The sequence below is a fragment of the Salvelinus fontinalis genome, chromosome 2, assembly GCF_029448725.1.
Source record: "Salvelinus fontinalis isolate EN_2023a chromosome 2, ASM2944872v1, whole genome shotgun sequence".
Lineage (NCBI taxonomy): Eukaryota > Metazoa > Chordata > Actinopteri > Salmoniformes > Salmonidae > Salvelinus > Salvelinus fontinalis.
Genome location: NC_074666.1, coordinates 31,307,909 through 31,431,029, shown reverse-complemented (window position 1 = coordinate 31,431,029; position 123,121 = coordinate 31,307,909). Strand labels below are relative to the sequence as shown.

Here is a 123,121-nt window from a genome sequence, read left to right as displayed (position 1 = left end):
CGTTTTCAGTAGGTTAATAACTTTTTTTTTGCCATGTAGTGGTGTAGCTAACTACTAGAACTACAGACTACTCTTTTTGCAAAAATAAAATAAAGGTGAAGTAGGCAATAATGTCCTTTCTTTTTTGGCATCAGACCTGCCTAATTCTAACTTGAAACATTGATTTTGTGTTTAATAAGCTAAATTACTAATTCTGTTAACATATTACACCAAAGTGATATTTTCTTGCAATTTGTCATCTATGACATTTCAGATTTAAATATGATAATTTTTGAAGAAGTAGTTTGGATGTAGTGAACTCCTTTTTCAAAGTACATTTAGTTAATTAAACAATATTTTCCTTAAGGGTAGCTTAACTTCTTTCAGAGTGAAGTAATTGGTAGCTTGGAAAACTACATTTTCATAGTAGCTCCACCAACACTGGAAATTAGAATATAGTCATTTAATAGATATATATAGTCATTCTATGTTCCCACCCATTGAAATATAATTAACTATATGGTTCCCACTACACATCTATGTGCCCACCACCAGGTCAAGAGCCCAGTCATCCATGCTTCAGGACAGGCCATGCATTTACATTTTAGCAGACGCTCTTATCAGTAGAGCGACTTACAGTAGTGAGTGCATATATTTTCATACTGGTCCCTCATGGGAATCAAACCCACAACCCAGGCTTCGCAAGCACCATGCTCTACCAACTGAACTACACAGGAGCTACACCAAGCACAGTGACAATGAAATGTTTGTGTACAGTGGTGTCACAGCAACGTATGATGTAAGAGTGTTCAATGTGAATGCTACAGCTGCTCTCTCTGTCCTTTGTTGTGGTATGTGAACAAACTGTAAAACCAAATCTAGGCGCTTGTCTCAGAGTATATGTGTTTTTTTGGGGGGGAGGGGGTGACTTCCCCTCACTGGCTCTGTCAATGGAGGTGTTGAATATTCCTCCTGTTTATACAAGCATACAGTCTAATATTTAATCAGTTTTTGTGCTGAGGTCTTCATCATTCAATAGTGCCTCAAATATACAACGGAAGACATGTACAAAGTTGAGAAACACAAATGTAAACTTTTGAATTTATTTGGCATGACTGATATTTTCAACAGAATTGTTATTCAAGTGGGTTGCAGTTACAATGACTTTTTAACGCACAAATCAAAAACCACATACCACCATACACTCCTTCAAGGCCAAGTCATCCCTTTCAGCTAAAGGAGATTAAAAAAGGCCGAACTTGAGTTTTCAGCAATTTTAGGCTGTGTGCAGCAGGGCAAGTCTGGGGAATACCAAATATATGGTTTGGGTTCACTGTACCACACAGGACCCAGCCTTTCAGTGATTTGTAAGTATAGCAGAGAAACTCCCCAAAAAACGGTTACTTAGGTGATGTTTCCTTGATGCCTGCTCTGACGACACAATAGATTGAAGAAATTAGTTGCCCATTCTTTTACATTGCCGTAATTATATAAGCATAAAAATCAAATTTTAAGAAATTGTTATCAAAGTAATTTGTAACGGTAATGCATGTGTTACGACATAATCATTTATCTAAAATATTATGTATTGTAAAGTACACACAGACTTCTCATTGTAAAAAAGGGTTAAATCAAAATATATAATCAAGTCGAGTGTTTACACATAATAGGTAAAGACCACTTACATCTGGAATTAAATGGATTATAAAATATCCAATGCCAAATGTCTTTTGGATCATAAATACCAAACCAAGCATCTTTAGTCTGCAGTACAGAATGGCATTGAGCTGCAAAGATACAAGTGAATATGTATGGCGTATTAAAAAAAAGTTAACAAAATTGCACTTCTTAATTTAACCTTTATCACCTGTTATACATGTCATGGCAGGTTAAATGTTAAGAAACCTATGACATTCCACCAGAATTTATTATCGGGTAGTGGTGGGGGGCAATCCATCTGTTTGAGAAGACAAAGACTTCCACACAGAGGAAGTGCAACTTTAGTTCTCAAGTGCTAGACTCTGTAGGTTTCCACCACATGTATCATCCAGTCAGCAGATTTACTATGACTTATAAAACAGGTGTCCATCAAATGCAATACTTTATATTCAATTCAACCAGCTGACCCTGTGGCCCTTAAGGACATAAGGTGCACAGACCCCATATGACATCACCAAAGGCACGAGGCAAACGACAGAACTAGTCATACCAATAATAACCATCAGGCACTGAAAGAATCCTGCTAGAGTGGTTTGGATAAAATATGTAGTCACTCTCCTCAGGTAGGCATCTGCCCTGCAGCAGAGGCATATACCTTTCCACAACATTAGTAACTGTTAGGGTTGCAGCTCCTGTTGCAGTATTAGTCATACATAGTTGCCATTACAGCTAGATAAGTTAACACAGTTAGCCACAAATGAGTAGCATCGCTGCTGACATCTGGTACCTTCAAAACACATACGTACCTACATGAGGGAGGTAACGCTAAACAGTACAGGATTTTTATGTCATCCTAATGTGTAGCATTAATCAGCACATAGATTTCTGTGACAATATAACATGGAATGTATTTGCCTTGTGGTTTCTGTTTGACTTCAGACAAAAAAAGAAAGTTTATTACACATAAGCAGGTAAGCAGACAAAAGTTTGACTTTGGGGGGAGGGGTCTCAATAATCACTCATAAAATTATTGCTTCCCAACTTCTTCCAACAACAGCGATACAAATGGAAGATTCATCTTTGGGATCTGTTTACCTAGCAGACATAGACATCCAAATCTGTGTTCAATCTGAGACAATCAGGACTTTGTTTTAACAAGAAAGCATTGTGTGCAATGGCAAGCTCATGGCTTTACAGAGTAAGAGAGAGAGGAGTGTGAGTAACTGAAAGAGCAATAGGAGAAAGACTGATCTAATCAGTGTGCCTGTGTTTGGGGTAACAGTGACATACATACACCCACCCTTGCTTGTCTCATTCCAGTAAGGCTAGTTCAGCAGATGTCCTGCAACCACGGGTTATGAGCCACGTTAGATGCAAACTGTATATCTTATTGACAGCTCTAATGCAATAAGACAATAACTATAATGGCACAGGGGATGAACAAAATGTTTAACATGGTAGATATTGATTGACACAAAATTCCTGTAATTCACATCAGATGAAAACAAGGGCAAAGTTAACAGAAAACATCCAACACATAAGACTGGCCTGATGAAGGAGAAAAGTAAAGCAGATGTAATCTTCTTAAACATGTAGCTGTAACATGACACTTAAGGCAGCTGAGAAGACCATTGAAATCCCTTGGCATCTTCATTTTGGTTTTTGATTTCAGAGGTACAAAAAAAATCCATAGGAGGTTGATGGCATCAATTAAAACCATATCTTAGTTGAGAGGACCTCTTGACAATCAATTAATATAGAAGCCAGGCAAAGCGAACATTGGTGAGGGTTAGAACGTGGAAGGCCTATTGGGAGCCAAAATGGCCTAGCCAATCATTTGAGTCTCTTCCCCCAGTCCCCCTGCAGTCTAGGCACAAAGTTATAACAGAACACACTTCTTGTCATTCTTCTTGGTAACGGGGTAGAGCACAGCTCGCACAGCCTCTGCGAACACCTCCCTCACGCCTTCCTGCATCAGAGCTGAGCACTCCAGGTATTTGACAGCACCAATCTGCTTGGCTAAGGCATTGCCCTGCTGTTGGGTGGTGGGGGTCAGGCCATGCTCCTTCAACTTCTTTACCGCCTCCGTATCTCCACGCAGATCCTGCTTGGTGCCCACCAGTAGCACTGGAACTCCGGGGCAGTGGTGGGATACCTCTGGGTGCCACTTGTGCCGTACGTTGGCATGAGAGGAGGGGCTGCCGATGGAGAAGCAGATGATGAAGACGTTGGTCTGGGGGTAGGAGAGGGTGCGCAGTCGGTCGTATTCCTCCTGGCCTGCCGTGTCCCACAGGTTGAGGCTGATGGCGCGGCCGTCCACACTTATCTGGGCGCTGTAGTTGTCGAACACGGTGGGGATGTACTCCTCTGGGAAGGCGTTGGTCGTGTAGGAGATGAGCAGGCAAGTCTTACCCACAGCACCATCACCCACCACCACACACTTTATGGTCTGCATGCTTCCCTCAGCCACACTGGCGACTAGGGTGCCTGAAACAAGGGGCAATGAGAGTGAGTCAAGAAAGGGAAGAAATATGACCATAAGTTCTGACAGTGAACTCAGAGGATAAAACAAAGTGTTTTTCAACACTTATTTTCAATGTGGTCCTCAATGTCAAGAGGCAGATATGGTTTACCAACACACAGTAAGATAAAAAATACATAACTAGAACATTAGCAAGAATATAGCTAAATGCATGCAACAAATATGATAGCCAAATTTTAACGTTACCTTGCTAAAGTTACTTGCTCAGCTAGCTACTTCGTTAGCAAACAAGATAGCTAGTTCACTTTATTTCTCGTTAGTTAGAAGAAAGTTATACTATTTACTTTGCGAGTTAAGTAGACAAACACAATAGTATAATTGGATGAAATTAAAATGGTTATGTACAGGAAGGACAGCCGACTGTTTTAGCTAGCTATCCGGCAGGAAAACCAGATAGCAAGCAAGTTGGCTCAAAGTTATCTAACTAGCCACCTAGCACGCGCTTGTTTCCGTAGCTAGATAACGTTAGCTAGCTATGAACTTTAGCTAGCGTTAGCCACACGCTAAACTAAACGCTAGGTTATAAAGTTGGCCGAGAATAAGAATAACTTGTTGGAAAGAATCTGTAACCAGGCTAAATTAAGAACACAACTCACGATGAATTTAGTAGGGAAGTTGAAATGTTCCATTAACTGAGCTGAAAGTCAGGTTATTTTGATAAATTACCCCACCACTTCTTGTCTCGCGCCCTCCTCCTTTCGTTGTTGTAACAAGTATTTCATCCGGGGATTCTTGCCCAAATTGTATTGTGTTCTGGTTGTTGTAGTACCTAGCTGCTACAGTACAGTCTGTGTACAGTGGAGGAGTCAGTTATTTAACAAAAGCCACACAGATAACATACCAAATTACATTCTCGTAGTTGTATTGTTTTGTGTAGAGTTGGAACTAGCATGAACACAAGGTACGAAATATAGAAACTTTCAATGCATTTTCAATTAATCAAGTCACCTACAAGCACACAAACCCCATCAAAGTGGGTCTTATTCCTGACCAGATCCATCTCTGTTCATCCCCTCATCCATTCACTCCATATTCAAGCATCTTGTTGAATATACCACCTCATCCATAATATTTCCTTTATTTTGGAACATTTTATTATTACAGGTAAATTCACCAGACCTATTGGGTGTTCTTTTATTACATACCTTTTTTTCTTTTCTTTTTTTTTTCACCTTTATTTAACCAGGTAGGCTAGTTGAGAACAAGTTCTCATTTGCAACTGCGACCTGGCCAAGATAAAGCATAGCAGTGTGAACAGACAACAACACAGAGTTACACATGGAGTAAACAATAAACAAGTCAATAACATTGTAGAAAAAAAGAGAATCTATATACAATGTGTGCAAAAGGCATGAGGAGGTAGGCAATAAATCGAATAATTACAATTTAGCAGATTAACACTGGAGTGATAAATCATCAGATGATTATGTGCAAGTAGACCTCATAATATTAATCACACTTTCAGTAGTAAATCATTATAAAAATAGATGCATCTATTAAATTAGCTGAATAAAAAAACAGCATACAGATAGTGATGAGCAAACATTTCCAATTATTTCATTACCTTGAATAATAGTTCTGGCATAGTAATAGAATATTCTACTTTCAAACTTTCACCACAGTTCTCACCTCAGTTCAACATAATTTAGGGTAGCCTACTCAGCTAAAGCCAAGGAAGTGTGATATTACAAATACTTGTAATTTTCTTGAATCCCAATTAGAATCTGTTCATATTAGATCTGAGGGTTTTTATGTACGTCTGGGTCACAGACTGAGTGGGTGTGGGCGGCCTCACTTCCACATGGATAGTGGAGTTGGGAGCTTCGACCTGGGGCCAGGCAGCTTTTTAACTGGGGTTTTTGGTACTGTGGACCGGCTGCTCCTGTCCTTATTCACAGCCGCAGCAGCAATGACAGCACAGTGTATGACCTTGGCACTGGTGGTCACAGAGCTCTGAAGGGCACGGCAGGGTATAGAGGTATGACAGTCAGGGTGCAGGGGCAGCCGCTTGGACACACACAGAGCTGACTCCATCACTGGCTACACTTTGACTTCCATCTCCCACCACTTTAGCTTCGTTTTTATCTGCTTCTTCTCCTCTGCCTTTTCCCTCTCATTATAATTTGCCATCTTCCTCTCCATGTCCTTCTCTTTCTCATTGACCTTCTACCTCTTTCCCTCTTTTCTTCTCATCCTTATGCTTTACCTTCTCTTTCCCTCTCCCCTCTCACTCCCTCTCATGATCTCTCCCTCTCCTTCTCTAACTATCTCTCTTTCCTGCTCTTTTATCTTCTCCTTCGGTTTGTCTTTTTCTAGTAGTCGACGAAGTGGATTCTTTTTTTTGTCTGCTCATTCAGAGAAATAATTTTCTCCCTAACAATCGCTTCCTGTCTGACCTCAGTATAATCTCTGGAGGTGGATGGAGTTGGGGAACGCATTGAGTCCCTGAGAGGGAGAAGTGAGGACCATGTGGAGGTTGCCTCTGACCTGCCCTGCATTTTGGGGATGGCAGAGGCTGTGGAAGTGGGGATGGCAGAGGCAGCAGAGGAAAGGGTGGAAGTGGGGCTAGCAGAGGGTGTGGACGCCCTGCTCCTGGGCAGAGTTTTTCTCTGCAGCCCAGAAGCTGGTGTACACAACTTATTGCTTGCATGTTATCCTCCTGGATCTGGGGTGCTGCCGCTCTGTGGACCTGGGGTGCTGCCGCTCTGTGGACCTGGGGTGCTGCCGCTCTGTGGACCTGGGGTGCTGCCGCTCTGTGGACCTGGGGTGCTGCCGCTCTGTGGACCTGGGATGCTGCCGCTCTGTGGACCTGGGATGCTGCCGCTCTGTCCTGCTCCTGCTTGTCCCTCAACTGTGAGCAGCAGTGGGCACTCTCCCGAGGCGACTGTGGGCTGTCCACCGGAGGTGTGGTCTTCTGGGCAGGCTGGGCTGGCATACTGTTGATGGGGTCAGAGGGGGGAGCAGCCACAGTCTGCTGAGGCTTTGTCTGGGGTGGTGGACCCATCTCCAGTGATGAACAGGTGGCTATGGAGCGACGTCTCCCTGTCCTGTCCCGGTCCCTCTCCATGCTCCCCCCTCTGCTCGCTTCTGTTCCTGAAGCTCCCTCTTTGCATTCCACTGAAACACAATCAGAAGTGTAATCAAAATAGAATAATAATTTAGGGCAAATAAAAGTACATCGATGGAGGTCTTGCTAACCAGCACACATGCATTATTGTAGCAAAATAATATTAATTCATATCACTGGGAGAAGTGAAAATATGGTTGAACTCAAACAGATGCTGCTTAGTTGCTGACTTCTAAAGATGTCTGAAAGCGAACGTTGCAGTAGAGCTTCCACCTCTGCCTCATCCAGTCTCCCCTCAGTGCTCTAACAACAGACCCAACAGAAGTCTTGCAAACTACCTTTCATAACTTACGATTGTTAGTCCAAATTCCAATCAAATTACTTACAATATAAAGTAATTTCTGAAACATTGAAATGGCAGTCTTGCGGCCTTATTTTGAGATATTATAAATTATTTCACAGGAAGCACTTACCTACAGAAAGGATTTGATTTGCTGTTGGAGAGCAGATTCAGTCTGAATTCTCATCTCTAGTGCAGTTAGTCTGCTGTGCAGCTGAGACAGATGCCCATGCACCACATCCACATCCACAGACAGTCTGATGGGTGAGAGAGAACCGCAAGAGGTGAGATTAGTCTGTAAAGGTACCTAACATTGTCATTAACAATGGACTGAATGAAAGAATGAGTGAATTAATCGATGGCTCAATAAAACAACCAACCAACCAATCAACATAATTGATTACTTTACATCTGTTTTTGAGCTGGGTAAACCCCTCAAACATGCAAAAACTGTTACAGTTGTAGCCAAAAATATTGGCACCCTTGCACGTTTTTAAAATAATGCACAATTTCTTCCAGAAAACTGTTGAAATAAAAAAAACATTTTGGTATCCATGTATGTCTTTGGTTTTCAGTTGAACAAAACAAAAAAAATCGCAATAATATACCAAATGTTGGCATATTACACAAAGAAATTCTAAAACGGCACGGAAAATGTTATTGGCACCTTCTAGAAGTAGTTTGAAATAATTAGATTTCAAGCAGGTGATGCTGCTCTATTTTGGAATTGAACTCACATATGGTGAGTTGCAGGTGCCTACAATATATAAATAACTAATTCAACCAGCTTTAACAGAGGAAAGGACTCATTCTCCTGTTTTGTGTCACTATGTGTGCCGCAATGAGCATGGAGAAAATAATTATATGAGGTCAGACAAGATTGTAGCCAAGCATGGACAATCTCAAGGCTACAAGTCCATCTATAGAGACCGTGATGTTCCTGTTTCCACCGTACGTAATGTTATCAAGAAGTTTAAGGCCCATGGCACTGTAGCCAACCTCCTTGGATGTGGCAGCAAGAGAAAACTTGATGGAAGATTGTAGTAAAGGATTGTTTGAATGGTGGAGAAAGCACCTCGATCAACTGCCACATAGATTCAAACTGACCTTCAGACACAAGTTACGGCAGTTAACTGGCACCATCCATCACCAACTCAATGAATGGGGGTTATATGGTAAGACACCCAGGAGGACCCCACTGCTGAGAGAGAGAGACTTAAGAAAGCCCGACTGCAATTTGCTAAAACACATCTGAACATGTCAAAATCCTTCTGGGAGAATGTCATGTGGACAGGTGAGACCAAATTAGAGATTTTTGGTAAAGCACACCATCTCTATGTTTACAGAAAACAAAATGAATCCTTCAACGAAAAGAACACCTTCCCTACAGTCAAACATGGAGGTTTGGTGATGTTTTTTAGGGTTGCTTTGCTGCCTCTGGCACTGGGTGCCTTGAACGTGTGCATGGCAACATGAAACCAGGAGAATACCAAGGCATTTTGGAGCGCAATGTCGGACCCAGTGTCAAAACGCTGGGTCTCCATCAAAGGTCATGAGTCTTCCAGCAGGATAATGACTCCAAACACACTTCAAAAAGGACTCAGGAATGTTTCAAGACAAAATCCTTGACTGTTCTGAAGTGGCCAGCACCAAATCCCATTGAAAACTTGTGGAGAGATCTGAAAACAGCAATTGGGAGAAGGCACCCTTAAAATCTGGGAGAACTGGAGCAGTTTGGACAAGAGGAGTGAGCCAAACCTCCAGTACAGTGAAGGAAACTCATCGATGAATGTAGGAAGGGCTTGATTGCAGTTATTTTGACTAAAGGCTGTGCTCCCATTAAGTCTAGGGTGTCAATCATTTTGTCAATGCAATTTCTGTTTATTTTCTGAATTAAATGGATATATTAAGTTCTGAATCAAAAACAAAAGTTCTGTAATATTAACAGTGAAATAAAGAATTGTGGAGACCAAATACTTTGGTCAATTTCAACTTATTATTAGGGAAAATTGTGAGTTACTTGAAAAGTGCAAGGGTGCCAATATTTTTGACCACAACTGTATAATGCTGCTTCTTTTCTGTTTTAAGCATGTGAGAACCATGTCAGCAACTGGTCATGAAGCACTCATAACATCCTAAGGGTGTCACTGACCTGGAGGCTGGACCCACATGGCTCAGCCTGAGGGCAAAGGACAGCAGGGTTAGGTCTTTCCTAATGGCTTCCTTAGAGGGGGCAGACATTATTATTTCCTTTCTGAGAGACCCAAGCAGGACTGTTGTAAGAGTCGAGGCCGGCTCTAACCTTTCGGGGGACCTAAGCAAGATTTTGTTGGGGGGCCCCCCATCTCGCGGCAAATCATTTAAGTGGCCCCTCTCTTGACAGCGGAGATAAACATTTACGTTTTTAAAGTAAATTTCCTGCAATTTTACATATTTTGCCATGGGGCAGAGAGAAAAAATCAGCAATTTTACAACAATTTGAATGCAATTCTACTCATTTTGCAATGGAGCAGAGAGAAAACATTTGCAATTTTACAGCTTATTTCCTGCAATTATACACATTTTGCCATGGGGTGGAGACATTTCTTTGCAGTTTTAAATGCCTACAAAAGAGAATTCACTTTTTTTCTTCAGCTGAAAGACAATATCCATAGTTTGCCCATGATGTTGCAAAATTATTTAAGTGAATAAGTATGATATATTTGGGATTGAAGTGGGAAATCGAAGTGGTAACTTTGGATATTATCCGTGCCAATGTCGTGTGTTTCACCTATGATATGACATGCTAATACTTTTCAGTCTACGTTTCTTTTCAGGGCAGTTTTATTTGAATGTTACCACCCACCAGCATGGCATTGTTTATTAATCAGAAACACCTGCAAAGTCCTTCCTCTTCGCAAGTCTCGACTGAGCTATATAATAATCTTCAACTGAGTCAAACAGCTTTTCGTGGAAACCTACACTTGGTCACCTGAGTCATGGAACAAATTAAAATAGGGGGTGCAAACGTATGTTTTTTGTTGTTGTTCCCCCCCAGCAAATTATCATAATTCATTGGATAATTTGTCAAGTTTCACTTATTTTGAGCTAGTCTGTATTAAATAAATATATATGACCATTTTATAAATGGTCAAATTGTGAGTGATATGATTGCATTTTGGAACCCACCTCCCCAAGATGGTTTTGACCACACTCCACTGCTTTGACTGGTGCAGCTAGAAATCACAAGTGTCTATCCTATAATGACGGCACCTGCAAAAGAAAATGTGTTTATCTATTTTGTGTGGTTGTTACATTTGTGCTGGTGTTTCGTGTCCAATGCGCTGAGGGTGTTGTTACATATAGTATAATTTGCGGCGTGCATCAAGAGCAAAGTCATTGTAGCCATCACTTCCGCTAGCTGTGAGAACCATGGCATGAGCACAGGCTGACGTGGCATTGCTGTAGCGCAGCCTGCCAGAAGCCTACCAAAGGTTGCACTGTGTCCATTACAATATAGAATCTAGTCCAAACCGTTCAATAGTTAAGCTATCCATATTACCGGAGCTTCATTTTATTATTTTGATGCGTGGCCGCAGTATATAGAACATGCCAAAACTTTGGAGATAACAATAGATGGCAAAGTCAAATATTTTCCATATCCATCTGTGGCGAAGATTTCCCTAAATACTTATGACAAATCCATCTCCAGAACCAGCTACAGCCTAGCCAGCTGGCTAATCTTTTGAATACAGTGTAGCAACAACATAACATTAGCTAGCTAGATAAGGTTAGCATGCTAGCTAGTTACACTGACAGCTGTCAGTGCCCTACTTCTTGTTATTTCTCCACTCCATGTGGAAATCTCCACAACATTCCAAACCCCAAATCATGAATATGCATTAGCAGCCTGCATCATTCTTTGGACGTGGAACCTAAACGAGAAATTACGCTATAGGACAGGAATTACGCTGAACTAGGGCCTGCATTGCCCTCTGGTGTGGGTCTCTGAAGCTAAATTCCAACAACTCATGACTTATGCCATGTTAAAATGACATCGGAGTGAGAATGATTAAGAAAATCAATGGGGGCCCGCTGGAGGTCAGGGCTCCTGGGCGCGTCCCCTGCGTGCCCAGTCAGCATTCGGCCATGATTACTACAAGTTAAGATAGCTGGCTAGACTAACTACCAATCAAAGATTTGACATGGCTAATTTTCAGCTAATTGAGTGACTGACATAATGAGAGAAATTGCTGATGCACAACCAAATTTCGAAATTGCACCTGGTGTTTTTTACTTTTCTTACTCTCAATAATAAGTTGAGACCCAAACTGAGTTTTGGGAGGGTTAGTGGGCCTAACCGACTGCTTATATCGCATATGCCTGAAAAGAGTGTTAACATCCATTTGTGAAGTATTTAGCAGATATTTACCATGACCACATAATGCAACAGGTTCATGTCTGGTTGGTTGGCTTTAGTGTCAGCGAGTTTGAGCAGAGAGGCGATGCGGAACCCAGCAGCATTACCTGTGTAACCTCCCTGTTGATGAAGGTCAGAAGGTGTGACACGATCAGATCATTCCCTCCCACTTTCACTCATTCATACTCATGCACTCAACACATTTGGAAAGAAGAGAGAATAATGATTTTCAATATCTGGCTCCATTGGCTGTCTAGGTGCCAGATAACTGCTACTCCTGGCCTTCATGTAGTTTCCTGTCCTCGGGACCAGCCGTAGGATAGAGTGCAACTCTGGGCAGCTCAAAAGAATAATAAGAAAGCGTGAAAGAGAGTAATGTCACTGAGATCAAATCAACAGGCAAGTCAAATAAATCTTCTAAGAAAGTTCAGGGATCTGAGAAAAACAATCGCAATCACTCTGGCTCACCTGTGGCTGCAGACACTATGCAGCATGCTGAAACACACAGTGAAGGAGGTCATTTTGCAGGGCTCTGGCAGTGCACCTCCTTGCACAAAGGCGGAGGTAGCGGTCCTGCTGCTGGGTTGTTGCCCTCCTACGGCCTCTTCCACGTCTCCGGATATACTGGCCTGTCTCTAGCGCCTCCATGCTCTGGACACTACGCTGACAGACACAGCAAACCTTTTTGCCACAGCTCGCATTGATGTGCCATCCTGGATGAACTGCACTACCTAAACCACTTGTGTGGGTTGTAGACTCCGTCTCATGCTACCACTAGAGTGAGAGCACCGCCAGCATTCAAAAGTGACCAAAACATCAGCCAGGAAGCACGCACAGCAGTCCGTCCCAATCAGTGGGGGTAGCCTCATTTACCTCAGTGCATCGGGTTCGGGCGCTTGGACAGTCCAAAAGTTGTAAAACTTTTGTAAGTGGAATAATATTGCTGGAGGCAACACTGAACTGCAGCCAAAAAGTTAAAGTAACTTTTTAATATTGGATATTCGGTGGCTATTCGGGTTTCTCTCCACAATAGTTATTGAACCAAGCATCTCATGACTATGAAAATGGTATATTCTGAATCTGGGTTTGGGGTTTGAGAAGTCAATGAGAAATCTAAAGTCACAACCTAGATTCGAGCAAATGTCTTAAGTAGTTGAACATGTTAATACTCCAACTTTGTGAAAGTGACAAACTGACACGTTTACATTTTCGTAAAAAATAACATAATATCATAGGAGTGCTTTGATTTGACAACCAGCATATGTGCAGTTTGATTCGAGACGGCCGTCATTAGACCCGATGACGTTTCTACGCATTATTTTTTATTTTATTTTAATTACAGATCAACAATTTACATTCTTACATCATACAAAACAGAACGCAGGTATTAACGAGAAAACACTGAAACAAACAAAAAATATAAAAAAATAAACAATTCTAGTGCAATTGTAATCACTCTGAAAAAATGTTATTGAAATGGTTTAGGAAAATGTTATTCTTGTTATTGTTCACTAGGGTTAATATTATAATAAAATAGTTAAATTCAATCAAAAAAACTTGTAATTTCGGTATAGAATTTAGGAATTCTTGTTTGTGTATGAAGTATTTGGCAACAAGAATAAAACAATTCACAATCATTTCAGTGTTCTTGTTATCGTTGCAATAGTAACATATTATATATTTCATGTCAAAAACATAGGTAGTGTGAACACTGGTAAATAAGTATTTTGCAAGGTTTTCCCAAAATCTGACACAAATTTACATTCAAAGAACAAGTGAGACAGAAAACGCAGATATCATCAATTGCCACAAATTTGGATATCATAGAATTACATGGATATATCTTTTGTAAAATGTTGAAGTGCACTTCCTTAACTTTGTTTGGTATACAATATTTGTAAGGCCTTAACCATGCATTTTTCCAGACAATGTCAGGAATAAGCATTTTCCAGAAAAACTTTCCTCTCGGTGTAAGTTGGTTTTGTGAATGAAGAATTTGTCTTATATATTTATTACAACAAGATCTCTCAAGTAAGCCCACGCCTTCCAATCTGAGTTCTGGATAAACTTTGTGATCATTACCAAAGCTAAGATGAGTTTTCATTAGTGTAGTTAGACCACTGGGAACGGCTTTGATCACAGAAATAAACTGGAAACTCGTTCAATGTTATAAATTGTTCACATGTGAGAATATTACCCTTGTTGCCGAAAACATCAAGAACAAAGTCAATATTCCTCTCATGCCAGCTGGGGTAGAACAATGACTTATTCCTTACAGTTATGTCTGAATTATTCCACAAAAGAGCTTTAAGTGTGGAAAAAATGTGCAGGAAACATATTTTCCAGGCCATTAAAGCTTGTTGGTGAAACCTAGCCAATTTAGCAGGTAATCTTTCAGGAATATAATTACATTTCAGTCAAAATTGAAGACCTCCCAACTTATTAAACACATTATTTGGAATGAAATACCATATTGATTCAGTATTGATCAAACATCTTTTCAACCAGTTGATCTTGAAAGTGTTATTTATGTCAACAAAATCCAACACTTCTAGCCCGCCTTTAGCTCTTTTGTTAGAAAGGAGTGACTTTTTTAGTTTGTGAGACTTATTTTTCCAGATGAAGTCAAGAAAGGTCTTATTGATCTCTTTACAAGTAGCTGGATTTACACATAACGATAATGAGGGGTACACAAAACGAGACAGTCCCTCTGCCTTGGACAGAAGTACTCTCCCAAGTATAGAAAGATCTCTTTGTAGCCAATTATTTGACAGATGTATTCCTAAATATTTAACACAGTCCTTTACCGGAATATTTTCTATTTCTTTATCATCGGAGTTAAATAAAGATAAGATTTCACATTTAGAAACATTCAGCATTAATCCTGATGCAATAGAAAATGCAGTTATAGCATTAAGGGCATGGGCGACCTGGTCTTTGTCTCTTAAGAAAAGAGTAGTCAGCCAGTAAGGAAATGTTGATTTCTTTATTAAAAATGGTTAAGCCATACAAATTTGCATTATTCAGAATATCTAGAGATAGAAGTTCCACAACCAAAATGAATAAAAAATTGTGAAATTGGGCATCCCTGTCGTACACTTCTGTTGATAATGACTCTTTTGGAAGTATTAAGGTTTAGTAACAAACAACTATTTATATATTTGTAAAACATGCGAATTACTTTGGTACATTTTCACAAAATCCCAAAAGTTTAAGAGCCCTAAAGAGAAATTCATGTTCAATTGTGTCAAAGGCTTTACAGAAATAAGACAACCGCATCTGAGCCAATTGCATCTGAATAATCTATAAGGTCCAAGACTAAACGAATGTTAGAGTTTATGTGACGGCCCTTCATAAATCCTGTTTGACTCTCATTTATAATGGTATCTATTCCTTTCTTTAATCTTTTGGCATAAACCAGAGCAATCAATTTGTAATCAATATTTAATAAATGAATTGGTCTCCAATTGTCAATGAGAGAAGGGTCTTTATCGGGCTTCGAAATCAATGAAATAAGGCCCTGTTTCATAGTGAAGACCATTTCCCCACTTTTAATGCAATCTTGAAACACATTAAAAATCGGGTCTTCTAGTAACTCCCAATACTGTCTATAGAATTCAACTGACAGGCCATCAGGGCCAGGTGATTTCCCTTTTGTCATTGAATTCAGAGTCTCTATAATTTCTTCAATTGACACAGGTGAATCGCAAACTGAGTGGAAATCATCCTCAATTACAGGGACATAATTCTGAATGTGGCAAATGTAGCTTTCACAACCATCTTCCTGAAATTGAGAGCTGTAAAGGTTTTCATAAAAGGAATTGACAAATGATGATATTGTAATGGGATCTTTGCATAAAACATCGTTAATTTTGAGTGCAGTTATAGATTTTTTTTTGTAGTTTCTCTTTTCAAGTGCAAAAAAGTAACTTGTGTTTCTTTCCCCCTCTTCAATCCATTTTGCTCTTGACCTTACAAAGGCACCCTTTGCCAGATCCGTGTAAAGCTGTTCTAATTCTAGTTGTAAAGACTTGAATACAGACTCCTCTTCTTCAGATAGATTATCTTTCTTTAGATAACTGTCAAGCTTGCTCATCATCTCATTGGTTTGGAAGTCTGCAGGCGGGGCTACCTCATCACGTAACCATGGCCGCTACGTTAACCCCCCTTTGATCTCATCCCCCATGAGAGACCGCCCACGTTGGGCACAATTGTAACATACGGGATATGAACCTGGGTCCCCCATGGGAGCGACCAATATCTTAGACCATCAGATCAATATCACATGTTGTTTCCTAAACATATTATAAAGACGAAATGCAAATTTGTATCACACCAGTAGTGGTGTAGTCTACGGCGATACGGATATAATTTATTATTGATATCTACATAGTGCATTGATGTGAATCACACTGCTCCTCTCTCATTTAGTTATTTGTGCCTTACGGATTGTGGATGGCTGTTCACAAATCTAAATGTGTATTGGAACCCAATAATGGTTGAATTGTGTGTAATAGTAATTGTGTGATTGTGGGGATGCATGGTTCTACAAGTGTGCTTGCTCTAGTTCTTCAACGGCACAGCTAGGAGAGCTCCAAAAGTAGCTTATAGTTGAAGACTCTTCTTTGAGTCATAAAAGTGCATTTAAATTACTTAGGAACTCTGCACACTTTGGAGAGGTGGTGGCCACTTCGAGACACTAGTTAGTTCTCTCACTTAAACCCTAATAATTTCTTTGTCTCATGTTGCACGTACCCCCACATTTTCCAGGAATAGTCTTATCATGATACTGAATGTATCCAGAGTATTTTCAGATTTCATTATTAACAAAAGCTGCAAAAAAAAGTACAGTAAATGTATAATGCACATAAAAAAACTGTGTAATGTTTGGATTCAGTCTTGTCAGGTGTTGTGTACTCATCTTTGGTCTAATCATTTTTCAATTTTCTCCAAATTGTTCCCCTTAAATTGCTATCATGGTTTAGGAATATGCTTTTCATATTTATTCTGTAAGAAACATTTACATGTAGCACTATCCAAATTAGCCAATTCCCACGAGTGTAAAGGGTAAAACAAAGCCTGCCATAAATGTGAAAATTATATATTCTGAATCAATGGAGAAGGGAGAAAAATTCACACTTTTTGTGTTGTTGAGATTTGATTATAGAATAATCTAAATTTCAACAAAAGATTTTCATAGTCACGGCATACTGTTTAAGACTTCTTGAAGATTGAAATCAGAAGTTGTATTTATTTATTTTCACACAAAAACGTCTGGAATGTTTTCCTTCCACCCCTGATTCAGAATATACAATTTTCATAGTCATGGCATTCTTGGTTCAATAACTATTGAAGAGAGAAAACCAAATATCCAATATTAAACTAAATTTACCTTGGTGCCCAACCATAAGTTGAATTGCTCTATTATTAATTAGGCTATAGATTGAACAATGTTAGTTAATTAAATGGGGATTGTGATATCAGGTGCTTAGCGATATATTGACAATATATTTGCTATGGTGAGTGTTATGAGAATGCACTACATTACCAAAAGTATGTGGACACCTGCTTGTCGAACATCTCATTCCAAAATCATGGGCATTAAAAGGGACTTGCCCCCCCCCCCCCCCCCCCCCCCCCCCCCCCCCCCCCTTCCTGCCATAACAGCCTCCACTCTCATGGGAAGGCTTTCCACTAGATGTTGCAACATTGCTGCGGGGACTTGTTTACATTCAGCCACAAGAGAGGTTGGGAGCTGGTGTTGAGCTTTAAGGCCCGCAGTTGGCGTTCCAATTAATATCAAAGGTGTTCAATGGGGTTGAGGTCAGGGCTCTGTGTAGGCCAGCCAAGTTCTTCTACACCGATCTCGACAAACCACTTCTGTAGGGACCTCGCTTTGTGCATTGGGGCATTGTCATGCTGAAACAGGAAAGGGCCTTCCCCAAACTGTTGCCACAAAGTTAGAAGCACAGAATCGTCTAGAATGTCATTGTATGCTGTAGCTTTAAGATTTCCCTTCACTGGAACTAAGGGGCCTAGCCTAAGCCATGAAAAACATCCCCAGACCATTATTCCTCCTCCTCCAAACTTTACAGTTGGCACAGGCATTGGGGCAGGTAGCATTCTCATGGCATCCACCAAACCCAGATTCGTCCTGCGGACTGCCAGATGGTGAAGGGTGATTCATCACTCAAGAGATCGCATTTCTTCTGCTCCAGAGTCCAATGGCGGCGAGCTTTACACCACTCCAGCCGACGAATGGCTTGTGTGTGGCTGTGTGCAGCTGCTCGGCCATGAAAACCCATTTCATGAAGCTACTGACGAACAGTTCTTGTTCTGACGTTGCTTCCAGAGGCAGTTTGGAACTCGGTAGTGAGTTTTGCAACCGAGGACAGACGATTTTTATGCGCTACATGCTTCAGCACTCGGTGGTCCCATTCTGTGAGCTTGTGTGGCCTACCACATCATGTGGGCTACTACGTCGTGCTAAGTCGTTGCACCTAGATGTTTCCACTTGACTATAACAGCACTTACAATTGACCGGGGCAGCGAACTGACTTTGACAAACTGACTTGTTGGAAAGGTGGCATCCTATGATGGTGCCACGTTGAAAGTCACTGATCTCTTCAATAAGGCCATTCTACTTCCAATGTTTGTCTCTAGAGATTGCATGGCTATGTGCTCTATATTATACACCTTTCAGCAATGGGGGAGGCTGAAATAGCCAAATCCACTAATTTGAAGGGGTGTCCACGTACTTTTGTATATGTAGTGTATATTGGCATGGCATTTAGGGTAAAGTCAGCATTATTGGAACATCAGATGTAGTAGAACATTTTGTGTTTGAGGGTAGGCTACTGTACTATGGTAATTTGGCAACCTAATCACAACAGATGTTATTGGGTTGTTGCTGAATGTGTTCTTTGAATGACAAAAATTGTTTTGGTTAGTGTAACATCATTTTAGTGTGTGTGGTCAGGTTTCTTAGATAAGGTGACCCATTGAAAACCATGAAAAACTGCCACACTGTCACGTTCCTGACCTGTTTTCCTTTGTTATGTATTTGTTTTAGTTGGTCAGGGCGTGAGTTGGGTGGGTTGGTCTAGGTTTGTTTTTCCATGTTGGGATTTTTGTGTTTGGCCTGGTATGATTCTCAATCAGAGACAGGTGTGTATTGTTTGTCCCTGATTGAGAGTCATACTAAGGCAGCCAGGGTTTCACTGGTGTTTTGTGGGTGTTTGTTTCCTGTGTCAGTGTTTGGGCCACACAGGACTGTTTTCAGGTTAGTCACGTTTGTAGAGTTTCGTAATTTGTAGTGTTTGTTGTTTGTTCATTAAAGTATGAATACCTACTACTCCGCATCTTGGTCCAATCCATGCTCCTCCTCGTCTGAGGAGGAGAACGACTACGACAACCTTAACACATACTATTAAACCTTGCTCTAGAATGATAAGGCTGTCATTCTGCCAATTATAATTCAACAATCTAGCTTTTGGTGCTAAAATTAATATTTGTAATTGCTTTGAAATACACTGCTCAAAAAAATAAAGGGAACACTTAAACAACACAATGTAACTCCAAGTCAATCACACTTCTGTGAAATCAAACTGTCCACTTAGGAAGCAACACTGATTGACAATACATTTCACATGCTGTTGTGCAAATGGAATAGACAAAAGGTGGAAATTATAGGCAATTAGCAAGACACCCCCAAAAAAGGAGTGATTCTGCAGGTGGTGACCACAGACCACTTCTCAGTTGCGCACAACCCATGTGGAATTCCGGGTCTCTGGCAGCATTTGGAACTGCCAAACTGCTGTCAAGAAAACCAAGATCGTCTCAGCCTACAGTGCATTCGTAAAGTAATCAGACCCCTTGACTTTTTCCATATTTTCTTATGTTACAGCCTTATTCTAAAATGTATTAAAAAAAAAAATCCTCATCTACACACAATACCCCATAACGACAAAGTGAAAACAGGTTTTTAGAAATGCTTGCACATTTATTAAAAATAAAATATTTACTTAAGTATTCAGAACCTTTGCTATGAATCTTGAAATTGAGCTCTGGTGCATCCTATTTCCATTGATCATCCTTGAGATGTTTCTACAACTTGATTGGAGTCCACCTGTGGTAAATTCAATTGATTGGACATGATTTGAAAAGGCCCGCTTGGAGTTTGCCAAAACACATCTAAAGGACTCTCAGACCATGAAAAACAAGATTGAATGCCAAGTGTCACGTCTGGAGGAAACCTGGCACAATCCCTACGGTGAAACATGGTGGTGGCAGGATCATGGTGGTGTTTTTCAGTGGCATGGACTTGGAGAGTAGTCAGGATTGAGGGAAAGAGGAACGGAGCAAAGTACAGAGTTCCGTGAGGAAAACCAACTCCAGAGCGTTCAGGACCTCAGACGGGTTCACCTTCCAACAGCACAACGATCCTAAGCACACAGCCAAGATAACGCAGGAGTGGGTTCGGGGACAAGTCTCTGAATGTCCTTGAATGGCCCAGCCAGAGCCCGGACTTGAACCTGATTGAACATCTCTGGAGAGACCTGAAAATAGCTGTGCAGCGACACTCCCCATCCAACCTGACAGAGCTTGACAGGCTCTACGGAGAAGAATGGGAGAAAGTCCCCAAATACATGGTGTGTTAAGCTTGTAGCGTCATATCCAAGAATACTCAAGGCTGTAATCACTGCCAAAGGTTCCTCATCAAAGTACTGAGTAAAGGGTCTGAATACTTATGTATTATTAGATTCTAAGTGAAACTTGGAACATTGTTATACGCAGAAGCATAGTATATAAAGGAGTGAAAGAGATTGGTTTTTACATCAGAAGTGAATGGTTATCTGTAGGAGACAGATTGCTTTGGAATGTGTTGGGTGGACAGGAGGAAGTCACAGGATTGCTATAGGGCAAGCGAATGGACATCTGTGGATTAGGCAAAGGAGTGGTTGAGGTCAGATCCCCTGAAGGGAGAAATGGTTTTATTACCCTCTTCCTGTCAAACCATAAGATGTAAGGATTGGAGCGAAGGTGTGCCTAAAGTGGAGTGTGTGTGTGTATGTGTGTGTGTATGTGTATATATACACTGCTCAAAAAAATAAAGGGAACACTTAAACAACACAATGTAACTCCAAGTCAATCACACTTCTGTGAAATCAAACTGTCCACTTAGGAAGCAACACTGATTGACAATAAATTTCACATGCTGTTGTGCAAATGGAATAGACAACAGGTGGAAATTATAGGCAATAAGCAAGACACCCCCAATAAAGGAGTGGTTCTGCAGGTGGTGACCACAGACCACTTCTCAGTTCCTATGCTTCCTGGCTGATGTTTTGGTCACTTTTGAATGCTGGCGGTGCTTTCACTCTAGTGGTAGCATGAGACGGAGTCTACAACCCACACAAGTGGCTCAGGTAGTGCAGCTCATCCAGGATGGCACATCAATGCGAGCTGTGGCAAGAAGGTTTGCTGTGTCTGTCAGCGTAGTGTCCAGAGCAGGATACAGGCCAGTACATCAGGAGACGTGGAGGAGACCGTAGGAGGGCAACAACCCAGCAGCAGGACCGCTACCTCCGCCTTTGTGCAATGAGGAGCACTGCCAGAGCCCTGCAAAATGACCTCCAGCAGGCCACAAATGTGCATGTGTCTGCTCAAACGGTCAGAAACAGACTCCATGAGGGTGGTATGAGGGCCCGACGTCCACAGGTGGGGGTTGTGCTTACAGCCCAACACCGTGCAGGACGTTTGGCATTTGCCAGAGAACACCAAGATTGGCAAATTCGCCACTGGCGCCCTGTGCTCTTCACAGATGAAAGCAGGTTCACACTGAGCACATGTGACAGACGTGACAGAGTCTGGAGACGCCATGGAGAACGTTCTGCTGCCTGCAACATCCTCCAGCATGACCGGTTTGGCGGTGGGTCAGTCATGGTGTGGGGTGGCATTTCTTTGGGGGGCCGCACAGCCCTCCATGTGCTCGCCAGAGGTAGCCTGACTGCCATTAGGTACCGAGATGAGATCCTCAGACCTCTTGTGAGACCATATGCTGGTGCGGTTGGCCTTGGGTTCCTCCTAATGCAAGACAATGCTAGACCTCATGTGGCTGGAGTGTGTCAGCAGTTCCTGCAAGAGGAAGGCATTGATGCTCTGGACTGGCCCGCCCGTTCCCCAGACCTGAATCCAATTGAGCACATCTGAGACATCATGTTTCGCTCCGTTCACCAACGCCACGTTGCACCACAGACTGTCCAGGAGTTGGCGGATGCTTTAGTCCAGGTCTGGGAGGAGATCATCCTCAGGAGACCATCCGCCACCTCATCAGGAGCATGCCCAGGCGTTGTAGGGAGGTCATACAGGCACGTGGAGGCCACACACACTACTGAGCCTCATTTTGACTTGTTTTAAGGACATTACATCAAAGTTGGATCAGCCTGTAGTGTGGTTTTCCACTTTAATTTTGAGTTTGACTCCAAATACAGACCTCCATGGGTTGATAAATTTGATTTCCATTGATCATTTTCGTGTGATTTTGTTGTCAGCACATTCAACTATGTAAAGAAAAAAGTATTTAATACGAATATTTCATTCATTCAGATCTTGGATGTGTTATTTTAGTGTTCCCTTTATTTTTTTGAGCAGTGTATATATATTACTTGTGGTGGTGGAAACATGTTTTTGTCTGAATACAGCTGTGTTGACCCTTTGGGAAGAATTAAAATTGGTTAAGCTTCTCTAGTGTCTGAGTTATTTACTGAAAATTAGAACGTAACAGTATGTGATATTTCTTTTTTTTTTTTGCCAAAGATTTTTAAAAACCTGTTTTTTGTTTTGTCATAATGGGGTATTGTGTGTAGATTGAGGGGAAAAAATGATTTAATACATTTTAGATTACGGCTGTAATGTAACAAAATGTCAAGGGGTCTGAATACTTTCTGAATGCACTGTATAGGTGATACTAGGATGCATTCTTCAAATGTATTAAACTATAATTATGATAATTAACCTATTCAGAGAAACCCTATCACAACTCAAAACAGTGGTATGAAGTATTGAAACTGGTAACCTAATGTTGGAGAGTAGGACATTGTTCCAAGGTGGATGACACAAGGACAGCCAGAGATGAATTGCTGAATCCCCCCAGTACTGTGGATGTGTTTCGATTTCAACTCTCGTCAGCTTTTGTTTCACACACGTGCGCACACACCAGACCACGGGAAACATACAAAGGCAGGTTTCTCTTGCTAACACTGCAACATTGTATAGTCATATCCCTCAAAGCTATTGGGTTTACTTCTCTACAGTTGTTTTAATCATTCATCTAAATAGGATAAGTAGAGCTGCATTATACTGTTCTGTGGTCACTTTAACACTATCAGATTTAATTGTTTACTTAAGGTAGCTATTGTTGTCTAGATGGACTCTGAGGAACACGGAACATAAATCCTGATCTTACTGTATAAATACATTCCTTTGTTGCTGGGCTGTTCTTCCTGCCAAAAATGTGACTGGGCCAGGAGACCTACGTCAACCTTTGTTGTACTGAGGAAACATTGGCTTTTCCCTGTCAGATACCATGACCTTATCATGCACTGTTACCTCTTGAGTTCAAGGTACAGTGAATATACAGAAAATAAGTTTGGTTTTAAATAGGGCTTTGACTGGAGTACACATCTAACATCCACTCAGAGCTGTGAGCTACAGTTCTACTGATGGGCTCAAGTGGGAGCCAGACAACCTAGTCTCTCTCATGGAGGCTACAACACCACCACCATCTAGTGGTGTAGAGAGCACAAGCTGCAAAATATATCACCTGGTGTTGATGGACATTCCCACTGACAGCTAGGAGGAAGCCTCCACGTGTATCATGTTATCCCTTACGTTTTAATCATAAGCATTATAGACACCAGCACACATATCCACTGTTATGTATCATATCTAAGTGGCAGGAGGAGTAACACTTTTTATCTGTTGAGATGCCACAGGAGAGAGCTTCCTCTGCCTGGTATCGGAGCTGCATTCCTTAGGCACCTCAAACTTACCAAGGCCGATCAAAGAAGGAACATGCATTTGTAAATACAGTGTATCAATTACACATTGCTCTTGTCTACCTGCCCCTAGAAGCATGGATGCCAACATTGTTTGTGTGACGAGTGTCTCTTTCAGGTCAAGCTGTGCCATATTTATGGCCACTGGCTGGAATTGGAAATAAAAAACTATAATTGTATTCATCAATATGTTTTAGATTGTTTATTTGTCCCTTTATGAGTTACACTCTTTGGAATTATTTGTGTAAATATTAGTTTTGAGTAATAAAACTGCCATGCATGCTCTTACATTTTTAAAAATGTGTTATTTCACCTTGATTTAATCAGGTAGGCCAGCTGAGAACCAGTTTCCATTTACAACTGCAACCTGGCCAAGATAAAGCAAAGCAGTACGACAAAAACACAGAGTTACACATGGGATAAACAATCGTACAATCAATAACACAATAGCAAAATCTGTATACAGTGTGTGCAAATTAAGTAAGGTGGTAAGGCAATAAATAGGCCAATAGTGGCGAAGTAATCACAATTTAGCAATTTACACTGGAGTGATATATGTGCAGATGAGGATGTGTAAGTATAAATACTGGTGTGCAAAAGAGCAGAAAAACAAATATGGGGATGAGGTAGGTAGTTGGTTGGTTGGATGGGCTATTTACAGATGGGCTGTGTACAGCTGCAGCGATCGGTAAGCTGCTTTGACAGCTGACGCTTGAAGTTAGTGAGGGAGATATGTCTCCAACTTCGGTGATTTTTGCAATTCGTTCCAGTCATTGGCAGCAGAGAACTGGAAGGAAAGGCGGACAAAGGAGGTGTTGGCTTTGGGGATGATCAGTGAAATATACCTGCTGGAACGTGTGCTACGGGTGGGTGTTGCTATGGTGACCAGTGAGCTGAGATAAGGCGGAGCTTTACCTAGCAAAGACTTATAGATGACCTGGAGCCAGTGGGTTTGGCGACGAATATGAAGTGAGGACCAGCCAACGAGAGCTTACAGGTCACAGTGGTGGGTAGTATATGGGGCTTTGGTGACAAAACGGATGGCACTGTGATAGACTGCATCCAATTTGCTGAGTAGAGTGTTGGAGGCTATTTTGTAAATGACATCGCCGAAGTCAAGGATCGGTAGGATAGTCAGTTTTACGAGGGTATGTTTGGCAGTATGAGTGAAGGAGGCTTGGTGCGAAATAGGAAGCCGATTCCAGATTTAACTTTGGATTGGAGATGCTTAATGTGAGTCTGGAGGGAGAGTTTACAGTCTAGCCAGACACCTAGGTATTTATAATTGTTCAGATATTCTAAGTCCGCACCGTCCAGAGTAGTGATGCTAGTCGGGCTGGCAGCAATTGGTTGAAGAGCATGCATTTCGTTTTACTAGCGTTTAAGAGCAGTTGGAGGCCATAGAAGGAGTGTTGTAATGGCGTTGAAGCTTGTTTGGAGGTTTGTTAACACAGTGTCCAAAGAAGGGCCAGATATATACAGAATGGTGTCGTATGCGTAGAGGTGGATCAAAGAATCACCCACAGCTAGAGCGACATCATTGATATATACAGAGAAAAGAGTCAGCCCGAGAATTGAACTCTGTGGCACCCCTATAGAGACTGCCGGAGGTCCGGACAACAGGCCCTCTGATTTGACACACTGAACTCTATCTGAGAAGTAGTTAGTGAACCAGGCGAGGCAGTCATTAGAGAAACCAAGGCTGTTGAGTCTGCCGATAAGAATACGGTGATTGACAGAGTCGAACGCCTTGGCCGGGTCAATGAAGACGGCTACACAGTACTGTCTTTTATCGATGGCGGTTGTGATATCGTTTAGGACCTTGAGCGTGGCTGAGGTGTACCCGTGACCAGCTCGGAAACCAGATTGCATAGCAGAGAAGGTACGGTGGGATTCGAAATGGTCGGTGATCTGTTTGTTCACTTGGCTTTCGAAGACTTTAGAAAGGCAGGGCAGAATGGATATAGGTCTGTAACAGTTTGGGTCTACAGTGTCTCCCCCTTTTGAAGAAGGGGATGACTGTGGCCGCGTTCCAATCTTTAGGAATCTCAGACGATATGAAAGAGAGGTTGAACAGGCTAGTAATAGGGGTTGCAACAATTGCGGTGGATATTTTTTAGGAAGAGAGGGTCCAGATTGTCTAGCCCAGCTGATTTGTGGGGATCCAGATTTTGCAGCTCTTTCAGAACATCAGCTGTCTGGATTTGGGTGAAGGAGAAGCGGGGGGCTTGGGCCAGTTGCTGCGGGGGGTGCAGAGCTGTTGGCCGGGGTTGGGTTAGCCAGGTGGAACGCATGGCCATTATGCTTCAGTGTTGGGGAGTAGTGAATTACATGTAGTTCAAATAGTAATTTAACTACATTTTGCAGTAACTTGGTGGTAGTTGAAATAAATTCAAATTAAAGTAGCTAAAATTGATTGTGTAGCTCAATGAAGTGACTTATAAATGATTTGGACATGAAGTGCGGAAATGCTAATATACTGTAGGTACCATTGACTTGAATTGGATTTGTGCCACAAATGCTAAAATGTTCTAGCTTTAAAAACAGTGGCCAGGTAAACAAAACCAAAGCATGGATTACTGTCATACCTTGTCCATAGACTGCTTACAGGGTAAGAAACCTGGACTCAAATTTGTATGATAGGTTACATTTGGTATGGTCTGTATTCATTTGTGGATGTCCATCATCAATTGTTTTATGATATGTTACGGATAACAATTCATAAGATATGTTGCAAATTGCAATTCACATGATATATTACGAATTCCAATATGTTGTGGCTAAGGTTAGCTAAGTGGCTAGGTGACTAACACTAATGTTAGCTAGATGGCTCACGCTAATGTTAGCTAGGTGGCTAACGCTAATGTTAGCTAGGTTACGCTAACGTTAGCTAGGCTAAGGGTTAGGAGTTAGGTTAAAGGGTTAAGGTTCAGGTTCAGGTTAGGGGAAGTGTTAGCTAAAATGCTAAGTAGTTGCAAAGTAGCCAAAAAGTAGTAAGTAGTTGCAAATTAGCTAAAATTGTAAGGTTGTCTGTGATGAGATTCAAACACGCAATCTTTGATTTGCTGGATGTTTACTTTATACGGCCACCAATCCACCCTGACCAACCACCCTCCTTTCATTTTTGCCTTAATAAGTAACCTTCTGTCTTATTTAACCATACCAAATGTAACATATCTTAATGATTTAAGTGTCCCGGATTTTCGTTTAATATGTTATGTCTAGTCTATGAGAACAGGCTGGGTTAAGGAAACCAATGTGTAATTTGGGTGAACTATCCTTTTAATAATGGTGGCTTTAGTATCTGTATCACACAAGTAACTTGACAATATTTAGTGTGTAGAGACTCTCAAAGCCGGGGGGAAACAACTGGTTCTCACATTATGGTATGAACGATTATCTTTCTGCTTTTATTATTATGTCACGTTCCTGACCTTATTTCCTTTATTTTTGTCTTTGTTTAGTATGGTCAGGACGTGAGCTGGGTGGGCATTCTATGTTATGTGTTTCTATGTTGGGTTCTTTTCAATTAGCCTGATATGGTTCTCAATCAGGGGCAGGTGTTTTACGTTTCCTCTGATTGAGAACCATATTAAGGTAGGCTGTTCACACTGTTTGTTTGTGAGTGATTGTTCCTGTGTTAGTGTTTATGTCACACGGGACTGTTTTGTTTGTTCTTGTTCGTGTGTTCTTCATTGTCTGTAAGTTCTCATGTTCAGGTCTGTTTACGTCGTTTATTGTTTTGTAGTTTGTTAAGAGTTTTTTCGTGTTCGTCTATCTTTAAATAAATCATTATGTCTTCATACCTCGCTGCATATTGGTCCGATCCTTGCTCCTCCTCAGACGAGGAGGAGAACGAACGTTACATATTATCTCTAAAGGGCTTTCACTGTCTGGTGCTACTAGTGTTAACCTCATTATTCTACATGCAATGCATGGTCGTTCTGAGAAAGTTGCACCTATACCCTCCTGTATCATGCAAACTATGTACCCTCCCTCCTTAACCTGTTCTTTTGCATGCCTATGTATGTTCCAATTAGATTAACACCAAGGTTGGCTCTAAGCTAAAGAACATGGTCACCACACACAGGGCTATCCCAGACAACCCTGAGGCTACGGCTGAGGACAGGAACAAAAACAAGAAGTCCTGTTATGACCTCCGCAGAGTCATCAAACGAGCAAAAGGCCAATATAGTAATAAGGTGGAATCATACTACACAGGCGCCGCTGACCGCCACATGTGGCAGGGGCTACAGTCCATTACAGATTATAAAGGAAGACCCAGTTGTGATCTGCCCAACAATGCCTCTCTACCAGACGAAATCGTTGCATTTTATGCATTCTTCGACAATAACAACACCCTTCCGGGTGTGAGGACCCTCACCAACCCAGACGACTGGATGCTCTCGCAGATGTGAGTTAGGTCTTTAATAATCAGGTCAACACACAGCTGACAGTGCATGTCAGAGCAAAACCCAAGCCATGTGGTTGAAGGAATTGTCCATAGAGCTCCGAGACAGGATTATGTCAAGGCACAGATCTGGGGAAGGGTACCAAAACATTTCTGCAGCATTGAAGGTCCCCAAGAACACAGTGGCCTCCATCATTCTAAAATGGAAGAATTTTGAAACCACCAAGACTCTTCCTAAAGTTGGAGGACCGGCCAAACTGAGCAATCGGGGGAGAACGTCCTTGGTCAGGGAGGTTACCAAGAACTGTTCCTCTGTGGAGATGGGATAACCTTCCAGAAGGACAACCATCTGAACTCTTTGGCCTGAATGCCAAGCGTAACGTCTGGAGGAAACCTGGCACCATTCCTACGGTGAAGCATGGTGGTGGCAGCATCAGGCTGTGGGGATGTTTATCAGCAGCAGTGACTGGGAGACTAGTCAGGATTGAGGGAAAGATGAAGGGAGCAAAGTACAGAGAGATCCTTTATGAAAACCTGCTCCAGAGTGTTCAGGACTTAAGCATTTCACGGTAAGGTCTACCTACACCTGTTGTATTTGGCGCATGTGACAAATACAATTTTATTTTATTTGATTTTGACCTCAGACTGGGGCGAAGGTTCACCTTACAACAGGACAATGACCCTAAGCACACAGCCAAGACAATGCAGGAGTGGCTTCAGGACAAGTCTCTGAATGTCCTTGAGTGGCCCAGCCAGAGCCTGGACTTGAACTCGATCGAACATCTCTGGAGAGACCAGAAAATATCTGTGCAGTGACGCTCCCTATCCAACCTGACAGAGCTTGAGAAGATCTGCAGAGAAGAATGGGAAAAAAATCCCCAAATACAGGTGTGGCAAGCTTGTAGCGTCATACCCAAGAAGACTTGAGGCTGTAATCTCTGCCAAAGGTGCTTCAAAGTAGGGGAGAGCGAGGTATGTTGTCACGCTTTTCACGCTGTCTAACATTTACTGGGCACAATACATCACAAAGGTATAAATGTCATAGAAAATGAAAGAAGGAAGTCTTGGGCACATATTTTGTATTCATTACAGCTTCCTATCTTATTTCAATACGGAGTTGTAGACCGTTAAATGGTGTGCACTTGTGACAATTTGCCCCATCAGCGGGTAAAATTGTCACACTACATCGGTGTCACGCTCGTCGTCCTCCTCATCTGAGGAGGAGAAGTTTGAAGGATCGGAGGACCAATATGCAGTGTGGTAAGTGTTCATCTTGATATTTATTAACACAGAGAACACTTAACGAAACTATACAAAAATAACAAACAATGAACGTGAAGCTATAGAAAAATAGTGCTGACACAAAACACTACACATAGACAATCACCCACAACGACAAAACAGGCTACCTAAATATGGCTCCCAATCAGAGACAACGACAAACACCTGCCTCTGAGTGAGAACCATATCAGGCCCAACACATAGAAATAGACAAACTAGACATACAACATAGAATGCCCACTCAGATTACACCCTGACCAAACAAAACATAGAAACATACAAAGCAAACTATGGTCAGGGCGTGACAATCGGGTAAGTTGTCACATTGGATTATCAACAAATAAGAACACAACTAATTAGTTGTGAATATTGATTTTAATTTCAAATTCAAAACCAAATTTAACTTCATTAAAGAAATCAAAATCAAAACAATCATGCCTAGAGAATCTGGCAAATCATGCCTTTCAATCAAAACAATAATGTTGGCAGAGCACACATTAATTAAGTGGCACGACCACTTTTACTTTGAACTGGCGTGCACATGGATGCACGGTAATTGTTGAAATCGGAATGGAATGTAATGCTGCAGATAACTTCCTTAAATGTCGAAAGTCTTAACAAAACAGACGTGGTGTTTAAACACACTAATGCACTAATTGTAACGGCAGTCTTCCTCCTCTTCGTATGAAGAGGAGGTGTAGCAGGGATCGGACCAAGACGCAGCATAGTTTGTGCTCAACATATTTAATAAAGACGATAAACGTGAACACTTAACAATTACAAAATAACAAAATGTGGCAAACTGATACAGTCCTAGCTGGTGCAGAGAAAACACAAAGACAGGAAACAACCACCCACAATCCCCAACACAAAACAAGCCACCTAAATATGATTCCCAATCAGAGACAACACAAAACACCTGCCTCTGATTGGGAACCATATTAGGCCAAACATAGAAACAGACAAACTAGACATACAACATAGAATGCCCACCCAGCTCACGTCCTGACCAACACTAAAACAATCAAAACACACAAGAACTATGGTCAGAACGTGACAGTACCCCCCTCCTGAGGTGCCGACTCCGAACGCACCCCCTAAAACTCTAGGGGAGGGTCTGGGTGGGCATCTGTCCGCGGTGGCGGCTCCGGCGCTGGACGAGGACACCACTCCACCATTGTCTTTGTCCCCCTCCTTAGCGTCCTTTGAGTGGCGACCCTCGCCGCCGACCTTGGCCTAGGAACCCTCACAAAGGGCCCCATCAGACTGAGGAGACAGCTCCGAACCGAGAGGTAGCTTAGGACAGAGAGGTAGCTTAGGACAGAGAGGTAGCTTAGGACAGAGAGGTAGCTTAGGACAGAGAGGTAGCTTAGGACAGAGAGGTAGCTCAGGACAGAGAGGTATCTCCGGACTGAATGGCAGCTCCGGACTGAATGGCAGCTCCGGACTGAATGGCAGCTCCGGACTGGAGGGCAGCTCCGGACTGGAGGGCAGCTCCGGACTGGAGGGCAGCTCATGACTGGAGGGCAGCTCATGACTGGAGGGCAGCTCATGACTGGAGGGCAGCTCATGACTAGAAGGCAGCTCATGACTGGTGGGCGGCTCTGGCGGCTCCTGACTGGCGGGCGGCTCTGGCGGCTCCTGACTGGCGGGGGGCTCTGGCGGCTCCTGACTGGCGGGCGGCTCTGGCTGCTCCTGACTGGCGGGCGGCTCCTGACTGGCGGAAGGCTCTGGCGGCTCCTGACTGGCGGGCGGCTCTGGCGGCTCCTGACTGGCGGGCGGCTCTGCCGGCTCCTGACTGGCGGGCGGCTCTGGCGGCTCCTGACTGGCGGGCGGCTCTGGCTGCTCCTGACTGGCGGGCGGCTCCTGACTGGCGGAAGGCTCTGGCGGCTCCTGACTGGCGGGCGGCTCTGGCGGCTCCTGACTGGCGGGCGGCTCTGGCGGCTCCTGACTGGCGGGCGGCTCTGGCGGCTCCTGACTGGCGGGCGGCTCTGGCGGCTCCTGACTGGCGGGCGGCTCTGGCGGCTCCTGACTGGCGGGGGGCTCTGGCGGCTCCTGACTGGCGGGCGGCTCTGGCGGCTCCTGACTGGCGGGCGGCTCTGGCGGCTCCTGACTGGCGGGCGGCTCTGGCGGCTCCTGACTGGCGGGCGGCTCTGGCGGCTCGGGACAGACGGGCGGGTCTGACGGCGCTGGGCAGGCGGGAGGCTCAGACGGCGCTGGGCAGGCGGGCGGCTCAGACGGCGCTGGGCAGGCGGGCGGCTCAGACGGCGCTGGGCAGGCGGGCGACTCAGACGGCGCTGGGCAGGCGGGCGGCTCAGATGGCGCTGAGCAGTTGGACAGCACAGGCGGCGCTGGGCAGACGGGCAGTGCAGGCGGCGCTGGGCAGACGGCTGACTCTGACCTGCTGAGGCGCACAGTAGGCCTGGTGCGTGGTGCCGGAACTGGTGGTACCGGTTTGTAGACACGCACCTCAAGGCTAGTGCGGGGAGAAGGAACAGTGCGTACAGGGCTCTGGATACGCACAGTAAGCTTGGTGCGTGGTGTAGGCACTGGTGGTACTGGGCTGAGGGCACGCACCTCAAGGCGAGTGCGGGGTGCTGGAACTGGAGGCCTGGTCCGTGGCGCCGGCACCGGAGAGCTGGTACGTGGGGCTGCCACAGGAGAGCTGGTGCATGGGGCTGCCACAGGATAGCTGGTGCGCTGAGCTGGCACAGGACGTGCAGGGCTAGGGAGGCGCACAGGAGGCCTGGTGCGTGAGGCTGGCACAGTCTTCACCAGACGGCTAGCCCGCACCTCAGGACGAGTATGGAGAGCTGACTCAGGTGACATCAAATCCCCGACACGCTCCGTCGGGCGGATGTCGTGCCTCATGCACCAAACCAGCAAATCCCTCATTTCTCTCTCCTCCAATTTCCTCATTAGATCCTTCACAGTCTCTACTACGCTCAGCTCCAATACCGCCCTCACCGGCTCTGGTTCCATCCTTGGCTCCTTACGGTAAGCAGGGGGAGTTGGCTCAAGTCTCCTACTTGACCCAGCCTCACTCCCCTTTAGCCCCCCCCCCCCCCAATAAATTTTTGGGGGAGCCTCTCGGGCTTCCAGCCGCTCTGCCTTGCTAGCGCCTCATAATGCCGCCTCTCTACTTTTGCTGCCTCCAGCTCTGCTTTGGGGCGGCGACATTCCTCTGGCTCTGCCCAGGGTCTTTTACCGTCCAGCTCATCCTCCCATGTCCATTCCTGAACTCGCTGCTGCTGCTGCTGTCGCTGCTGCCCGTTACTACGCTGCTTGGTCCGAGTTTGGTGGGTGGTTCTGAAACGGCAGTCTTCCTCCTCTTCGTCTGAAGAGGAGGTGTAGTAGGGATCGGACCAAGACGCAGCATAGTTTGTGCTCAACATATTTAATAAAGACGATAAACGTGAACACTTAACAATTACAAAATAACAAAATGTGGCAAACCGATACAGTCCTAGCTGGTGCAGAGAAAACACAAAGACAGGAAACAACCACCCACAATCCCCAACACAAAATAAGCCACCTAAATATGATTCCCAATCAGAGACAACACAAAACACCTGCCTCTGATTGGGAACCATATTAGGCCAAACATAGAAACAGACAAACTATACATACAACATAGAATGCCCACCCAGCTCACGTCCTGAAAAATTTACATTTTTTAAGCTGCTGCCTTGTTCTTTGTAGATCCAGATTTTGACCACCCCCACCCCCCCTTGCTTCCCTTTCTTTCGGAAACAGCCTTTTGCTAGATTGTGACTTATTATTTTCTATTTATAGTACCTGCTTCACCAGTGTGTCAGATAGAATTGCTGTTTTGCGCTGTTTTCTTCCTTTGCAAGCTGGTTTTAGGGGGCCAGCTTTTGGATATGGCCGGATGTCCTATGGAGTTGGTAGTCCGCTGTCAGCAATGGCATTGCTGGGCAAGGGTGAGCTGGTGCTAGCATAAGAACTGGGCAGGTCTGTGTCTGATCTCGTGCTAAGCAGAGCTGGAATGGTGTTGGGGCCTGGCAAGTTAGTGCTGGGGCCTGGCAGGGATGAAATGGTGCTGGGGCCTGGCAGGTTGGTGCTGGGGCCTGGCAGGGCTGGAATAGTGCTGGGGCCTGGCAGGGCTGGGATATTGCTGGGGCCTGGCAGGGCTGGAATAGTGCTGGGGCCTGGCAGGGCTGGGATATTGCTGGGGCCTGCCAGGGCAGAGCTGGTGCTGGGGACTGGTTGGGTTCTGAATGGGGAGATCTGTAACGTAGGATGGCGCAAACTCGGTTTCCAGAAATACATCCCTGTTGTAAGATTGTACTCCAGCCACCCTAAAGCCAGCCTGAATGTTCAAGGAGGTTGCAGCCAGAGGATAGTCGATTGCCACTATCCCAGGAATATCATAAATTGACAATGTCTTCCGGAATTGTTCCTCATCCAGGCATCACACGCGGTGTTGATGTGCCTCTTTAGCGGCCCATAGACAGACCTGTCTAAGGGTTGAAGCCGATGAGCGCAATGGGGTGGGAATAACAGCAAAATTATGCAATTTTCTTTGGCATAATTGAATCAATCAATGGATAGATGAGACTCGTGATTTTGTCAAAAAGGAGTAAACAGGGCTTCTCCTTTGAGCACTTCGTATGCTCGACAAAATGTTTCAGGAAGTCAACAAAGTGCACATCTTTCATCCACCCAGAGGGATTTGCCCCTCCTTTGCTGCCAGGTGGCCCGTTGATCAGGAAATGATTGCGGAAGTTGCAACGGGGGAAAATAAAATATGGAGGTATACTATTCCCTGTGTCTGAGACAGCACAGGCCAGTGTGACAAGGGTTCCCCTTTCAGTGGAGGTCAGTGACCCTACTTGCATGAATCCACATCTGACCACCACTTTGTCAGGTTTATGTACAGTGGTCACCCCAGTTTCATCGACATTCCATATGTCTCCTGGTCCAAATTGATATCTCTGTAGCACTTCTGCTACATTGTCGAAGAAAGCATTAACATTTTCTCTGTTGAAGCTACTTGCCCTGGCAAGGCTAGTAGCCTCTGGCTTTCTCAGCAACAGCGTTGGGTGCCGCTTTAAGAAGCCTGTAAACCACTCCGAGCTGGCCTTTTTCTTTTTCTGCCCACATTGGCGCGAACTTCAGCTGGTGTGCCACAGCAAACTGGTAGGCAGGTCTTCTGACCTCACTTGGCGACAAACCAGAATAAATGTCAGCTGACCTTGTAATATACTGAACAAGCTGCATCTCCAAATCAGGTGAATAAACCTGCCGTAGCTTTGTATAGCCAACTACTGTTGTTGGCATGACTGTCTGACTTTCAACTTCTTCTTTGGTAACCTTTTGACAATACCGAGTCAGAGTACGGTAATTTGTCAAAATCCTTCCCGTACTCCTGATTTGTTCTGCAACTTCACCTGCCTCACTGCCTTTAACATTATGCTAGGTGGTGTGCTGACATTCTGTCTTTCTTTTATAATTTTTTCCCTCTTTCTTTCCTGCCATTTCTCCTTCATAAACACACATTTCCTCATTGCAATTACATATTCATTACAGGCTTATTACACCCACCTCCCTGTCTACTATCCTTGTTGCCACAATGCAATTCATTACACCACACTAAATTCATGACACTGTATGAAGTAGTGTGTGTGTGGATATACTGTCTCATACAGTAGGCATGTAGTGTGTTAGTTCACACACACACACACACACACACACACACACACACACACACACACACACACACACACACACACACACACACACACACACACACACACACACACACACACACACACACACACACACACACACCAGAGCCTGTCTTGTGTAGTCCAGGGATATGTCTGCTGCTCTAAACTATACGTGCATATATAATAATCCATTTACAGTAACATTTAATCTTATCAGAGCTGATTACACAATCACAATGATTTGTTTGCATTTTCTATGAGTCTATGTATACTGGGGCAAGTTGTCAAATGTGAAGACTTGCCCCAAGGTCATTGAGACAACTTGCCCCAAACTGACATGTGTGCTAATGTTGGCTAAATCTCAAGGTTAGCTCAACATAAGACTGCAGCTAATGTATCAAAAGACACGTTATTGTCTCCTCTACTCAGTGCAAAATTATAATTTTGAACATTCATACCTAACAAAGTTTTATTGCATAAAATGTAAAAAATGCCAATTTTTTACCTTTTTGAAGGGGAAAAATAAGAAACTTGTGCTCACCTCAGATTAGAGTGACCTTGATCACATGTGAACAGGAAATTCACAGTTTGTGTAGTCACGCAAAGTAGCTATTTGATTTGAGATAGCATCTCTTGTGTTGGAGGTATGAACAGTTTGACAACTTACCCGTGTGACAACTTACCTCGCTCTCCCCTACTGAGTAAAGGGAAATTTGCTAAATTTCTAAAAACCTGTTTTTATTTTGTCATTGTGGGGTGTGTAGATTGATGAAGAAAAAAATAAACATTTAATACATTTAAGAATACGGCTGTAACGTAACAAAATGTGGAAAAGTCAAGGGGTCTGAATACTCTCTGAATACACTGTAAATCACTGGGGCCTAGCTCTCTGCCATCCAGACTCCAAACTCAAGCCACCCAAGACTGTTTTCGCTGCTTCCACAAGGCAAGCGATACCGGTGAATCAAGTCTGACACCAACAGGCTTTTATCCCTATGCCATAAGACTGCTAAATAGCTAAGTAAATAGCTAACTAAATAGCTACATGAACTATCTGAGTAGACCCTGGCATTTTATTTTTGTCTCTATGCACACTCACAGGACTCTACAAACTCATGCACACTGACAGTTAAACACACACACACACACACAACATGCACACACATTTATACTGACTCTACACACACGCACACACACACTTACATATGATCATCATATAGGCTGCTGCTATTCTGTTTATCATATATCCTGATGACTACTCACCTTACCCCACCTCTATCACTCCAGTATCCCTGCACATTGAAAATATGATATTGGAACTGACTGATCCCTGTATATAGCTTACTTACTTTCTCGTATTCTTCTTATTTCTTATTTTTATTGTTTTTTTGTTCTACCTTATGGTATTTTAGTGCTACATTGATATCGATTATTGCATTGTTGGGCCTAGGAAGGTATTTCACTGTACTTGTGCACGTGACATTCAAACTTGAAAATAACAGAACAGATCAGAATGTCCCAGCCATCTCATGTGTCATAAACAATCTTCATTGTGCTCTGTCTGAGAATGATTGGCCACTGACATTAATCATCAGTCCACAGATGCCGAACATTGTCTTCAAATAGTTATGTTTTTTCCTTCTGTCTTTTTTGGATACAGTGAGGTGGATTCAAATGCCACAAATTCCCATCGAAGCCCCAGGGCAGAGGGAAGCAGAGGGAGGTAGACTGAGAGGGGAGGTTCTACTGGTTCCATATTGTGCTTAGCTGGTGGGTAGGAATGAGGTGGGGGGGGGGGGGTGGATGAGGGTTTCAAGCTAGCAGGCACACGGACATTTAATGAAATAACCCACAAAGTGTATTCACTAGAGTGTTAACTGACTCATGTTGATTGGCCTAATATTAAAGCTTAGCTATGAGGGCATGGCCAGAAACCTCCCAGTAAATCCACTTATTCATGGTGTATGGGTCTGGTCTATTTTTGAGTGAGTGTGACTGTGTGGTGCATACAAAGAGGAAAAGCCTACACCCCTTGGCCAAGTTCCTTATGTATAAGGGGGAGAGAGTGGTTAGTCAAAACAGGAATGACTGTGATCAGTTATAGGTACTTAATCTCAACACACAACATCACAAAAAACAAGACTAATGCTCAATTTAGTCTGGGGCAGTTGAATGGCTATACATGAGTAGTTTAATTCAACAAGGACAAGTCAGACTAACATTTTGATAGCTCCTCAAGACACTAATACTTACTGGTGTCAAAGCCAATCCGATTTGCTTAATTTATTCACCTGAGCCTTTAGCAATTTACTTTCTAATGATAAAAAGTTTTGTGTTGACACAGAGAGCACACCAGATGGGTTAGTGTCTTAGTGACTGTTTTTTATGACTGCTGGTTGAGCAATGCATCTGGGTTTCACTCTAAACGTTTTTGAAAGCCAACCTGGTCTCAGAGCATTTTGTATTATTCTGTATGCAAATCCGAGACACTCAATTTAGTATGATATGTTACGTTTCGTATGGTACGCATTAATTTGTGGATGTCCATCACTCATTTCGTATTATATGTTACGAATTTGCAAAACCTACTACATGTTACGAATTTGTAAAACGCATGATATGTTGCGAATTCTAGCTAGGTGGCTAATGTTAGCTAGGTGAGTAATGTTAGCTAGGCTAGGGGTTAGGGTTAAGGTTAGGGTTAAGTTTAGGAGTTAGGTTAAATGGTTAAGGTTAGGAGAAGGGTTAGCTAACATGCAAAGTAGCTACAAAGTAGTAAGTCGTTTAAAAGTTGCTAATTAGCTAAAATGCCAAAGTTGTTAGTAATGAGATTCGAACTCGCAACCTTTGGGTTGCTAGACGTTTGTGTTGCGTTTTTTGCCTTAAGGAAACATCTGTCTTATGTAACCATACCAAATGTAACATATACTAATTTGAGTGTCCCGGATTTCTGTTTAATATGTTACGTCTAATCTATGAGACCAGGCTGTGAAAGCAGGAATTAGTAAGAAAAAGTGTTGCCTCATGTTATGATCCGGTTTTATCTGGTATGTCTTTGCCTCTTTAGGAATGTCTTTCAAACATACAAAGAAAAAGGAAGTAAGACATAAATAAAAAATGACAGTCACAATGCTCCCCTCTGCCCCACTCTGAGATCCCTGCATGGCATACTAGCAGGTCCCAGACCAGGTACTGCGGCACTGCTATCATCCACAGTACTGATTCCAACAGGCGAGTTCTGCCTGCCTTTGATCTTTTAGACAACAATCTGAAGACTTTATAAAATACTGGGAGGGAGAGATTATGTTGTTAATTCAGACTGCTCTCACCGCAGAACATTTAAATGATTTAGATATGCATACACATTATCTTTAAACCGATATTTATGTTGTTGCTTTTGCATCCCTTGAGAAACACTTTCAACAGGTTTCACTACAGGTCCTTAGACTTACATTTGTTTTGGTGCTGCTAGTCTTGACCATCTGTAGAGTATGAATAATCCATTACTCAGTGGAGAGTGTGTATAATGTGAGTGTGTGGATGCATACACAGTTGCCCAGAATGATTGGAGCAGCAAATGGAGAATATATTTTACAACTGGTTATAGATTAATGTACAATTTGGCAAATTTCCATTCTTTGGAGTAGATCACATGACTCTTCCAGCATCCTTGCTTTGTTGCAGTCATTGCAGATTGTAATAACAATGTCTGGACACTATAGAGCATACCTGTTAATACTGTGTCGGGGGTAAATGTATAATTATTTCATTCATTACTGGAACTGATTTTGCCAAGTGCATCTGCGCTCTCTGTTTAGCAGCAGTGTCTCTGATCAGTTTAGCAGCTGTGCGAGTGGGAGGGGCGGTTCACCGGATCTTTTTCTGCAGTTAATTGAAGATCACTCCGCGACACACACGCTGCAGCGTCGACAGCCACTGTTTTGTCGTTGTCACTCACCTCTGTCATCAAATGGACTCAAGCTAGCCACATGTTCTGACTGAGCTCATATAGCGAGCTCATATAGCGGCTCATATAGCGAGCTCATATAGCGATACATTTATCTCTCTTGGTTTCATACACGTCCTGACCAAACGTCCACAGCATGAAGGTAAACCCAGGGAGTTATTTAGAAGAGGGCACAATGCTTCAGGAAACCGTGGTTCGACAGTGGAAAAATAATTCAGCTAGCAAGGCATTGTCATTTTCTAACGGGTGATGATGATAAGCAGAAATTAGGGAGTAACGTTACTATCGCGCATAGTTCTAAAGTAGATGTGAGTTTCTCTTTCGAACAATCCCCATGTACACAGCTAATAGCTAGCTAACGTTAGCCAAACCAAGTTAGTTAAAGTAGCTACTGTACTTAGTGCAACCCTACCTAAGTAACAGTAGATGAAGATAAATAATTATCTGAACTACTGTGCATCTTACTGTATAAATTAATGTTAAACAATTCCAGGTTGGAACTGTTGCTGTTAAAGTACAAGTAATAATTTTTATTCTGGAATAAACTGATTGAAGCAAGATCCTTTTTGAGGCAAACACACTCGCACAGCTTTGAGTTGCTCATCTACAGCAGGAAGCGGCCCCCTGTCTGACTGAGAAAGCAGTAGGTATTCTTTTCCAGTTTGGCACCACATACCAAAGTCAGGGCTCTCAACTCTGGTGTACCTAAAAAAAACAAGTACAGAAACAGACCCATTTCTGAGCATGACCTCAGGGTTCCACTATCAACAACTGAGCGCAGAATCAGCATACTTGTTGAGAACTTCAACCAGCCACACACCTCTCGTTATGACTGTGTGTGTTTGTTTTCTGGTCTACATCTGTGTGATGTGATCAAAAGGTTTATTCCAGACAAAATAAGAAAATATTTATTGTATTTTAACAGCAACAGTTCTAACCTAGACCTTTTTTTCAACAATATGTTCTACAGTAAGATGTACACTAGGCCTGATAATCTTTCAATGTACTGTTACTTAGGGTTACACTATCAAAAACTGAGCCTGTGTGTGTGTTCTCTTATACATCTGTGTGATGTGATCAATCAGTTTATTCCAGTTAAGAATTAAATTATTTATTGTATTTTAACAGCAATAGTTCCAACCTAACCAGTCTTTTTAATGGGGAAAAATAAAACATGAATTGTTCTTTATATGGGTATTTCATTGTTATTTGTTTTTGTCTATATTGCATTTGTTTTAGGCATAAGGGCAATTAAATGTACTGATATTTACGTATAGTTCTCATAAGCTTGGGTCCCAGGAAAGCACAGCATTTCTAATTTGGGTCCCAGGCTGAAAAACATTAAGAACCCCTGCTCTAGAGGCCAATAATAATTGGTATGTTCATGTACATCTGTACATATTTGTTGTTACATCATTTTGTGAGTTTTGCATATGTTGGTTAAATGTGATGCCGATCATTCCTTTAGAGTCCCAGAATGCGGTAACACTGGTTGCTAGTAAAATGTTGGCCCATAAATTGTGTGTGAAGTCATGGTAAAAAGATGGATGACTGACAGAATCAAAGCTCTAGATCTTTCCCTCAGGGCTTTCAGCTCCACTGAGTAATCTTATATCTAAAAAACATTCCTTACCCCTGGATACTTCAACTGGTGATTATACAGGAGAAAAAAAGTAAAAGGAGAACTCTGTTTCTCAAGAAACATTCTGACCCTCTTCTGAGGCCTACAGTCTGTGGTAATAATAGCCTCACGGGAACCCCTATCCCAATTTGTTTATTTTTTCCTCATAGCTTTCTTTGGCGACACCACTGACGTGCTAAAGATCCTTGAGAATGTCAAAGATGAATCTAATGACATACTTACAAACATCCCCCATGCAGGAGGCCTAGAAGCCATCTCCCACCATATACACACCCTGAAGGTCTGCTGCCCACTCCTGGTTTTATTTTGACTTTAACCAAAATGGCGCTAACTATTAACTTTTTTCAATATGCGATGGAAGCGACAATTGTGCCAAATTATGTTCATTTGTTTATAGCTTTCTGGGAAAAAGAAATTAATTAACAATGCTGTATCTAACACATTATTTTATAATATTGTCCTGTGGCACAGATATATGTATGATATTCTGGTAGCCTGTAGGGGCACAGAGGTTCACCCACCTGAGTAGATTTGTGTTGTATGCCAACTCCCCATTTTTTGTTTACAGAAGAGCATTGCACTTTCTATTTAACACTTATTTTTACCAGGTAAGTCAACTGAGAACACATTCTCATTTACAACAATGACCCGAGGAATAATACAGGGTAGAGGAGGGGGAAGAATGAGCCAATTGGATGCTGGGGATGATTAGGTGGCCATGATGGTCAGATTGGGAATTTAGCCAGAACACCGGGGTTAACACCCCTACTCTTACGATAAGTGCCATGGGATCTTTTTTTAATTATGATTTTTTAGGGGGTAAATCAGCTTTAATATTGCAGATTTACATTTACATTTACATTTAAGTCATTTAGCAGACGCTCTTATCCAGAGCGACTTACAGATTGGTGCATTCACCTAATGACATCCAGTGGAACAGCCACTTTACAATAGTGCATCTAAATCATTTAAGGGGGGGGGGGGGGGGGGGGGGGGGGGCAGAAGGATTGCTTTATCCTATCCTAGGTATTCCTTGAAGAGGTGGGGTTTCAGGTGTCTCCGGAAGGTGGTGATTGACTCCGCTGTCCTGGCGTCGTGAGGGAGTTTGTTCCACCATTGGGGTGCCAGAGCAGCGAACAGTTTTGACTGGGCTGAGCGGGAACTGTACTTCCTCAGTGGTAGGGAGGCGAGCAGGCCAGAGGTGGATGAACGCAGTGCCCTTGTTTGGGTGTAGGGCCTGATCAGAGCCTGAAGGTACTGAGGTGCCGTTCCCCTCACAGCTCCGTAGGCAAGCACCATGGTCTTGTAGCGGATGCGAGCTTCAACTGGAAGCCAGTGGAGAGAGCGGAGGAGCGGGGTGACGTGAGAGAACTTGGGAAGGTTGAACACCAGACGGGCTGCGGCGTTCTGGATGAGTTGTAGGGGTTTGATGGCACAGGCAGGGAGCCCAGCCAACAGCGAGTTGCAGTAATCCAGACGGGAGATGACAAGTGCCTGGATTAGGACCTGCGCCGCTTCCTGTGTGAGGCAGGGTCGTACTCTGCGGATGTTGTAGAGCATGAACCTACAGGAACGGGCCACCGCCTTGATGTTAGTTGAGAACGACAGGGTGTTGTCCAGGATCACGCCAAGGTTCTTAGCGCTCTGGGAGGAGGACACAATGGAGTTGTCAACCGTGATGGCGAGATCATGGAACGGGCAGTCCTTCCCCGGGAGGAAGAGCAGCTCCGTCTTGCCGAGGTTCAGCTTGAGGTGGTGATCCGTCATCCACACTGATATGTCTGCCAGACATGCAGAGATGCGATTCGCCACCTGGTCATCAGAAGGGGGAAAGGAGAAGATTAGTTGTGTGTCGTCTGCATAGCAATGATAGGAGAGACCATGTGAGGTTATGACAGAGCCAAGTGACTTGGTGTATAGCGAGAATAGGAGAGGGCCTAGAACAGAGCCCTGGGGGACACCAGTGGTGAGAGCGCGTGGTGAGGAGACAGATTCTCGCCACGCCACCTGGTAGGAGCGACCTGTCAGGTAGGACGCAATCCAAGCGTGGGCCGCGCCGGAGATGCCCAACTCGGAGAGGGTGGAGAGGAGGATCTGATGGTTCACAGTATCGAAGGCAGCCGATAGGTCTAGAAGGATGAGAGCAGAGGAAAGAGAGTTAGCTTTAGCAGTGCGGAGCGCCTCCGTGATACAGAGAAGAGCAGTCTCAGTTGAGTGACTAGTCTTGAAACCTGACTGATTTGGATCAAGAAGGTCATTCTGAGAGAGATAGCAGGAGAGCTGGCCAAGGACGGCACGTTCAAGAGTTTTGGAGAGAAAAGAAAGAAGGGATACTGGTCTGTAGTTGTTGACATCGGAGGGATCGAGTGTAGGTTTTTTCAGAAGGGGTGCAACTCTCGCTCTCTTGAAGACGGAAGGGACGTAGCCAGCGGTCAGGGATGAGTTGATGAGCGAGGTGAGGTAAGGGAGAAGGTCTCCGGAAATGGTCTGGAGAAGAGAGGAGGGGATAGGGTCAAGCGGGCAGGTTGTTGGGCGGCCGGCCGTCACAAGACGCGAGATTTCATCTGGAGAGAGAGGAGAGAAAGAGGTCAAAGCACAGGGTAGGGCAGTGTGAGCAGAACCAGCGGTGTCGTTTGACTTAGCAAACGAGGATCGGATGTCGTCGACCTTCTTTTCAAAATGGTTGACGAAGTCGTCTGCAGAGAGGGAGGAGGGGGGGGGGGAGGGGGAGGAGGATTCAGGAGGGAGGAGAAGGTGGCAAAGAGCTTCCTAGGGTTAGAGGCAGATGCTTGGAATTTAGAGTGGTAGAAAGTGGCTTTAGCAGCAGAGACAGAAGAGGAAAATGTAGAGAGGAGGGAGTGAAAGGATGCCAGGTCCGCAGGGAGGCGAGTTTTCCTCCATTTCCGCTCGGCTGCCCGGAGCCCTGTTCTGTGAGCTCGCAATGAGTCGTCGAGCCACGGAGCGGGAGGGGAGGACCGAGCCGGCCTGGAGGATAGGGGACATAGAGAGTCAAAGGATGCAGAAAGGGAGGAGAGGAGGGTTGAGGAGGCAGAATCAGGAGATAGGTTGGAGAAGGTTTGGGCAGAGGGAAGAGATGATAGGATGGAAGAGGAGAGAGTAGCGGGGGAGAGAGAGCGAAGGTTGGGACGGCGCGATACCATCCGAGTAGGGGCAGTGTGGGAAGTGTTGGATGAGAGCGAGAGGGAAAAGGATACAAGGTAGTGGTCGGAGACTTGGAGGGGAGTTGCAATGAGGTTAGTGGAAGAACAGCATCTAGTAAAGATGAGGTCAAGCGTATTGCCTGCCTTGTGAGTAGGGGGGGAAGGTGAGAGGGTGAGGTCAAAAGAGGAGAGGAGTGGAAAGAAGGAGGCGGAGAGGAATGAGTCAAAGGTAGACATGGGGAGGTTAAAGTCACCCAGAACTGTGAGAGGTGAGCCGTCCTCAGGAAAGGAGCTTATCAAGGCATCAAGCTCATTGATGAACTCTCCAAGGGAACCTGGAGGGCGATAAATGATAAGGATGTTAAGCTTGAAAGGGCTGGTAACTGTGACAGCATGGAATTCAAAGGAGGCGATAGACAGATGGGTAAGGGGAGAAAGAGAGAATGACCACTTGGGAGAGATGAGGATCCCGGTGCCACCACCCCGCTGACCAGAAGCTCTCGGGGTGTGCGAGAACACGTGGGCAGACGAAGAGAGAGCAGTAGGAGTAGCAGTGTTATCTGTGGTGAGCCATGTTTCCGTCAGTGCCAAGAAGTCGAGGGACTGGAGGGACGCATAGGCTGAGATGAGCTCTGCCTTGTTGGCCGCGGATCGGCAGTTCCAGAGGCTACCGGAGACCTGGAACTCCACGTGGGTCGTGCGGGCTGGGACCACCAGGTTAGGGTGGGCGCGGCCACGCGGTGTGAGGCGTTTGTATGGTCTGTGCAGAGAGGAGAGAACAGGGATAGACAGACACATATTTGACAGGCTACAGAAGAGGCTACGCTAAAGCAAAGGAGATTAGAATGACAAGTGGGCTACACGTCTCGAATGTTCAGAAAGTTAAGCTTACGTAGCAAAAAATCAATAAAATTAAAAATCTTATTGACTAAAATGATATAGTACTGCTGGCTGGTGAAGTAGCCTGGCTAGCAGTAGCTGCGTTGTTGAAAGTGAAGCTGGCTAGGTGACCTCGACAGTTTCTCTAAGTTTCTCTAAACTACACAATTATCATGGATACAAGGACAGCAAAGACAACTAGCTAACACTACGCTAATCAAGTCGTTCCGTTGTAATGTAAGTTTCTACAGTGCTGCTATTCGGTAGAAGTTGGCTAGCTAGCAGTGTTAGCTAGCAGTGTTGGCTAGGTAGGAGGACGGCAGCGCGGCAGGCGAAACTAGCTGGCTAGCCAACCGATAATTACTCAAAGTTACACAATTATCTTAGATACAAAGCTAGCAAAGAAAACTATGTAGCTAGCTAACACTACACAAAACAAGTCGTTCCGTTGTATTGTAATCGTTTCTACAATGCTCTTCGGTGGCAAGCTGGCTAGCTAGCAGTGTTGGCTACGTTGCGTTAATTTCGAACGAAAATAGCTCGCTAGCGAACCTCAATAACGACGCAATTATGTTTGATAAAAGACGGCTATGTAGCTAGCTAAGATCAAACAAATCAAACCGTTGTACTGTAATGAAAATGAAAATCAGACCGTTGTACTATAATGAAATGGAATGAAAAGTTATACTACTATTCGGTAGACGGTGGACGTTTGCTAGCTGCTGGGCAGATAGCAGTGGACAACGAGACGACGAAATACGATAATTACGCAGTTATCTTTGATACACAGACGGCTATGTAGCTAGTTAAGAAGAAATTGCTAAGGTTGGACAAATTAAATCGTTGTACTATAATGAAATGTAATGAAAAGTTATAAAAGTTATACTACCTGCAGAGCGAATGCAAATGCGACCGCTCGCCCCAAACCGGATGTCACACAGATAGATTGTAGCTTCCATCAATGTAATTGTCTGCATAACTTCCAATCCACCATATATATATTTGTAAATATACAGAACCAGTCAAAAGTTTGGACTCACCTACTCATTCAAGGGATTTTCTTTATTTTTACTATTTTCTACATTGTAGAATAATAGTGAAGACATCATCAAAACTATGAAAATTCCATATGTGTTATATGTCGTAACCCCCAAAATATTAAGCGAATCAAAATATATTTGAGATTCTTCAAATTCCTTTGCCTTGATGACAGCTTTGCACTTTCTTGGCATTCTCTTAACCAGCTTCACGAGGTAGTCACCTGGAATGCATTTCAATTAACAGGTGTGCCTCAAGTTAATTTGTGGAATTTCTTTCCGTAAAGCGTTTGAGCCAATCAGTTGAGTTGTGACAAGGTTGGGTTGGTATACAGAAGATGGCCCTATTTGGTAAAAGACCAACTCTATATTATGGCAAGAACAGCTCAAATAAGCAAAAAGAAACGACAGTCCATCATTACTTGAAGACATGCAGAGGATAAGTTCGTTAGAGTTACTAGCTTTAGAAATTGAAGCCTAAATAAATTCAAAAAGACGCATTCTTGCATTCTAACTACCCGCTATTCAAAGCGCTCTGAACAAATTAAGGGAATTGTTCACAAACATTGGCACATTCTAAAATCTGATGATGGTCTCGGTAATGTGTTTTCGGACCTTCCCTTGGTCGTATTCTCGTGGGGCAGAAATCTCAGAGACCAATTGGTACACTCTGATTTACCACCCCAAGATATTCCTGAACAACGTCTATTTGCGGCCCTACTGGATGGAAATTACAAGTGTAATGGCTGTGCTCAATGCAATGGCACTTATAATTGTAGATCCTTCAAACACCCACAAACAGGGAAATCGACCCCAATCAAAGGTGTTATTACGTGCTCCACTAAGGCAGTTATTTATCTTATAACTTGCCCTTGTGGTAAAATTATGTGGGTTAAACAAAGCGCAAATTAAAAGTTTGTATCTCAGAGCATCGTAGCACCATTAGGTGCTAAAACTTGACTTACCCAGTTGCGGCCCACTTCTTGGAGGCAGGCCACTCGATTTCGTCTCTGCGTTATATTGGCATCGAACATGTCTCCCTCCCTAGGAGAGGGGGTGACCTTGATAATTTATTGTTAAAACGAGAGGCTGCCTGGATCTTCAACTTAAAGACCCTTGCGCCCTTCGGTCTCAACGTAGACTTTGATCTGAAGCCATTCTTGTGATTATTGTGACTTTGCTATTGTAATTGTTTGTAAGCTTGGGTCGTCTAAAATGAATCTATGATTGTATGCCATCCATTTGTTTTTTGTATGCTGTTCTTTGATTATACCCTGTTGAAGACAGCTTGGCTTTTTTGTATGCTGTTCTTTGATTATACCCTGTTGAAGACAGCTTCACAGAGCTCAAGTAACAGACACATCTCAGCATCAACTGTTCAGAGGAGACTGTGTGAATTAGGCCTTCATGGTCGAATTGCTGCAAAGAAACCACTACTAAAGGACACAAATACGAAGAAGTTACTTGCTTTGGCCAAGAAACATGAGCAATGGACATTAGACTAGTGGAAATCTGTCCTTTCGGTCTGATGAGTCCAAATTTGAGATTTTTGGTTCCAACCGCCGTCTCTTTGTGAGACACAGAGTAGGTGAACAGATGATCTCTGCATGTGTGGTTTCCACCGTGAAGTATGCAGGAGGAGGTGTGATGCTGTGGGGGTGCTTTGCTGGTGTCACTGTCAGTGATGTATTTAGAATTCAAGGCACACTTAACCAGCATGGCTACCACAGCATTCTGCAGCAATACGCCATCAAATCTGGTTTGTGCTTAGTCCCACGATCATTTTGTTTTTCAACGGGACAATGACCCAACACACCTCTAGGCTGTGTAAGGGCTATTTGACCAAGAAGGAGAGTGATGGAGGGATGCATCAGATGACCTGGCCTCCACAATCACCCAACCTCAACCCAATTGAGATGGTTTGGTATGAGTTGTACTGCAGAGTGAAGGAAAAGCAGCCAACAAGTGCTCAGCATATGTGGGAACTCCTTCAAGTCTGTTGGAAAAGCATTCCAGGTGAAGTTGGTTCAGAGAATGCCAAGAGTGCAAAGCTGTCATCAAGGCAAAGGGTGGCTACTTTGAAGAATCTCAAATATAAAATATATTTTGATTTGTTTAACACTTATTTGGTGACTACATGATTCCATATGTGTTATTTCATAAACTCATTAAAAAATGAAACGTCCTCTCACTGTCAACTGTGTTTATTTTCAGTAAACTTAACATGTGTAAATATTTGTATTAACGTAAGATTCAACAACTGAGACATAAACTGAACAAGTTCCACAGACATGTGGAATTGAATAATTTGTCCCTGAACAAAGGGGGGCTCAAAATCAAAAGTAACAGCCAGTATCTGGTGTGGCCACCAGCTGCATTTGATTTATTTAACCTTTATTTAACCAGGTAGGCCAGTTAAGAACAAGTTCTCATTTACAACTGCGACCTGGCCAAGATAAAGCAAAGAAGTGCAACAAAAACAACAACACAGAGTTACACATGGGATAAACAAACGTAGAGTCAATAACACAATAGACAAATCGATGCACAGTGTGTGCAAACGTAGTAAGATTAGGGAGGTAAGGCAATAAATAGGCCATAGAGGCGAAATAATTAACATTTTGCATTAACACTGATAGATGTGCATTAAGTACTGCAGTCCATCTCCTCCTCATGGACTGCACCAGATTTGACAGTTCTTGCTGTGAGATGTTACCCCACTCTTCCACCAAGGCACTTGCAAGTTCCCGGACATTTCTGAGGGGAATGGCCCTAGCCCTCACCCTCCGATCCAACAGGTCCCAGACGTGCTCAATGGGATTGAGATGACAACAAGCTCAGTCCGATGATGCTGTGACACACCGCCCCAGACCATGACAGACCCTCCACCTCCAAATCGATCCCGCTCCGGAGTACAGGCCTCAGTGTAACGCTCATTCCTTCGACGATAAACGCAAATCTGACCATCACCCCTGGTGAGACAAAACCGCGACTCGTCAGTGAAGAGCACTTTTTGCCAGTCCTGCCTGGTCCAGCGACGGTGGGTTTGTGCCCATAGGCGGCATTGTTGGCGGTGTTGTCTGGTGAGGACCTGCCTTACTACAACAGTCCTACAAGCCCTCAGTCCAGCCTCTCTCAGCCTATTGCGGACAGTCTGAGCACTGATGGAGGGATTGTGCATTCCTGGTGTAACTCGGGCAGTTGTTGTTGCCATCCTGTACCTGTCCCGCAGGTGTGATGTTCGGATGTACCGATCCTGTGCAGGTGTTACACGTGGTCTGCCACTGCGAGGTCAGCTGTCCGTCCTGTCTCCCTGTAGCGCTGTCTTAGGGGTCTCACAGTACGGACATTGCAATCTATTTCCCTGGCCACATCTGCAATCCTCATGCCTTCTTGGAGCATGCCTAAGGCACGTTCACGCAGATGAGCAGGGACCCTGGGCATCTTTCTTTTGGTGTTTTTCAGAGTCAGTAGAAAGGCCTCTTTTAATGTCCTAAGTTTTCATAACTGTGACCTTAATTGCCTACCGTCTGTAAGCTGTTAGTGTCTTAACTACTGTTACACTGGTGCATGTTCATTAATTGTTTAAGCATGGGAAACAGTGTTTAAACCCTTTACAATGAAGATCTGTGAAGTTATTTGGATTTTTACGAATTATCTTTGAAAGACAGGGTTCTGAAAAAGGGACGTTTCTTTTTTTTCTGAGTTATATAATTTCAGTGACCTGATGCTGACTGTGAGGCAGGCGTTTGCTGAGTGCGTGAGTGGTGGGGAGAGCAGGAGGGGTGTGTGAGAGAGGACCACTGAGGAAGTACAGTTCCCGCTCAGCCCAGTCAAAACTGTTCGCTGCTCTGGCACCCCAATGGTGGAACAAACTCCCTCACGACGCCAGGACAGCGGAGTCAATCACCACCTTCCGGAGACACCTGAAACCCCACCTCTTTAAGGAATACCTAGGATAGGATAAAGCAATCCTTCAGACCCCCCCCCCCCCTAAAAGATTTAGATGCACTATTGTAAAGTGGCTGTTCCACTGGATGTCACAAGGTGAATGCACCAATTTGTAAGTCGCTCTGGATAAGAGCGTCTGCTAAATGACTTAAATGTAAATGTATGTAAATGACTACATTACTCAGATAACATGTGAGAGAGAGGTTATAAGCAGATGAGCTCCCACACTTTTCAGCATGTTTTTAAAAATTGATAGATTTTGAGTTAGACAAACTTAGATTTTTTGGGACGGACATATTCTGGATGCTACCCTAAATAACATAACCTTCACTCCAAAGGAAAACTCCAAACCTACAACTTGATTTTGGATGGAATTACTTGGAAGGCTTCCTACATTCAAGGATTATTATTCCCAAACTATACATCAAATGCTCTGGCAAACAAGCAGACCTGAAAACCCCATCCAACCTGGAGCTGAGTGAGGAATGCTTAGTCTGAAGCAATTTTTTTACTTTCAAAAGCCAAGAAGAAAAATTCATTAAAATTTTTGATTTTTCTTAATAAGGACTGAATGCTCAGGCTACCAAACTTTGCTAGGACAAAGAGATACAACTTCAGTTAGCACTGACGTGTGAAGCGAGAGGTGTCGAAGCCTTTGAGCCCAACAAATGGTAGGCTACCCCACCCAAATCCAGAGGCCTTGAAGCCCCCTCCTGCTGTTCAGAGACCATCCGCTGGCATTTTCACAAGAAATCTGCCTCCAGAAATAAAAGCTTCTCCCAAGGGGTTGTGACACCTACTCCCGTTGCCTGCTGCACTGCTGCTTGGATTCCACCTGGCGATCTGTTCACCGTCTGCCCTGGCCTATCTCCCCCTGTCTGGTACTGGTATCCCCCCCCCCCCCCCCCACCCTCCCGAGCTTTCGCTCACCTTCAGCACACGTGCACTGTTGGGGCGAGTGACTCTAAACTTACAATGGTTAGCCCCAAGTTGTTATATTTAATTTTTTTCTTATGCATTTTGCTATTTGCCTCATGACTCCTGCATGGTTTGTTGACTACGAACTTTCTTTACCAAACCGTGGGACAGTCTATGTTTGTTCCCACACTTGGGACTCTGACTCTCTATTGGTTACACAGATTTTTGGCCTCCCATCTGTAACGGTCCTGACCTGTTTTATGTTGTTTTTGTATGTGTTTAGGTCAGGGCATGTGTTTTGGGTGGGCAGTCTATGTTATCTGTTTCTATGTTGGTTTTGGTTGCCTGGTATGGCTCTTAATTAGAGGCAGGTGTTTTGCGTTCTCCTCTAATTAAGAGTCATATTTAGGTAGGGTGTTCTCACTGTTTGTTTGTGGGTGATTGTCTCCTGTGTCTGTGTCGATGTTACACCATACGGGATTGTTTCGGTTTGTTTGTGCGTTTTTGTAGTAAGTACTTGTTCGTTCGTTCTGCGTGTGTTATGTCAGTTCGTCGTACGAGTCTGTCTATTTTCGTTTTGTTATTGTGTTAGTTTATTCAAGTATAGTTTGTTTCGTTTTGTCTTATAAATAAAACTCATCATGTTTTCACAACCCGCTGCGCCTTGGCTCGATCACTACTCCTCCTCTTCTTATGAAGAGAGAGAGGAACGCCGTTACAGAATCACCCACCATTCCAGAGCCAAGCAGCGGAGTAATTGGAGTAAGGGACAGGAAAAGAAGGAGCAATGGACATGGGACGATATATTGGACGGAAAGGGTTGCTACACATGGGAGGAGATCCTGGCTGGTAGGGATCGCCTCCCATGGGAACAGCTGGAGGCACTGAGGAGAGCAGAGGCTACCGGAGAGAGGAACCGGAGCTATGAGGGAACGCGTCTGGCACGGAAGCCCAAAAAGCCCGTAAGTAACTCCCAAAAATTTCTTGGGGGGGGGCTAAGAGGTAGTGGGCCAAGGGCAGGTAGGAGACCTGCGCCCACTTCCCAGGCTTACCGTGGAGAGCGGGAGTACGGGCAGGCGCCGTGTTACGCAGTAGAGCGCATGGTGTCTCCTGTACGAGTGCATAGCCCAGTGCGGGTTATTCCACCTCCCCGCACTGGTAGGGCTAGATTGGGTATTGAGCCAGGTGTCATGAGGCCGGCTCAACGCGTCTGGTCTCCAGTGCGTCTCCTCGGGCCGGCATACATGGCACCGGCCTTACGCATGGTTTCCCCGGTTCGCCTACATAGGCCGGTGCGGGTTATTCCACCTCCCCGCACTGGTCGGGCGACCGGGAGCATTCAACCAGGTAAGGTTGGGCAGGCTCAATGCTCAAGAGTGCCAGTACGCCTCCACGGTCCGGTATTTCCGGCGCCACCTCCCCGCCCCAGCCTAGTACCTACAGTACCTACACTACGCACTAGGCTACCAGTGCGTCTCCTGAGCCCAGTTCCTCCTCCACGCACTCTCTCTGTAGTGCGTGTATCCAGTTCGGTGCCTCCAGTTCCGGCACCACGCACAAAGCCTTCTGTGCGTCTCCAGAGCCCTGAACATACTGTATCTTCTCCCCCTACTAATCCTGATGTGCTTGTCCTCAGCCCGGTGTCACCAGTGCCGGTACCTCGCATCAGGTATAGAGTGGGCTTTGAGAATACAGTGTGCCCTGTCCCTGCTCCCCGCACTAGTAGGAAGGTGCTTATCCTTAGCCCGGTGCCTCCAGTTCCGGCACCACGCACCAGGTCTACAGTGCGCCGTATCCGGCCAGAGTCATCCGTCTCCCCAGCGCCATCTGAGCCATCCGTCTCCCCAGCGCCGTCTGAGCCATCCGTCTGCCATGAGCCTGCAAAGCCGCCCGTCTGCCATGAGCCTGCAAAGCCGCCCGTCTGCCATGAGCCTACAGAGCCGTCCGCCAGACAGGAGCCGCTAGAGCCGTCCGCCAGACAGGAGCCGCTAGAGCCGCCCGCCAGACAGGAGCCGCTAGAGCCGCCCGCCAGACAGGATCTGCCAGAGCCGCCAACCAGACAGGATCTGCCAGAGCCGCCAACCAGACAGGATCTGCCAGAGCCGCCAACCAGACAGGATCTGCCAGAGCCGCCAACCAGACAGGATCTGCCAGAGCCGCCAGCGAGCCATGAGCAGCCAGAGCCGTCAGAGAGCCATGAGCGTCGAGAGCCGTCAGCCCGCCATGAGCGTCGAGAGCCGTCAGCCCGCCATGAGCGTCGAGAGCCGTCAGCCCGCCATGAGCGTCGAGAGCCGTCAGCCCGCCATGAGCGTCGAGAGCCGTCAGCCCGCCATGAGCGTCGAGAGCCGTCAGCCTGCCATGAGCGTCGAGAGCCGTCAGCCTGCCATGAGCGTCGAGAGCCGTCAGCCTGCCATGAGCGTCGAGAGCCGTCAGCCTGCCATGAGCGTCGAGAGCCGTCAGCCTGCCATGAGCGTCGAGAGCCGTCAGCCTGCCATGAGCGTCGAGAGCCGTCAGCCTGCCATGAGCGTCGAGAGCCGTCAGCCTGCCATGAGCGTCGAGAGCCGTCAGCCTGCATAGACCTGCCAGAGTCCCTCAGCCAGGATCTGCCAGAGTATATCAGCCGGGACCTGCCCCTTGTCCCGGTGTTGCCCCTTGTCCCGGTGCTGCCCCTTGTCCCGGTGCTGCCCCTTGTCCCGGTGCTGCCCCTTGTCCCGGTGCTGCCCCTTGTCCCGGTGCTGCCCCTTGTCCCGGTGCTGCCCCTTATCCCGGTGCTGCCCCTTGTCCCGGTGCTGCCCCTTGTCCCGGTGCTGCCCCTTGTCCCGGTGCTGCCCCTTGTCCCGGTGCTGCCCCTTATCCCGGTGCTGCCCCTTGTCCCGGTGCTGCCCCTTGTCCCGGTGCTGCCCCTTGTCCCGGTGCTGCCCCTTCTCCTGGTGCTGGTCGTTTATTTAGGGGATGTGAGTTTTAGGGTGGTCATTGGGAGGGGAAGACAGAAACGGGGAGTGACAATGGTGGTCTGGGGACAGCGTCCAGAGCCGGAGCCACCACCGTGGTCAACTGCCCACCCAGACCCTCCCCTGGACTTTGTGCTGGTGCGCCCGGCGTTCGCACCTTGGGGGGGGGGTTCTGTAACGGTCCTGACCTGTTTTATGTTGTTTTTGTATGTGTTTAGGTCAGGGCATGTGTTTTGGGTGGGCAGTCTATGTTATCTGTTTCTATGTTGGTTTTGGTTGCCTGGTATGGCTCTTAATTAGAGGCAGGTGTTTTGCGTTCTCCTCTAATTAAGAGTCATATTTAGGTAGGGTGTTCTCACTGTTTGTTTGTGGGTGATTGTCTCCTGTGTCTGTGTCGATGTTACACCATAAGGGATTGTTTCGGTTTGTTCGTGCGTTTTTGTAGTAAGTACTTGTTCGTTCGTTCTGCGTGTGTTATGTCAGTTCGTCGTACGAGTCTGTCTATTTTCGTTTTGTTATTTTGTTAGTTTATTCAAGTATAGTTTGTTTCGTTTTGTCTTATAAATAAAACTCATCATGTTTTCACAACCCGCTGCGCCTTGGCTCGATCACTACTCCTCCTCTTCTTATGAAGAGAGAGAGGAACGCCGTTACACCATCCCATTCTAAACACCTCTCGCCGGCTTTGTATTCATGTTACCTGATGAAGTTGCTGTACAATATGATCTTGTTGCCATCTGATGCACATTCAGATGTCATAAATCAGCACCGCAGAGCTCTCCCTGTACTATGCTGTGCCTTGATTGTATTACTGTTGATGATATCTGGAAATGTGCGTGTACACCCTGGCTTATCTACTGTTGCTAGCCCCAATTCCCACTTGTGCTCTGATATCTGCTTCACTGATTTCTGCTCTCGTAAAAGCCTGGGTTTTCTGCACGTTAACAATAGAAGCTTATTACCTAAAATGGATCAATTGAAAGTCTGGGTTCAGATCTCCAATCCACATGTGTTGGTAATTACTGAGACGTGGTTAAGGATGAGTGTTTTGAATACTGATGTTAACCTTTCTGGTTACAACCTTTTTCGTCAAGACAGATCTTCCAAAGGTGGGGGAATGGCAATCTCTACCATGGATCACCTTCAGTGCTCGGTTGTCTCCATCAAGTCTGTCCCCAAACAATTTGATTTGCTGGTTTTAAGTATCAAGCTTTCAAATAGCTCTTTGTTGACTGTTGCTGGGTGCTATCGTCCTCCATCAGCACCGGCCTGTACCCTACCTGCCCTAAGCTCTCTCCTGGCCCCTTGCACCAAGTTTGAATTTGTCCTGCTAGGTGACCTAAACTGGGACATGCTTAAACCACCTGACCAAGTTCTTAAGCAATGGGAGTCCCTAAATCTTTCTCAGATTATTACCAATCCCACAAGGTATGACTCCAAACACCCAGAAAAGGCTACTCTTCTTGATGTTATCCTCACAAATAACCCTGATAGGTATCAGTCTGGTGCTTTCTGTAATGACCCTAGTGATCACTGTTTTACAGCCTGTGTTCGTAATGCCTGCTCATTGAAACGACCTGTCCTGATTTGTCATAGACGCTTGCTAAAAAACTTTAATGAGCAAGCCTTCCTTCATGAACTGGCCTCTGTAAAATGGTATAAATTCAGCTTGATCCCCTCTGTCAAAGAAACTTGAACATTATCTTTTGATATTTTCAGTGGTATTGTTAACAAACACGCCCCCATAAAGAAAACGAGAATTAAAAACAGGTTCAGCTCCTGGTTCGACCGTGATCTTGCAGAGTTACTCCACCTCAAGAATTGCATTTGGCGAAAGGCTCGGCACACGCATACTCAGGCTGACTGGCTCTCGTTCAGGCAAATGAGAAATAAGTGCACTCAGGCAATCCGGAAGGTCAAAGTTAGTTGCTTTAAGGAGTAGTTCTCTCTCTGTGGGTCTAATCCCAATACATTCTGGAAAATGGTTAAAGACCTGGAGAATAAACCCATCTCCTTATAGCTGCCCATGTCCCTTAAAGTTGATGTGGTTGTTACTGACAAGAAGCACATGGCTGAGCTCTTTAATCACCACTTCATTAAGTCAGGATTCCTATTTGACTCAGCCATGCCTCCTTGCCCGTCCAATATTTCCTCATCTCCCACCCCTTCTAATGTGACTATCCCTGATGCTTCTCCCTCTTTTCCACCTGCCCCACTACAAAGTTTCTCCCTGCAGGCAGTCACTGAGTCCGTTGTGCTAGAGGAGCTCCTTAAACTTGACCTCAAAAACCATCTGGGTCAGATGGTTTAGACCCTTTCTTCTTTAACTTCTTATGGGCAGGTGGGACGTTAGCGTCCAACATCTGGTGAAATTGCAGAGCGCGAAATTCAAACTACAGAATTATAAATATTTAACTTTCATAAAATCACAAGTGTAATTGTAACGGTAGTCCTCCTCCTCTTCAGCCGAAGAGGAAGAGCATGGATTGCACCAAAACGCAGCTTCTGAAGTTGACATATTTATTCACAGAAAAGACGAAAACACGAACTTCACTATAAACTAACAAAACAACAAACGGAGTAGACTGACCTGGACGACGAACTTACATTAACACGAAGAACGCACGAACAGGGAAAATAGACTACACAAAATGACGATGTACAAAACAAACCGAACAGTCCCGTATGGTGCGACAAACACTGACACTGTCACGATCGTCTTGACGTGAATGAGAGGACCAAGGCGCAACATGACTTGAATACATCTTCTTTTATTTACAACGACGAAGATGAACACGTAACACTTATACCAACTAACAAAAACAACAAACGATCGTGAAACTTAAAACGCAAGTGCACACACAAACTACTTACGTTCGACATATACATATACATTGACCCACAAACAGCTAAAGCCCATGATCGCCTTAAATATGGTTCCCAATTAGAGACAACAGAAACCAGCTGTCTCTAATTGAGAACCCATTCAGGCAACCATAGACTTTCCTAGAAAACTCCACACAACCATAGACACAGCTAGATACATGTACTCAACACAAACCCATACACTACCACCAACACCCCCTCTACCATATAATACCCCAAACACACACATACCCCATGTCACACCCTGACCTAACTAAAATAATAAAGAAAACAAATAATACTAAGGCCAGGGCGTGACAGACACAGGAGACAACCACCCACAACGAACACTGTGAAACAACCTACCTAAATATGACTCTCAATTAGAGGAACGCCAAACACCTGCCTCTATTTAAGAGCCATACCAGGCAACCCTAAACCAACATAGAAACAGACAACATAGAATGCCCACCCAAACTCACGTCCTGACCAACTAACACATACAACAAACTAACAGAAATAGGTCAGGAACGTGACATAACCCCCTCCTAAGGTGCGAACTCCGGGCGCACCAGCACAAAATATAGGGGAGGGTCTGGGTGGGCATCTGACCACGGTGGTGGCTCAGGCTCTGGGCGAGTTCCCCACCCCACCATAGTCAATCCCAGCTTACATCTTCCCCTTATAATGACCACCCTCCTATTACACCCACTTAATATATATTGTACCATCAAGATAAGGGGCAGCACCAGGATAAGGTAGCGCAGGACAAAGAGATAGCTCAAGACAGAGAGGTAGGTCAAAATAGAGATGTAGCTCAGGATAGAGGGGCAACTCCGGACTGAAGGGCAGCTCCGGACAGAGAGACAGCTCTGGACTGAGGGGCAGTTTAGGATTAATGGCCGCTCTGGGCTGAGAAGCATCTCATGGCTGGCTGACGGCTCTGGACGCTCATGGCTGGCTGACGGCTCTGGACGTTCATGGCTGGCTGACGGCTCTGGACGCTCATGGCTGGCTGACGGCTCTGGACGCTCATGGCTGGCTGACGGCTCTGGACGCTCATGGCTGGCTGACGGCTCTGGACGCTCATGGCTGGCTGACGGCTCTGGACGTTCATGGCTGGCTGACGGCTCTGGCAGATCCTGTCTGGTTGGCGGCTCTGGCAGATCCTGTCTGGTTGGCGGCTCTGGCAGATCCTGTCTGGTTGGCGGCTCTGGCAGATCCTGTCTGGTTGGCGGCTCTGGCAGATCCAGTCTGGTTGGCGGCTCTGGCAGATCCAGTCTGGTTGGCGGCTCTGGCAGATCCTGACTGACGAATGGCTCTAGCGGCTCCTGACTGACTAACGGCTCTGACGGCTCGGGACAGACGGGCGGCTCTAATGGCTCGGGACAGACGGATGGCTCAGACGGCGCTGGGGAGACGGATGGCTCAGACGGCGCTGGGGAGACGGATGGCTCAGACGGCGCTGGGGAGACGGATGGCTCAGACGGCGCTGGGGAGACGGATGGCTCAGACGGCGCTGAGGAGATGGATGGCTCAGATGGCGCTGCGGAGACGGATGGCTCAGATGGCGCTGCGGAGACGGACAGTTCAGGCGCCGTTGGGCAGACGGCGGACTCTGGCCGGCTGAGACGCACTGTAGGCCTGGTGCGTTGTGCCGGAACTGGAGGCACCGGACTGGATACACGCACTTCAAGCCTAGTGCGGGGAGCAGGGACAGGGCACACTGGACTCTCAAAATGTACTATTTGTCTGGTGCGTGGTACCGGCACTGGTGGCACCGGGCTGAGTGCACGCACATCAGGACGAGTACGGGGAGAAGGAACAGTGTGTACAGGGCTCTGGAGACGCACAGGTAGCTCAGTGCGTGGTGCCGGAACTGGAGGCACTGGACTGGAGACACGCACCATAGAGAGAGTGCGTGGAGGAGGAACAGGGCTCTGGAAACGCACTGGAAGCCTGGTGCGTGGTGTAGGCACTGGTGGTACTGGGCTAGGGCGGGGAGGTAGTACCGGAAATACCGGACCCTGCAAGCGTACTGGCTCCCTTGAGCACCGAGCCTGCCCAACCTTACCTGGTTGAATGCTCCCCGTCGCCCGCCCAGTGCGGAGAGGTGGAATAACCCGCACCGGGCTATGTAGGCGAACCGGGGACACCATGCGTAAAGCTGGTGCCATGTAAGCCGGCCCAAGGAGACGTACTGGTGGCCAGATATGTAGAGCCAGCTTCATGGCACTTGGCTCAATGCTCAATCTAGCCCTACCAGTGCGGGGAGGTGGAATAACCCGCACTGGGCTATGCACACGTACAGGAGACACCATGCGCTCTACTGCGTAACACGGTGTCTGCCCGTACTCCCGCTCTCCACGGTTAGCCTGGTAAGTGGGCGCAGGTCTCCTACCTGCCCTTGGCCCACTACCTCTTAGCCCCCCCCCAAGAAATTTTTGGGTTGTACTCATGGGCTTCCGTGCTAGACGCGTCCCCTCATATCTGCAGTTTTGGGCTTGATTCACCGGTGTCCAGCCACGTCTCTTTGCTGCCTCCTCATACCATCGCTCCTGGGCTCGCGCTGCTTCCATCTCCTCACGAGTGCGGCGATATTCCCCAATGTGCGCCCAAGGACCATTTCCATCCAGCTCGTCCTCCCAAGTCCAGTAGTCCTGTGTATTATCCTGCTCGAACTTCCGCTGCTTGGTTCTGGATTGGTGGGTGGTTCTGTAACGGTAGTCCTCCTCCTCTTCATCCGAAGAGGAGGAGCATGGATTGAACCAAAACGCAGCTTCTGAAGTTGACATATTTATTTACAGAAAAGACGAAAACACGAACTTCACTATAAACTAACAAAACAACAAACGGAGTAGACTGACCTGGACGACGAACTTACATTAACACGAAGAACGCACGAACAGGGAAAATAGACTACACAAAATGACGATGTACAAAACAAACCGAACAGTCCCGTATGGTGCGACAAACACTGACACAGGAGACAACCACCCACAACGAACACTGTGAAACAACCTACCTAAATATGACTCTCAATTAGAGGAACGCCAAACACCTGCCTCTAATTAAGAGCCATACCAGGCAACCCTAAACCAACATAGAAACAGACAACATAGAATGCCCACCCAAACTCACGTCCTGACCAACTATTACATATACAACAAACTAACAGAAATAGGTCAGGAACGTGACAGTAATACATCAAAATAAAGCTTAACTTCTTGTTAATCCAGCCGCTGTGTCAGATTTCAAAAAGGCTTTACGACGAAAGCACACCATGCGATTATCTGAGGACAGCACCCCGCATACAAAAGCATGAAAAACATATTTCAACCAGGCAGGTGTGCCACGAAAGTCAGAAATAGCCATATAATAAATGCCTTACCTTTGATCTTCTTTTGTTGGCACTCCAAAAGGTCCCAGATATATCACAAAGTGTCCTTTTGTTCGATAATGTCCTTCTTTATATCCATAAAAACTGGCGCGCTTTAGTCAATAATCCACCCAGTTTCCCTCCATCAAAATGCATACAAAATGAATCCCAAACGTTACTAATAAACTTTTCCAAACAAGTCAAACAACGTTTATAATCAAACCTTAGGTACCCTAATACGTAAATAAACAATCAAATTTAAGACGGAGAATCGTTATTGTCTTTACCGGAGAAAAATACAAAAGAACGCGCTCTCTTCCACACACTTGGAAACACTACAGCCAAAATGGGAGCCACCTAGACAAATTACAATTTCTGGCTCATTTTTCCAAAAACCAGCATGAAACTCTTTCTAAAGACTGTTGACATCTAGTGGAAGCCCTAGGAACTGCAATCTGGGAGGATTTCGCCTTATAATAAAAGTGACAGCCATTGAAAACATTGGTAGGATGAATTTTTTGTTGTTTTTGGGATGGTTTGTCCTCGGGGTTTCGCCTGACATATCAGTTCTGTTATACTCACAGACATAATTTTAAGTTTTAGAAACTTTAGAGTGTTTTCTATCCAAACCTACCAATTATATGCATATCCTAGCTTCTGGGCCTGAGTAACAGGCAGTTTACTTTGGGCACGCTTTCCATCCGGACGTGAAAATACTGCCCCCTACCCAAGAGATGTCCGGGAACTTGCAGGCACCTTGGTGGAAGAGTGGGGTAACATCTCACAGCAAGAACTGGCAAATCTGGTGCAGTCCATGAGGAGGAGATGCACTGCAGTATTTAATGCAGCTGTTGGCCACACCAGATACTGACTGTTACTTTTGATTTTGAGCCCCCCTTGGTTTAGGGACACATTATTCCATTTCTGTTAGTCACATGTCTGTAGAACTTGTTCAGTTTATGTCTCAGTTGCTGAATCTTATGTTCATAAAAATATTTACACATGTTAAGTTTGCTGAAAATAAATGCAGTTGACAGTGAGAGGATGTTTCTTTTTTTGCTGAGTTTAGTTGAAGACTCTTCTTTCAGTCATGATAGTGCATTGAAATGACTTAGGAACTGTGCACACTTTGGAGAGGTGTGGCCACCAGTTAGACCTCTCACTCAAACTCTTGTAATTGTTTTGTCTTATGTTGCGCCTACCCTAAATTTCCCAATAATATTCTTATCATGTTACTGAATGTATCCAGAGTATTTTCAAATTTCGTTATCATCAATTGCGGCTAAAAATACAGTAAATGTAAAATGCACATAAAATCAACAGTGTAATGTTTGGATTCAGTCTTGTGTCAGGTTAACTGTTGTGTCCTCACCTTTAGCCTAATAATTTTGCCATAATCTCCCTTTGAATTGCTACCATGGTTATGTATATAATTTCCATATTTTTCCTGTAATTTTTTTTTCAATCTAGCCCTATCCATATAGGCCATTTCCCAGGAGGGTAAGGGGTTAATGTATTCACTATGAAGTAGCCAAGCACATCCCCAGCTCCATTAAAATGAATGTTACCTTACTTTGTTTTATGCAATAATAGATTTTGTGCACATTTAGAATATAATTGAGGAGAAATATAGATAGCAGGTGCTGTTGTACACCCTGCCAGAAGTAGTATAATGGGTGCTTGAATCAGTTACTGCCATAAAGCGTATTTAAGTGCTAATTCTGTGACTGATTTACAGTAGGCCTGAGGAGTTGTCAGAAGCTGTGGAGGAGTCGGACCCATCAACAGCAGAATCAGAAGACAAATCTCTTGGGAAACCTGTGGAACAACCTGCGGTGGAGGAATCTGTAGATGAACCAGCAGCTGGAAAATCTGTAGATGCACCTGCTGACCAACCAGAGGCAGCAGAGCCCTCTGAGACAACGACTCAGGAACCTGCATCTGTGGAAGAAGCTGTTGGAGAACTCATCGCAAAACTCACTGCAGGACCCACAGTGGAACCAGCAAGTGAAGTTCAATCAGAAGAGGCTGCTGTAGAATCAGTCTTAGAACCTGTAGCGAAACCTGTTGACAGTGTTTCTGAAGAACCTGCAGTTAAACCTGTAGTTGAGCCTGTGGCTGCAGTTAAACCTGTAGTTGAGCCTGTGGCTGCAGTTAAACCTGTAGTTGAACCTGTGGCTGCAGTTAAACCTGTAGTTGAGCCTGTGGCTGCAGTTAAACCTGTAGTTGAGCCTGTGGCTGCAGTTAAACCTGGAGTTGAGCCTGTGGCTGCAGTTAAACCTGTAGTTGAGCCTGTGGCTGCAGTTAAACCTGTAGTTGAGCCTGTGGCTGCAGTTAAACCTGGAGTTGAACCTCTGGCTGCAGTTAAACCTGTAGTTGAACCTGTGGCTGCAGTTAAACCTGTAGTTGAGCCTGTGGCTGCAGTTAAACCTGTAGTTGAGCCTGTGGCTACAGTTGAGCATGTGGCTGCAATTAAACCTGTAGTTAAGCATGTGGCTACAGTTGAGCATGTGGCTGCAGTTAAACCTGTAGTTGAGCCTGTGGCTGCAGTTAAACCTGTAGTTGAGCCTGTGGCTGCAGTTAAACCTGTAGTTGAGCCTGTGGCTGCAGTTAAACCTGTAGTTGAGCCTGTGGCTGCAGTTAAACCTGGAGTTGAGCCTGTGGCTGCAGTTAAACCTGGAGTTGAACCTGTGGCTGCAGTTAAACCTGTAGTTGACCCTGTTGCTGCAGTTAAACCTGTAGTTGAGCCTGTGGCTGCAGTTAAACCTGTAGTTGAGCCTGTGGCTACAGTTGAGCATGTGGCTGCAATTAAACCTGTAGTTAAGCATGTGGCTACAGTTGAGCATGTGGCTGCAGTTAAACCTGTAGTTGAGCCTGTGGCTGCAGGTATACCTGTAGTTGAACCTGTGGCTGCAGTTAAACCTGTAGTTGAGCCTGTGGCTGCAGTTAAACCTGTAGTTGAGCCTGTGGCTGCAGTTAAACCTGTAGTTGAGCCTGTGGCTGCAGTTAAACCTGTAGTTGAGCCTGTGGCTGCAGTTAAACCTGTAGTTGAGCCTGTGGCTACAGTTAAACCTGTAGTTGAGCCTGTGGCTACAGCCATCCGGTTTGGAGCGAGCGGTCGCATTTGCATTCGCTCTGCAGGTATTTGTCTAACCTTAGCAATTTCCTTAGCAATTTCCTTAGCAATTTCTTCTTAGCTAGCTACTTAGCCGTCTGTGTATAAAAGATAATTGCGTAATTATCGTATTCCGTCGTCTATCGTAGTCCACACTGCTATCTGCCCAGCAGCTAGCAAACGTCCACCGTCTACCGAATAGTAGTATAAACTTTTCATTACATTTCATTATAGTACAACGGTCTGATTTTCATTTTCACTACAGTACAACGGTTTGATTTGTTTGATCTTAGCTAGCTACATAGCCGTCTTTGCATCAAACATAATTGTGTAGTTATTGAGGTTCGCCAGCCAGCTATTTTCGCCCTAACGTAACGCAACGTAGCCAACACTGCTAGCTAGCCAGCTTGCCACCGAATAGCAGCATTGTAGAAACGAGTGCATTACAACGGAACGACTTGATCAGTGTAGTGTTGGCTGACTACACAGTTGTCTTTGCTATCTTTGATTTGTATTTGTTCGATCTTAGCTAGCTACTTAGCTGGCTACATAGCCGTCTTTGTATCGGTGATAATTGTGTAGTTATCAAGGTTCGCTGAGGTTCGCTAGCCAGGTATTCTCGCCCTAACGTAACGTAACGTAGTCAACCCTGCTAGCTAGCCAGCTAGCCACCGATTAGAAGCACTGTAGAAACGATTACATTACAACGGAACGACTTGACTTGTGTAGTGTTAGCTAGCTACATAGTTTTCTTTGCTATCTTTTTATCTAAGATAATTGTGTAGCTTTGAGTAATTATCGGTTAGCTAGCCAGCTATTTTTCGCCTGCCGCGCTGCCGTCCTCCTACCTAGCCAACACTGCTAGCTAGCCAACTTCTACCGAATAGCAGCACTGTAGAAACTTACATTACAACGGAACGACTTGATTAGCGTAGTGTTAGCTAGTTGTCTTTGCTGTCCTTGTATCCATGATAATTGTGTAGTTTAGAGAAATTTAGTGAAATTGTCGAGGTTACCTAGCCAGCTTCACTTTCAACAACGTAGCCACTGCTAGCCAGGCTACTTCACCAGCCAGCAGTACTATATCATTTTAGTCAATAAGATCTTGTATTTTATTTTTATTTTTTTTGCAACGTAAGCTTAACTTTCTGAACATTCGAGACGTGTAGCCCACTTGTCATTCTAATCTCCTTTGCATTAGCGTAGCCTCTTCTGTAGCCTGTCAACCATGTGTCTGTCTATCCCTGTTCTCTCCTCTCTGCACAGACCATACAAACGCTTCACACCGCGTGGCCGCGCCCACCCTAACCTGGTGGTCCCAGCCCGCACGACCCACGTGGAGTTCCAGGTCTCCGGTAGCCTCTGGAACTGCCGATCTGCGGCCAACAAGGCAGAGCTCATCTCAGCCTATGCGTCCCTCCAGTCCCTCGACTTCCTGGCACTGACGGAAACATGGCTCACCACAGATAACACTGCTACTCCTACTGCTCTCTCTTCGTCTGCCCACGTGTTCTCGCACACCCCGAGACCTTCTGGTCAGCGGGGTGGTGGCACCGGGATCCTCATCTCTCCCAAGTGGTCATTCTCTCTTTCTCCCCTTACCCATCTGTCTATCGCCTCCTTTGAATTCCATGCTGTCACAGTTACCAGCCCTTTCAAGCTTAACATCCTTATCATTTATCGCCCTCCAGGTTCCCTTGGAGAGTTCATCAATGAGCTTGATGCCTTGATAAGCTCCTTTCCTGAGGACGGCTCACCTCTCACAGTTCTGGGTGACTTTAACCTCCCCATGTCTACCTTTGACTCATTCCTCTCTGCCTCCTTCTTTCCACTCCTCTCCTCTTTTGACCTCACCCTCTCACCTTCCCCCCCTACTCACAAGGCAGGCAATACGCTTGACCTCATCTTTACTAGATGCTGTTCTTCCACTAACCTCATTGCAACTCCCCTCCAAGTCTCCGACCACTACCTTGTATCCTTTTCCCTCTCGCTCTCATCCAACACTTCCCACACTGCCCCTACTCGGATGGTATCGCGCCGTCCCAACCTCCGCTCTCTCTCCCCCGCTACTCTCTCCTCTTCCATCCTATCATCTCTTCCCTCTGCCCAAACCTTCTCCAACCTATCTCCTGATTCTGCCTCCTCAACCCTCCTCTCCTCCCTTTCTGCATCCTTTGACTCTCTATGTCCCCTATCCTCCAGGCCGGCTCGGTCCTCCCCTCCCGCTCCGTGGCTCGACGACTCATTGCGAGCTCACAGAACAGGGCTCCGGGCAGCCGAGCGGAAATGGAGGAAAACTCGCCTCCCTGCGGACCTGGCATCCTTTCACTCCCTCCTCTCTACATTTTCCTCTTCTGTCTCTGCTGCTAAAGCCACTTTCTACCACTCTAAATTCCAAGCATCTGCCTCTAACCCTAGGAAGCTCTTTGCCACCTTCTCCTCCCTCCTGAATCCTCCTCCCCCTCCCCCCCCCCTCCTCCCTCTCTGCAGACGACTTCGTCAACCATTTTGAAAAGAAGGTCGACGACATCCGATCCTCGTTTGCTAAGTCAAACGACACCGCTGGTTCTGCTCACACTGCCCAACCCTGTGCTTTGACCTCTTTCTCCCCTCTCTCTCCAGATGAAATCTCGCGTCTTGTGACGGCCGGCCGCCCAACAACCTGCCCGCTTGACCCTATCCCCTCCTCTCTTCTCCAGACCATTTCCGGAGACCTTCTACCTTACCTCACCTCGCTCATCAACTCATCCTTGACCGCTGGCTACGTCCCTTCCGTCTTCAAGAGAGCGAGAGTTGCACCCCTTCTGAAAAAACCTACACTCGATCCCTCCGATGTCAACAACTACAGACCAGTATCCCTTCTTTCTTTTCTCTCCAAAACTCTTGAACGTGCCGTCCTTGGCCAGCTCTCCTGCTATCTCTCTCAGAATGACCTTCTTGATCCAAATCAGTCAGGTTTCAAGACTAGTCACTCAACTGAGACTGCTCTTCTCTGTATCACGGAGGCGCTCCGCACTGCTAAAGCTAACTCTCTCTCCTCTGCTCTCATCCTTCTAGACCTATCGGCTGCCTTCGATACTGTGAACCATCAGATCCTCCTCTCCACCCTCTCCGAGTTGGGCATCTCCGGCGCAGCCCACGCTTGGATTGCGTCCTACCTGACAGGTCGCTCCTACCAGGTGGCGTGGCGAGAATCTGTCTCCTCACCACGCGCTCTCACCACTGGAGTCCCCCAGGGCTCTGTTCTAGGCCCTCTCCTATTCTCGCTATACACCAAGTCACTTGGCTCTGGCATAACCTCACATGGTCTCTCCTATCATTGCTATGCAGACGACACACAATTAATCTTCTCCTTTCCCCCTTCTGATGACCAGGTGGCGAATCGCATCTCTGCATGTCTGGCAGACATATCAGTGTGGATGACGGATCACCACCTCAAGCTGAACCTCGGCAAGACGGAGCTGCTCTTCCTCCCGGGGAAGGACTGTCCGTTCCATGATCTCGCCATCACGGTTGACAACTCCATTGTGTCCTCCTCCCAGAGCGCTAAGAACCTTGGCGTGATCCTGGACAACACCCTGTCGTTCTCCACCAACATCAAGGCGGTGGCCCGTTCCTGTAGGTTCATGCTCTACAACATCCGCAGAGTACGACCCTGCCTCACACAGGAAGCGGCGCAGGTCCTAATCCAGGCACTTGTCATCTCCCGTCTGGATTACTGCAACTCGCTGTTGGCTGGGCTCCCTGCCTGTGCCATTAAACCCCTACAACTCATCCAGAACGCCGCAGCCCGTCTGGTGTTCAACCTTCCCAAGTTCTCTCACGTCACCCCGCTCCTCCGCTCTCTCCACTGGCTTCCAGTTGAAGCTCGCATCCGCTACAAGACCATGGTGCTTGCCTACGGAGCTGTGAGGGGAACGGCACCTCAGTACCTTCAGGCTCTGATCAGGCCCTACACCCAAACAAGGGCACTGCGTTCATCCACCTCTGGCCTGCTCGCCTCCCTACCACTGAGGAAGTACAGTTCCCGCTCAGCCCAGTCAAAACTGTTCGCTGCTCTGGCACCCCAATGGTGGAACAAACTCCCTCACGACGCCAGGACAGCGGAGTCAATCACCACCTTCCGGAGACACCTGAAACCCCACCTCTTCAAGGAATACCTAGGATAAAGCAATCCTTCTGCCCCCCCCCCCTTAAAAGATCTAGATGCACTATTGTAAAGTGGCTGTTCCACTGGATGTCATAAGGTGATGCACCAATTTGTAAGTCGCTCTGGAGAAGAGCGTCTGCTAAATGACTTAAATTTAATGTAAATGTAAAACCTGTAGTTGAGCCTGTGGCTACAGTTAAACCTGTAGTTGAGCCTGTGGCTACAGTTAAACCTGTAGTTGAGCCTGTGGCTGCATATAAACCTGTAGTTGAGCCTGTGGCTGCATATAAACCTGTAGTTGAGCCTGTGGCTGCATATAAACCTGTAGTTGAGCCTGTGGCTGCATATAAACCTGTAGTTGAGCCTGTAGTTGAGCCTGTGGCTGCAGTTAAACCTGTAGTTGAGCCTGTGGCTGCAGTTAAACCTGTAGTTGAGCCTGTGGCTACAGTTGAGCATGTGGCTGCAGTTAAACCTGTAGTTAAGCATGTGGCTACAGTTGAGCATGTGGCTGCAATTAAACCTGTAGTTGAGCCTGTGGCTGCAGTTATACCTGTAGTTGAGCCTGTGGCTGCAGTTAAACCTGTAGTTGAGCCTGTGGCTGCAGTTAAACCTGTAGTTGAGCCTGTGGCTGCAGTTAAACCTGTAGTTGAGCCTGTGGCTGCAGTTAAACCTGTAGTTGAGCCTGTGGCTGTAGTTAAACCTGTAGTTGAGCCTGTGGCTACAGTTAAACCTGTAGTTGAGCCTGTGGCTACAGTTAAACCTGTAGTTGAGCCTGTGGCTGCATATAAACCTGTAGTTGAGCCTGTGGCTGCAGTTAAACCTGTAGTTAAACCTGTAGTTGAGCCTGTGGCTACAGTTAAACCTGTAGTTGAGCCTGTGGCTACAGTTAAGCCTGTAGTTGAGCCTGTGGCTGCAGTTAAGCCTGTAGTTGAGCCTGTGGCTACAGTTAAGCCTGTAGTTGAGCCTGTGGCTACAGTTAAGCCTGTAGTTGAGCCTGTGGCTGCAGTTAAGCCTGTAGTTGAGCCTGTGGCTGCAGTTAAAACTGTAATTGAGGAGTCAACATCTGAACCCATCATTGAAGCTGAAGCTGTGGCTGAAGCAGCTGTTTAGGAATTATCAGCTGCTATTGAACTTGAGGAGGCAGTAGACGTGGAGCTGCCTGCTGCTGAAGTCGTGGCAGATGATATAATAGCACCTGCATCAGAACCTACACCATCCCCTTGTGGGGGTCAGGTTCCATCACTGTGAGTCTGCCCTCATATTAAGTTGTCCTAATCTTTTCCTATTAGAGACAATACAATTATTTTCAAGTCATTTGAGCGGATAAGTTAATCAGTACAGTAAACAAGCACACATTTCAAATGTACATTTACCCTTTAAGTTATTCGATACATGCATACATACAGTCAATACATGCAGTAGTAATGCAGCAAGACACCCGCATAGTATGTACATTTTCTACATTTGGGCAGTGCAATTTCAGTGTCTTATTTGTTTCTGTACTGTTTCAGCATTCAGCAACAGGAGGATGCTGAACCACAGCATCAGATAGTCCATGACTTTCGTCACACCGAGTAATTGTTCTGACTATATTAGGCCTAAAAGGAGCACACCTTTACTATGAGTAAGGGGAAGACAGTTTTTTTTATATTACACCAATAATTACAACAGCATAACTACTACTACACATTGCAGGATGCACATTTCTCCTCATAAAAGTACAGTGGTGTAAAGTACTTAAGTAAAAATACCTTAAAGTACTACTTAAGTAGTTTTTGGGGTATCTGTACTTTACTATTTATATTTTTGACTACTTTTACTTTTACCTCACTACATTCGTTAAGAAAATATTGTACTTTTTACTCAATACATTTTCCCTGACAGCGAAAAATACTCGTTACATTTTCAATGCTTAGCAGGACAGGATAAGAGTCCAATTCAAGCACTTATCAACCGAACATCCCTGGTCATCCCTACTGCCTCTGATATGGCAGACTCACAAAATACAAATGCTTCAATTATAAAAAATGTCTGAGTGTTGGAGTGTGCTCGAGGCTTTCTGTAAATAAAAAAAACAAGACAATGGTGCCATCTGGTTTGTTTAATATAAGGAATTTGAAACGATTTAAACTTTTACTCAAGTAGAACTTTACTGGGTGACTTTTACTTGAGTCATTTTCTATTAAGGTATTTTTACTTTTACTCAAGTATGACAGTTGGGTACTTTTTCCACTACTGTAAAAGTAAACTTATTTTGTGCCAATTGATAACAATCGAGTCTGTTTTAGCCATGCCAAAGGTTATAGTGTATTTTCTATACTTAAGAAAGATGTTTTGACCGTACTCGATAGTGAGGAACTTCCCCTCTCCCCTGCAGGGATGGCAAAGCCATTTGTTCATACTGTGACAAGTCAATTGATGGAAATGTCAAGATCACAATCAATTACCCACAAATCTACAGCCACCCAAACTGTTTTATGGTACAGAACCCCAACCCTTGTCCAGACACCTCATTGTTAAAACAAATCAGTGAACTGAACTGAACATTGTTTTTTTGTGATATGTTAGTCCTCTCTCTCTCTCTCTCGCTCTCTCGCTCTCTCTCTCTCTCTCTCTCTCTCTCTCTCTCTCTCTCTCTCTCTCTCTCTCTCTCTACTGAGGGGAATATTTCCTTTTTTCAGTGCGGGTTGTGCGGTAAGGCCTTGGCGGTCGTCATGTCCCCTATGTTCGTGCATGGGAGAGTGATCCACTGTGATGGCTGCTTTATTAAAACCATGTAGGCCCCAGGGCTTCTCATCACCTTGACACAGAGGGCACAGCAGTGTCATCCCTGGAACATCCCTATCACCAACACAACCATTTTGACAGATTACTTGCTAGCATTGTTCAACATTTTTTTGTAAGATGTTATATTTCCAGAGTTATCATCAATTTTCCTAGTCTGACACTGAATGCCATTTTTTTGTGAATGTAAGACTTTTTTCTGTAAACAAATAAATTGTTTTTTCCCCATTTATTGTGTTTTCACCATGTGGAGGGCATGTATATCTGTAATGAGAAAAAATATATAAATGATTTATGGCAGTTTCCATAATTTATGTCAATAATTAACTTCTAATAACATTTGTCTTGTTGTTGTGCATTATATTACCCATGTGGACAACCTCACTGGAAGTTTTGTTTTGACATTTGTATGACAATGAAATGAAGCACAATCTTTTAATACCTTGGGTTCAAAGGCTTTGATACATTTTAATGGCTAATCAATTCAACACAGCATTATATACACACCCAATCCAGTAAATAGCATAGCAGGCCACTCACCAGCCAGAAATCCCCTGGAAATCAAACACTACAGTTTAAAAGCAGAGAGCATTAATACATATGGAGAATGAAAACTGAACATCTTATTTAGCTTATACCTTATAGCACATCCATAGAATTGGCTTTCCTTGCACCCCACACACAGTAATCAGTCAAAAGGACAAACAATAGGTACTACATCAAGAGTGAGTGCAAAAAAGCTGCCATAAGTGCTTTGACACACTTAGACAAGAGCGACTCCCACATTACACTCCCACATTTCACTTGAGCGTTGTAGAGAACTTTGGCACATTCTGCTGTTTGCTCTAGTTACAGTAATGGACAGCTCATTTACTAACACAATCTAAAGCAACAGGAGCTAGATCATGTTCACAATCTATATACATATCAGTAAGCAAGGCGACTGGGGTCGGTTTTTTAGTTCTGATTAGCATGGAGAGCAGCCATCTCTCCAAGTCACTCAGATTTAGAGAGCTAAATAGAGCCCACAATCTGACAATGGCATCAGGGACACTTTATAAAAGCTTTAAAAAAAATGTGTGAACCAAAACCAGAGACGCTACATCCAATGTGAAAATTAGCAACAGACATCAGAGAGGCATCCTCCTGGACTGACAACCAAGGGTATAAGACTGGTGAGCAGGGGAAGGGGCTTAAAGTTATAACGACCCATTTAGTATGACATATTAGGTTACATTATGAATGGAATAGCGGTCGTACAATATCATACAGTCATGGATTGCGCCCACCCCTCTTTGACCAACCTCCCTACTTTCGTTTCTGTCTAAAGTAACTAGACCATTAGTAGGTATCATACGTCTTGGAGGTGCTCAGAAATACATAAAGTATGGCTCTGAGGCTAGGCTGAGGTGATAAACCAGATGGTCAGATGAACCATGTGTCAGTAATTGGAGCCCTCCAGGGAAGCAGCCAGCAGTAGGTAGGGGACCCAGGTTGCAGGTGTGTCTCACAGGGGATGGATGGAGTTCAGCGGTGTGATGTGTAACTGCCCCCCTCAGGCCCAGTCTATGGGGTGATGGAGACGTGAAAGGGCACAGTTTTTAACAGCGCAGCCCTTTCCTGCCCAGGAACCGCAGGACTGCATAGTTATATGTGGTAGCTACCACATACATAAACTAGAGAGAACGATGAAGAGTGGGACAAAAGAAAAACTATTAAAAAATGAAAAAAATCCCAAATATGTTTTTGCAAAAGTGCAGCTTCATTTAGATGACACAATTATTCAATAGCCTCACAAGCTGATCTATCTTCGTGCACACATTGATCACTTCCATATGCCCCTACAGTTACGCCTCTATTACACTAAGTCTGTTCTCTATTGGTGAGCTTTTCTCTTATGACCTGGCTGGTCTTGTCATCTTAATCATTGTTGAAAATCAATAAAGACTTAGCTACTGTGCTGATGGACAGTATGATACATTTTTCTATTTCTCTGTTATTATTCTTCTCTGCCAAAGAGCCTCAAATTAACCCCATACCTCTTTGGTGGTATGCCTTAAACTAAGCCAAATGGAGCTGCAAAATTCAAGTCGGTAATACTTTATAATAACTATCCTTTATAAGCCATTTATAAATGAACTAAATATTACCAAATGATGTGTAAATCTTTGTAAATGATTAGTACATTATTAGTAACTGCATTAGTTAAACATAATATTTTTTGTAATTTTTAACTAATATAGTTACTAGTAATGTACTGATTTTTAACTATTAATAATCTGCTAATAGTTTATTTATTTACTCATTTGTAAATGGTTTATAAAGGATAGCTATTATAAACTGTTACCATCAAATCATACTCTGAACTTAAACCAAGAGGTTGACAGGCCCCATAGACTCATCAGTCTCTGGGTGGACGTTCTTACTCACCAGAGCCAAGAGAGCGATCCCTGCACCAGCAAAGGCAGCGATATATAGGTCATAGGTGACGAAGAACTGCAGAGACAAAACAAGCAAATATGATCAAATGCATTTTAGTACACATTATAAAAAGGGGCCTCATAGAGTGCATGTATTGTACATTGAATTGCTATGCAGAATGATAATTTAGCTATATGTTTTGTGGTTTAAAGGTTACATAATCCAGGAACATTCATTCTTTCAAAGTAGTTTTATTGTCAGACTGAGCTACCACCAACTCACCTCTTTTGTTTTGCAAATGGATGCCAAGGTCATTCCACAAGCCTTCCCTGGCATTGCATTCCAGGGCAGCAGTCCTAAAGCGAAGCTTGTCTCATTAATGTGAAATGAAGTATAGTACATTTCAAATGTAAAAATTGTACTAAAAAGAAAATAACATTAGGTGGCCCGGCTGGGCCCATCATAAGCTAAATGTACCATACTGCCGGGCATCCATGCAGATCCAGCCATGCTGGTTGATGCTGGGTGTCGTCTCAGCCAGGATGTTGATGGTGTGGCAGGTCTGTGCCATGTTGAAGAAGAAGAAGACGGGTATGGCTGTAAAGGCAAACACCGCCAGCCAGATCACTGCCAGGACGTATGTCACAATGATGAACTGTGTAGCAGGAAGCAGAGTAGGAGGTCACAGGAAGTTATTGGTCAAATTACAGGGAATCAGAATGTGACATAACATGTCCCATGAGGCCTTATTACTGCAGTAATACCCCACCACAGAGGGTAAATACTCTAACATGAGCCTAATATCCCCAGAGCATAATATATATGAGGGATTCATGGATAATTAACTGATGATTAATTAACCATTCTATTAATTGTTTATGGATTGTTTTTCAACCTCTATTGCAGTGGGTGGGTTACAAGCTAGAGTACAGTAGGCTATAGTGTCAATATTATTTTAGCAACCTAACAGCGAGGTGACGTCATTCCCTCCTCCCCCTTGCCCCCTCACCTTTCTCTCTCCCACTCACCGTCAGACTAAGGCAGCGGCCACATCTGGTGCTCCGGAACTCTCCGAAGGTCTGCTTGACGGCACTGGTGGTGTAGAATCCCTCGGCCAGCAGCAGGATGCAGTAAAGGAAGAAGAAAGAGGCCAGGCCATAGATCACGTACTGGAAGTACTTGATACTGGGAGACAAGGACAAGTCATAATGAGGAGAGGTCAGATATAAAAATTTGCTGTTGAGAGGTGGCTGCTCTCAACCTACCTAAAGGAAGGGGTACTACTACTACTACTACTACTACTACTACTACTACTGTAAGAGTCTTTACATTTATGTTGCTTGATTTGCACAGCCTATCTACAAATACAAACACTTACTAGGAAGAAAATTCTACTCATCAATTAAAAGGGCCACTCAACTCACAACGAGGCCAGGACAACATAGTCTTGTATGTTACGAGCGAAGTAAGTCTCGGCGAGAACCTCTGTGTTGGCCAGTGCCTCGTGCCCACAGCCACAGAACAGTGCCATGCCGGTGAAGCAGAGCAGAGTGGCCACCAGGGAAGGGTAGGGCACTGCCCCCAGGCAGCGGATACAGCAATCATAACAACCTGGTGAGGGGGCATAATACATCAACACACAGGCGGCACACACCGCACACACCAACACACAGCACATCTACGCCACAGTCCAGACACCTGTCAGTCACCCTACTTGGGGAGCTGTTGAAAAGAAAGACCCCACTGTTTCTGCTGAAAATCCATCAACATCCACCAACAACTTCCATCAACAGGCATGAAAGCAACAGAAACATTTTAGCGAAACACAACAGCGAAACCAAGTGCAGCAGAGCAGCGTATCCAACCAAGTAACGTTAAAGCGCCCATACAAAACCAGCCGCCAATGACTTCACAGCACTCTCATACACTTCCTCCAATGTAAGCTGTGCTGGGGAAGCAGATAGGAAACATCCAGACTGTTAATGGCTGTATTGGTATAGGAATCAGAGAGAGAGATGCACCTAGGGCTTTGCAAAGCCAAGGCTGTCTGACCGGAAACATTTGCTGCTTTCGATCTTGTGCTCCTCAACAACAAGCAAAGAGTTTATGAACCAGTGATGCTAAAGGCTCTTCTGCAGGATATTGCAACTAAAGAACAGCTCTCTGCACTGGTTTCATCCGTGTGTAAAAGCTCCTCAACTCCTGCCAACAGCTCACAGTTCAGCCCCTCTTCTCCCCAGAGTCCAACCCTCTTTCACCACCACCCGCCACCAAGAGAGGAGAGAGAGAAGAGGGCACTGAAGGATGGGCTCCAGGGGCTTAGAGAGAGAGCCTGTCTTTGTGGCGGGATACACAGTGCCCTTTGTCTTAGCTAGGAGTGGAGGAGAACAAATGCCAGCGATGTCAAACAAACAAAGACCACACTAGCACCACCTCACACACGCACGCACGCACGCACGCACGCACGCACGCACGCACGCACGCACGCACGCACGCACGCACACACACACACACACACACACACACACACACACACACACACACACACACACACACACACACACACACACACACACACACACACACACACACAACCCAACCCAACGATCTAATAAACAAGCCATCGGGCGCCTGGGCAGGTGGGGCGGAGGTCAGGGGAGTATCTTCACCACCAGGATTCTCACAGTACCGCTGGCAACGTCAGTGCTATTCACCCAGTCCAGCCCACAGCTACAGCTGGATGGGACTGGTACTATAAGTGTCAATGTAAGCAGGGGCAGGGACTGCGGTTCAAGTGTTCAAGGGTGGGAGGAAGCACAATGAATGGGTGGGGGGAAACTGAAATATCTTCACAACAACAACCAAGTGGCTCATCAAAGTTGTATGATCTACAAACCCCATTCGGGAATGGAAAACACTGTCATGATCATACATAATAGATAACTGAGCAACTGTTGCACACTGACTAAATGTTCCTGTAATATTATGGTTTGTGAAATATAATGAAATATACTGCCATTTAAATAAAAACAGCAACAGCTGGAAAGTTGTTTGAGTCCCTGGAAATTACATCAGCTGCAAACGGCCCTCTTCAGCTGTGCTTTGAAACACCACGATAACCTATTAATAAAATCACAGCACAGATACCACTGAAGGTTCATACCAAACTAAGTCCTTAAATCATGCTAAATCTGAATCAACTGTAGTGCAGAGTAACTATTTTGTTTGAAGAAATAGTAGTGAAGGAGGAATAGTTGGTCGAATTAAACTGACTCCAGAGTCAGATCTAACGCGTGAATCAAAGGATTCCATGCAAATTTGCTAATTATGCCCTGGACAAGACTGGAAATGTGAGAGCCTTTGACGTGATCGACCTTGCATGACCTCTCCCTGACAGCAGCCTGCGCTGGTCCTCTGTCTCTCTGAACCCCAATGAGTTCAATCCACCTTTTAGAAAATATTTGACTGATATTAGCTGTGTGAGAGCTGGTTTGATTTTAATTTTAATCTAATTTATTAGATGATAATCCTGAATGTATTTGAATCGCATGTTTTATTTTCAAGGAATTGCAATCAATATTTTGAGTAATGAGTATCAAGAAGCTTAGCTTATCTAAATTGTTCCAAATTGACTATTTAGTCTACAATATTATCTACATGCAACCTGGAATAATATTTGAGCAATCCTGCCTATGTTTTTAATGTTGCAATATTACCAATGTTGTGTTATGAATAACCCATGAGGTACCCACAAGTGGACATTATAATCTTATCAGACAATCATACAATCAACTTCCAATAAAACCAGCAATTATCACAATATTAATCAAGCCTTCATATTGTTCTCAAGTGAAGCAACAATTATATTTTCTAAAATATATATATATATGTATTTCAAAAGTAGATTCATTATATTCCACAGACTTTTACTATTAAGATAGTCATAGAAAATATTAAAACTCATTAGATAACCACTTACCCATGTTCAGAAAGAGGTATGGGGTTATTGAGGTTTAGCTTGGCGGCTTTGTGACTGTGATTTGAGAAGTTATTCCCCACCACTCCTATATGAATCTGACTCACGCTTTTGTCTGACCAACAATAGACAGACCCCCAGCTCCCAGAGCCAGCAGATCTTAAAGACACAAAGTCCCTTTTCAGCCACTGTCCATCACTAATGCAGCCCTGGGTTCAACATTAAGGACAGTGCAGGGGTCAAAGACCGGCAGACCCTTGCTTTTCAGTCACTTTAATGCATAACAAGTTCACACAAACACATAGCCTTTTCTGTGTAGTACACTTGCAGCAGACTTCATTGTAAACATTGCTGTGGCATGTCTCCCTATAAATTGGCTTTGGATTTTAGGAGTAAGTTATTACATAGATAAAGGCTGTATTAACTTTACAGGCATGGGTGCCCTTGATTTATAACTTGTTTTAAATGTTAGCAATCAGATACAACTCAATGAGCAGCACTTCATATCATTTCAAAAGATATGCCATACTTTTCAAAATTTCTCCTAGACTGAGTATGACATCCTGTATTCACCAATCCAGAGCAGACACCTTATAACAATTTCCCTAAATACAATCCTATTCCCATGCGTACAGATCTACTATCTTAATTTGAACACAGTTTTTGCGGAGAATTTTCCTGTGCAGGAAGAAATTCAAATGATAGTGTATTTGAGGTTTAAAAGGCTTCTAAAGTTTGTAATTTCCACTTTGAAATGTCAAACTTGATTTGCCCTAACAAAAAAATGTATCAACCCCTACAAAAAAAAGTCCATTAATTATAATCCACATAATAATTCTGATTTCCTATTGCTGCATAATTATTTTCCTGCTGTGATAAACAGGGTGAAATTAAGATAGAAGATCTGTAGGCCTTTTTACTGTAGGTGTGATCATCATGTGTGATCATGTGTGGGCTGCTGCATGGGCAGTTTATTCTCTCTTAGTAGCCAGGCTATTCATGGTCTGCATAGTATGTGTGCTGCCTATCTGAGGTACGTAAAGGACACCACATGGTCAATGAGAGCAAGCTCTGGCTGGTGGGTGTGTTCGGCTCTTCAGAGAAGCATCTTCAGGAAACACAGAGCGATATGAAGAATATGCAGACAAAGGTATAAAACAAAAGGCAGACCATGGAAATGCCACTGGACTGACATTGATTAAGTAGACTAACAAGGGGACATTGAGGGCTGGATCCAGCTGCTGCCCTCCCTCCCTCATCCCTGACCCAGTTGATGTCAAAGCCCACTCCTTACAATGGTCCCAGTGTGCAGCTGGAGCAAACACCACACTGTCTTTTTGGAGTGTGCCTGTACCCTCTTATCCTCTTTGACTATCCCCAGTCATAGCCCTTGACCAAAATAATCGCATACAGTTACAAATGTACCATAGATGATGATAATATGCCAAAGCTGTGTCTATGTCATCTCAACTGGTTCCAGTCATATATGGGGCATTGCCCCGATGTCTCAAAATCCAAGCTGAAATTGTGCTGTTTGTTTTCTGTTGAAAAATAATCTTGATATGTGATACAATTGAATTAGATCTGACTCATAGTAAAGCTGTCGATGGATTTTGACAAGAAGACAACTCAGTTCCAAAAAATCTTTAATCAGCCCATTGATATTGAACAGTAGTATTAGTCAACTGTGTTCTATGATCGTATCAAAGAAAGCAAGATGACAATAATTCTCAGAGCGATGTGCATTCTCCCAGAATAATACTGTGAAGTGTTCACATTGAATTCAAAAAAGCCTTTCATAGTAATGCTTCAAAACGTGTTATGCTGCAAAATCTGGGTTTTGTGTAAATGGGATGAAGCCTATGGGTGAATCTCAGCTTGCTCAATCTGCAATATTTTAAGCAAAACTCTTTCAAATCGGATTGATTCAGGTAGTTTATACATACAATTGTGATATACTTAATTATCTTACTGAATACCTTTATATTCATATAAACAAATAACAATAAAAAAACCTGCTGGTCTAAGTTTATTCTGTACAAACAAGCCAAGCCAAAGGAATCATATCAGTTGATTAGAGTAGGTGCCATCTTAAGCTATTCTCTGTTTATAACAAAGCAGAAGTCGCATTCGCAGAACGTGTTTAGCAAAAGAAGACACAGTTAACTGAAAAATAACAAAGGTACTTAAACAGACGACCATAGATCGGAGTACAACACTGACATGATGAAAGCCAATACTTCAAACAAATGACAAACAAATGTCTTACCAATTTACACTTTTACATTACACTTCGCATGTGCGCAGGCACACGCACGCTCACAAACATACGCGCACGCAAACAGACACAAACACACGCACACACACACGCAGTCACACACACACGAACGCACACACGTTGTGCATATTCAAATAGAAATATTGTTTGGATAAATGTGATACTTTTACTACAAATTGTAATCAATGTTGTAGTAAAGGTTCAATTCATCACAGTCGCCGTAACAGTATTTCTCTAAGTAGAGAATGTTACAGTAACAAGCCATTCTTTAGTCAGTAAGTAAAAAATACCCTTTTAAGTTGTGAGTAACATGAGGAATATGTATAAAATAGCTTCATAACACAGATTTTCTGCTTTTTACAAATGTCCTTCAGTCAGGGATGAGTCCAGATGTTAATTGTTCCACAAAGAATTGTTGAAGATCAAAACAGATATCATAGTAAGAAAAGAGCTTCCCGTACAAATCCAACTGAACAAACATTATACTGAGGTCGTACAAGAAAGAAACAAATAAATGTTACCCTCAAAAGACAAGAATGGGAAATAAAAAGCTTTTTTCCCCACGTTTTAACCAGCTCACAAAGGCTTTTGAAAATGATTATAAGAAAATGACACTGCTTATAGACCTCATTCTGTGAGAAAGAGGAGGCAGTAGTATATTGGCGGCGATTCTGCACCCTTTGAGCAGAAAAAGCTTTGCATGGCTCTTGCAGTATGAACATAAATTCAAACTTATCTTACCCACGCATCCCATCCCAACTACTGTTTTGTATTCATTCCTAAACTACTGTACAGCACAGCACGCACCTCAACTCACCTCTACAATCTCTGTCCCCTGTGGTCTTTATGTCATCTGTCCCAGGCTGGGTCTATACCCGGGTGGTGGAGTGGGAGTGGGGCAGGCCTGTGTTGTACCCGGCTGGGAAGGTGCTGTAGGGGTGCATATTGGGAAGGCCCATCAAGGAGTTGGGGATCATGGTGATATTGTTGGGTGTCATCAAGGGGATGTCGTCTGGTGAGCGGCGCAGGGTCATGGTGTAGTCCATGTTGGTGGAGAGGTGCAGGGGGTCGTGAAGGTCGTGAAGGTCATGGAGGTCGTGGAGATCATGGAGGTCATGCAGGGTGTCACACTGGTTCATCTGGCTGCTCTGGGTCATCTGATGGGACAGGCTCTCGTCGATGGTGGTGGTGGTGTGGCTCACTTCGTTGCCGTTGCTCTGTCGCTGGGGACTGGCTTGATGGGGGCTGCCGTGGCCATCCTGCCGGCTGCGCTTGTCCTTACGGTAATAGAGCGCGGCAAAGGCCAGCACATTGAGGAACAGCAGTGAGGCGCCCACAGCGATGGTGACACTCAGCTCAGTGGAGTAATCTCTCGGATTAGCCACAATCAGAGGACCCGTTTCCTCCCCATCCCCGTTACTGCTGTGGGCCGTGGAGACAGGCGGACGCTTGGTGGTGCCAGTCCTCTTACCGTTCGAGTTGGTGGTGTCCTGCGGAGGGACCTTGGTGGTGGTGGAGGTGTATTGGAACATGTCATGGAGGTTATACAGGTGGGGTACAAGGTGCTTCCAGAAAGCTACCTTGGTGGCGCGGTAGTGGTCGCGGATGCGAGGCTTCAGGCCGATATGAAGGTACAGCTGGTCATGGGGGTTGTACTTGGACCAGGCCACCTCCTCAAAGCGGTTGGCCTTAGTGTGGATGAACTTGGTGTCCTGGGGAACTGGCTTGTTGGGATCCCTGCAAACAAACAGTGAAGACAGGGATCAGAGATTGACTACCCACATAGAAGACATTAAGCTTTCATTTGTTTCATTATGGGGGATGTCAACAGGCAAGTTGTGAGCTGTGAGACTGGTTGATGTAATGCCACAGTCTCTCCTCAAGGGCTCAGCATTCCCTACATCAGTGCTCCCAACTTCAGTCCTCGAGTGCCCCAAACAGCACAAATCTTTGTTGTAGACCCGGACAAACTCACCTGATTCAATTCATTGAGGGCTTGATGGTTAGTTGGCAAGTTGAATCAGGTGTGCTTATCTGGGGCTACAACAAAAATGTGTACCGTTGAGGGTACTCGAGGACTGTTGGGAAACACTGCCCTACATTTTTCATTGAAGCACACTCAAAACCCTACTTCTACTGAGAATCATATACAATTCCTTCAGAAAGCATTCATACTCCTTGACCTATTCCTCATTTTGTTGTGTTACAGCCTGAATTCCTGACCCATCTACACACAATACCCCATAATGACAAAGTGAAAACATGTTTTTATAAATGTTTGCAAATATCTAATTTACATAAGTATTCACACCCCTGAGTCAATACTTTGTAGAAGCACCTTTGGCAGCGACTACAACTGTGTGTCTTTCTGGGTAAGTCTCTAAGAGCTTCCCACACCTGGATTGTGCAACATTTGTCCATTATTCTTAAAACAATTATTCAAGCTCTGTCAAATAGGTTGTTGATCATTGCTAGATAACCATTTTCAGGTCTTGCCATAGATTTTCATGAAGATTTAAGTTAAAACTGTAACTCGCCCACTCAGGAACATTCAATGTCTTCTTGGTAAGCAACTCCAATGTAGATTAGGCCTTGTGTTTTAGGTTATTGTCCTGCTGAAAAGTGAATTAATCTCCCAGTGTCTGGTGGAAAGCAGACTGAACCAGGTTTTCCTCTAGGATTTTGCCTGTGCTTAGCTCCATTCCGTTTCTTTTTTATCCTGAAAAACTCCACAGTCCTTAATGATTACAAGCATACCCATAACATGATGCAGCCACCACTATGCTTGAAAATAAGTAATGTGTTGTATTGGATTTGCCTCAAGCATAACATTTTGTAGTATTACTTAAGTGCCTTGTTGTAATATTTGTATTATGTACTGGCTTCCTTTTTTTCACTCTGTCAATTAGGTTAGTATTGTTGAGTAACTACGATGTTGTTTATCCATCCTCAGTTGTCTCCTATCACAGCCATTAAATTCTAAAACTGTTTTAAAGTCACCATTGGCCTCATAGTGTCACGTTCCTGACCTGTTTTCTCTTATTTTGTATGTGTTTATTGGTCAGGGCGTGAGTTGGGTGGGCAGTCTATGTTTTCTGTTTCTATGTTTGGTTTTGGGTTGCCTGGTATGGCTCTTAATTAGAGGCAGGTGTTTTGCGTTTTCCTCTAATTGAGAGTCATATTAAGGTAGGTTGTTCTCACTGTTTGTTTGTGGGTGATTGTCTCCTGTGTCGTCCGTGTCTGTACCATACGGGACTGTTTGGCTGTTCATTCGTTTGATGTAGTCTGTTCCTGTCCGTGAGTTTTACGTGTAGTTATGTAAGTTCATGTTCAGGTTCCGTCTACGTCGTTTTCTTATTTTGTAATTTTCCAAGTGTTTTCGTATTCGTCTTTGTCTTTCAATAAATTACTTTATGTCATCATACCTTGCTGCGTATTGGTCCACCGATCCTTCTCTCCTCTCCTCGTCTGAGGAAGAGGAGGACGACAGCCATTACAGAATCACCCACCAAACTAGGACCAAGCGGCGGGGGAGAGCTCAACAGAGCAACCAGGACTCCTGGACTTGGGAGGAGATCCTGGACGGTAAAGGACCCTGGGTTCAGCCAGGGGAATATCGCCGTCCCAAGGCGGAGTTGGAAGCAGCGAAGGCAGAGAGGCGCTGGTATGAGGAGGCAGCGCGGCGACGCGGTTGGGAGCCCGAGAGTCAGACCCAAAAATTTCTTGGGGGGAGGCACACGAGGAGTGTGGCAAAGCCGGGTAGGATACCTGAGCCAACTCCCCGTGCTTACCGTGGAGTGAGAGGGCGTCGTACTGGTAAGACACCGTGTTATGCGGTAAAGCGCACGGTGTCCCCAGTACGCGTGCTTAGCCCAGTGCGGGCTATTCCACCTCGCCGCACTGGTAGGGGTAAGTTGGGCATCGAGCCGGATGTCATGAAGCCGGCCCAACGCATCTGGCCACCAGTGCGTCTCCTCGGGCCGGCATACATGGCACCAGCCTTACGAATGGTGTCCCCGGTTCGCCAGCATAGGCCAGTGCGGGCTATTCCACCTCGCCGCACTGGCAGGGCTACGGGCACCATTCAACCTGGTAAGGTTGGGCAGGCTCGGTGCTCAAGAGCACGTGTCCTCCTTCACGGTCCGGTATACCCGGTGCCACCTCCATGTACCAGTCCTCCGGTGGCAGCCCCCCGTACCAGGCTGTCTCTCCGGGTTCTCTCTCCAGCTGTTTCCTCCTCTCCAGCGCAGCCAGTGCCTATACCACGCACCAGGCTGTCTCTCCGTCTCCTCTCTACAGAGCTGCCCGTCTGTCCAGAGCCGTCCAGCCAGGACCAGCCAGAGCCGTCCAGCCAGGACCAGCCAGAGCCGTCCAGCCAGGACCAGCCAGAGCCGTCCAGCCAGGACCAGCCAGAGCCGTCCAGCCAGGACCAGCCAGAGCCGTCCAGCCAGGACCTGCCAGAGCCGTCCAGCCAGGACCTGCCAGAGCCGTCCAGCCAGGACCTGCCAGAGCCGTCCAGCCAGGACCTGCCAGAGCCGTCCAGCCCGGACCTGCCAGAGCCCCTCAGCCCGGACCTGCCAGAGCCGTCCTGCCAGGACCTGCCAGAGCCCCTCAGCCCGGACCTGCCAGAGTCCCTCAGCCCGGACCTGCCAGAGTCCCTCAGCCCGGACCTGCCAGAGTCCCTCAGCCCGGACCTGCCAGAGTCCCTCAGCCCGGACCTGCCAGAGTCCCTCAGCCCGGTGCTGCCCCTTATCCCGGTGCTGGCCCTTATCCCGGTGCTGCCCCTTCATTTAGGTGGTTTTAGTTGGAGGGTGGTCATTGGGAGGGGGAAACAGAAGCGGGGAGTGACTATGGTGGTGTGGGGACAGCGTCCGGAGCCTGAGCCACCACCGTGGTCAGATGCCCACCCAGACCCTCCCCTGGACTTTGTGCTGGTGCGCCCGGCGTTCGCACCTTAAGGGGGGGGTTATGTCATGTTCCTGACCTGTTTTCTCTTGTTTTGTATGTGTTTATTGGTCAGGGCGTGAGTTGGGTGGGCAGTCTATGTTTTCTGTTTCTATGTTTATTTTGGGTTGCCTGGTATGGCTCTTAATTAGAGGCAGGTGTTTTGCGTTTTCCTCTAATTGAGAGTCATATTAAGGTAGGTTGTTCTCACTGTTTGTTTGTGGGTGATTGTCTCCTGTGTCGTCCGTGTCTGCACCATACGGGACTGTTTGGCTGTTCATTCGTTTGATGTAGTCTGTTCCTGTCCGTGAGTTCTACGTGAAGTTATGTAAGTTCATGTTCAGGTTTCGTCTACGTCGTTTTCTTATTTTGTAATTTTCCAAGTGTTTTCGTATTCGTCTTTGTCTTTCAATAAATTACTTTATGTCATCATACCTTGCTGCGTATTGGTCCACCGATCCTTCTCTCCTCTCCTCGTCCGAGGAGGAGGAGGACGACAGCCATTACACATAGTGAAATCCCCGAGCGGTTTCCTTCCTCTCCGGCAATTGAGTTTGGAAAGACGCCTATGTCTTTGTTGTGACCGGGTGTATTGATACACCATCCAAAGTGTAATTAATAATTTCACCATGCTCAAAGGGATATACAATGTCTTCTTTTTTTGATCTACTATTAGGTGCCCTTCTTTTTGAGGCATTGGAAAACCTCCATGGTCTTTGTGGTTGAAATTCACTGCTTGACTGAGGGACCTTACAGATAATTGTACTGTATGTGTGGAGTACAGAGATGAGGTAGTCATTCAAAAATCATATTAAACACTATTATTGCACAAAGAGTGAATCCATGCAACTTCTGTACTTATTTAGGCTTGACATAACAAAGGGATTGAATACTTATAGACTCGATATTTCAGCTTTTCATTTGTAAAACATTTAAATAATCATAATTCCACTTTGACATCATGGGGTACTGTGTGTAGGCCACTGACAAAAATCGAAATGTAATAATTTTTAAATTCAGGCTGTAACACGACAAAATGTGGAATAAGTCAAGGGGTGTGAATACTTTCTGAAGGCACTGTACATGTGAAGTGCGTCTATACTGTATGTCTATAAATATTAGTTCTTCTGCACAGGCTTCAATGCGCATCTAAATATGAGTAGGAAAACTTTTTGGGAAAATACATGGACACAAATGGGAAATATTCTGAAAGAAGTGAAAGAATGACCCCATTATTTTACTACACAATCAAGGCTGACCAGATCTCAGTGTACTGTACTCACCCACTCTTAGCGAAGTTTGTCCAGTAGGTCATGACCACAGCGCTGAGCATGATGTCATTCCTGGAGAAGTTGCACGGGAACAGGTCAGTGGCTCCCACCATGGGGATGCCAAACACATAGGGCACCTCGTCCCCGTGGGCCGAGTCCGACCACACAGGCTTCATCAGGCTCTGGCAGTGGTGGTAGAAGGCATAGAAGTATGTGGGCGAGCCGTAGCGGGCGTGCAGGTCAGCCGTCACCACTGAGGGCTCCACCCACTGGTGGTCAGTGAACAGGGCAACTAATGTCTTCCTCCTGGTCTCCGGGTTGTCCCTGTCAGCCCAGTCCGTGTACATGAACTTGATGGTCTCCCTCAGAGTGTCCTTCCCCTCCGGGTAGCCATACAGGCTGTCCACAAAGTCCGACACAGCAAAGTCAAAGTCGCTGCCAGATACGCCGTCCTCCACGTCCACAACAGTCTCCACAAAGCGCAGCCCTTCCCCCTGGTTGACGCCCAGCATGATGTCATAGTTGAGGAACTCGCCCTGCTCCATCAGGATCTCGGGATCATCAGGGATGACGTCACCATCGATGACGGGGCCGAAGGCTACGTGGTAGCGGGCTGGCTGGATGTCCTGCTCCACCAGCTCTCTGGCACTCTTCTTCTGCAGGCAGGACACCATGTCCAGGGTGTCCAGCACGTTGCAGCCCACCCTCTCGGCCAGCATGCGGGTGTACTTGACAGGCTGATAGTTGACAGCCCAGCTGGACAGGGCTGAGCCACTCTGGATGATGGCTCTGTGGAACAGGCCTGAGGAGATCACAGCACAGACAGACACAAACATAGATCACAGGAGGGCTATTTGGTCAACAACCATCTGAGACAGTACATTTTTAGGCCTACCCTGCAGTATAACATATTGGTAGCTTCATAGGATCTCCATCTAGGTTCTGATGATGAGTTTTGACCAGACTTTTGATGATAATTTGTGCTCACCACACAAATTTCATCAGACAAATTTCATAGACAAACCTCATCAACATCGCTTTTTCAATCTGTGTATCTGCAGTCTCAGTTAACTTTAATTTTCCTTTAACGAAAGATAAATCGAATAAATCTGAATAATATCGAGGGAAAGGATAGAACTCTAAAAATGATATTAATTCTAATTGAGAGTGTATATTTCACAATTAAAAATAAAGCTTAGTAAGTGGTGCATATGCAAGGTCTCACAACATTGGCCACATTAAAAAGGGATTTGAATTAATTAAACTCTCACTCAACACAAAGGCATCATATTTGTGGCACTCATCTGTGAGCACTGATTTTGGGAATGAGTCAGTGACTCCACTGTGAATACACACAGTAGCCTTGTTGAAAACATCACTGTTAAATGAACCTTTAAGATTACATTTTAAGATATACTATTAATTCAACCTAACTTTGTGCAAGAATTGGTCCAGTGATCTTGATGTGGAATAGCTCTCTCTCTCTCTCTGCTGACACTCACAGCTCTCTCACTCTCTCTCTGCTGACACTCACAGCTCTCTCACTCTCTCTCTCTGCTGACACTCACAGCATGTCCATCAGAACCAAGTGTAATGGAGGTCCGTGGACAGCCAGGCAAACCAAATAATAAATATTGACAGAAACCATGCTCCAAAATCAATACCACATCAGGGGGTGTGTGAGCAGGTGTGTATGCGATAACAGGCAGCCCTCATGCAGGGAACTACACACACCACAGTAGCACACACAAAGTCAGTCATTGCATCGTGCCTCAATAGCTGCATCCTCAGGGACAGTCTTTAACCAAAGACTACTCGGCTATGTGGCAGGGCCACCATTTTATTTGACGGACGTGTACAGTAATTTCGAAATTTGATTGTGCATCAGAAGTTTCTCTCTATTTATCAATTAACCCATGTCAAAACATCTTTCAGATTGGTAAATTAGTCTAGCCAACTACCTAAACTTGTATGAATCATGATCGAATTACTGACCGTGCATGCAGGGAACGTACCCAGTGGCCCTGACCTCCAGGGGGATATTGTTAGGCACTCACTCAGAAATCATATTAACAAGTCATGGCAAAATGGGTATAATTCAGACCTGGGATACCTGTAGTTTAAACAATGTTTGTAGAAAGTAACTCTTTACACAAACATACTTTTTAAAGCTATTCAAATACAGGTCTCAGAAAGTAACTACTTATTAAAACAATTTTAATACAGATCTGAGAAAACAAATACTTAAAAAGATATTTGAATACAGATCTCAGTAAGGGACTACTTTTCGGAAACTATTGGATTGGCTGCCTTCAACTAATGGAAGGACTGTATCGGAACTGCATGTTGAAGATAGAATGAATAGAGCACACACAATCTCCTATACTATTCCAATCTATCTGGCAGTCATATTTGATCTATACAATACATTTATATCTGAACATTTTGTAAAATGTCCATTCTCCTGAATGTCAATTGCCCCAGGTGTACATAATCAAGTCAAACCAATTAACCAATGACATTTTGTATAGATAAGTACAAATAAGTTGTGGCACTCAACTATTGTATGGCTCTTTCAACATGCCACTGAAAAGGTCGAAAGCTGCAATTAATTTTATGATACCTGAAAATACTGCAGAGTAATTAAAAGCCATTTGCAAACACTACAAACATCAATTTGGATACTTACAAAAAACTACTGCTGAGCGATTAACCGAAATTAGGGTTATTTTACAGTTTTTAAACAACTAATTGACTGACGTCTGTTCAATTCTTTGAATTTAATTTTGTTCAGTTTTTTTCTGTGAGCTCGATATGCAGTTTCTGTATAGAAAAATCAGATCAAGCCTGAACTGTGCAACGTAGTAGGGAGTTGTAGTTTCCAACAGGCCAATATTCTACACAGTTTAGCGCAGAAAACATGGTAATTAACTACAATGACAATAATCTATTGCACACCCGCTTAAACTTGTCCGGTCTGTGCGGAGCAAGACATGGAGACTGAGAGAAGAGAGAAGGCCAATCAAGAGAGATAGAAAGCAGTTGCTTCGCGAGCCTGAAAATACATGATCTAAGTGATTGACAGTTAGTTTTCAGGGTCATAAAGTATGCCTTATTTACTTTGAAGAACTACTAAAATAGTGATTTTGTCAGACAGCATAGGCAGCAGCAGCTCTATATGAGATGATTACTTTGAAAGAAATAATAAAGTCATGGGGCCTCCCGAGTGGTGCAGCGGTCTAAGGTGTCACTACAGACCCAGGTTCGATCCCAGGCTGTGTCACAACCGACCGGGAGTACCATAGGGCGGCGCACAATTGGCCCAGCATCGCCCAGGTTAGGGGAGGGCTTGGACGGACGGACGGACGGGAGGGGGGAGGGGGCTTTACTTGGCTCATCGCACTCTAGCAACTCCTTGTGGAAGGCCGGGCGCCTGCAGGTTGACTTCGGTTGTCAGTTGGATGGTGTTTCCTCCGACACATTGGTGCGGCTGGCTTCCAGGTTAAGTGGACGGGTGTTAAGAAGCGCGGATTGTCTGGTCATGTTTTGGAGGACGCATGACTCCACCTTCGCCTCTCCCGAGCCCGTTTGGGAGTTGCAGCGATGAGACAAGATCGCAATTGGGTATCATGAAATTTGGGAGAAAAAGGAGGTACAATTTTTAAAAATATTATTATACTAATAAAGTCATAAAATAAAAATATTATTACAGTCAGGTAATGTGAATAAATGATGGTTAATAAGTGATAAGTGGAAATGGGCATTCACTACCGTTTTTTCATTTTTATTTTATTTTTATTTAACCTTTATTTAACTAGGCAAGTCAGTTAAGAACAAATTCTTATTTACAATGGCGGCCTACCTCGGCCAAACACTAACCCGAACAACGCTGGGCCAATTGTGCACTGCCCTATGGGACTCCCAATCATGGCCAGTTGTGATACAGCTTGGAATCGAAACAGGGTCTGTAGTGACGCCCCTAGCACCGAGATGCAGTGCCTTAGACCGCTGCGCCACTCGGGAGCCCAAATGGGACTTTCAATGTTTATATTCTCTGTTGTTACAGCATTCAACCCACATAATGCATACTGTCAGATAAAGACAGTATATTCAGAGGGCCATAGATTACAGTCAGTGCAAGGCCCTGAGCATTGAGCTGAAGGGTAGCTTCAAGCTACCAGGACATACATCACATCCACTAACCAAAGCTAACCAAAGCATGTCTGGAAAACAAAGAACAAATCCCACTGCTCTTCAGTCCCTTAAATTATCCACTTTGATTATACTGTATGATTCACTTTTATTATTAACTTAACTGACCTTCCTGTTTTTTACTTTGTTATGATCCCATCAAACCAAATTTGGCCTGTAGTGAAACAAGCTCATTTTACACAGCCAGGCAGTGGAAAAACATCTGGAAAACATTTCTCCCAGTGAATATTTTTTTATTTATTATATCGCCAACAGTGATCGTGGTTCTTGATTAATGCTTGAAAAATATATAATATAAAGACTTGGGTAGTCTGTCGGTATACCACAGTATCACGCTGGCTCACACAATCTCAGTGAGAGGGGCCTAAGCTGGCTCTGGTGCCGTTAGAGCTGTGGCCTGATGTAATAAAGGGCTGATTGATTAGAGGAGAAGAGGTTGTGTGTGTGTGTGTGTGTGTGTGTGTGTGTGTGTGTGTGTGTGTGTGTGTGTGTGTGTGTGTGTGTGTGTGTGTGTGTGTGTGTGTGTGTGTGTGTGTGTGTGTGTGTGTGTGTGTGTGTGTGTGTGTGTGTGCGTGCATGTGCCTGCGTGCGTGCGTGTGCGGTTGTGGGTGATGTAAAGGCACAGATGCCACTATCTTTGTTTCAGATTGAGTGACATTCCTCAATTCATTCACAACCCTCCTTCCATTTACTCTCGTGAGGGTAAGAAAGAAATACGAGCAAATCTTTCTGAAACGCTGGGGATAAATTAGTGAGTGTAAAACAGAGTGAGGTTTAAAGATTATTATATTGATTAATAGTTGCTGCACAGTATGTGCTCTGTGTACACATGTCTTGATGTATAAAATGTAAATATATAAAGTTAAATTGATAGATAGCTAGATAGTTAGACTCCATCCATACACTACCTTAAATTTATAGGTGGATCTGTTAAAGGGGTTCACTCTTTAAGAGGCAAAGCTTTTAGTCTGATTATATTTAGGAGAGGAGAACAATAGCCATCACTTAACTGTACCACTACCCCACCAGCCTAGCCACATATCCAAACAATTCACTTCCTCTGAAGGACTCGATTGGATCCATTTGGAGTTGGGGCGTACCAAAAATAGAGTACATTTTGCATCCCTTTGATATTTTAAGTAGAAATTATTTACCAATAGTGAATTTCAAAAGCCTGTTAAATTAAATGAAGTGCCCTTTATTATGGACCACATGGAAAATTCGGCATTTTGACATGAAGATTTAAACCAGCTTAACCCAGAATATATTGAAGGTTTCACTATCACTGTAAAGCTCTAGTTATGTTCTTGCTTTGACAAAGACATTTCTGAAGATTTGTATTTATTTAATGTGATTAGTGATTCATTTACGTCTGTCCCTCATTTTAAAGTCAACCCAGTTACGTGAACTGAACTCGTTTGAATATAAAATAAAATCAAATTAAATTTTATTAGTCACATGCGCTGAAAACAACAGGTGTAGACCTTAAAGTGAAATGCTTACTTACAAACCCTAACCAACAATGCAGTTTAAAAAAAAAGGATAAGAATAAGAAATAAAAAGTATTTAAAGAGCAGCAGTAAAATAACAGTAGCGAGACTATATACAGGGGGGTACCGGTACAGTGTGCGGGGGCACCGGTTAGTTGAGGTAATATGTACATGTACAGTGAAGGAAAAAAGTATTTGATCCCCTGCTGATTTTGTACGTTTGCCCACTAACAAAGAAATTATCAGTCTATAATTTTAATGGTAGGTTTATTTGAACAGTGAGAGACAGAATAACAACAATAATATCCAGAAAAACGCATGTCAAAAATGTTATAAATTGATTTGCATTTTAATGAGGGAAATAAGTATTTGACCCCTTCTCAATCAGAAAGATTTCTGGCTCCCAGGTGTCTTTCATACAGGTAACGAACTGAGATTAGGAGCACACTCTTAAAGGGAGTGCTCCTAATCTCAGTTTCTTACCTGTATAAAAGATACCTGTCCACAGAAGCAATCATTCAATCAGATTCCAAACTCTCCACCATGGCCAAGACCAAAGAGCTCTCCAAGGATGTCAGGAACAAGATTGTAGACCTACACAAGGCTGGAATGGGCTACAAGACCATCGCCAAGCAGCTTGGTGAGAAGGTGACAACAGTTTCTGTGATTATTCGCAAATGGAAGAAACACAAAAGAACTGTCAATCTCCCTCAGCCTGGGGCTCCATGCAAGATCTCACCTTGTGGAGTTGCAATGATCATGAGAACGGTGAGGAATCAGCCCAGAACTACACAGGAGGATCTTGTCAATGATCTCAAGGCAGCTGGGACCATAGTCACCAAGAAAACAATTGGTAACACACTAAGCCGTGAAGGACGGAAGTCCTGCAGCGCCCGCAAGGTCCCCCTGCTCAAGAAAGCACATATACATGCCCGTCTGAAGTTTGCCAATGAACATCTGAATGATTCAGAGGACAACTGGGTGAACGTGTTGTGGTCAGATGAGACCAAAATGGAGTTCTTTGGCATCAACTCAACTTGCCGTGTTTGGAGGAGGAGGAATGCTGCCTATGACCCCAATAAACCATCCCCACTGTCAAACATGGAGGTGGAAACATTATGCTTTGGGGGTGTTTTTCTGCTAAGGGGACAGGACAACTTCACCGCATCAAAGGACGATGGACGGGGCCATGTACCATCAAATCTTGGGTGAAAACCTCCTTCCCTCAGCCAGGGTATTGAAAATGGGTCATGGATGGGTATTCCAGCATGACAATGACCCAAAACACACGGCCAAGGCAACAAAGGAGTGGCTCAAGAAGAAGCACATTAAGGTCCAGGAGTGGCCTAGCCAGTCTCCAGACCTTATTCCCATAGAAAATCTGTGGAGGGAGCTGAAGGTTTGAGTTGCCAAACGTCAGCCTCGAAACCTTAATGACTTGAAGAAGATCTGCAAAGAGGAGTGGGACAAAATCCCTCCTGAGATGTGTGCAAAGCTGGTGGCCACCTACAAGAAACGTCTGACCTCTGTGATTGCCAACAAGGGTTTTCCAACCAAGTACTCAGTCATGTTTTGCAGAGGGGTCAAATACTTATTTCCCTCATTAAAATGCAAATCAATTCATAACATTTTTGATATGCGTTTTTCTGGATTTTTTTGTTGATATTCTGTCTCTCACTGTTCAAATAAACCTACCATTAAAGTTATAGACTGATCATTTCTTTGTCAGTGGGCAAACGTACAAAATCAGCAGGGGATCAAATACTTTCCCCCCCTCACTGTAGGTAGAGTTATTAAAGTGACCATGCATATATGATAGCAACAGAGAGTAGCAGCAGTGTAAAAGAGGGGGGAAATGCAAATAGTCTGGGTAGCCATTTGATTAGATGTTCAGGAGTCTTATGGCTTGGGGGTAAAAGCTGTTTAGTCTCTTGGACCGAGACTTGGCGCTCCGGTACCGCTTGCCGTGCGGTAGCAGAGAGAACAGTCTATGACTAGGGTGGCTGGAGCCTTTGACAATTTTTAGGGCCTTCCTCTGACACCGCCTGGTATAGAGGTCCTGGATGGCAGGAAGCTTGGCCCCAATGATGTACTGGGCCGTTCGCACTACCCTCTGTAGTGCCTTGTGATTGGACCCCGAGCAGTTGCCATACCAGGCAGTGATGCAACCAGTCAAGATGCTCTCGATTGTGCAGCTGTAGAACCTTTTGAGGATCTGAGGACCCATGCCAGATCTTTTCAGTCTCGTGCCCTTTTCACGACTGTCTTGGTGTGCTTGGACCATGTTAGTTTGTTGGTGATGTGGACACCAAGGAACTTGAAGCTTTCAACCTGCTCCACTGCAGCCCAGTTGATGAGAATGGGGGCGTGCTCGGTCCTCTTTTTCCTGTAGTCCACAATCATCTCCTTTGTCTTGATCACGTTGAGGCAGAGGTTTTTGTCCTGTCACCACACGACCAGGTCTCTGACCTCCTCTCTATAGGCTGTCTCATCGTTGTCGGTGATCAGGCCTACCATTGTTGTGTCATCGGCAAACTTAATGGAGTCGTGCCTGGCCGTGCAGTCATGAGTGAACAGGGAGTACAGGAGGGGACTGAGCACCCCTGAGGGGCCCCTGTGGTAAGGATCAGCATGGCGTATGTGTTGTTATCTACCCTTACCACCTGGAGCGGCCCATCAGGAAGTCCAGGATCCAGTTGAATAAGGAGGTGTTTAGTCCCAGGGTCCTTAGCTTATTGATAAGCTTGGAGGGCACTATGGTGTTGAACGCTGAGCTGTAGTCAATGAATAGCATTCTCACATAGGTATTCCTTTTGTCCAGGTGGGCAAGGGCAGTGTGGAGTGCAATAGAGATTGCATCATCTGCGGATCTGTTGGGGCGGTAGGCAAATTGGAGTGGGTCTAGGGTTTCTGGGATAATGGTGTTGATGTGAGCCATGACCAGCCTTTCAGAGCACTCCGTGAGTGATCCGGGTCGGTAGTCATTTAGGCATATTACCTTAGTATTCTTGGGCACAGGCACTATGGTGGTCTGCTTAAAACATGTTGGTATTACAGACTCAGTCAGGGAGAGGTTAAAAATGTCAGTGTAGACACTTGCCAGCTGGTCAGCACATGCTCACAGTACACATCCTGGTAACCTGTCTGGCCCTGCGGCCTTGTGAATGTTGACCTGCGGAGAGTGCGATCATACAGTCTTCCATAACAGCTGGTGCTCTTGTGCATGTTTCAGTGTTATTTGCCTCGAAGCGAGCATAGAAGTAGTTTAGCTCGTGTCACTGGGCAGCTATCGGCTGTGTTTCCCGTTGTAGTCTGTAATGGTTTGCAAGCCCTGCCACATCCGACGAGCGTCAGGGCCAGTGTAGTACGATTCGATCTTAGTCCTGTATTGACGCTTTGCCTGTTTGATGAAAACTCTCGAGGTAGATAGTTTGGTCTACAGCTTATCATGAGATACTCTACCTCAGGCGAGCAATAGCTCGAGACTTCCTTAGATATCATGCACCAGCTGTTATTTACAAAAATTCATAGTCCGCCGACCCTTGTCCACTGTTCTATCCCGCTGGTACAGCATATAACCAGCCAGCTATATGTTGATAGTGTTGTCGTTCAGCCACGACTCCGTGAAGCATAAGATATTACAGTTTTGAATGTCCCGTTGGTAGTTTAATCTTCCGCGTAGGTCATCGTTTGCGTTTGCTAGCAGTAGTATATAATTTGCATCGGGCTCGTCAGACTCGTTTAAGGAAAAAAATTCTTCTGCCAGTCCGTGGTGAGTAATCGCAATCCTGATGTCCATTAGTTATTTTCAGTCATAAGAGACGGTAGCGGCAACATTATGTACAAAATAAGTTTAAAAAATAAGTTACAAACAACGGAAATATACGAACAACAAAACACAATCGGTTGGGGCCACGTAAAACGTCAGCCTTCTTCTCCGGCGCCATTTTGGTGAAACTATTTCTTTTTTAGTTGAGGATAAGGGCTGTATACAGCGCATTCGGAAAGTACTCAGACCCCTTGACTTTTTCCACATTTTGCTACGTTAATGCCTTATTCTAAAATGGATTCAAATGTTTTTTTTCTCATCAATCTACACACAATAACCCACAATGTCAAAGCAAAAACAGGCTTGGAAATGTTTGCACATTTATAAAATATAATGATAATAAATATCACATTTACATAAGTATTCAGACCCTTTACTCAGTACTTTGTTTAAGCACCTTTGGCAGCGATTACAGCCCCGAGTCTTCTTGGATATGACACTACAAGCTTGGCACACCTGTATTTGGTGAGTTTCTCCCATTCTTCTCTGCAGATCCTCTTTAGCTCAGTCGCTGCCGCTGAGAGTTCAATCTTGTTTTCATCAGACCAGAGAATCTTATTTCTCATGGTGGTGACAGTCTTTAGGTGCCGTTTGTCAAACTCCAAGCAAGCTGTCATGTGCCTTTTACTGAGGAGTGGCTTCCGTCTGCCCACTCTACCATAAAGGCCTGTTTGGTGGACTGCTGCAGAGATGGTTGTCCTTCTGGAAGGTTATCCCATCGCCATAGAGGAACTCTGAGTGACAATCGAGTTCTTGGTCACCTCCCTGACCAAGGCCCTTCTCCCCGATTGCTCAGTTTGGCCAGCTCTAGGAAGAGTCTTGGTGATTCCAAAGGCCACTGTGTTCTTGGGGACCTTCAATGCTGCAGACATTTTTTGGTACCCTTCTCCAGATCTGTGCCCCGACACAATCCTGTCTCGGAGCTCTACGGACAATTCTGTTGACCTCATGGCTTGGTTTTTACTCTGACATGCACTGTCAATTGTGGGACCTTATATAGATAGATGTGTGCCTTTCCAAATCATGTCCAATCAATTGAATTTACCACAGGTGGACTCTAATCAAGCTGTAAAAACATCTCAAGGATGATCAATGGAAACAGGATGCACCTGAGCTCAGTTTTGAGTCTCATAGCAAAGGGTCAGAATAAATAAGATATTTATATTTTACATTTTTTATACATTTGCAAACATATCTAAAAAACCTGTTTTCACTTTGTCATTATGGGGTATTGTGTGTAGATTGATGAGGGAAAAATATAATTTAGTACATTTAGAATAAGGCTGTAATGTAACAAAATGTGGAAAAAGTGAATAGATCTGAATACTTTTCGAACACTTTATAATGTAAAGGTAAAACTAAATAATGGCATCATACAGAAATATAATATTTTATTTTTGCATAAAAACATCAAAGTAGAAATAAAAGCAGATAACAGTAGATCTGTTTCAACACAGTGAATAAAGTCACTTCCCTGAAGCAATACTACAGAGCACAACACATTAATATTAATGCTCCACATAAAGCTATACATTGAGATGAAGTACCAGATAATGTAGTACCTAGTATGTGTCTGTGAAAACTGCAGGCTGAGGAATCACTGGGCCTGTGTGTGTTTATCATGCAATAAAGCTATATAAAGGCATTCTCATTGGGCATGAGATTCACTGGTGACTATCCCCATCCCATCCCACCCCACCTGCCCTGTCTATCCAGGTTGAGTTTTAATCTTACCCTCAGAGTGGTGGGACAGTGTGAGCAGGCTGACGCAGGAGGCTCCGATCCCAGATCCAAAGACAGTGATGCGACCAGGGTCTCCTCCAAAATAGCCAATGTTCTTGCTGATCCAACGCAGGGCTTGGATCTGGTCCAGGAGTCCATAATTTCCTTTAGCTGCCTGGTCACCTGTACTGAGGAACCCTGAAGTGTACAGTAGAGGATATTAGTGTTATTTAACTTCTTTCTTGTCACACTTTTATCTGTGATTTACCATACCAGAGCAGGTTAAATACCTAGCTCAGTACATCATTCTCCTCCTCCTCCTCCTTCTCCTCCTCCTCCTCCTTTTCATAAGGATACTCTCACTGCATGGTTCCTTGAGTTGCAACCAGTCTTTTTCTCCAATATGCGTTCTCCACTACGCAGTATCAATCACAGAGAGGGGGGCAGGCCCTTTCCGCCCCTCGCACAGAGATACATGAAGTGTTACAGCTGTGACGTCGCTCCTACAAGAAAGAGTCCAGACCTTGGCTGTGATTCCTGCATCCCTTCCTATTTAAATCAGTCTTCCAGGCCTGACAAAAGCGGTCAATTTCTCTGCAGGTTAGTTAAAAAAAGATGAACAGTGTTTTGGAATATTGTAGCTTGTATACACCAAGTAGGCGATTAATAGTCCTAACCATTGTCCTCTGACTGAGGATTTCTAATCTTACTCCCTCCTCAATACATTAACACCCTGAAAAAGACTTCATAACATGCCTTCATAACATGGGATTATACATTACACACCAGGAGAAAATGACTTACATAGCAAATTATAGAAATGTAACAAATTAATATAAGTTTGAATAACTGGCATAAGCGTACATATTAATTGGATCTCTGTGTGGAGATCAACGTTATGAGAAGAAGAAAATGTATCTTCTAGACTAAAATAAATTCTACAGACACCATTCAGAGATATTAAGAGAATCCCATCACCTAGTACTCCAACCCTGTAGTTGAGAGTGATGACGATGACATTCCCATAGCTGGCCAACACACTCCCATCGATCATATTCCCTGTCCCCTCCATGTAGGATCCTCCATGGATGTAGACCATCACAGGCCTAGCCTCGGTGTTCCGAATGTCTGCAGAGAGAATCAGCCATTTACTATTTGTACTGTAAAGGTTTACAGGCAAGGTAATGCAACATCAGAATACTGTAACCCCTACCAGACGGTAGACTCAGCAACATTTACACCACTAAAGCTGAAGGTAAGCTCAAGGTAATGGTATTGATTTTAGCAGATGTGCTTCGGTGATTAGGGTCTTGGTTGTGACGCACCAATGGAGACAAGAATGCAAAGCAAGGACACTGCTCATACAGGTCTAACAGGGATCTATATTATGTCAATCTCAATGTTTTCCCCCCACAAAACTGTGTTTATACTAGAGACTGAGCCATATTATAATATTCTATTATTAGCAATATACCGTTTTCACATCTAGTATCTCTAAAGTGTATCTGGTTAATACTATGTGTTCACTATGTTCAACAGAGCATGCTTCTTCAGGCAAGGTGGTCGTTTCTGTGCACCACGATCCTATCAATTAATTTGTCATAATAGTGGTTAAATTGCAGGACATGATTTTCTCTGCATCTAAAACAACAACTACTAAATATATTTTTTTCGTCAGAATAAGGCATATAAACCCTCCCCACAATATAACTGCCCTCCCCGCCCCAACGAAAAAATGACAAAAATAAATACATTTGGTCACAAAAAGAATAAGGCATATGACTTGAACTGTAAGTTCAGTGTCAATGTGAGAACGGCGTGAGTTGCCAGAAAATAACATAAGGACACCCATTTCCTACATCACACTCAATCTCTTGAACAGTACGTATGTAGTGAATAGTAATAGCTTCATCCTCATGAGTCACTCATACGGTCCTCTCATGAGACCCACAGAGAGGTAGTGGATGAGACTTTGAGATAAGATGTAGTTGGTTATAGATAGCACAGTCTGTGATCCCTAGAAGACACAGCAAAATGTTCACTTTTCAAAACATGAAGAGGTACTGTATATGTGCATTTATTGCACTCCCATTCCATTTATGGTGCTACAAAATAATATCTTTGTTGATTGGTACAGCCACAAAGACACAGAAATAACCCATGTGAGTCATTGTTCAAATGGAGTAAATTTGGGATCAATGGCAAATTGACCAGCATTTGTCTTCAAGGGGGCTGTTAGGGGACAAAATCAGTATTCAGTGTCCCAAAAAATCCATGACACAAAAAATACTGCAGATGTGATATGGATGTCCAAATCAAATCAATTGAGAGTGAAATAGCTAAGACGCTGAGAGAATCAAGTGACTTATAATTGACTTGGCATGCCCACTGATAAACTAAGGTTTAACCACTTCTGAGTTGTCAAAGGTAAGATCGAAGACGAAAGTCTATGAAAATATCAAAAGTCAAAAAGTGTCCAAAAAACCCTGTCATGCATTAAACTTTGAGCACCAAAAATACCTTCACTGTCACCATGAGAGAAATCCACTCCTTGACTCTTGCTGTGGGCCCCTAAGAATCAGATCAAGGAGGAAAAAAACAAAAAAGTACAAGAGAATTCAAAAATAGCATGATTGACCACCAAGGAAGGAAGATAGTGATATCCCAATCTGTGTCTCAGAAAATCTGTCAAAAATGGCGTTACTATAAAAACAAAAAGTTGTTTGTTTGCAGTAAACATAGGCTATGCAGAGGTTTGAGGTAAGATATGATGTACTCTCCTTTTCATTGCCATGACTCAATCAGAAAAAATGAGATCTACATATTGTACAAACAGTAACTTTTGACATCAGAATGTTGATTTCTTTCATTAATGGCTTTCCAATAATAACAAATAAAAAATGTATAGAAATCAATGTGTTTTTCGAATAAACATGTCATGGGTGGATGTTATTGTGTGGAATGATCTTACTCTGGATTGCTCTTAATTTCTCACAGCAGAGAGACACACACACTCTCAGGCATGGATGGACGCACACATCTCTGACCGACATTTATCGGTCTCTACTGTGTTTGATTTTCAAATACGATGACGATGTGATCTTGGTTTTGAGCCAACTCTGAAGTCACTTTGCTCATTTTTACTCCTTTGTTAGCTTACATACCTTCTTCTCTACATACTTTCTTGTTGGGTTTTCTGGCACATTCCTTGGATATTCTTTTGACTGAAAAATGAATGAAAGACTACGAAATAACAGAAGGCTCTGAAAAATTTAAGAAGCATGCAGGCACCCAATTCCCAACCCGGTTCACTTTGCATCACCTCAGGAACTATACAAGGGAGGTAGTGGGATAGGGGGTTAAAGATATACATCGAATTAAATAATAATCATAATGATTTCACAATGCTGCACACAGTCCATTTTCACATGCACACTGTCTGTATATTGTATGAGCCCTAATACTCTACAAAATAAATGAAGGAAAAGAAATGTGTTTATCAATCACAATAGTGTTAACTTGAGACTAAGCACCTCCGAATTTGTCAAGTAAATATTGATCTACAGATCCATAGCATTGAAATATATAAATGTATTGCACCTCAGATTCTTACACGGTTAAGGCGTTCACATTGTAAACAACAGGCCTCTAGTGCACAATAATAAACATTTCACCGGCCTAACAAATATCTGAGTCTGATTTATCATAACTATTGAGCCATTCCCAGTAGTTAGGTTAGGCCATGCTGGAGGCTATATTCTGACTTTAAATGATTAGTTGTCTGACGCAATAATAGGTTTTATATCAGTGTGTGATTTTCCCATAGAGAACACAATGAACGGAGTCAACAGTGTAACAGGATGAAGAAGAGTTGGTGACATTACTTTGGATGAGAAAACAACTTGGGGTGGCACAAATGAGATGCACAATGACAACTGCTGCATACGCAAAACATGATGATTGCAAGGTGACAGCAAGGGTGATACAGTAAACAACATGTCCCTTTGGTCCATTTTACCCATTCCACTCACCATCCTCTGTTGGAATATAGATGTTTAAATACAAACAGTCCTCGTTCTGATCCTGAATGAGGTTGGCCACTGTGTCCAGGTTATAGGTAAACCATATGGGCATCATGATCTCAGGCACTGTGTTGCGGATATTCTGAGGGCACACGGGCATGAAGTGGGTAGCATTCTTGATCCCTGACCAGGAAGAGGGCTGCTCTGGGGGCATGAAGCGCTTCTCCCCGATGGGAGGGGCAGCGTACGGCACCCCAAGATACTGGTCAACGGGCTTAAGGACCTCGCCTGGCACCGCGACCCGGAGGCCCCTCAGCTTCCCAAACTGGGTGTTCACAGTCGGGTTGAAGTTCTGGCTGGTCACCACTGTAAATGGCCAGTAGGAACATAACATCCACATTAAAAGACCACGGCGGGTGGCGATGGTTGCGGTTCCTCGCCGATTTGATAGGTGTGCAGGCAACACATGGTGCGTAAACTCTGCCAAACACATGGTCTGGGCAAGTGAGTGCCCTTGCACCACGCCAATGTACACTCGAGTGTCCTCTCAACCCCTATGACCTACTGTATTCCACTTAACCAGGCATCGCTCAACCTGCCCTGGGCGCCAATGGTTACTAAAAACAAATTAACAAAGCCCAGGTATTCACTCATCTCCAGCTCCAATTCTCATTGCTGTTCTGAAACCGAGCTGCAAACAAGAGAGACAAATGGTTAGGTGAGCAAACATCGGTGGGTTGCTTACTGCAATGCCCCTGAGTATACTGACGGGACTATGATGCCAGATTACTTGAAAACTGGGGCTTCTAAATATATAGAGCGAGAGTTGCTCATCGTCAGTATGCATTCACAGAAGATAGGCTCCCTGTAGACAACCCACACAATCATTTCAAAGCAAACTAATCACTTGGGAGAACTCAAGGGACCATTTGAACACACTACTTTGGTGAGTGAGTGGTAGGTTTGTCTGTAATCCAGCAGAATGTGAATGTAAATACTGTATATGTAAACATATAACGCAGAGGATATGCTCATTGGCCTCAATTGTCTTCTTTTTTTTAACGATTTCGCCTGGGACAAATATTACTCAACAAATAGGCAATATAATTTCCAGCGTCATGTTTGGTATCAACACCCTTTCATGGTTCTAGTGTGGGCTGACATTACCATGGGGAGAAGATTTAAACTATCTGAAAAAGCATCTGCAACGATGAAGGCAGAATGTTGTATACTGCAATGCATCTGGAAGTAAGGGATTTAGTAATATACTGCACATTCACTTTCTCTCATTTAAAAGACAGTAATGAACGGGACAGAAATATCAGAAAAACAACACTGATGTAACCTTTGAGTGGAAGGATGAAAAGCTGTGATGGAAGGATGTACAGTGCCATATAATCATGTTCTTACCCATGATGCCTGCATGTGTATAGTATAGAGCCACAGCAGCACGGCAACAACAACCCTCCAGTAAAACAGTTCAACTGTAGACTAAATCCCAATGAAAACAGTGAAACAGTTTAACTGTAGACTAAATCCCAATGAAAACAGTAAAACAGTTCAACTGTAGACTAAATCCCAATGAAAACAGTGAAACAGTTCAACTGTAGACTAAATCCCAATGAAAACAGTGAAACAGTTCAACTGTAGACTAAATCCCAATGAAAACAGTGAAACAGTTCAACTGTAGACTAAATCCCAATGAAAACAGTAAAACAGTTCAACTGTAGACTAAATCCCAATGAAAACAGTGAAACAGTTCAACTGTAGACTAAATCCCAATGAAAACAGTGAAACAGTTCAACTGTAGACTAAATCCCAATGAAAACAGTGAAACAGTTCAACTGTAGACTAAATCCCAATGAAAACAGTAAAACAGTTCAACTGTAGACTAAATCCCAATGAAAACAGTGAAACAGTTCAACTGTAGACTAAATCCCAATGAAAACAGTAAAACAGTTCAACTGTAGACTAAATCCCAATGAAAACAGTGAAACAGTTCAACTGTAGACTAAATCCCAATGAAAACAGTAAAACAGTTCAACTGTAGACTAAATCACAATGAAAACAGTAAAACAGTTCAACTGTAGACTAAATCCCAATGAAAACAGTAAAACAGTTCAACTGTAGACTAAATCCCAATGAAAACAGTAAAACAGTTCAACTGTAGACTAAATCCCAATGAAAACAGTGAAGCAACAGTGTTGCAGAGCTACAGGCAATAGAAACAGTGTAACCAGTCTATTGGGTCATCAGGCTGGGTACTTGCTTGTCGGTATGGATGACTCCAAGAACATGCAAGCATAAGTTTGTTTCCATAAATTAATTTCTTTAGCATTTATTGATAGACCATGGTAGAGGCACCTGAAAGTGAACCTACTCTTTTCTGGAATGAACAGATAATGATTCTGTCAAAAAACAGAAATGTCTCTAAAGTCCTCTACCTCTTCAAAAGTGTACAAGCTGGGTTGTGAAAATATAACGGAAAAGAGTAGTGAATGTAGCTAGGCCCATGTGTGGGTGGGGGGGTAGTTAACGTGATAGAAAAATGTCTATCATGTCTCATTATCACCTATATAGGCTGTTTTAATTTGTTTATTTTCAACTTGTGCAATGATTGCAATTTATTGGATGATGTATGGATACAGAAACAGGCTAAAGGTTGACAAAGTAAGCCTCAGCTACTTATACTTTGAGCAGGTTAATCAGGAGGCCAGGAAAAGCTGACGAGGTGTATTCCCTAAACACATAGGATTGCGTTTAGACTAGCAGGGGAGATGGAAGAGACTTCCCGACAAGACATGAATACGAATAGATTACAACCCACTGTCTCTTATACTTGCAATGCTGTGGGAGCTATCTGATGCCCATGCAGTGTGTGTAGCCTACATTGAAAATAAATAAATAAATAATCCAGAGTTCTCAATATCCTTATATTAAAATCATCACTTCAAAATACTGACAGGCCCTGTGTCTAAGTCTGCAACTAAATGCCGCAACCTGTGCTCATTTCCTGAGCTGTGTGCAATTTTCAGTCCCAATGAAAAGGCTGTTGATTAAGAAAATACATAGAGAACAACAATAGTCACTTTGAGTGTAGGCCATTAGCCTAATGCTTTCGAATATACTCAAATATGTCAAATACAGACAATTAACCATAAGTTATACCACACTCAAAACAGGTGTGTTAACATCATGAATATAGTCTACAAATGTTGCATTTATGGGCCAAAGCTGGGCAAAAAATTAATTCATGCATTTAAAAAAACAAACATTGTTGAGGTCCGTTATGGCGGCTACAGGCCCACAATAATGTAATGATATCAGTGGCTCTATTGGCTATGCCAGTCATAAGCACAATTACGACCACATCCCCAAAGACAACTTGTAGTGAATTACTCTACACGGGGAGTCTAATTGGACACACATGACATGCTTTGACATCTCGCCTATAAATTTGTGTTAATGAATCCCAATTGCATTATACCGATTCAAAGGTAGCAGCCTAAGCCCATTGGTAGAATGGTTATGGCTAAAAGATAACCGGAGTGCGGCGCAAATAAAGCAGTTTATTTATCTTCTTTATGTAAGGCACGCAAGGTGCTATAGCCAAATCCGGTGCCCTTGCAATTTAATCAGTGTTAATTCTTCCAAATCGTTCAATTAGTCCAACTCGTTTTAGTGTAAAACTAAAACATGCACGGTTACAGGGTAAAAGGATGATATTGTCACAGAACACCTCGTTGAAGGTGAGCTGGTGGCACTGATTCACCAGTAATAGGCAACGATGCGTTAAAATGTCAGAGTGAAAAAGAGACTGAAAACCAGACGTTCACACAAAAGACCAAGCCACAGACAGCCCTGCTCCTCCAAATTCCCAAATAAACATCAAGGATGCGGTTGATGAATAAAACGTTGCAAATGTTGACCCTAATTATCACATACAAAACATCTAAATGTCATCAACATATTATACAATTATGTTTAAATGTGCTACAATTAAAATACATCATGTTATGAAAAGAATACCCATGATCCTGCTATGTGGGATCGTGGTGTGTAGTAAAATCTTGCCAAACCTTCATCTCATGGAAAGGGAATTTTCGACCCACCTGCTCTAACGGAGGCTCCTACTCTTCATCCCCGGTTTGCTCTTCTCCATATCATTTCGTTTTCATGGCACTGCATTGATGATCACATTTCATTATTATTATTTTTTAAATCGCATGCAAATATTTTGCTTTCAATTCACATGTTCTATTTTGTCTTCTTGATTAAAATTAATATATTAGCCCTCTCGGTTTGTGCGCGAGCAGCTCGTTCACGACGGCAAGGTCAGGAGCGCCCACTGTCTTCGCGTTTCTAGGCAACCATTGGGATACGCGTGAGCTGACAGACAGGCAGTAAAGAAGTAAAGGGAATGTATCTGTATCATGGTCTAATTAAAATTATGTATATTTCATTATAATAATTAGGCTATATGGAATCTAACGCACCAGGTAGCCTTTCCCCGGGTCCCTTGTTTAATCAATCAAATGTATTTCTAAAGGCCTTTTACATCAGAAGATGTCACAAAATGCTATACAGAAACCCAGCCTAAAACCCCAAACAGCAAGCAATGCAGGTGTAGAAGCACGGTGGCTAGGAAAAACTGCCTAATGAAAGACACAGAGTGATGCAGACTCAGGTCTCATCTAATTTAAAATTCAAATATAAGGGTCTAGATGTAGGCTGTGTGTGTGATAGCCTAAGCATAACCAATGCTGTTTAAGGATAGGCCTATAATCTGCATTGTCTTCCTGACAATTCAATGGGAATCATTCGAAAAGATTCAGCAAATTCTGCTAAAACCATGTCAACGTTTGAATGGGAAAATGGTGCTGGTAATGAATAAGGAATTAGCCTTTGATTAGATGTCTTTACTAAAACATTAAAATGTGAATGGTCTAATATAGTAAATGGTTTATAGTTGTAAAAGAAGTTCCAATTATAAAGAGGCGCTCAGCATCACCCACCCAAACACATGCAGTATCTGGTGCTGATGCTGCGTTGGACAGCTCCCCCTTGTGGTAAGTTTAAAAATCACAGCCATCGTGGGCAACGTCAGTGGGAAACGATGTTTTAAAGTAACTGTCCAGTGAAAATCTCACTTTAAAAAGCTCATAATCTGTTAACGCGTACCCAAATAATGTTGTTGACTCGTCCTATACTTATATTTGTGGCCAAAGCAGAAATTAGAGAGAAAAAAAATATTCCAAAGCACCCCCTCAAACCGTTTAAAAAATAATTGCTATTTCCTCAGAGGATGACTTCATGTTTTTGACTGAGACTTCTAATTGGCTCACTGTCTGAGCTGGCCAATCAGCTCTTTAATTCAATTCAATTCAAGGGGCTTTATTGGCATGGGAAACATGTGTTAACATTGCCAAAGCAATTGCCAAAGCAATCTTTACTTGTCATTCATATTTTTATTGACCGGTATACGCCCTCACCATTTTGTTGTTGGGGTACTCCATAGAGATAGAGGACTCATCTTGTATCTGTGCCATTATAGCGTCTGTGACAGCACGGGCAGCGCCAATGAGGCTCTCTCTATTTTGAAGTGGTCAATTTTCTTCTTCACGACTGGCTGATCCCTCCTGATGATCCGGTTGGACATGACTCCAACAGGGTCACTAAAAGCTGGATCAGCCAATGAAGTTGTAAGTCCCACCTAGTTGACGACATGAATATGTTGAAAGCCTTCAATGGCGCTGCCCATGCTAATATGGCAGTTTGGCCACTAGAGGCCACTAATCATTCTCTATAGATGTGTTAGCTGACAACATCACGAAAATGAAACCAAATATGTTTTTAGAACTAAACCAAGATAGACCACAGCATGTCGTTTCCAATGGGAACAAATTAGTCATAGTGGGCAGAACAAGCAAGGAGGTGGGCAGAGCCAAGCACGAGCATCATCTGCATATTTCCGTTAGCTAACGCCTACTTTGTGAATTGCGCGTATGCAATAACTCCATTCGCCCAAACACACAAAAACACTTCTAAACAACGCGATTTTTGAAAACCTTTGCAAATGGCAAAGTCTACAAAACTTAGTCCACTCTTTTCGGAACAGCTTGTAGTTTTGGGAACAGAAAACGGTATTGAGATCAAATGTTTCGTCGATGAGAATATTTGCAGAATGTCGGCCAAAATCCATCTCGTTCCATCCTCTTCCACTGCTCGACAGTAGTGAGTGGGAACGCCAAGCGGATGCTTCACATTTATACATCCAGTGAAATATCTGTCTCATTGTTCTATCTGTGATTATACCGTATGTGCGCTTCCATGGGGCAGAAGTCAGCGTGTTGTTGTGATTCTGGACGGCCAGAATCACAACCCCTTGCTGTTTTGCCCCATTGTTGTGCACACATCGGTTCTTAGGAAAAAGAGGACCGAGCACGCCCCCATTCTCATTGACGGGGCTGTAGAGGAGCAGGTTGAGAGCTTCAAGTTCCTTGGGGTCCACATCACCAACAAACTAACATGGTCCAAGCACACCAAGACAGTCGTGAAGAGGGCACGACAAAACCTACTGTGTTCCCCCTCAGGAGACTGAAAATATTTGGCGTGGGTCCTCAGATCCTCAAAAGGTTTTACAGCTGCACCATCGAGAGCATCCTGACCGGTTGCATCACTGCCTGGCATGGCAACTGCTCGGCCGCCGACCGCAATGCATTACAGAGGGTAGTGCGTACGGCCCAGTACATCACCGGGGCCAAGCTTCCTGCCATTCAGAACCTCTATACCAGGCGGTGTCAGGCCCTAAAAAATGGTCAAAGACTCCAGCCACCCTAGTCATAGACTGTTCTCTCTGCTACCACATGGCAAGCGGTACCGCAGCGCCAAGTCTAGGTCCAAGAGGCTTCTAAACAGCTTCTACCCCCAAGCCATAAGACTCCTGAACATTTAATCAAATGCTACCCAGACTATTTGCATTGCCCCCCCCTTCTACACTGCTGCCACTCTCTGTTATTATCTATGCATAGTCACTTTAATAACTCTACCTACATGTACATATTACCTCAATTACCTCGACACCGGTGCCCCCGCACATTGACTCTGTACAGGTACCCCCTGTATATAGCCCCGCTATTGTTATTTTACTGCTGTTATTTAATTATTTGTTATTCTTATCTCTTACTTTTTGGGTTATTTTCTTAAATCTGCATTGTTTGTTAAGGGCTTGTAAGTAAGCATTTCAGTGTAAGGTCTTCACCTGTTGTATTCGGCGCATGTGACAAATACAATTTGACTTGATTTGATCGATATACATCATAAAAAAAAAAAATCTATTGGCGTTTACCAAAACAATTGAGAATGCAACGCCCACGCAACTACTCCATACACGTAACTACGTAAACAGGAAGAGTTGTTGCAGCGACGCGTCGCCATGAAAGTGTTGTTCAAAATGATCGCGCGCACAATACAAAGTGTACTCTTTTGTAACTTGTTTTAGAACAGTGGTCATTTTACGATTCTCTGATGGAAAGATGCAATGAGGATGAGAAGCTGAATGCCCCGTCCGATTTTGTGGCATCAAGTAAGTCCTAAAAAGCTAGCTAGCGAAGTTAGTTGGTTAGCTACCCGGAATCTAACGCCAGCTGCACCTAACGTTACCTAGCACATAAGTAGCATTGCTAACTACTTACTTAAGTTATGGAATTTAAGTTATACAGCAGCATAAGTTGTCTTGTGAGTTGTTGCACCAAACGTAACTATTCGCGTGTGCGCCGAAACGGTCCTCTTGGATGGCATTGGGACCATATGGAACATTTGACAAATACAATTTAATTTATATTGATGGGTACACTTGCTGATTTTACTTCCTCCATGAGTACAGGCGCAATGGCCGCCAGTCCATCCATTATGCCACCATTGACTTGAATGGGGATGCCCATTCTATTCATTCTATTTCTATATTTGGGACAGCATGTGCGACTACCTTACAGGTGTACTGTCACATGCTTGTTGCAAGTAAATTCTCCCGTACTGAATACTGCATATTGTTTTTCAGAGGGTAGTCAGAGGACCCTGATGCCCCCATCCCATTTCACTGCAAGCACCCAGTCTGCCTCTATCATAGTACCAGGGACTGTAACGGGACGAGGGACAACACCAATAAAATGGGTCACCCATGCCACAACACCCCCATCGGACTCTGGCCCTGCCAACTCATGGCTCACCATGGCTCAGGCCAAACAGGAAATTTTAGAACTACACAGAGAAAACCAGAGGATTCTGATGTTACAGGGAGACCGCTCCAGAGGAACGAAGTCAACAGAGGATTCTGCCCACTCCATAGCGAGGTCAGGTGCTGCCCTATATGCCTTGCTTATGAAATCCACTTCTTTCACTTCTCACCCATGTCTATTAACATAACACCTGACCTGCTCCTCCCACCCCCCACACACAGGTCTGGAGCGAGAGGTGAGCAGGCCTCCAGGTGGGAGACAGAATGGAGACTGGACACAGAGTGTTTCAGGGCAGAGTCAGAGAGGCTGAAAGGCCAGGTAGAAGCACTGAAGGAAGTTGCAGGGAGACAGAGAGAGGAGATGAGGGACAAAGAAACTTATCTGAACAGGTATTGTAGTGTCTTGTATAGACACTGACTTGTCATTATGGCATATTAGTAGCCTAGATCTTACATTCCTCATTCAATAATTCACATTTTATGGAGAAATGTGTATCCTGCTTCTCTTCTAAGTAGACCTACTTAAAAAAAGATATAATTACCAGTGATATTCCCTCCCCTCTCCTTACACCCTGTATTGCAGGCAGAGTCATGAAATGGAGGTGATGCGGGAGGAGTTATATAAGACTAAGACTGAGCTCAGCCAAGTCAGTGTGGAGCTGGTCCAAAAGAGAGAGGACAAAGAGAGACTCAGCACCCAGGTAACAGTTATTCACAAGAACTCTACATTTGTGTAGGTTGTCATCCCAGCTCACCTCTGTTTTATGTGTGGTAGTAACTAAGGTAACTAAGGGAAAGTTCAGTTATTTGCAGCTGTGGCATGATTGCAGCATCATCAGCAACAATGGCATGATTGCAAAACTATACAGTGCATTCGGAAAGTATTCAGACCCCTTGACTTTTTCCACGTTTTGTTACGTTACTGCCTTATTCTAAAATTAGTTCAATATATTTTTCCTCATGAATCTACACACAATACCCCATAATGACAAAGCAAAAATAGGTCTTTAGAAATATCACATTTACATAAGTATTTAGACCCTTCACTCAGTACTTTGTTGAAGCACCTTTGGCAGCGATTACAGCCTAGATTCTTCTTGGGTATGACGCTACAAGCTTGGCACAACTCTATTTGGGGAGTTTCTCCCATTCTTCTCTGCAGGTCCTTTCAAGATCTGCCAGGTTGGATGAGGAGCGTCACTGCCCAGCTATTTTCAGGTCTCTCCAGTGATGTTCTCTCCGGTGATGCCTTTTACTGAGGAGTGGCTTCTGTCTAGCCGCTCTACCATAAAGGCCTGATTTGTGGAGTGCTGCAGAGATGGTTGTCCTGGAAGGTTTTCCCATCTCCACATAGGAGCTCTGTCAGTGACCATCGAGTTCTTGGTCACCTCCCTGACCAAGGCCCTTCTCCCCCGATTTCTCAGTTTGGCCGGGCGGCCAGCACTAGGAAAAGTCTTGGTGGTTCCAAACCTCTTCCATTTGAAGAATAATGGAGGCCAATGTATTCTTGGTGACCGTCAATGCTGCGGAAATGTTTTGGTACCCTTACCCAGATCTGTGCCTCGACACAATCCTGTCTCGGAGCTCTATGGACAATTCCTTTGACCTCATGAATTGGTTTTTGCTCTGACATGCACTGTCAACTGTGGGACCTTATATAGACAGGTGTGTGCCTTTCCAAAAATGTCCAATCAATTTAATTTACCACAGGTGGACTCCAATCAAGTTGTAGAAACATCTCAAGGATGATCAATGGAATCAGGATGCACCTGAGCTCAATTTTGATTCTCATAGCAAAGAGTCTGAAAACGTAAATAAGGTATTATTATTGTAATTTTTTAAATACATTTTTAATGTCTAAACTTATTTTCACCTTGTCATTATGGGCTATTGTGTGTAGATTGAAGAAAAATAATAATTGAATCACATTTAGAGTAAGGCTGTAACGTAACAAAATGTGGAAAAAGGGAAGGGGTCTGAATACTTTCCGAATACATTGTATATTGATGGTCCAAGAAATGGTATAGAAGCCTAGTCAGGTATGCTTGCAGCCCCCGAGGACTGTAATTTTGAATCACTGCTTCAAAACAGCTATTGGTTTAAATCAATTCCCAGCTCCCAGGCTTCCACTCAAACCTCTTCTTTATTTACTACATTGACCTTGTATTGGACAATGCCTGCTCTCTGTGGTGTGCAGCTGGAGATGCTGGAGAGGAAGTCTGGGGAGGAGGCTGAGAGGCTGAGGAGTGAGGTGGAGAGGAGCGGACAGGAAACCCACAGGCTGACCAGGGAGGCTGATACAGCCAGGCTGCAGGCTGGGGAAGAGGCCAAGCAGGAGTTGCAGAAACTAAATAAGCAACTGGAGGAATCCTACAGGAGACATGAAATACAGGTAAGAGTATTTTTTTCAGATTGTTTAAATTTCTTTCTGAACAATTTAACAAACATGGTGCAAATAACACATTTTTTACAGATGTGTAAGTTTTATTTTGGATCTCTTTATTTGTTCCCTCTAGTTGCAGCAGTTGACTGCCACCCATGACACTGAATTGTCCACAGTCAGGCAGGCGAGCTCTGAGGTGCAGGAGGGGTTATGTCACCTGTCCCAGGAGGTGACTCATCTGAAGTGCTGTCTACTGGAAGTGTCTGCAGAGAGAGATGGACTGAAAGAACAACTAAGGTAGGTGATATATTTGATCCCAAAGCTTCGTAAATATACTGCTTTGTTCAATAGATGGATAGTATCTCATTTTTAGGTTCTTATTTTTTCAGCCAAATGGGCAATGCTTTTGAGACCCAGTCAGCAACGTTGCAGAGTCTTAGAAACTACATTGGACAACTTACCCCTGAGAGAGGGTTGGAAGAGAAACTAACTGAAACCATTCAGGTGGGGAGATTCATTGATAACATTGATTTAGATCAAGTTACTTGTGTGCTCTAAGGAACACACAAGGAAAAAGACAGTTGGTGCTTAACCAAGCAGAGAAATTGATTGTTCTTCCAGCAAAGTCTTGCCTGGAGAACAAAGTGAATCTTGGCTCATTTAATCTCAATGTATGGTATGAGCATATTTTCATATTACCATGTAATAAGTAGTCAATATTCTAATCTGACTCCCTCTAGACACTGAATAGGGAGAAGGAGGCTCTGCAGGTGACAACAGAGCTTCTGACGGTCAGACTCAACTCTGTGAACGACATATTGGCCCTACAAGAGGAGGAGATGGTAGAGAAGGTGTTTGAACCATGCTTGTGTGTTCACAGTCCCATAGCTGATGCAAAATCCTCTTATTCCTTTCAGATATTTGATTAATATCCATTCAGTCATGTGTGGGTGACTATATCTGAGTGGTTTGTGGGTTAAGTAAAGGCTTTGTCACGTCCACAGACTCTGTCAGACCCTCTCCTGAAAGCTGGGCCCAAAGGCACTCGGGTTCTGCGTTGCTGGAGAGAGAAGGTCTTCATGTTGTTGGTCCAGCTTCGCTCAAGGGATATCGAACTGAGGGGAGAAAAGGATCAACTTCACTCAACCGTATGTGATTTAGGAGGCTTAGGACTTAACTTGACGAACTCCAACCACTGTGAAATAATGTTCAGTGAATAAATAGGCAAATTGTGATTCGTGATAAGGGACATAATCGAAACATGCAGAAGCATCCATGAGTCTATTGTGTGTCCTGTTGCTTCAGATCTCATCTCTGGAGCAGGAGGTAAAGAAGGAGAAGTACCAGTCCAATGTCTTCCAGCACAGCCTGCAGGACAGAACAGCTGAGCTGGAGCTGGAGAGGGTGGCTAGGGAGGTGAGGAGGAGCAGGGGGACAGCCTCTGTGGGAGTGTCTCAATGCATCTCTTCATAGAATGGCTTTCCTCCATTTTGTTGAGGCATGATGCATCTGCTGTTGCCAATTACTTCTGTCGTGTTAGCACAGCAGAGGGCGCCACTTCACATGTAAAACCTCTTACACACCTCCCATCAGTATTAAGAGAATACAAAAAATGCTTCCTTTAAAAATGTTATAACGATGATTACAATTTCCAGATTAAATCCTCTCAAACATTTCTCAAAAGACACGATTGAACCCTGAAGTCAGTGTGAGATGACATTAAACTTTTTTCTGAAGTTTGACATTTAACTGTATATGTAATCAAAAGGTCACTGACCTCATCAGAAAGGAGACCCTAGTAGTTGTCTTGTGGCGGGTCGGTTTTTATGTTTGTCTGGTCCTGTCAGGCCGTGGAGCAGGACGTGGTTACGACTAAGAGGGAGAACACAGAGCTGAAGAGCTGGAGTCAGGAGGCAGAGGCTGGACTGAGGATCATGACAGAGGATGCCCAGCGGTAAAGAGCTGACAGATAGACAGGTCCACTTGACAACCACTATACAAGTCAAGCTTTGCCTGAGATATTTAAGTTGTACTAACTGTAATTTTGTACATTGGGCACCTAATCTTTTCCAGACGCTTTCACAATCCATATCACTCATACCATCTGTTACAAAATATCCAATGACACGGGTGAATTTGTGTACTACTCGATCCTACAATCCTCATTTGATGTCAAATATTTTGTTATAGTACCAGTTCTTCTTTCTACAGATTCAGTCAGGCATTTGAGGCTAAGATGTCAGAGGTGGAGACTGTCCAAACACGTCTGAACAGCTTTGGCCAGAGGCTGACCTTTGCCAAAAGAAGAGTGGACACAATTCAAGGTCTGTCTATAGATCTGAAATGATTTCTCCTCGCTTAACTACAGGAAATCTTACAACAGTGAGTTTAAATTGCATGTGCTCCTGGATAATTCTTTGCACTGTTTTATTCTGGCTCAGTTTGACCACATTCACTGTACTGTTGTCTCGCAGGTCTAATGATGAGGAAGGAGGCCCTATGGAGAGTGCAGCAGGCCACTAAAGCAGCCAACCCGGTCTCTGAGCGGTATGATAACTGACCACACTGGACCACCTTGGCCCTGGGTCTCCCTGAACCCGAGCTGGCAATGGCCAGTTATTCATCAGGAAAAGGCCTTGACTTGTAGACCATTGCCTCAGTTTGTCTCTCTACCACTACATCTCCCATTGCCTCACTAGTTGTGCTGTCCTCTTTCTCTATTCACAGTGCCGCTGTCACAGAGCTCCAGGCAGAGCTGGCCTCGGCGTGTGAGGAGAGAGACAAGCTCAGGCAGGAGCTCAAGAGAACCCCCGAGCTCATTGAGAGTGCCCTGGCTGATGTCCGTGAACAGTGTACGCTGTTTAGTCATCTGTTCAGAGAGATTCAGACTTGCATGAATTCCTTGTACCCTGTAACTGTACGTAACTGTACCTACAGTAGATTTGCATGCACCATCAAATCAAAATTTATTTGTCACATTTGCCGAATACAACAGGTTTAGACCTTATAGTGAATGGCCTAGTTACAAGTCCTTAACCAACAATGCAGTTTTAAGAAAAATAAGTGTTAAGTTAAAAATAAAATATGATTAAAGAGCAGCAGTAAAATAACAGTGGCGAGGCTATATACAGGGGGTACCGGTACAGAGTCAATGTGTGGGGGCACAGGTTAGTCGAGGTAATTGAGGTAATATGTACATGTAGGTAGAGTTATTAAAGTGACTATGCAGAGATAATAAACATAGAGTAGCAGCAGCATAAAAGAGGGGTGGGGGGGGGGGGGGGGCAACAATGCAAATAGTCTGGGTAGCCATTTGATTAGCTGTTCAGGAGTCTTAAGGCTTGGGGGGTAGAAGCTGTTTGGACCTAGACTTGGCGCTTCGGTACCGCTTACCATGCGGTAGCAGAGAGAACAGTCTATGACTAGGATGGCTGTAGTCTTTGACCATTTTTTAGGACCTTCCTTTTGTATATCCTGACTATGTGGTAGTAGAAATATTCAGAATACAGTACACCAGGGGTGTCAAACATACGGCTTGCTAGGGGGTCCAAGCAGGACTTCGGGTGGTTTGAATCCGGCCCGCGGGGGGAACAAAGTCAATATACTTTTTAAAATAACCAAAACCAAATGAGAACAGTGTAGTAATGATAATGAACTTACATTCATACGGTTCATTGACTATGACCAGCTCGCTAATAATCACCGTAATGAAAGATAGAGAGTACGGGAGCATCGAAAATTCCACAAATTATCGATCGGGGACTATATTTGGCAATTTTCACGGCGAGGAAAAATAACCAATTTTCCATGCGGCCCTTTGGACCTCGTTGAAGACTGAATGCGGCCTCCTGGGCAAATGAGTTTGACACCCCTGCAGTACACCATCTGTGTTCCCCCTCCTTTCCAGTTGACAGTGAAGTGAGACAGCTGAGGCAGGCTGCAGAGCGAAGCAGGGGGGAAGCCCAGGAGGCCCAGGCAGCCAGAGAGGAGGCCCAGCAGAGGCTGCAGGAGGCCCACACACAGCTAGAGGAGAGCAACCTCAACCTAGAGCAGATCCATGCACAGCTGATCAGACAAAAGGAGGACAGTGACAGAGGTTAGAGAGGGATCAGAGTGGACTAAAGTGTACAATGCCAGGATTCCATTGTAATTCAGTCAATTAAGTTTACTGTCTGATTTTAAAATATCTTGTGTTCTGCACGGATTTTTCGATATATTCATCAAATTTCAATTTCTCTTAATCAATGTAACTAAATTGTTGACATGTCACAGAATGTTCTGTACCTGAATTTCTCTGTTTGACTGTCCCATCAGCTCTGCAGGAGAGAGTGTCTGAGACAGAGGATCACTGTACTCAGCAGCTTAGAGTGATGGAATCTCAACTCAACACGGCCAGAAGAGAACACACCAAAGCAGGTAGCGTACACGTACACTCATTCATCACATAATGTCCATCTCAACACAAACATGTGAAAGGGTCATGTAGAGTTGAGAGGATTCATATATGCGTCTACAGAAATGTACTGTAGTGTAAATATATATGGCTAAGACTGATAGGACTCCTGTCTGTCTGTTATAGTGGTAGCCCTGCGTCAGTTTGAGAGACAGGCAGAGAGAGAGAGGGAGCAGGAGAGAGAAGCACAATGCCTTCAGAGTGAACACACCAAGAGAGAAATCCAGGATCTACAGAAACTACTGCAAGAAAAGGACAAGGACAGAAACCTACTTTTGGTGAGTTCATAGTTTTTTTTCCATGTCTTGGTTTATTGTAAGTTAGCCACGGACCTCAGGCTTCGTTCACATACTGTACATTCTGAAAGCCTGGTGAACTTGTCAGCAGAAAGATGCTTAAAAGGGGTTAGTCTAGATGTAAACTAGTATTTGACATGGTTCAAGCTCTGAACAGAGGTTGTTGTGTTCCTGAACAATTTTCTGACTTCCAAAAAGCAAGCGAACATAAGATACAAAAACAATGCTACATAGGCTACTTAAACTTTGTCTGACATGGTAGAAAAAAATGAAAATGACAAACCAAAAAATGCCTCTCCTAACGGGGAATGTAATTTCTACTCGGGGCCAATCAAATGTGAGCGTTGAATGCCAGCGCCTCCAACAGTCAACAAGACGAGTTTTGGAAGGATGGCCTCCGCGAGACTTATTGTTTACCATGTTGAGAGAGTTATTTTCTTTTTTGTGAAACTGACAACTGTCAAGACACTTTCTTACACAGATCCATTTTCAGTATTTGTATACTTTTGCCTCCCACAGGTGACTGTACGTGAGAGGGGGCTGATGAGTGAGTATAAGGCAGCTCGGACCACAGCCCAGCAGACTTCTGTGGCCTTGGAGGAGCAGCAGCAGAGACCCTCAAGGAAGAGCAACACTCTGAGAGCCAAAAACCAGCCACAGACCAGAGGTAACTTCCACCTACACACCATGTTGTCACATTGTCTCTTCCTATGAATACCTCTTGTATTATAATATATGTATTATAATATATGTATGTATAACACTTTATACACTGAGTATAACAAAAATTAGCAACAGCTTTCTAATATTGAGTTGCACCCACCCCCTTTTGCCCTCTGAACAGCCTCAATTCGTCAGGGAATGGACGCTACAAGGTGTCGAAAGTGTTCCACAGGGATGCTGGCCCATGATTCCAATGCTTCCCACAGTTGTGTCAAGTTGGCAGTATGGCCTTTGGGTGGTGGACCATTCTTGATACACACAGGAAACTGTTGAGCGTTAAAAAAAACAGCAACGTTGCAGTTCTTGACAAACTGGTGCACCTGGCACCTACTGCCATACCCCACTCAAAGGCTCTTAAATCTTTTGTCTTGCCCATTCACCATCTGAATGGCACACATATAGAGTACCAGTCAAGTTTGGACACCTACTCATTCAAGGGTTTTTCTTTTTTTTTAACTATTTTCTACATTGTAGAATATTAGTGAAGACATCAAAACTATGAAATAACACATATGGAATCGTAGTAACCAAAACTTTGTTAAACAAATAAAAAATATATTTTAGATTCTTCAAAGTAGCCACCCTTTGCCTTGATGACAGCTTTGCACTCTTGGCATTCTCTCAACCAGCTTCATGAGGAATGCTTTTCCAACAGTCTTGAAGGAGTTCCCACATATGCTGAGCACTTGGTGGCTGCTTTTCAATCAATCAAATGTATTTATAAAGCCCTTCTTACATCAGCTGATGTCACAAAGTGCTGTACAGAAATCCAGCCTAAAACCCCAAACAGCAAGCAATGCAGGTTCTAGGAAAAACTCCCTAGAATGGCCAGAACCTAGGAAGAAACCTAGAGAGGAACCAGGCTATGAGGGGTGGCCAGTCCTCTTCTGGCTGTGACGGGTGGAGATTATAACAGAACATGGCCAAGATGTTCAAATGTTCATAGATGACCAGTAGGGTCAAATAACAATAATCACAGTGGTTGTCGAGGGTGCAACAGGTCAGCACCTCAGGAGTAAATGTCAGTTGGCTTTTCATAGCCGATCATTCAGAGTATCTCTACCGCTTCTGCTGTCTCTAGAGAGTTGAAAACAGCAGGTCTGGGACAGGTATCACGTCTGGTGAACAGGTCAGGGTTCCATAGCCGCAGGCAGAACAGTTGGAACTGGAGCAGCAGCACGACCAGCTGTACTGGGGACAGCAAGGAGTCATCAGGCCAGGTAGTCCTGAGGCATGGTGCTTTTCCTTCACTTTGCGGTCCAACTCATCCCAAACCATCTCAATTTGGTTGAGGTCGGGTGATTGTGGAGGCCAGCTCATCTGATGCAGCACTCCATTACTCTCCTTGGTCAAATAGCCCTTGTGTTTGGACATTGTTCTGTTGAAAAACAAATGATAGTTCTACTAAGCGCAAACCAGATTGGATGGTGTATTGCTGCAGAATGTGGTGTTAGCCATGCTGGTTAAGTGTGCCTTGATTTCTAAATTAAACACTGACAGTGTCACCAGCAAAACACCATCACACCACCTCCTCCATGCTTCATGGTGGGAACCACACATGCGGAGATCATCCGTTCACCTTTTCTGCGTCTCACAAAGACACGGCGGTTGGAAACAAAAATTTCAAATGAGAGCCAGTTTCATCATACCGCTTGATGGTTTTTGTGACTGCACTTGAAATGTTCCGTGTTGACTGACCTTCATGTCTTAAAGTAATGATGGACTGTCGTTTCTCATTGCTTATTTGAACGGTTCTTGCCATAATATGGACTTAGCCCTATTTGGTAAAGGCCATATTCTATATACCACCCCTACCTTGTCACAACACAACTGATTGGCTCAAACGCATTAAGAAGGAAAGAAATTCCACAAATTAACTTTTAACAAGGCACACCTGTTAATTGAAATGCATTCCAGCTGACTACCTCATGAAGCTGGTTGAGAGAATGCCAATAGTGTGAAAAGCTGTCATCAAGGCAAAGGGTGGCTACTTTTTAAGAATCTCATATGAAATATATTTGGATTTGTTTAACACTTTTTTTTTGGTTACTACATAATTCCATACGTGCTATTACATGGTTTTGATGTCTTCACTGTTACTCTACAGTGTAGAAAATAGTACAAATAAAGAGAACCCCTGGAATGTGTAGGTGTGTCCAAACTTTTGACTGGTACTGTACAATCCATGTCTCAATTGTCACATGGCTTAAAAATCCTTCTTTAACCTGTCTCCTCCCTTTCGTCTACACTGATTTGAAGTCACTTGTTAAATCCACATCAATAAAGGATCATAGCTTTCACCTGGATTCACCTGGTCGGTCTGTCATGGAAAGAGCTGGTGTCCTTAAGTATACTCCATGTATACTATTATCTATAACATGTTTATAGCAAAATTATAAAACATAGAATGAAACTGTAATTGACTACAGTTAACATGTCTACAGACACACAGTAGTAACCAGTGAACTGTTCTGTGTGTTCCCTGTTAGACTCGCTACTGTCAGTGCTTGGGGACCTTCGGACTCTGAGTGCTGCAGTGGTCCACAGCTCAGAAGACGATGCAGAGGAGGAGGGACATGGGGACAGGGTACGGCATTCCAGAACCAGAGGGGACGACTCACTAAAATGACGGTCCACAATAAGTACTAAGAACTTTTTTTGAGATTTGAACTTTTCAAGGTTTTTTTTATACACTCTTCATGACTAATTGACATTTCATTACGTATGTAACTCAGACTCCATGTTGATGGTATTATGTTGATGGTATCCTTTCTAGGGAGTTTTTCCTAGCCACCGTGCTTCTACACCTGCATTACTAGCTGTTTGGGGTTTTAGGCTGGGTTTCTGTACAGCACTTCGAGATATTAGCTGATGTACGAAGGGCTATATAAAATTGAATTGATTGATTGAATTGATTGATTATGTGGGTGGATGATTTAGTGAATTCTTAATGTCTATAAAATGGCCCTGTTGACACAACAGCAATGTTCCCAGTTTGAAAATGCATGGGATTCTTTAAGATTTCATGGATCTACTTAATGTTAATTGACCTTTGGCTGACAGGCTCCGGCCGGAGGAGAAGCTCACTGACTGTGATGAGTTCATATAAGGTAGGTGGGAGTGTGGCCTGTGCTCCCAGTCTAATCAATAAGTCAATGTGCTTTCTCCCAGGGCCTCACAGCGTGACAGGAAAATCAAATGAATGGATAGCTTCGTTCAAAACAGCGTGCTGCCTTCCGCTGGAGAAGACTAAAAAACAGTCTAGTTATGACCCCGAGTGCTCTGAACTGTAGCACTGGAGACATGAGATTGACCTCTGCTGATGTTTCTATAGTCTTGCTAATGGTTGTGTTTATGAAGACATGGATCACTATCTTTGACAAAGTTGTGTATTTGCTTGTGATGTAATAAATTATGTTGATATTTAAAACTTTCATTGTGTCTGGCCTAACTGGAAGAGATGTTCAATTTAGTCACTATATTTAGTGTTATGAAAGTATGTCCTTTTTTTAAATGTTTTAATTATATATATTTCCATTATGAAGCACTAGCTGGGTAACGGAGTGATCAATTGGCTCCAGAAAAACAATCTGGACTGCAGCAGAGGAAAATACACAGGTGTGTGTGTGTATATATAAGCATTCATGATTATGATTAGCTATACTAATGATAAATGAATTTACGTGTAGCCCTGGTTCCTCTTTGTGTCCCTTGCCATCAGCCTCTTGTTGTTTTTCCTTTTACAGAACATCATTACAGTTTCATGCAATTTCTGCAGCACTAATTGGGACTGAGGCTGTCCATGCCAACAACAAACTCAATCGGGCATATCCATCAGAGGCACAATACAAACCCTGGTGTTGGAAGTGCTAAGATAACCAAGCTATCTGTACAGTATTGAATATCTGTAAGTGTACGACGTGCTATATGCTAGTGTAAATGCAGACTGAGATTGTGAATGTGCTGGCTGTGCAAGTGAGAGTGCATGATGCAGGGTGATTTGTTTCCCAGAAGGCTGTGAAGCAGCAGCAGGACCGTCTGATGGATGTTTGCTTTTTCTGTCCCCAGCAGTGTCCTCATCAGTGTCCTCATCAGACCCCAGCAGCTCTAAGGCATTGTATTGTTTGGTGTAGAGAGGACCCCTGACGTGATGTTTATCCTATGCAGTTAGGGGTGCCATTTTCCGTTCCAATGTCCTCTCTCTGTCAGGTTAATGTGATCACAGAGTATGTTTAACTACGGCTCACTGACACTAGTTACTTTGATTCATGTATTGGTGATGTCGTGTTCATACACAGATTGACATGAATGTTCTCTTTCTCTACATGTTAGCACTATAATGATGAACATTTCTGTCATGATCAATGTGGGATCGCTGATTAGGCCTATATCTCTGGAGGACTACTCAATCCATCTGATTTAGTGGGATGCCAATAAATATCTTTGGATGGAGGCAAATACTAACACTAAAATCTATGTACTGATCTATAGTATAGTTTAATTGATAAACACAAGTACGCTAGATTCAACTCTTCTATTTCACATGCACATTACCACCTGCAGAAACATTTTCAAACAGCAGAGGGCATTGCTGTCCAATAAAGATGACTCACGGCAGATGACGTCATGTGTATCTTTCAGTGGGCTTAGTTTGGTTTGTTGCATAATGTTTTGATTTGTGATTACACTATAGAAGCACTGACACAAATTCACACTAACAAACCAAGACACAGAAACCCCCTATAACTATTGGCTGTTGGGGTGTGCTGCATTTTGCACCGATGTCAGCGAGTACTTCTAAAATTCATTTTTTTTATGTCAGCTTCTAACAGCTTGTACCATGTTCATACTGCACATTTCCCCGAAGAAGTGACAATTCCCTTTGCAATCCATTACTTTATTAGACTTAATACAATGTCCTGTTTGAGCAAAGTGAAGTCTATCTCCTGGTGAAACAGCAATAACATGCAGCACTTAGGCAGGAGAGGAGACTCGCCCACCAGCACTTAAAACCCTTCTATCTCTATGTTTCACTTATCCACAAATAGCCAAGTGTGCAATCTTCATGTCAGCACAGTGATAACAAGGTTCTGATGAAAAACCTACAGACGCCACCACATTGTCTCTATTTATAACCAAACTGGTAAATGGATTTTATAATGCATAACCTACCAGCTGAAACTTAGCAGTATATTTCAGTTGCTTCAGCAGCTTCGCATAGAATGGTGTGGTATGGTAGCAAGGTATCATAGTAGTAGCTAACTTACAAATAATTGAATAGAGCTAGAAGACATTAAATAAGCGAGGTGATAAAAAGCTTTCAATAAGCTCCGAGCCCTTTTTTATTAGCAATTCAGAATTAATGATATGTTAAATAAGAAATTCCAACGAGCAGGAAGGTGCTGACCTCCTTGGCTCAGTCATCTTCCTTACTTAATGATGCTGGGCAGCCTCCCTGTGAGCAGCTGTTGATGTGTTGGAGGAGGTACAGATAGATCTGAGGGGAAACCGTGTCTGCTATGGCACTGTGATGTTTTGTGGTTAGGAAGATGACAAAATGTAGTGAAAATGGAGAAAACAAACATCTTAAACCAAAAACGATCTTGTCTTTGGACCATATGACTCATATACTTATATAACACGATTCTGATGAAGTATTGCCTTCAGGCATCTGCAGAATTTCAACACTGATCTGTATATTTGGAATAGGCTGGTTAGTTTGTGTTATATTTACAACTTAACCCGACCAGGAAAAATTCCAGGCCCTAGTTCTAATCATAACTCTAGAAAACACTGTTCAGTCTGTGTTGGCCAAGGATGTTCAGGCTGACCTGAGGACATAACAGGCATGGTGGTTTAGCTAGCTGAGGCGGAAGCTAAGGTTGATGTAATTCAGTCAGTCAGTGCAGTGCTCACCACCACCAGCGCTCCATGCTGGACCAGGACATGGTGGATGGCTCAGTGCTGTGGCAGGCCATGCTAAAGGGGACAGCAGCATGCATAAGGAGCTGTGTGGCTGGGAGGATGCAGCCCAGTAACCCTATTTATAGATACAGTAAGTCTGGGGCATTACCTTAGGGAATGGCAGCAGTGTACTGAACTGTCCTATCTTCAAAATGAACTCTAACTTTTGCATGGATAAGAAATAAACTTACACAGTACAATGTACAGCTATGTACTTTATTGTCAAACAAGGCGCCACAATACTAATAATGGAAATTAAGGATTATTAATACATTTAGAATTCTACAAGGACAGAATTCAAGGTTAGTTGAAATGGATAAACATGTATAACCCACACAGCACTGTAGGTAGAGAAGCAGTAATGACCCAGGTCTGCAGTAACCCACACAGCACTGTAGGTAGAGAAGCAGTAATGACCCAGGTCTGCAGTAACCTACACAGCACTGTAGGTAGAGAAGCAGTAATGACCCAGGTCTGCAGTAACCTACACAGCACTGTAGGTAGAGAAGCAGTAATGACCCAGGTCTGCAGTAACCTACACAGCACTGTAGGTAGAGAAGCAGTAATGACCCAGGTCTGCAGTAACATACACAGCACTGTAGGTATAGAAGCAGTAATGACCCAGGTCTGCAGTAACCTACACAGCACTGTAGGTAGAGAAGCAGTAATGAC

At 44.2% G+C, this 123,121-nt stretch overlaps 4 protein-coding genes across 19 annotated transcripts; 1 reads left to right on the top strand and 3 right to left on the bottom strand.

The window, feature by feature from the left end:
* Positions 1-1,068: 1,068 nt before the first annotated feature.
* LOC129816624 (rho-related GTP-binding protein RhoG-like) lies at positions 1,069-4,926 on the bottom strand. 4 transcript variants are annotated; one of them, XM_055871351.1, is made up of 2 exons: positions 4,847-4,926; positions 1,069-4,125 (listed from the first exon to the last, which is right to left on the bottom strand). In XM_055871351.1, exon 2 carries the CDS (start codon positions 4,091-4,093, stop codon positions 3,518-3,520), a length of 576 nt encoding a protein of 191 aa, XP_055727326.1. In that variant the 5' UTR covers positions 4,094-4,125; positions 4,847-4,926; the 3' UTR covers positions 1,069-3,517. The 4 variants fall into 4 exon arrangements, with proteins under 4 accessions (XP_055727326.1, XP_055727344.1, XP_055727317.1 ...); XM_055871369.1 differs by having other exon boundaries at positions 4,852-4,919; XM_055871342.1 differs by having other exon boundaries at positions 4,777-4,888.
* A 65,751-nt stretch (positions 4,927-70,677) lies between these two features.
* On the bottom strand, positions 70,678-76,739 carry plp1b (proteolipid protein 1b). 2 transcript variants are annotated; one of them, XM_055871329.1, is made up of 7 exons: positions 76,630-76,739; positions 74,075-74,261; positions 73,679-73,835; positions 73,128-73,305; positions 72,933-73,006; positions 72,660-72,725; positions 70,678-71,905 (listed from the first exon to the last, which is right to left on the bottom strand). In XM_055871329.1, the coding sequence occupies exons 1-7, from the start codon at positions 76,631-76,633 to the stop codon at positions 71,831-71,833; spliced, it is 741 nt and encodes a 246-aa protein (XP_055727304.1). In that variant the 5' UTR covers positions 76,634-76,739; the 3' UTR covers positions 70,678-71,830. The 2 variants fall into 2 exon arrangements, with proteins under 2 accessions (XP_055727304.1, XP_055727294.1); XM_055871319.1 differs by lacking the exon at positions 76,630-76,739 and adding an exon at positions 74,672-74,959.
* Positions 76,740-78,255: 1,516 nt separating this feature from the next.
* LOC129816592 (neuroligin-3-like) lies at positions 78,256-104,759 on the bottom strand. 5 transcript variants are annotated; one of them, XM_055871279.1, is made up of 8 exons: positions 104,474-104,759; positions 100,404-101,085; positions 99,537-99,596; positions 98,893-98,943; positions 97,351-97,500; positions 96,385-96,570; positions 85,132-85,921; positions 78,256-80,641 (listed from the first exon to the last, which is right to left on the bottom strand). In XM_055871279.1, the coding sequence occupies exons 2-8, from the start codon at positions 100,885-100,887 to the stop codon at positions 79,774-79,776; spliced, it is 2,589 nt and encodes an 862-aa protein (XP_055727254.1). In that variant the 5' UTR covers positions 100,888-101,085; positions 104,474-104,759; the 3' UTR covers positions 78,256-79,773. The 5 variants fall into 5 exon arrangements, with proteins under 5 accessions (XP_055727254.1, XP_055727245.1, XP_055727262.1 ...); XM_055871270.1 differs by having other exon boundaries at positions 104,507-104,759; XM_055871287.1 differs by lacking the exon at positions 99,537-99,596 and having other exon boundaries at positions 104,507-104,759.
* Positions 104,760-106,391: 1,632 nt separating this feature from the next.
* On the top strand, positions 106,392-121,125 carry cchcr1 (coiled-coil alpha-helical rod protein 1). Of its 8 annotated transcripts, XR_008753577.1 has the most exons (23): positions 107,773-107,979; positions 108,454-108,745; positions 108,853-109,020; positions 109,214-109,331; positions 110,828-111,022; positions 111,147-111,310; positions 111,403-111,517; positions 111,754-111,864; positions 112,018-112,161; positions 112,319-112,429; positions 112,861-112,967; positions 113,225-113,337; positions 113,488-113,560; positions 113,741-113,865; positions 114,921-115,109; positions 115,328-115,429; positions 115,593-115,744; positions 116,282-116,429; positions 118,975-119,127; positions 119,549-119,595; positions 120,031-120,103; positions 120,232-120,392; positions 120,557-121,125. XR_008753577.1 is itself a non-coding variant. In XM_055871235.1 (20 exons), the coding sequence occupies exons 1-19, from the start codon at positions 107,922-107,924 to the stop codon at positions 119,112-119,114; spliced, it is 2,625 nt and encodes an 874-aa protein (XP_055727210.1). In that variant the 5' UTR covers positions 107,773-107,921; the 3' UTR covers positions 119,115-119,127; positions 119,657-119,919. The 8 variants fall into 8 exon arrangements, 5 of the variants coding, with proteins under 5 accessions (XP_055727226.1, XP_055727234.1, XP_055727210.1 ...); XR_008753575.1 differs by having other exon boundaries at positions 118,975-119,595; XR_008753576.1 differs by having other exon boundaries at positions 118,975-119,595; positions 120,554-121,125.
* Positions 121,126-123,121: the final 1,996 nt, after the last annotated feature.

What these genes read in the sequence shown, in the direction of transcription:
- plp1b (XM_055871319.1), bottom strand. Translation starts at nt 74,711, where the DNA reads ATGTTTCCGGTCAGACAGCCTTGGCTTTGCAAAGCCCTAG. An exon ending in TATGTTGTCCTGGCCTCGTT is followed by an intron (nt 73,836 to 74,074) that starts GTGAGTTGAGTG and finishes CTTGTCTCCCAG; the next exon opens with TATCAAGTACTTCCAGTACG. An exon ending in CCATTTGCAAAACAAAAGAG is followed by an intron (nt 72,726 to 72,932) that starts GTGAGTTGGTGG and finishes TTGTCTCTGCAG; the next exon opens with TTCTTCGTCACCTATGACCT.
- cchcr1 (XM_055871235.1), top strand. Translation starts at nt 107,922, where the DNA reads ATGGAAAGATGCAATGAGGATGAGAAGCTGAATGCCCCGTCCGATTTT. An exon ending in GTCCGATTTTGTGGCATCAA is followed by an intron (nt 107,980 to 108,453) that starts GTAAGTCCTAAA and finishes ATTGTTTTTCAG; the next exon opens with AGGGTAGTCAGAGGACCCTG. An exon ending in AGGAGGAGATGGTAGAGAAG is followed by an intron (nt 111,865 to 112,017) that starts GTGTTTGAACCA and finishes TCACGTCCACAG; the next exon opens with ACTCTGTCAGACCCTCTCCT.
- LOC129816624 (XM_055871351.1), bottom strand. Translation starts at nt 4,093, where the DNA reads ATGCAGACCATAAAGTGTGTGGTGGTGGGTGATGGTGCTGTGGGTAAG.
- LOC129816592 (XM_055871279.1), bottom strand. Translation starts at nt 100,887, where the DNA reads ATGTGTTTGGCAGAGTTTACGCACCATGTGTTGCCTGCACACCTATCA. An exon ending in CTCTCATGGTGACAGTGAAG is followed by an intron (nt 97,501 to 98,892) that starts GTATTTTTGGTG and finishes TTCTCTCTGCAG; the next exon opens with ACATTCGGAACACCGAGGCT. An exon ending in CTACAGGGTTGGAGTACTAG is followed by an intron (nt 96,571 to 97,350) that starts GTGATGGGATTC and finishes TGTACACTTCAG; the next exon opens with GGTTCCTCAGTACAGGTGAC.